Source organism: Bufo bufo, chromosome 6 (genome assembly GCF_905171765.1).
Source record: "Bufo bufo chromosome 6, aBufBuf1.1, whole genome shotgun sequence".
Classification (NCBI taxonomy): Eukaryota; Metazoa; Chordata; class Amphibia; order Anura; family Bufonidae; genus Bufo; species Bufo bufo.
Genome location: NC_053394.1, coordinates 372,353,552 through 372,471,418, shown reverse-complemented (window position 1 = coordinate 372,471,418; position 117,867 = coordinate 372,353,552). Strand labels below are relative to the sequence as shown.

At 45.2% G+C, this 117,867-nt stretch overlaps 1 protein-coding gene across 3 annotated transcripts; it reads left to right on the top strand.

Annotated features, from left to right (window-relative positions):
- Nucleotides 1-41,438: 41,438 nt before the first annotated feature.
- LOC121005898 lies at nucleotides 41,439-95,137 on the top strand. Of its 3 annotated transcripts, none has more exons than XM_040438708.1 (6): nucleotides 41,439-41,568; nucleotides 45,200-45,257; nucleotides 51,248-51,279; nucleotides 77,243-77,366; nucleotides 91,513-91,683; nucleotides 94,102-95,137. In XM_040438708.1, exons 2-6 carry the CDS (start codon nucleotides 45,210-45,212, stop codon nucleotides 94,804-94,806), a joined length of 1,080 nt encoding a protein of 359 aa, XP_040294642.1. In that variant the 5' UTR covers nucleotides 41,439-41,568; nucleotides 45,200-45,209; the 3' UTR covers nucleotides 94,807-95,137. The 3 variants fall into 3 exon arrangements, with proteins under 3 accessions (XP_040294642.1, XP_040294645.1, XP_040294646.1); XM_040438711.1 differs by having other exon boundaries at nucleotides 41,441-41,568; nucleotides 45,200-45,231; nucleotides 51,246-51,279; XM_040438712.1 differs by lacking the exon at nucleotides 45,200-45,257 and having other exon boundaries at nucleotides 41,488-41,568.
- Nucleotides 95,138-117,867: the final 22,730 nt, after the last annotated feature.

Genomic DNA, 117,867 nt, shown 5'->3' with positions numbered 1-117,867 from the left:
CCCCTATCATGTGCCACTAGCCATAGGGCCCCCCCTATCATTTGCCAGTAGCCATAGGCGGCGGCCCCCCCTATCATGTGCCAGTAGCCATAGGGCCCCCCCCTATCATGTGCCACTAGCCATAGGGCCCCCCCTATCATGTGCCACTAGCCATAGGGCCCCCCTATCATGTGCCACTAGCCATAGCCCCCCCCCTATCATTTGCCAGTAGTCATAGGCGGCCCCCCCATCATGTGCCACTAGCCATAGGCGGCCCCCCCTATCATGTGCCAGTAGCCATAGGGCCCCCCTATCATTTGCCAGTAGCCATAGGGCCCCTCCCTATCATTTGCCAGTAGTCATAGGCGGCCCCCCATCATGTGCCACTAGCCATAGCCATAGCCAGCCGCCCCCCCAGTATTGTACAGAAAGAAAAAAAAAGAAAAAAAACACTTATACTTACCTCCTTGGCAGCGATGCGATGCAGGCCTCTTCCGGCCTGTGTCCCGCGCTGTGTACGGCTCAGGGGTCAGGCGGCGCGATGACGTCATCGCACCACCTGCGCCGGCCTCTGATAGGCTGCCGGTCTAGTGCCTGCAGCCTATCAGAGGAAGGGAAAGGGACACACCTCTCCCTCCCCTGCCGCACAGCCATCTGTATCGCTGTCCTGAGGACTGCGATACAGATGACTGGAGATGAGCGCTTTAAGGACTCGGGGGCCCGGGGGCAATTGCCCCCCTTGCCTCTATGGAAGCGCCGGCCCTGCTTTTCTTAAACAACAACAACACGGTTGGTTCTCAAGTACAAACCTTTTCTTTTCATCTGGGAACTTCTCCTTCAATTGTTGGCACTTGCTCTCGTAGGTATCTGGACCTTTAGCTGCTGCGTTGGTTGCAAAGCTAGTGTAATGACCGGCGTCATGCAAAGGGAGGGAAATGTGAAGGCCCTGTCCAAGGGAGAGGGAAAGGTGGTGACCCCTGACTCACCTTGAGGCTGGCACCTGACTGCCCTGACGTCCTTAGACGGGTTCCTCACCCGTACGCCGATCACGTGCCTAAACCCTGGCTTTCCCTAAGATGAGCCCTATGTAGTGAACGGGGCGGTGGGATCACTAGTCCGCACCACTGACACTAAGAGGAAAACATCAAGGAGAGGACAGACAATACAGACAAACATATAATCCCAGGAGGGCGACAACAGCAGACCACAAAGGCTCAACAGGGATCCGGAGGGTAACACTCTGGAACAACAACCAGGGATCTCAGCTACACAGCTCCAGTGGGTCAGTATAGAAGTCCAGGCAGGAAGCTCTATATCTGGCAACCAGAGAAGTGGGAGAGGGGAATATAAGGAGGTTGGAAGTGCTGGACAAGAAACAGCTGAGGAGAAGGAGCTACGGATCCCTGAGTGAGCCAAAAAGGGTTGAAAGGCAAACCCAGAAAGCTACCATTAAGCAATAGCACTATTTTTCTACATAGAGCGCGCAGCCACCCGCTGCGACTTCCTGACCCCGGGTATAACGGAGTCAGGCGTGGCTCTTGACACCCTCGTGACAGCTAGTTGCTCTTGTGCGTCTTATCTCTCTTGCAGGCCTTTCTTCTAAGGATTTTAAGACGTACAATGATATTACTGGATTACATGCTATCCGTGTCTCCTCATTGATGAACTCAGAGAACTCTTTAAAACTTGGGAAGTTGTTACCTAGATCTAACTGTTTAGTCACATAGTGATTCCATCTAGAAGCCACTTCTTCAGGTAGCTTAGTTAGCATCCTGTGGTTTTCTAGATAGTCATTCAGTACTTCCAGTCCTTGAACATGTGGGATGGCATTGCTGCATGCTTGCAGGAAGTCACCATACTTTTGGAGTCTGAAGTGTTCTTTAGGACCTCTTTCAGGCCAGTTATTCAGTTTCTCTCTAAAGGCTCTTGCTACTAAGAAAGGATGACCATATCTTGCATTCAATTTTCCCAAGCTTGCTTGTAGGCTTCTTCGTCTTTTCTATAGAAGTTACCTTCAAGAACTTCCTTGGCTTCTCCACCAACATATCTCAGAAGGTAGACTAACTTCTCAACTTACTCCTGACGAAGCTGAGGCGAAACGCGCGTCAGGGTCTTTTTGCCTGTCTCGTGCCTATCTTCTCTGCCCTCCATCATGTCTCAAGGTATGGTAGGAGTTTTTATTAAGTTAGCCACGGATGAGTCTTTTGCTTACAGCTCTCATGAGGGTCTGGTGCATGGGGTCTTATTTTTCTACCTGCTTTACATCCCATAGGGGCATTATGTTTTGCCTATGCTTTTATCTGCATATCTAGATCCAGCATTTGAGTCTCATCCTGCGGATATATAAATAGGTGATGATCACAGTCAGAATCATTTCTCTGGGGCTTGTATACGTCATAACCCCCTCCTTCTTTCTGTGAATCACCATATTATATATTCTATATACACTTGACATGTGTTCCATCTTTTGGTGGGTTATAGAAATATCGGCCAAGGGACTGCGGCATCCAGGGGTTTTTCTGCTGACCTCTCTAAACCTTTTTCTTGTTATTTCATATTATTCTCAGAATCATGTATTGTCTATTTTGATGTAATAAAATAATTTATATTTTACATTGGGCATTCAATTGTTGTTTGTTGGACAACATTTTAGGTTTCTATTGTCGCTTTTCTTGTTTGCCCTTAATTATGGCATTATAAGTGAGGCCTTCTTTTTGTTTGGTTCTAACTTCTCAACTGGACTGAAGCAATGATGCTCAATGGTCATTTCAAAACTTGCCTTCCACTCTATGAACTTCAATACATCTGCTGAAAATACAGTAGGTTCCGGAACTGTTCTCTGTTGTCTTGGTGGGACAATGGTTTTAACACTCTCCTGAGCATTTCCGTGGCATCTAGAAATAGAATCCCTTTCTTTATGTTTTCCGGCAGAGATAGAAGGTAAATTCACACACCTTTTTCCTAACACTGGACTAGGCCTCTCTTTGTTTTTCTGAGCAGGGATAGAAGGATAATGACTTATTTCCTCACTAAGTGCTGGAGATTTCGTTCCATTCTCCTGGGAGTATGTAGGAAAGTAGGAGTCTGCCTCTTCACTTAGTACAGATTTGAACCTCTGACTACTCTGATTCTTAACCTCTTCGTGTACTCTGAGTTTGTCTTCTATTATTTTAACTTCTTTCTACCTTTCCAGACTTTTCATCTGTTGACGCTGTGCTTCCATTTGATGGCACTGTGCCTCCATTTTAGCTTTCATTTGATAGCATTGTGCATCCTTTTGATAGCGTTGTGCATTCTGAACACAAAAAATGTCTCTTTATGCCAAAGCCTATATGCAATGATAAGTAATAAAAGGAAAGCTCTGACCTTATTCCGAAGAGCAGGATACTGCAATTTGAAGGTTGCTGGAACAAATGTCTGTCTTAAAGGAGACGTGTCTTTTCTTGATGTGATGTGATGCTCTGTGCTGACTTGCGATGCTCAGTGCAGACTTGCAATGCTTTGTGCTGACTTGCGATGCTCTGTGATGACTTGCGATGCTTTGCGCTGGCTTGGATACGCTGCTGCAGGCTTTGGGCCTAGTGGCGGGAAACTTGCTGGCTGTAGTATGTGGGCTCTTCGTGGATAGCGGTGCGGGCACTCTAGCTCTGGAATTTGGCCTCCCACCATGCGTCTCTTTCTCTCTCTAGGGATCGCAGGAGGGTTGGTGCTCTTTCTCTGACTATCTTGCCTTTGCCATTCTGCCACTTTAAGAGTCGGCTGCAGTTTGACTTAATGCACACGTTCTATGGCCTCTATGGTAGCTCCGTTGAGGTGTCTTTGTTTGCTCACTCAGGGAACAGTTGCTGCGCGGCGGTATATGCTGGCGCTCCGCTGCTCGAATGTGCTCTTTACTGTGCAAGTTAAGGAGCGCTATCGCTTCGCCCTCTGAGGGTAATAGTTCCACTGTGGCAGGCGCAGCACTATGAAGTGCCTTTTGTGCTGTGGCATTAGAAGAATTTTGATATCTCTAACTTTTTAGTCCAACCAGACTGTCTGTTACTCTGTAATTTTGCTTCTGTGAACACAATATATAACTGTTATATGACATCCAGAAACATGAAGTCACAGTAAATAACTCTGCTTCTGTCTTTAACATATAAACATAGGAACTGTATTAAGGTTATTGGCAGGTCTAGCTGTATACACATATAAGCCGTATTAGCAACCTAGGACAGGTCTTAGCTGGCCAGTTACACTTAGTCCCTCTATGAAGCGGAAATGAGTCTGAAAGTCTCCCATTTACCCTTATTTTGGCTGTGGGACAAGCATAGAGTAGTTGTATCCACTTAATAATTTCTGGCCCAAATCCCATTGCCTTAAGCACCATCCACAGGTATCGCCATTCCACGCTGTTGAATGCTTTGGCCGCATCAAGACACGCTACTGCCGCATTCAAGGCATAGTCCTGGCCAACCCGAATATTCAAGTAAAGTCTCCTGATATTCACCGCTGTTGACATGTTGGGCATAAACCCTGCCTGGTCAGTATAGACGAGCGACGTCATCACTGAGTTTAAACGGTTTACCAGTACTTTCGCTAATATTTTTACAACTACCTGCAGCAAAGAGATAGGTCTGTAGGTCTCTGCCGCCAGAACATCTTTACCCGGTTTCGAAATCACTACTATAATCGCTTCATTTGTGGAAGTGGGCAGTCTACCCTGCTTGTGAGCTTCCTTATAAACATCTAATAGTTGAGCTAAAAGTATGGAGGCATAGGTTTTATAAATTTACACTTGCAGTCCATCCCCCCCGGGGCCTTATTATTGGCCATATCTCCCACTGCTGCTTCCATTTCTTTTACAGTAATAGGGGCATCTAATATAGACTTCTGCTCCATAGTTAGAGTAGGAAGTCCAAATGGGTCAAGAAATCCCTTAATTTCTGCTTTGGAAGAACAGATTTTAGAATCGTACAAAGATGAGTAAAACGAGTGCATAATCTCTAATATCTGTTCCGGTGTTGTACATAGTTTCCCAGTGGAATTGCGTAGAGTAGCTATATAAGTTGGTTGTTGTTGAACTCTAGCCACTAATGCCAGTACTGGACCCACTTTCTCCCCTTCTTCATAATATGATTGCTTCTTAAAGAAGCTTTTATTTTTGGCATTTAGTAGTCAAGTATTTATTCAGCTTCTGCTGCGCTTCTGACCATTGTTTTTCATGATCAACTGATGGATGTGTCACATACCTAGCCTCTGCCGCCTCTACCTCTAATAGCAGCTTTCAAACCGGCTCTAGTTTCATTCCTTTTTTTATTTACCTCTGCTATTAATACCCCCCTGAGAAAGGCCTTCATGATGTCCCATACTACCAATCGAGATGCTGTGGGCAAATTATGTGTAAAAAACTCTTTCAGCTGTTCACCTATGCCACCCACATCTCCAAGCACATTTAGCCAGTGTGGATTGAACTTCCACGTCTTATCCCCCCTCAACCCTAGAGGCAGGATGTTGTCTATAGCAAGTCCTGGGGAGTGATCAGATATCCTCCTGGGAAGATATTTGATCTCATGAATTAGGTGCCCCATCATAGCCTAACGTGTTACCTACTATTAGATCTATTCTAGATAACGATCCATATGTACTGGAGTGGCAGGAGTATTGTTTCTCTTGCGGATTTCTCAGTCACCAGAAATCTATCAAGGAGGCTTCGTACAGAATTCTCCCAAATGGGGTAACCTCCCCTTATGTCGGATGGCCAGACCTACCCATTTTATCTAAAGCTGGGTATATTACATTATTAAAATCTCCAAGCAGTATTGTTGGAATGTCCGGCAGGTCAACAAGAAAGGAAATCACTCTCCTGACGATTAGCGGTGAGTATAATGGAGGAATATAAATCCCAATTATAGCACAAGGGATTGCAAAGAGTTTGCCTCATCTAGCCGTTTTGTGAATAAGGATACTTACTCCTCTCGCATATGTGGAATAAGTGGCATGGAAACAGAGTCCCGCCCATTGGGGAGTAAGTAAGTGAGTCTGATCTGCCATTAGATGAGTTTCTTGCAGGCAAAATATCAAGGGTTGGTAATTTTTCATACAATCCATAATGGCTCTTTTTTTTAGTAGCTTCTTTAACCCCTCTAACATTCAGCTCAAAAACCTCACCAAGCTAGCTATAGCTTTCCCATGATATAATAGATATAACAAGTTCCCTTCTCCTAGTCAATGACACATCCAGAGCATGTTTACTGATTACATTGTGGATCACGGTTGGAATCCACAAGACCCTTTTCCTCATAACTGCAGTTCCCGAGGTATGGTCCTCAAACTTTCCACAAACAATGCCTCTTCAAAGGCAGTTAACAACTAAAATTGAAAGCGCCGACTTCTCCAACAGGTTCCCGCCAGAACACCTATTCCTAGATCTGCGGGAGCAGAGAACACCTGCTGACGGAGCTAGCTATATCTGGTGAGCTAATACACAAGAGAGGTGGCATTCACAGAACGGGTAATAGTAAAACTATAATAACACTGAACAATAGTTATGTACTCTCTAATATCAGAGCCTATAGCGCCATGTCCTCCTACACCTCCCCCGATCGGCCTTTACACAAGGCCGACCTATTGCATACAATACCTCCGCTACAATCTAACATTATTTGTAGCCTATCATGACAGACATTCTGTATATTATCTAATTTTGCGCAGGCACACTCACACGCATTCCCACTCCTTGTATGCGACCAGGTTACTTGTGTTTGAGTATGTAAACCAGGTATTAGTCTTCTTGACGTCTTTCCTCACGCAGTTGCCTTTCATGTCGGTCCAGCCATCTCATCGCCTCTTTTGAATCTTCAAAGAAACTAGTGTTTCCCAGGGTGACCACTCTGAGTTTTGCTGGGTATATCATAGAATAAGTGACATTGAGCGCCCTTAGACGTCTCTTTATATCTAGGCTCTTCTTTTCTGCACCTCTAAGAAGGAGTCAGGACAGAGTGACACCTTGTGTGCATTGATGGAAAGCTCGTGCAACTCTCTGGCTTTTCTGAGGATAATGTCCCGGTCTCTGTAATGGAGTATTTTCATAAGTACAGGTCTTGGTGGTGCGCCTGGTGGTAGTGGGCGAGTAGGGACTCTGTGGGAGCGTTCAACCGCAAATAATGGGTTTAGGATTTCCACACCAATCTGTTCTTTCAGCCTCAAAGATCTCTTTCAAGCCTCAAAGAACTCTGTGGGATTTGCCCCCTCTACTTTCTCTGGTAGTCCTACCAGTCTGACGTTATTTTGGTGTGACTGATTCTCTAGGTCATCTTGCTTGGCTGCTATTGAATCTAGTCTTCGAGCATGTTCTGTAACATCTCTTTTAAGAGGATGTATGGCGTCCTCCAAATCTCCCATGCGGTCTTGCAGGGCGGTTGTACGCTCAGCCGGCTTTTTTAAATCATGTCTGAATATTGTAACGTCTTCTTTTATAGCTCCCACTTGCACTGTGAGAGCGTTCAGCGACTTTCCACATTTAGCTATAGCTCTCACAACATCTTTGAGAGTCGGCTCTTCAGAGTCCGACTCTCGAGCTCTTGTCTCCATTTCTGCACCACGTTTTTGTAAAGATTCATATGTGTTAGGGCTACATATATTTCCTACTTCGGCCCCTGCTCCTTCATCTTCTGAGTCTAGTTCATTATTATCTTTTGGCTGTAATCGTTTTTCAGGAGTTCCTTTTGTGTTAGATGTTGTGGCTGAGCGAGTATATTTTCCCAGCCTGGCCGCAGCATCACGCTGTATCTCAACTGTGCGGTCCGGACACCTGGGAGTTAATTGTCCTTGTCTGCTCCTCTCGCCTCCTTTCTCTTGGTCATGGCTGAAAAATGATGATTCTGCCGGACACCGGAGCAATCCTTGATGCGTCAGGAACCAGGTAAGTGTTATTGTAGCAAAGATAGTGCAGTTTTTCAGGATAAATTGCCGGGGATGTGCAGGACCTTAATAGACGCTCGGCCGTTCACATGCCTGGCTAGCCACGACCCCACAGTCCCTCTTTTTGACCCAAAAATATGGACCCAGAAAGTGTTTGTCTGGTTCCTCTCTGTATGTTAGAGTCCGTCTGGTATATTATTTCATTATTTAATGCAGTTGGGAGTTTAGAAATTTCCATAATTTCTTTATTTTTGCGCTATTTCGTAAGAGTTAACTATTGAAATGTTTAGATATGCAGTACAAATGGATCTTTCACACAATGAACCATAGGTGTCCCTTTTTGACGTCTAAAAAGTTGGGAGGTATGGGAAGAGACGGCAATGTTTCTCAGGGGGCGTCTCCTTCTCCCTGGCTGTGAGCTGTCCAATCTTGAGCTGTCCTTTTGCCCTGGGCCCCATAGCAGTCACAGCTCACATTCCCTCACAGCTAGGGGGAAGGTGAGCTGCGACGATTGCTATGGGGCCCAGGGCAAGAGGGGGCCCAGTCTTAATTGGGATCATTCCTTCTACTGGAGGTAAAAACTTGCTTAGGACTCTACCCTCTAAAGGAACAACTTTTAGCAAACGAGGCAGTGTAAAAATGGCCCAAGTGTCATTAAAAGGGGTTTAGGCAGAAACCCTTCTGTCCTCTGTGGGGGGCCTGGTTTCATCCTTGCTATGGGTCCCTTACTTCTCTATGTACGCCACTGCTTTAGAGTCCTGTAATCTACTGAATTACACTGAAATACTGCTGTAATTCAGTAGATTCCAGGACTCTAAGTGTTACACAGAATTATAAATCCTTATATTGCTGTGCGATTCTGTAAGAGGAGTGACTGTCAGAACGAGGCCTCTCACTGAAACATACTGCAAGAGGGGCCTAGCCAGCATGGTGTAAGGAAGCAGCTACGCAGTGCTCCAGAGGAATCCTGAGAAAATCACCCAGCATTAGTTACACCATCAAACTCCCAGCCTGTGCCATACAGCGTTTTGACTTGGGGGAGAAGAAGAGAGAGGTCGGCAGTAGCGCTGCCCTTCCGGGGACGGAGCGGCGGTACAGTATATGGCGCTTTAGCGAGGAGCTGTACTACGCTGGGCAGCACTATCCCTTACTTGGCCTGCTTGCCGTCCGGCGCCCCCGAGGACCCTGTCAGTAAGCGGGTGATGCGGTCTGTGAAGCGGAGGGGACAGAGGTGGAGGCGGGGAAGACACGTGGCGGGCGCCATTTTGGATGAAGGAGAGCGTGGGTAGGCCCTGCTGATTCTCTGTAAATAGAGGGAAAAAGGACCACTCGTAGAGGGCTTGATGAGGGGATACCTAGGACTCCCCCTCCAGTAATAGAAGCTAATGTGCAAGTTACTGTGCCCTGGAAGAGACCTATTCTCCTAACTGCTGTGGGGAGTGTGCCCTGCCCAACTTACATCTGTTGTGCCCAAATCTCTCCTGGATACTATCTTATACCTAGTGGATCAATCCTACTAAGCCTACAGTTATACTAGCCCAGGTTCTCCTGATTCCACCTGCTGCCGTCTAGCTATTTGCTTTGTATTGATACCATTCTGGGGACTATCCTGTGTGATTGATTGCTGTGCTGGCAAAGCTCTCTTTTCTCATATTTTACTATTCCGCCTGCTGTGAGGTTCCTATATGGGCCACAAAACTGCCATAGCTGTTACTTCTCCTGTCTCTAAAGTGTTTATGGTTGCCATGAGTTAAACAGACCAGCCGAGGCCTCTCAAATCATGAAAGCGATTGCCACGTGCCAAGTGGCATTAACGGCGAAAATTGATCATCTCTTGTCTCAACCGTCTGCGGCATGACTTTGACAAAATCCATTTAAGAACCACTAAGGTGGAGCGCAGATTGAGGGATGTGGAAGATATAACCAGAGCGGGCGAAACTGACACTAGACAATTGCAGCAGCAGGTCAAGATGTTACAAGCCAGGGCTGAAGACACGGAAAACCGCAACCGACTAAATAATATTCGTATACTTGGTCTGCCAGTGCGGGCTGAAGGATCCACACCAGAAATCTTTGCGGAACAACTGATTAGATACACTCTACAGCCGATTGCCCTATCCGATTGCCCTGCTTCGGTATTGAAAGAGCCCATAGGGCCCCTTCCAAACCTCTACCTGCAGGAGCCCCTGACAGACCGTTTATTATGAAGGTCCTGAATTACAGAGACAGGGATGCCATACTGTTAGCTGCCCGACAGAAGGGTAACATCACTTATGAAAATGTTCGCTTGTCCTTCTATCTGGACTTCACAGCAGAGGTCCAAAAGAAAAGGAAGCAGTTCAATGAGGTCCGGGCACGACTTAGGGAGCAGAATATAAAATATGCAATGATATATCCCTCTCGACTGCGGGTGCAAGATGGTGACACGGTCCGTTTCTTTGAATCCCCGGAAGCAGCAGTGGATTGGATTGACAGGCGTCTGGATGTGAGACCTCGTCGCTGACAAGCTACGGATTGTGGAGTAAATATGAAAGACTTTCTTGAACTGTTGTCTTCTGTTTCTTAAGTGCAGTTCTTATTTTCTGTTCCTGTTTATTATTGGAGTCGGAATCTATATATGGTTGCTGGGTGACAGTGTTTTGTATGCACTGTTTGTTGAGGAATTGTTCTCTTTATCTGCCGTGCCTGTATGGTGTGAATATGCACCCAATTGGCTAGGGGTAGTATTATACCCAAGTTGTTTCCGTTACAGGTTAAGGACCATGTTGGGACGTACAGTCAGGTCCATAAATATTGGGACATCGACACAATTCTAAGATTTTTGGCTCTATACACCACCACAATGGATTTGAAATGAAACGAACAAGATGTGCTTTAACTGCAGACTGTCAGCTTTAATTTGAGGGTATTTACATCCAAATCAGGTGAACGGTGTAGGAATTACAACAGTTTGCATATGTGCCTCCCACTTGTTAAGGGACCAAAAGTAATGGGACAGAATAATAATCATAAATCAAACTTTCACTTTTTAATACTTGGTTGCAAGTCCTTTGCAGTCAATTACAGCCTGAAGTCTGGAACGCATAGACATCACCAGACGCTGGGTTTCATCCCTGGTGATGCTCTGCCAGGCCTCTACTGCAACTGCCTTCAGTTCCTGCTTGTTCTTGGGGCATTTTTCCTTCAGTTCTGTCTTCAGCAAGTGATATGCATGCTCAATCGGATTCAGGTCAGGTGATTGACTTGGCCATTGCATAACATTTCACTTCTTTCCCTTAAAAAACTCTTTGGTTGCTTTTGCAGTATGCTTTGGGTCATTGTCCATCTGCACTGTAAAGCGCCGTCCAATGAGTTCTGAAGCATTTGGCTGAATATGAGCAGATAATATTGCCCGAAACACTTTAGAATTCATCCTGCTGCTTTTGTCAGCAGTCACATCATCAATAAATACAAGAGAACCAGTTCCATTGGCAACCATACATGCCCACGCCATGACACTACCACCACTATGCTTCACTGATGAGGTGGTATGCTTAGGATCATGAGCAGTTCCTTTCCTTTTACATACTCTTCTCTCCCCATCACTCTGGTACAAGTTGATCTTGGTCTCATCTGTCCATAGGATGTTTTTCCAGAACTGTGAAGGCTTTTTTAGATGTCGTTTGGCAAACTCTAATCTGGTCTTCCTGTTTTTGAGGCTCACCAATGGTTTACATCTTGTGGTGAACCCTCTGTATTCACTCTGGTGAAGTCTTCTCTTGATTGTTGACTTTGACACATATACACCTACCTCCTGGAGAGAGCACTTGATCTAGCGAACTGTTGTGAAGGGTGTTTTCTTCACCAGGGAAAGAATTCTTCGGTCATTCACCACAGTTGTTTTCCGTGGTCTTCGGGGGCTTTTGGTGTTGCTGAGCTCACCGGTGCGTTCCTTCTTTTTAAGAATGTTTCAAACAGTTGTTTTGGCCACGCCTAATGTTTTTGCTATCTCTCTGATGGGTTTGTTTTGTTTTTTTCAGCTTGGCAAAAGACAAGAGAAATATCTTGGCAAAAGACAACTTTTCCCATTTTTTTATACAAAGTTGGCATTTGACCAAGATATTTATCTCACCCAGCATGGGTATATGTAAAAAGACACCCCAAAACACATTCCTCAACTTCTCCTGAGTACGGGGATACCAGATGTGTGACACTTTTTTGCAGCCTAGGTGGGCAAAGGGGCCCACATTCCAAAGAGCACCTTTTGGATTTCATAGGTCATTTTTTACTGAATTTGATTTCAAACTCCTTACCACACATTTGGGCCCCTAGAATGCCAGGGCAGTATAACTACCCCACAAGTGACCCCATTTTGGAAAGAAGAGACCCCAAGGTATTCGCTGATAGGCATAGTGAGTTCATGGAAATTTTTATTTTTTGTCACAAGTTAGTGGAATATGAGACTTTGTATGAAAAAAAAAAAAAAAAAAAAATCATCATTTTCCACTAACTTGTGACAAAAAATAAAAAATTCTAGGAACTTGCCATGCCCCTCACGGAATACCTTGGGGTGTCTTCTTTCCAAAATGGGGTCACTTGTGGGGTAGTTATACTGCCCTGGCATTTTCCAGGGGCCCTAATGTCTGGTAAGTAGGTAAATGACCTGTGAAATCCGAAAGGTGCTCTTTGGAATGTGGGCCCCTTTGCCCACCTAGGCTGCAAAAAAGTGTCACACATCTGGTATCTCCGTACTCAGGAGAAGGTGGGGAATGTGTTTTGGGGTGTCTTTTTACATATACCCATGCTGGGTGAGAGAAATATCTTGGCAAAAGACAACTTTTCCCATTTTTTTTATACAAAGTTGGCATTTGACCAAGATATTTATCTCACCCAGCATGGGTATATGTAAAATGACACCCCAAAACATATTCCCCAACTTCTGCTGAATACGGAGATACCACATGTGTGACACTTTTTTGCAGCCTAGGTGGGCAAAGGTGCCCAAATTCCTTTTAGGAGGGCATTTTTAGACATTTGGATACCAGACTTCTTCTCACGCTTTGGGGCCCCTAAAATGCCAGGGCAGTATAAATACCCCACATGTGACCCCATTTTGGAAAGAAGACACCCCAAGGTATTCAATGAGGGGCATGGCGAGTTCATTGAAAAAAAAAAAATTTGGCACAAGTTAGCGGAAATTGATTTTTTTGATTTTGTTCTCACAAAGTCTCCCTTTCCGCTAACTTGGGACAAAAATTTCAATCTTTCATGGACTCAATATGCCCCTCAGCGAATACCTTGGGGTGTCTTCTTTCCAAAATGGTGTTATTTGTGGGGTGTTTGTACTGCCCTGGCATTTGAGGGTCTCCGCAATCATTACATGTATGCCCAGCATTAGGAGTTTCTGCTATTCTCCTTATATTGAGCATACGGGTAATGAGATTTTTTTTTTCCGTTCAGCCTCTGGGCTGAAAGAAAAAAATGAACGGCACAGATTTCTTCATTCGCATCGATCAATGTGGATGAAAAAATCTCTGCCAAAAAAAGAAAAAGGAGGGGAAAGGCGTCTGCCAGGACATAGGAGCTCCGCCCAACATCCATACCCACTTCAGCTCGTATGCCCTGGCAAACCAGATTTCTCCATTCACATCAATCGATGTGGATGAATAAATCATTGCCGGGATTTTTTTTTTTATATATACAAAGTGTTTGCCAAAGTATATGAACACCGCCACCTCCTCAGCTCATATGCCTCGGCAAACGTATCTTTTACTGCAGAGGAGAAATCTCGTCTTGCAGCGCCGCATACACCGACTTGCGTGTAATCTGACAGCAGCGCAATGCTTCTGTCCGAATGCACATCAGTGCTGCAGCTAGTCGATCGGTTGGTCAACCTGAAAGGTAAAAAAAACAAAACAAAAAAGAAAAAACCAGGCCGCAAAGCAATAACTTTATTAACTGTTGAACAGAACATAGAAACTTTTTTTAAACTTTTTTAACTGAACATTTAACTTTTTTACTTACCGGTATTTTTTTTTTTGTTTAGTTTTTTTTACCTTTTATAGAACAAACCTCTCCTTCCCCATGGGACAATGTGCAAAGCGCAAATCGCCCAAAGATGTGGCGAAGTACATTATGCACTTTATCCCAGGTGAAAGGAGAGGTTTGCAGCAGCTGTGAGTGAATGGGCCCTAATAGCCCTGTGTGCCTGTCCTGGTGAGATGTGATCCCTATGCTAAGTGTACCTGTGTGTGGTACTTCCGGAAACACTCTCCATAGCATAGGGCAGGGTGGTCAGCACAGTCAGGACAGAAATAGCGGGTGTCACGCCTTATTCCACTCCTGCTACAGACACGACATCTTTTTCGGGGTGACGGTTGGGTTGAGGTACCAGGAACGACACTGGGGAAATGTCGCTCGTGTAGACGGCTAACTACACTGGTGGATGGGGCCACGGAACCTCCTGGGTAAAGGAGGTTCTCGATGATCTCTTCCTGGAATTTGAGGAAGGATCCTGTTCTCCCAGCCTTACTGTAGAGAACAAAACTATTGTAGAGCGCCAATTGAATTAAATATACAGACACCTTCTTATACCAGCGTCTGGTTCTGCGGGAAACTAAATACGGAGACAACATCTGGTCATTGAAGTCCACCCCTCCCATGAGCGCATTATAGTCGTGGACACAGAGGGGCTTTTCAATGACACGGGTTGCTCGCTCAATTTGGATTGTCGTGTCTGCGTGAATGGAGGAGAGCATGTAAACGTCACGCTTGTCTCTCCATTTCACCGCGAGCAGTTCTTCGTTACACAAGGCAGCCCTCTGCCCCCTTGCAAGACGGGTGGTTACAAGCCGTTGGGGGAAGCCCACGCGACTAGTTCGCATGGTGCCACAGGCGCAAATCCGTTCTAGAAACAAATGCCTAAAGAGGGCCACACTTGTGTAGAAATTGTCCACATAAAGATGGTACCCCTTGCCGAATAAGGGTGACACCAAGTCCCAGACTGTCTTCCCACTGCTCCCCAGGTAGTCAGGGCAACCGACCGGCTCCAGGGTCTGATCTTTTCCCTCATAGATCCGAAATTTGTGGGTATAGCCTGTGGCCCTTTCACAGAGCTTATACAATTTGACCCCATACCGGGCACGCTTGCTTGGGATGTATTGTTTGAAGCCAAGGCGCCCGGTAAAATGTATTAGGGACTCGTCTACGCAGATGTTTTGCTCAGGGGTATACAAATCTGCAAATTTCAGGTTGAAATGGTCTATGAGGGGCCGAATTTTGTGGAGCCGGTCAAAAGCAGGGTGGCCTCTGGGACGGGAGGTGGTATTGTCGCTAAAATGCAGAAAACGTAGGATGGTCTCAAATCGTGTCCTGGACATAGCAGCAGAGAACATGGGCATGTGATGAATTGGGTGCGTTGACCAATATGACCGCAATTCATGCTTTTTTGTCAGGCCCATGTTGAGGAGAAGGCCCAAAAAAATTTTAAGCTCGGAAACTTGGACTGGTTTCCACCGGAAAGGCTGGGCATAATAGCTTCCCGGATTAGCGGTTATAAATTGTGTGGCATACTGGTTGGTCTCTGCCACGACTAAGTCCAAGAGCTCCGCAGTCAAGAACAGCTCAAAAAATCCCAGGGCCGAACCGATTTGAGCCGTCTCAACCCGAACTCCAGACTGGGCGGTGAAAGGGGGAACTACTGGTGCGGCTGAAGTTGGTGACTGCCAATCAGGATTTGCCAGCACCTCAGGGACTCTAGGGGCTCTACGGGCCCGTCTTTGCGGTGGCTGCGACGGGGTAACTATTGCACGTGCCACCGTACCAGCTTCAACTGCCCTTCTGGTGCTCGCTACTTCACCAGGTTGTACGGCAGTGCTGGTACTAGGTCCAGGAAGGGCTGCGCTGCTGGTGTATGCCTCACCACGTGATCCGGCAGCGACAGCCCCACTCTGCTGCTCTTGAAGCGGATCCTGCGTAACCTGTGGTCTAGCGACATGGGGCCGGGTACGCCTGGTGCTGCCAGGGACCTCCACCTCCTCGTCCGAACTTTGGGTCAGAGAGCCACTGCTTTCCACAGGTTCATATTCTGACCCGCTAGATTCGTCAGATGAGGGTTCCCACTCCTCATCCGACTGGGTCAGAATTCTGTAGGCCTCTTCAGAAGAATACCCCCTGTTTGACATTTTGGACTACTAAATTTAGGGGTATTCCCTGAGACTACCCAAGAAAAAAAGCAAACCTGTCTTACAAAGGGGAGGCTAGCGAAGTACCGGAGGCTGCTGCGGTTGATAAAAAATATCAAAACTGATTTTTTTATCGCCGCAGTGCGTGTAAAATGAATGTGCAGTGATCAAAAAATAATAATTTTTTGTCACTGCGGTGGGGCGGGCGTGGGTGAACGCACGTGTGGGCGACCGATCAGGCCTGATCGGGCAAACACTGCGTTTTGGGTGGAGGGCGAGCTAAGGTGACACTAATACTATTATAGATCTGACCGTGATCAGTTTTGATCACTTACAGATACTATAAAAGTACAAATGCTGATTAGCGATACGCTAAACAGCGAATAAAAGTGACTGCGGTGCGGTGGGGTGGGCGCTAACTGACGCTAACTACCTAACCAAGGGGCCTAAACTATCCCTAAAACCTAACAGCCAATACCAGTGAAAAAAAAAAAGTGACAGTTTACACTGATCACTTTTTTTCCTTTCACTAGTGATTGACAGGGGCGATCAAAGGGGTGATCAAAGGGTTAATTGGGGTGCAGGTGGGTGATCTGGGGCTAAGGTGTAGTGTTGGTGTACTCACAGTTCAGTCTGCTCCTGTGCTGGATCCAACCGACGAAAAGGACCAGCACAGGAGCAGACAAGCCATATAACAGATCATATTTACTAATATGATCTGTTATATGACTTTGGATTGGATTTTTTGAAAATCGCCAGCCTGCCAGCCAATGATCGTTGCTGGCAGGCTGGTGACGAACTTGTTCTTTGAATTTTGCCGGCCCGCGATGCGCATGCGCGGGCCGGCTTGGAGCGAAATCTCGCGTCTCGCGAGATGACGCGTATATATGCGTGACTCTGCGCAGCGCTGCCACCTCCGGAACGCAATCCTGCGTTAGGCGGTCCGGAGGTGGTTAAAGGAAACGCACCTCCAAGGCCAGAAAGTGTTGTCTATTAAACAACCCTGGGTGGGATCCGCATATCATGCTGTATATTCTAATTATGCAAGAGGAGATTCTATTCTAATTGTCAAAAACCTTCCTTTTCAGGTTATTTCAGTTCAAATAAATGTGATATGTGATTTTACATGCCAGTGTCTGGTTATAGGTCTCTATATACCACCTCCATTCTGTAGGGAAATTCGAGATTCTATTATGAGCAAAGTTGCAATGTTCCCAGCAACTCCCTTTATCATTATGGGTGATTATAATGGCACTTTAGATCCACTAAGAGACAGGTTGTTTCCCCAGGCTTCTCATAATAAGTCTCTTTTACATTGGGTGGAAGCCCATAGTCTAATAGATGCGATGTCCGGCCCCAGCCTGGAGATCCCTTTAAGGTGTTATGACCAACAGGTGTATAAACAGTTTGTCGTGACGCCAGCTGCGGTAAAGCAGCAGGAGCGGAAGGCTCCCTTTTAAGATGTGTTGTTGGTGGGACAACCAGTGTAGGATTGCCAGAGTGGTGTAGTGCGACCTACAATGTCCCTGCAGATGTTGGATGCACGTGTCACGATGCTCCTACCTGGAATATCCTTGAGATCCCAGACTTGGTTATAAAGTTCAAACACAGCTTTACTTGAATAAACTTGCCTTTAAAACAATGTATTGTACTTTCCTGACTCCCAGCAGGCATTGGCAAACTTTGGCAGGCTGGTAAACACTCTCGGCCCTGCTACATCTGTTGTTATCTCTCCCTGCTGCACTTTAACCTTGCGTTAAACAGAAATACTTTCTCTTACTTTCTGCTGTATGAATAAGCTGGCTAAAGTCCTCAGCTTTCTCTTTGCTTGTAACTTATCTTTGTCAGATCGCTGGTGTACTCCAAGGAATCTTTTCCTGGCTTTAGGCGATGCTCACCCGGCAGGGGCGAGTCTCTCACCAAACAACCCCCCTCATGGAGGGGATGACTCACTTTGACCTCTATCTCAATTCCTGCACTCACTGGGGAGGCATGGAGACTGGAATCAAGTTCCACTCTCTGCTAGTGTAGCACTGCTAAACTTTGCTGCCACCCGCTGGTAAACCAAGCACATTACGTGATCATAATCAGATAGTATAACAGGAGATGCACAATGTGGAGGACCTGGAATAAATGCATCAAAATGACCTTGTTATGTATATACAGACAGAGGCAGGGAGTGGGCGTGGTAATGCCACCCGTGGGCGTTACATAGAGGTATGGCGTTATCTTCATCCTACCGATACACAATTCTCATGCTACTCATCTTCCACAGGTTCTTTGACCCGTATAGATCTAGCCTTTGTCTGTAGGGATTTACTACGCTATATCAGAACTAGTGATTATCTATCTAGGGGTATTTTGGATCATGCCCCCCTTCTCCTGATTTTATCCCAGTCATTGCCCCCCCCCCCTCCCCCGATAGGTGGTGGGGCTTAAATCCGATGTGGCTTGATGTTTTATCAGTGGAGAGTGGCTGTCATGAGGCTATGGAACACTACTGGAAAGAGAATGAGGGGTCTTTGAACCCTCTGCTAGAATGGGATGCCTTTAAGTCAGTGATGAGGAGGGTGTTAATCCATGCGATAGCATCATATAGGAAGGAACTATGTATAAAACGGACTAAGTTAGAGACAGCTGTGATGGACAGGGAGCGAGAGTTTTCAAAGGACCCGAATAGTGAAAAGCAGAGTGATCGGCTTGAAGCACAACGACTATTCTGCCTACATCTTATTGACTATACTCCAAAAAAAACTCCTGGCTCAGAGGCAAGCTGTTTTTTCAGATGGGGATAAGAATGGTAGGGCTTTAGCGTACTTGGCTCGCTCAGAGGCCCCCCCAAACAGTGGTTGCTGTAGTTATGACTGACCAAGGTGTACTGCTGATAGAGCCTCGAGATGTGTGTCGCCAATTTGCTTCCTATTATTCTGATCTATATGCTTCAAAAATGACATGTACTCAAGGGGATATATCCCACTTTCTGGCTGGGATTAAACTTCCTACACTTGCATACGAAGATAAGGGGGCCTTGGCGGCACACATTACAGAGTCTGAGATCGAACTCGATATTAGATCCTTAGCAGCGAGGAAGGCTCCGGGACCAGACGACTTTGCGGCTGAATGGTACAAGTTATTCTTTAAAGAGCACAGTACCAGACTTCGGAAGCTTTTTAATTATACGTTTGAGAAAGGCTCCCTACCTCCTTCTTTTCCAGAGGCGACAATTGTGGTGATCCACAAACCGGGAAGACCTCCGGACCAATGTAGGTCCTACTGACCTATCTCGCTCCTAAATCTTGATGTTAAGATTCTTGCAAAAATACTGGCAAAGCAATTGAGGGAGGTAATCCTTTCTTTAGTGGGGGTGGACCAGTCTGGTTTCATAACGGGGAAAACTACTGATATAAACTTGAGACGTTTATACACTAATCTACAGGTTAGTCACGATAATTGGAGTATGAGGGTCCTGGCCTGATTAGATAATGAGAAAGCTTTCGACTCTGTGGAATGGGAGTTTATGTGGGGCGACGCTTGAACGGATGGGTTTTCCTAGGAATTTTTTGTACTGGTTACAGTTGCTCTATAGGTCCCCCACAGCGAGGGTCAAAGTAAAGGCTGCCCCCTCTCCCCCTTGCTGCTTGCATTGATAATGGAGCCCTTATCTTTGAACTCATATACAGAAAGCTGGGAAGTGGTTGGCATCACAGAGAAACTTTCTTTATATGTTGGTGTACTTAGCGTACCCAGGGAATTCCTTAGATGCACTGGACCAAGTCGAGTCTTTGCTTAATCGATGATTTTGATCCAGTTCACATCTCACAGCAATCCAAACTCCAAGTAGTAGAGCAGTTTAAATATTTAAGCATCGGGGACGTGGCCTGGCTATAGAGGAGTGACGTCGCACTCAACTTCAGCTCCTACCTCTGGACTACTTAAGGGACTCCAATATACCTCTACAACAGGGGTGTCAAACTCAAATTCATCGGGGGCCGCATCAGCAGTTTGGTCACCCTCAAAGGGCCGGAAAACTTACAGTTACTTGGCTTGGCCCTTGGGGATCTCGGACGCCACTTCCACACTTTGGCCGGGGGCTCGGTGGAGCTGATGAGGTGTTTTATCCTAATGAGAAAGATTTCATAATAAGTATTTGGAGAAGGTGCAGAGGGATAGCAGAGCAAGGAGAGCCTTCTTTGTGGCCTCAGTAGATGCCCCTATAGTGCCCCCAATCATGTGCCAGTATTAACAGCCCCCCCCCCTGTGCCAGTAATAATAGCCCCCTATGCCAGTAATAGCAGCCCCCCTGTGCCAGTAATAGCAGCCCCCAGTAATAACAGCCCCCAGCAATAAGAGCCCCTCTGTGTCAGTAATAACAGCCCCCAGTAATAACAGCCCCTCTGTGCCAGTAATAACAGCCCCCAGTAATAAGAGCCCCTCTGTGTCAGTAATAACAGCCCCTCTGTGCCAGTAATAACAGCCCCCGCCAGTAATAACAGCCCCTCCTTTGCCAGTAATAACAGCCCCCGCCAGTAATAACAGCCCCCCCTGTGCCAGTAATAGCAGCCCCCAGTAATAACAGCCCCCAGTAATAACAGCCCCTCTGTGCCAGTAATAACAGCCCCCAATAATAAGAGCCCCTCTGTGTCAGTAATAACAGCCCCCAGTAATAACAGCCCCTCTGTGCCAGTAATAACAGCCCCCCCCTTTGCCAGTAATAACAGCCCCCCCTTTGCCAGTAATAACAGCCCCCCCTTTGCCAGTAATAACAGCCCCCTTTGCCAGTAATAACAGCCCCCGCCAGTAAAAGTATTGTACATAGTAAAAAAAAACAAAAAAAAACACATACTTACCTCCATGTCAGTGATGCGATGCAGGCCTCTTCTGGCCTGTGTCCCACGCTGTATGGCTCAGGCAGCGCGATGACGTCATCGCTCCGCCTGCGCCGGCCTCTGATAGGCTGCCGGCCTAGTGCCTGCAGCCTATCAGAGGAAGGGAAAGGGACACGCCTCTCCCTCCCCTACCGCAGCACAGGCAGGCATCTGTATCGCTGTCCTGAGGACGGCGTCATACAGATGACTGGAGATGAGCGCTTCCACTGCGCGGGCCACATGACGAGGTCTGGCGGGCTGGATTCGGCCTGCGGGCCTTGTGTTTGACACCCGTGCTCTACAACATCACTGATCTATCTGAAATGGGTGCCAGAAAGAAGAGGAACACACAAGCACCTCTTAGTCAGCAGGGACGTCCGCATCTTCTCCTCAACGATCGGAGGTAGACCTTTGGGGAGCTGTGGACCTGGAAGGAGAATCAGAAGTCCCTCACATTTCAGATCTGGAAATGGAGGTAACGGGGGAGCACCTGACGGGCGGGACGCAGACGCCGACATCACGCGGCCCGACATTGGAAGCACAGGAATCCGCCATGACCGCCGCAGCTACAGGAGAGTGGGGAGAGGGCGAATGGGAGATCTCCCCAATATCTGAACAACACACTCCTTATTACCTGTGGGTCCTCCCATATCCCACACAAGCAAATCAATAGAGATAACACTCATGGCCTCAAAGCAGGAGGTCAAGGCTCCTGCCATCACGGCGCTAAGAGATCTCCACACAAGGATATCTTCTATACCCACCAGAGACGACATGGAAACATATATCTCCAGATTGGAGAAAATATACAAAACAGAAGTCAACAATATTAAAAGTGAAATGCTCTCCCTGGGGGAGAAAACAGCAAATATAGAGCAATCCTTGGCGGTAGTGTCTGCTAAATTGCACACCTTTCAGCTGCATCATCTTGCAGATATGATTGATGACACAGAGAATAGAGAAAGATGAAATAATATCAGAGTGAGGGGCCTTACTGAAGCAGTGGCCTTCAGAGATTTGGACAGCACTTTGTGTTCCATCTTCAATGTACTTTTGGGGGTCCCCCCAAGATACACCCCTGGAGTTAAACAGGGTTCATCGAGCATTGGGACCTAAACCGACAGACCCAGACAGAGTCAGGGATGTTATCTGCCGGGTACATCATTACCAACAGAAAGCGGCCATAATGAAAAAAGCTAGGGAGGTAGGCCAGGTTCACTACCAAGGCTCATCATGACAAATTCTATCAGACCTCTCACGCTTCACTTTGCTAAAAAGAAAGGCTCCGCACCCCCTGTTGTCCGTGCTGCAACAACTTAAGATTGAATACTCATGGGGATTTCCCTTCCGCCTGCAAGTACGCTCAAATGGACAGAAGGTGACCCTCTGTCATCCCAGAGACTTGTCATCCTTCTCTTCAGCACTGGGCATTGAGCTAGTGAAGATCTTGGACTGGGCTTCTCTCCCAAACACCATGTCTGCAGCGGTACCTATGCCTCAGAGGGAATCCAGGCCGCCTTGTCGGCAGGCCCACCGTGCCGCCAGAAGCCCAGACATGGCAGTTGATGTTCCTGCAGAGTGATGTATTCGGACCTCTTAGCTAAGGTGATCTGGATGGAGTCATTTGTTAGAACCTGATTTCTGCACTATGCCCGAAAATTTACGTAGAGCTCTGACATTCAAGTCTATTGTTGATATATGGTTTGAATCAGTTGATATTAATAGTTTAGTACAGTAGTTCCAGGGCCACACTTATATGCTTTCTCCATTGGTTTGCTCAATTAGGCCTGATCTCCCTAAGTAGGACCTAGGTGCCTAGATGAAGGAATACCGTAAAAAGACTATGCAGTAGGGCATTGATAATGCCCATCCACATGTTCAGCACCCCGTGGTATACTCCCTCAGAAACAGAGGGCCTGTAGCTTGTCATCTAGACGCCTTCCTTCCGACTGCCTAACCGCCCACAGCCTCTCATCCCTCTCCTCCACCTCCCTCACGGCCGAACGAACTCTCGCGCAGGCGCAGTACCCACTGAGGGCTGCGCCAGTGCGATCTGCAGGAGACTGAGGGCAGGAGCTTCATCCTCGTCACTGGGCATGCGCCGAGCCCAGTGACGTCCGATGCTCGCTCTTCCCTCAGTCAGCCTGGGAGGAAGCGCAGAAGATTGCCGATCGGCTGCTGCACCCTGCGTTTTCTCCAGCCTGCCTGCCTGCCAGCGATTTCTTTCCCCATCATCCCTCCTGGAAACAACTCATTATTACTGGGCTCGGCGCATGCCCAGTGACGAGGATGAAGCTCCTGCCCTCAGTCTCCTGCAGATCGCACTGGCGCAGCCCTCAGTGGGTACTGCGTCTGCGCGAGAGTTTGTTCGGCCGTGAGGGAGGGGGAGGAGAGGGATGAGAGGCTGTGGGCGGTTAGGAAGTCGGAAGGAAGGCGTTTTGGGCACTGTAAGAGGGGCGTTACTGGGCACACTAAGGGGAATAGAACGCCCCTCTGGGCACCTTCAGGGCTAATTTACATAATCATAAAAGTAGTTTTTCTCATAAACTACTGGACGGATTACAAGATAGAAGAGCACAGCCGATTCAAGGTAAGCTGTGCTGCATGACTGTTTTAAAATCTGATTTTGGGTTAGGGGAGGTGACAGATTCCCTTTAACACTCCTGGGATGGTTAGCCCTCTTGTGGGGGAACAGGCCCACAGTACATGTTCTTTAAGTACTATGACTCTTCGGTTATATATTATTATGGTTACATTTCAGTGATGATTGTGTATTTAATACCAGATTATTTCATGGGGTTTCTCTTTGTCCAGAGGGGGCAGCTCCTCTATTTAAAGCTCACCTCTTTACAGGGACTCTCACCTCTCTTGATGTGAGATATATTCTTTCCTTCCTCTGCATGCGATATACCACATTACATCTATAGCAATTTTATTAGATATGCAATTGCATTTTTTGTAAGACAAAACCTACTCACAATCCTTTTAAACTACACTGCTCAAAAAAATAAAGGGAACACTTAAACAACACAATGTAACTCCAAGTCAATCCCACTTCTGTGAAATCAAATTGTCCACTTAGGAAGCAACACTGAGTGACAATCAATTTCACATGCTGTTACGCAAATGGGATAGACAACAGGTGGAAATTATAGGCAATTAGCAAGACACCCCCAATAAAGGAGTGGTTCTGCAGGTGGTGATCACAGACCACTTCTCAGTTCCTATGCTTCCTGGCTGATGTTTTGGTCACTTTTGAATGCTGGCGGTGCTTTCACTCTAGTGGTAGCATGAGACGGAGTCTACAACCCACACAAGTGGCTCAGGTAGTGCAGCTTATCCAGGATGGCACATCAATGCGAGCTGTGGCAAGAAGGTTTGCTGTGTCTGTCAGCGTAGTGTCCAGAGCATGGAGGCGCTACCAGGAGACAGGCCAGTACATCAGGAGATGTGGAGGAGGACGTAGGAGGGGAACAACCCAGCAGCAGGACCGCTACCTCCGTCTTTGTGCAAGGAGGAACAGAAGGAGCACTGCCAGAGCCCTGCAAAATGACCTCCAGCAGGCCACAAATGTGCATGTGTCTGCTCCAACGGTCAGAAACAGACTCCATGAGGGTGATATGAGGGCCCGACGTCCACAGGTGGGGGTTGTGCTTACAGCCCAACACCGTGCAGGACGTTTGGCATTTGCCAGAGAATACCAAGATTGGCAAATTCGCCACTGGCGCCCTGTGCTCTTCACAGATGAAAGCAGGTTCACACTGAGCACATGTGACAGACGTGACAGAGTCTGGAGACGCTGTGGAGAACGTTCTGCTGCCTGCAACATCCTCCAGCATGACCGGTTTGGCATTGGGTAAGTAATGGTGTGGGGTGGCATTTCTTTGGAGGGCCTCACAGCCCTCCATGTGCTTACCAGAGGTAGCCTGACTGCCATTAGGTACCAAGATGATATCCTCAGACCCCTTGTGAGACCATATGCTGGTGCGGTTGGCCCTGGGTTCCTCCTAATGCAAGACAATGCTAGACCTCATGTGGCTGGAGTGTGTCAGCAGTTCCTGCAAGACGAAGGCATTGATGCTATGGCCCGTCCGTTCCCCAGACCTGAATCCAATTGAGCACATCTGGGACATCATGTCTCGCTCTATCCACCAACGTCACGTTGCACCACAGACTGTCCAGGAGTTGGCAGATGCTTTAGTCCAGGTCTGGGAGGAGATCCCTCAGGAGACCATCCACCACCTCATCAGGAGCATGCACAGGCGTTGTAGGGAGGTCATACAGGCACGTGGAGGCCACACACACTACTGAGCCTCATTTTGACTTGTTTTAAGGACATTACATCAAAGTTGGATCAGCCTGTAGTGTGTTTTTCCACTTTAATTTTGAGTGTGACTCCAAATCCAGACCTCCATGGGTTGAAAAATTTGATTTCCATTTTTTTATTTTTGTGTGATTTTGTTGTCAGCACATTCAACTATGAAAAGAACAAAGTATTTCAGAAGAATATTTAATTAACTCAGATCTAGGATGTGTTATTTTTGTGTTCCCTTTATTTTTTTGAGCAGTGTATTTGTGATCTATTTGCTCTCTTTGCTCTCTCTTTTCCTTCAGCTTACTACCTGATTCTCTTCCAGTCCTTCTTCTCACCTAAAACACCCCCCCCCTTTTTTTTTTCTCTTTTCCCCTCGTACACCTGATAGAGATTACTTCCTTAAAAATAGGATCCATGAACGTAAGGGGATTTAGCACACCCCAGAAGAGGTCGCAGACTCTTTACCATATGCATAGACAAAAAGTAAAAATATTGCTTTTGCACTAAACTCATTTTAAGAGGGAACATGTTCCAGCGTTACGTGATAGATATTTCTCACATTGGTATCACAAACCCAGCCCAGATTCTCGATCTAGAGGAGTCTCGGTGGCACTACATAACTCCTTGCAAGGAGGGGTAGTGGATGTTAAGATGGATTAAGAGGGACGCTATATATTTCTTAAACTCAAAATTTATTCAACCTTATTTCTGGTGGTTAACTGGTATCTCCTCAATAAGAAACAGATATCCACCTGCAGATCTTTTCTGCACCAATTATGCGATTTCATGGAGGGGCAGGTGATAATTGGCGGAGACTTTAACTTTACGCTTGACTCTTCAGCAGACTCCACAGCGGGCTGGAACACTGCTCTCCATCGGCAACTAAGATCTCTACTTTCCCACTTCCATTCTCTGCAGCTCACAGATGTTTGGCGGATTCTTCACCCACAAGGTAAAGACTACACATTTTTTTCTCCTCTACACCAATCCTATAGCTGTATAGACATATTCCTTGTCAGTCATCACATATTGGCATGTAAACCTCAGGCCTCCATTGGAGACATTTTCATATCCGATCATGCTCCGATTTATTTCGCGATTGAGCTACCAGATATGCCTTTTAAATCTTGGAACTGGAGGTTAAATGATAATCTCCTCAGAGATGTGGCATGCACAGCTGATATCCGAAATACGATCAAGGAGTTCCTACAGATACACGCTTCAGACTCTACCTCAGTTCCAACACAATGGGAGGTATTGAAATGTGTCCTCAGGGGAACATTCATAAAACATGGCACTCGATTGAAAAAAGAAAAAGCACTCAAACTCACTAACCTCCTTACACAGGCACACAACCTAGAAGTGCAACACAAACAAACTCTCTCACCTGCTATTCACGTGGAGTTACTCAAAGTTCGGGATTCCATCAAAAGCTTGATAGACCAGAAATACAGGAAGTATAGAGATCAAGACAAACGCTTTTTTTTTATAAATGTAGGAAGCCACTAGCCCGTCTTTTGCACCCTAGATCACCTCAGACCTTTATTCCCCATATTAAGAGAAGCGATGGTAAGGGCACAGATAATCCTATAGAGATTTTAGAGGTTTTCAGAGAATATTATTCCCAGTTATAAAACATTAAAGGCCAATTTTCAGATATGACATCTTCTTTGGCTGCACGCATTGAAGTCTATATTGCTGAAACAGCATTACCTGAAATATCTGAGGCAGACAGAGAGGCATTAGTCTCTGATTTCTCCGAGGGGGATGTAAAGAATATTATCAGGAACTCACCGTCTGGGAAAAGTCTGGGTCCAGACAGTTTCACAATGGCTTTCTATAAGCACTTCAGTGACCTTCTTTCCCCCTTCTTAGCAAAGGTTTTCAATAGCATTAGTTCAGAGACTCCTTTTACTAAGCAAGCATTGGAAGCGCATATTAGTATACTCCCTAAACCCGGAAAAGATCATTCCTTATCATCAAACTATAGGCCAATCTCTTTGATCAACATTCCAAGATCATTTCAGATATATTAGCGCCTATAATTCCAAGCACAATCCACACGGACCAAGTAGGCTTTGTTTGTGGGAGGGAAGCACGAGATAATACGATTAAGACCCTATTACTTACTAACATAGCGAGAGTCTCTTCATCCCCCTTATGTTTGTTGTCGATAGATGCCGAAAAGGCTTTCGACAGGGTCCAGTGGACTTTTTTAGATTTAACCCTGAAGCAAATAGGGCTGGAACCTAGGTTCCTGGCTAGAATTCGGGCCCTGTACTCTAACCCTACGGCAAAAGTACGGGTCAATGGACTCCTATCTTCACCAATACAGATCCGAAATGGGACCAGGCAGGGGTGTCCATTATCCCCTTTATTATACATTCTAGTGATGGAACACTTAGCCAATGCACTGCGGCATAACACTTCCATACATGGTATCACAATTAAAGACACCCAATATAAAACAGCACTGTATGCAGATGATCTTTTATTATATGTTACCCAACCTCACATATCTCTCCCCTCGATAATGAGCGAATTTGAAAGATTCGGTCACTTAAGTAATTTTAAAGTTAATTGCTCAAAATCTGAGATCCTCAATATCACTATACCTCAGAATGAATTTACCAGACTTCTCTCCTCATTTCAATTTCGAGATCAACTATCTGGGAATGCATATTCCAGCAGATGAGAATCGTCTATTTATTCTTAATTACCTTCCCTTATTAGACAAAACTTTGAAATAACTTACTGCCTTTAATAAAAAAGACTTGTCATGGTTCAGGCGAATAAATGTTCTAAAAATGGACATCCTACCCAAATTTCTTTATATTTTCCAGGCTATCCCGCTAACACCACCCTCCTACTTTTTTCGAAAACTAAAAACAGTGTTTACTAGATTTATATGGGGTCATCTGAGACCTCGGTATAGGTTTAACCACCTTAATAAGACCCAAAACTCAAGGAAGAGTAGGTCTCCCAGATCTCAAACTGTATTACACAGCAGCATCCCTTACCAGATTAATGGACTGGAATTACAATTGGGCAACGAAACAATGGGTTAAACTGGAACAAACTCAATATCCCCTCCCTCTGAAACACTCTCCTTGGATAGATCCCGATGCCCGTCCACAAATAAATAGACAATTTATGTTACTACGACAAACTCTTAAATTATGGGATTCCTTGACACAAAAAGGGGTCTGCACTAGAAGACACAGCCCATTCACACCGATTTTTCCTGATCCAGATAGCGCAGGCAGAGACTCATTTATGGGGATGCAAACTATAGACGACCCTCGCTTCCACCATCTCTTATTGGGAAAAACTTTACTGACATTGGCTGCAATATCTTCAAAATATCTGTCACAGCCAGACAGTTGAGAAGCTCTGACAGGAGATTTCCAGATCCTCCTCCTTGAATTTCTTTGTTTTGGTTTAGTTCCTCATCTCGTTAGTCTATCTCAGCTGTCATGCAGTTGGACTGATTGCTGCCCTTTAAGTTCCTCCCCAGAATGCAGTAGTGTGCGGCTTATACAACTTCCTGGAGTGTGTGTGCATGCTGTTCCTAGTTCCTAGTTCCCAGTCCACAGTCCACAGTCCACAGTCCCCAGTCCACAGTCCCCAGTCGTCTGCAAGATAAGTGCTGTTTATGTATTTATTATTTTCTGTTTTCTGGATCCAGGTGACCCTGACTCCCTCCGTGTCTGTGTAGGGAGCCGGTGGTCGTGTCCCCTCACTATTGTAGGGTCTTCAGGTGTAAGATAGTCGAGGTTCGTGGATATGCGCCCATCCACCTTTGGGGTGGTCGCATAGGCTGAGCAATAAGGGAGAGCGGCAGGTCTCATGCAGGGGTCTCCCTTTTTGTTCCTTAGTTGTGGATCCAGTGAGTCATTGTTTATATTGTATTGTCTTGTTTCCTGTACACCATCCGTGACATTATAAGCCGCCTAAACCGTCTCAAGCATGGATCCGGTTTCACTTTTGGCTGAGCGCTTCCAGGGTCTTTCATTGGAGGTAGCTGATCTCCGTAAGACTTTTTCTCAGTTTCAAGTGACCAGTTCAGCTTGCGTTCATGGAGTTTGTTCTGAGCCTAAGATCTCGCTCCCGGATACGTTCTCCGAGGGTAGTGAGTATTTTGTGCGTTTTAGAGAGGCTTGCAAACTCCATTTTCGCCTTCTTCCCCATTCCTCTGGTGATGAAGAACGGAGGGTGGGGATCATTATATCGCTGCTCAGGGGTAACGCTCAATCCTGGGCCTTTTCGCTGCCGGAGGGGGCACGGCCCCTCCGTTCAGTGGATGAATTCTTTTTAGCCCTGGGTCAGATATATGATGATCCGGATCGTATTGCTCTGGCTGAGTCTAGACTACGTCTGTTATGCCAGGGTAAACAATCCGCAGAGATATACTGCTCAGAATTTCGGAGATGGGCAGCTGATACTGGTTGGAATGATGCTGCACTCCGAAGTCAATTTTGCCATGGTCTTTCAGAGGGATTGAAAGATGCATTTGCCTTTCATGAGAGACCTACCTCCTTGGATTCTGCTATGTCTCAGGCTGTTCGTATTGACAGGCGTCTTAGAGAGAGAGGAGAGATCTCTCCTTCCTGTCATACTCAGTCCCGGGACAGTGCAGCGGTCCCTTTCTGTGCGCAGGGGTCTCAGTCGCTGTCAGCCCCTTCTGAGCAGGAGCCCATGCAGCTGGGGTTGATTGCCTCTGACAATAGAAGATTCAGCCCGCATGGGAGGGTTTGTTTTTGTTGTGGAGGTATAAAATATTTGGCAAATGTTTGTCCCTCTAGGAGATTCAGGCAGTCTTCTGGGAATAATAAAGAAACAAAAAGAAAAAAATCTTTTAAAAATGTTCCGTCTGTTACTATTGGCAGGGTTGAGGCGGAAATTGAAGGTTTTCCGTTTGCTTGTAGTTCCCGTTTTGTCCTGCCTGCTAGGGTGGCGCTAGAGAGCAAGAGCATTTTTTGTGAGATTTTGGTGGCTAGTGGAGCAGCTGTCAATCTCATTGATAATCAATTTGCAATAACTCATGGTTTCCAGGTATGCACTTTGGGAAAGGATATTCCTGTTTTTGCTATTGATTCCGCTCCACTTTCTCAGAAATCATTAAAGGGCATAGTTCACAATATTCGTTTAATTGTGAGTGATGCTCATGTTGAGGATGTGTCATGTTTTGTCCTTAGCGGTTTGCCTACTCCTCTAGTGTTGGGGCTACCCTGGCTCACTAAACATAACCCCACCATTGATTGGCAAGCGAGGCAAATAAATGGTTGGAGTGACTTTTGCAGAGAGAATTGCCTCATGACATCTGTTTCTGAGGTTTCTACTAAGACTGTACCACCTTTCCTCTCTGAATTTTCGGATGTCTTCTCTGAGAGTGGAGTTCAGGATTTGCCCCCGCACAGGGAGTACGATTGCCCTATTAATCTCATCCCAGGCGCCAAACTGCCTAAATCTCATTTATACAATCTTTCCCAACCTGAAAGGGTCGCTATGCGTGCTTATATCTCTGAGAGTCTGAGAAAAGGACACATACGACCCTCGAAGTCCCCTGTTGCCGCTGGTTTTTTCTTTGTTAAGAAAAAAGATGGTTCTTTAAGACCTTGTCTGGATTTCAGGGAGCTGAACAGTATCACTATTCGTGACCCTTATCCGCTTCCTCTGATCCCGGACCTGTTTAACCAGGTTGTTGGGGCTAAAATCTTTTCCAAATTAGACCTAAGAGGGGCATACCACCTGGTCAGGGTCAGAGAAGGAGACGAATGGAAGACGGCTTTCAATACCCCTGAAGGCCATTTTGAGAATTTGGTTATGCCTTTTGGTTTGATAAATGCCCCAGCCGTTATTCAGCATTTCGTGAACAGCATTTTTTATCATTTAATGGGAAAATTTGTATTAGTGTATTTGGATGACATTTTGATTTTTTCTCCTGATTTCAAGACTCATAAGGAACACTTACGTCAGGTCTTGCTCATCCTGCGGGAGAATAAATTATACGCGAAACTGGAAAAATGTGTGTTTGCGGTTCCAGAAATTCAATTTCTGGGGTTTCTTCTCTCCGCTTCTGGTTTTCGCATGGACCCCGAGAAGGTCCGCGCTGTGCTTGAGTGGGAGCTTCCTGAGAATCAGAAGGCGCTGATGCGTTTTTTGGGCTTTGCCAATTATTACAGGAAATTTATTTTGAATTATTCCTCTGTTGTTAAACCACTCACTGATATGACCAGAAAGGGGGTAGATTTTTCTTCCTGGTCGGTAGAGGCGCGTAAGGCCTTTTCTAATATCAAGGAGAGTTTTGCTTCCGCTCCCATCCTGGTACAACCTGATATTTCGTTACCCTTCATAGTTGAGGTTGATGCTTCTGAGGTAGGGGTGGGTGCGGTCTTGTCTCAGGGTTCCTCTCCTGCCAAATGGCAACCATGTGCCTTTTTCTCGAAGAAACTCTCCTCCGCAGAGAGAAATTATGATGTGGGAGATAGGGAATTGTTGGCCATCAAGTTGGCTTTTGAGGAATGGCGCCATTGGCTAGAGGGAGCCAGACACCCTATTACCGTGTTTACTGACCATAAAAATCTGGCCTACTTGGAGTCAGCCAAGCGTCTGAACCCGAGACAGGCCAGATGGTCTTTGTTCTTTTCAAGGTTTAATTTTGTTGTCACGTTCCGCCCTGGGGTTAAGAATGTGAAGGCAGATGCCCTGTCACGTTGTTTTCCGGGAGGTGGGAATTTTGAAGACCCGGGTCCCATTTTGGCTGAAGGTGTGGTGGTCTCTGCTCTTTTTCCTGAATTGGAGGCAGAGGTGCAGGCAGCCCAGTCAGAGGCTCCTGATCTTTGTCCTCCTGGGAGGTTGTTTGTGCCTCTCGCTTTGAGACACAAGATTTTTAAGGAACACCACGATACGGTCCTTGCTGGGCACCCGGGGGCAAGAGCCACACTGGATCTCATCGCTCGGAGATTCTGGTGGCCTGCGCTTCGTAAGTCGGTTGAGGGTTTTGTGGCAGCTTGCGAGACTTGCGCTCGTGCCAAAGTCCCTCATTCACGGCCATCAGGTCCTCTCCTTCCCTTACCCGTTCCTTCCCGTCCTTGGACACATCTGTCCATGGACTTCATAACGGACTTGCCTCGTTCCTCGGGGAAGACTGTGATTCTGGTGGTGGTGGACCGTTTTAGCAAAATGGTGCATTTCATCCCTTTTCCTGGTTTGCCCAATGCTAAGACGCTGGCGCAGGCATTTATTGACCACATTGTCAAATTGCATGGTATTCCTTCAGACATAGTCTCTGATAGGGGCACACAGTTTGTTTCCAGATTCTGGAAGGCTTTCTGTTCTCGCTTGGGGGTTCGGTTGTCATTCTCTTCTGCTTTCCACCCGCAGTCGAATGGCCAGACCGAGCGCGTCAATCAGAATTTGGAGACATATCTGCGCTGTTTTGTGGCGGAGAATCAGGAGGATTGGTGTTCTTTTTTGTCCCTTGCTGAGTTTGCTTTAAATAACCGTCATCAGGAGTCCTCTGATAAGTCACCATTTTTTGGTGCATATGGGTTTCATCCGCAGTTTGGGACTTTCTCGGGAGAGGGGTCTTCTGGTTTACCTGATGAGGACAGATTCTCCTCGTCTTTGTCATCTATTTGGCAAAAGATTCAGGATAATCTAAAGAGCATGAGTGAGAGATATAAGCGTGTGGCAGATAAGAGACGTGTGCCTGGTCCGGACCTGAATGTTGGTGATCCGGTGTGGTTGTCTACCAAGAATATCAAATTGAAGGTTCCCTCCTGGAAGTTGGGTCCTAGGTTTATTGGGCCTTACAAGATCCTGTCTGTCATCAATCCTGTTGCCTACCGTCTTGATCTTCCTCAGACTTGGAAGATCCATAATGTTTTTCATAAGTCCTTATTGAAACCTTATGTTCAACCTATTGTACCCTCGCCTTTGCCTCCTCCTCCGATTATGGTTGATGGAAATCTTGAATTTCAGGTCTCTAGGATTGTGGATTCTCGTCTTGTCCGCGGTTCCCTCCAGTACCTCGTTCATTGGGAGGGTTATGGTCCTGAGGAGAGGATGTGGGTCCCAGTGACGGACATTAAGGCCTCTCGTCTCATCAGGGCTTTCCATAGGTCCCATCCTGAGAAGGTGGGCTCTGAGTGTCCGGAGTCCACTCGTAGAGGGAGGGGTACTGTCACAGCCAGACAGTTGAGAAGCTCTGACAGGAGCTTTCCAGATCCTCCTCCTTGAATTTCTTTGTTTTGGTTTAGTTCCTCATCTCGTTAGTCTATCTCAGCTGTCATGCAGTTGGACTGATTGCTGCCCTTTAAGTTCCTCCCCAGAATGCAGTAGTGTGCGGCTTATACAACTTCCTGGAGTGTGTGTGCATGCTGTTCCTAGTTCCTAGTTCCCAGTCCACAGTCCACAGTCCACAGTCCCCAGTCCACAGTCCCCAGTCGTCTGCAAGATAAGTGCTGTTTATGTATTTATTATTTTCTGTTTTCTGGATCTAGGTGACCCTGACTCCCTCCGTGTCTGTGTAGGAAGCCGGTGGTCGTGTCCCCTCACTATTGTAGGGTCTTCAGGTGTAAGATAGTCGAGGTTCGTGGATATGCGCCCATCCACCTTTGGGATGGTCGCATAGGCTGAGCAATAAGGGAGAGCGGCAGGTCTCATGCAGGGGTCTCCCTTTTTGTTCCTTAGTTGTGGATCCAGTGAGTCATTGTTTATATTGTATTGTCTTGTTTCCTGTACACCATGCGTGACAATATCCTACTACACAGATTTCATGGCTGGAATATGAACAATCAAAATCATAATTGAGGGGAGGGGGAGCAGTGTTCCTTTGGGACACTGCTGACAGAAACAGAAAAATTGTTCAACCTCACCTCTCCACCGACCCACCTAATCTCTCAACTGTACCGGAACCTATTAACGGACTCGCATAAGGATATTCCGAACTTTGTCAAAGGCTGGGAAAAAGAGCTGGGAACCAACATTGAACATGCAGATCAACAAAAAGCATTTTTGTTCTCACACAAACTTTCTATGGCATGTTCAGCTCAGGAAAAAAACTACAAGATGTTATCACGATGGTACAGATACCCAGTTAGACTACACCGAATTTTTCCTAATGTTCCTGACCCCTGCTGGCGGTGCAGTAGAGAAAAAGGCACAATGCTACACGCTTGGTGGGGTTGTGAACTGATTAAACCATTTTGGGATAAGATCTTTGAAATATTTCACTGCATTACTCGGAAAGTAGTGGTCAATTCCCCACAAGTGGCGCTCCTCTCCATCTTACCGGGATCCATTGCCTCTCAGAAAAAGAGCATATTGAGATTTTGTATCACAGCCGCTAGATCGGTAATACCTACACATTGGCGCATGACACAGTATCTTCTATAAGAGAATGGTTTCAGGAAATGCAATATATTGATAGAATTGAGGAGATCTCTGCTGAGTCTTCGGACCTGTCCACAAAATACATAAAGACGTGGGCGAGTTGGATTGACTCTCAGGATTCCCCTGAATTCCTCGCTTTAATCGCTTCTTGATTCGCTGGTATTTATTTAAATAGCTTCGGAAGTATAGTCTCATCTTCTTCTCGGAAGGTAAGCGAGTGGATCTCCAGCCTGCCAGCGGCGATCGTTCGCTGGCAGGCTGGAGATGCGATTTGTTTAACCCCTAACAGGTATATTAGACGCTGTTTTGATAACAGCGTCTAATATACCTGCTACCTGGTCCTCTGGTGGTCCCTTTTGTTTGGATCGACCACCAGAGGACACAGGCAGCTCAGTAATATGTAGCACCAAACACCACTACACTACACCCCCCCCCTGTCACTTATTAACCTCTTATTCACCCCTGATCACCCCATATAGACTCCCTGATCACCCCCCTGTCATTCATCACCCCCCTGTCATTCATCACCCCCCTGTAAGGCTCCATTCAGACGTCCGTATGATTTTTACGGATCCACTGATACATGGATCGGATCCGCAAAACACATACAGACATCTGAATGGAGCCTTATAGGGGGGTGATCAATGACAGGGGGGTGATCACCCCATATAGACTCCCTGATCACCCCCCTGTCATTGATCACCCCTCTGTAAGGCTTCATTCAGACTTTTTTTGGCCCAAGTTAGTGGAAATCTTTTTTTTTTTCTTACAAAGTCACATATTCCACTAACTTGTGTCAAAAAATAAAATCTCACATGAACTAACCATACCCCTCACGGAATCCAAGTGCGTAAATTTTTTTAGACATTTATATTCCAGACTTCTTCTCACGCTTTAGGGCCCCTAGAATGCCAGGGCAGTGTAAATACCCCACATGTGACCCCATTTTCGGAAAGAAGACACCCCAAGGTATTCCGTGAGGGGCATATTGAGTCCATGAAAGATTGAAATTTTTGTCCCAAGTTAGCGGAAAGGGGGACTTTGTGAGAAAAAAAAATAAAAAATCAATTTCCGCTAACTTGTGCCAAAAAAAAAAAAATTATATGAACTCGCCATGCCCCTCATTGAATACCTTGGGGTGTCTTCTTTCCAAAATGGGGTCACATGTGGGGTATTTATACTGCCCTGGCATTTTAGGGGCCCTAAAGCGTGAGAAGAAGTCTGGGATCCAAATGTCTAAAAATGCCCTCATAAAAGGAATGTGGGCCCCTTTGCGCATCTAGGCTGCAAAAAAGTGTCACACATCTGGTATCGCCGTACTCAGGAGAAGTTGGGCAATGTGTTTTGGGGTGTCATTTTACATATACCCATGCTGGGTGAGATAAATATCTTGGTCAAATGCCAACTTTGTATAAAAAATGGGAAAAGTTGTCTTTTGCCGAAATATTTCTCTCACCCAGCATGAGTATATGTAAAAAGACACCCCAAAACACATTGCCCAATTTCTCCTGAATACGGCGATACCACATGTGTGACACTTTTTTGCAGCCTAGGTGGGCAAAGGGGCCCACATTCCAAAGAGCACCTTTAGGATTTCACAGGTCATTTACCTACTTACCACACATTAGGGCCCCTAGAATGCCAGGGCAGTATAACTACCCCACAAGTGACCCCATTTTGGAAAGAAGACACCCCAAGGTATTCCGTGAGGGGCATGGCGAGTTCCTAGAATTTTTTGTCACAAGTTAGCGGAAAATGATGATTTTTTTTTTTTTTTTTCCTTACAAAGTCTCATATTCCACTAAAAATAAAAACTTCCATGAACTCACTATGCCCATCACGAAATACCTTGGGGTGTCTTCTTTCCAAAATGGGGTCACTTGAGGGGTAGTTATACTGCCCTGGCATTTTAGGGGTCCGAATGCGTGAGTAGTGGTTTGAAATAAAAATCTGTAAAAAATGGCCGGTGAAATCCAAAAGGTGCTCTTTGGAATGTGGGCCCCTTTGCCCACCTAGGCTGCAAAAAAGTGTCACACATCTGGTATCACCGTACTCAGGAGAAGTTGGGCAATGTGTTTTGGGGTGTCTTTTTACATATACCCATGCTGGGTGAGAGAAATATCTTGGCAAAAGACAACTTTTCCCATTTTTTTATACAAAGTTGGCATTTGACCAAGATATTTATCTCACCCAGCATGGGTATATGTAAAATGACACCCCAAAACACATTGCCCAACTTCTCCTGAGTACGGCAATACCAGATGTGTGACACTTTTTTGCAGCCTAGGTGGGCAAAGGGGCCCACATTCCAAAGAGCACCTTTTTAGATTTCACCGGCCATTTTTTACAGATTTTGATTTCAAACTACTTCTCACGCATTCGGGCCCCTAAAATGCCAGGGCAGTATAACTACCCCACAAGTGACCCCATTTTGGAAAGAAGACACCCCCAGGTGTTTCGTGATGGGCATAGTGAGTTCATGGAAGTTTTTATTTTTTGTCACAAGTTAGTGGAATATGAGACTTTGTAAGAAAAATTTTTTTTAAAAAAAATCATCATTTTCCGCTAACTTGTGACAAAAAATAAAAAATTCTAGGAACTCGCCATGCCCCTTACGGAATACCTTGGGGTGCATTCTTTTTCAAAATGGGGTCACTTGTGGGGTAGTTATACTGCCCTGGCATTCTAGGGGCCCTAATGTGTGGTAAGTAGGTAAATGACCTGTGAAATCCTAAAGGTGCTCTTTGAAATGTGGGCCCCTTTGCCCACCTAGGCTGCAAAAAAGTGTCACACATGTGGTATCGCCGTACTCAGGAGAAGTTGGGCAATGTGTTTTGGGGTGTCATTTTACATATACCCATGCTGGGTGAGATAAATATCTTGGTCAAATGCCAACTTTGTATAAAAAAATGGGAAAAGTTGTCTTTTGCCAAGATATTTCTCTCACCCAGCATGGGTATATGTAAAATGACACCCCAAAACACATTGCCCAACTTCTCCTGAATACGGCAATAGCACATGTGTGATACTTTTTTGCAGCCTAGGTGGGCAAAGGGGCCCACATTCCAAAGAGCACCCCAAGGTATTTCGTGATGGGCATAGTGAGTTCATGGAACTTTTTATTTTTTGTCACAAGTTAGTGGAATATGAGACTTTGTAAGAAAAAAATAAATAAATATAAAATCATAATTTTTCGCTAACTTGTGACAAAAAATAAAAAGTTCTATGAACTCACTATGCCCATCAGCGAATACCTTAGGGTGCCTACTTTCCGAAATGGGGTCATTTGTGGGGTGTTTGTACTGTCTGGCCATTGTAGAACCTCAGAAAACATGACAGGTGCTCAGAAAGTCAGAGCTGCTTCAAAAAGCGGAAATTCACATTTTTGTACCATAGTTTGTAAACGCTATAACTTTTACCCAAACCATTTTTTTTTTACCCAAACATTTTTTTTTATCAAAGACATGTAGAACAATAAATTTAGAGAAAAATTTATATATGGATGTTGTTTTTTTTGCAAAATTTTACAACTGAAAGTGCAAAAAATGTCATTTTTTTGCAAAGAAATTGTTAAATTTCGATTAATAACAAAAAAAGTAAAAATGTCAGCAGCAATGAAATACCACCAAATGAAAGCTCTATTAGTGAGAAGAAAAGGAGGTAAAATTCATTTGGGTGGTAAGTTGCATGACCGAGCAATAAACGGTTAAAGTAGTGTAGGTCAGAAGTGTAAAAAGTGGCCTGGTCATTAAGGGTGTTTAAGCTAAGGGGGCTGAGGTGGTTAATGTACTATGATTTCCTCTGAAAATTTATTTCGATAAAATATGTTTAAACATAATTATTTATGCATCAATATGCACAGGGAGGTTGCAAAATTCTACCAACTGTAGGAAGGAACAAGGGGCCGTCATTGATGGTCGGTACGTGTCACCGAGGTTCCTGGCCTTGGTGAGGTAAGAGACGTTTTTTTATCAAATGTCTGACACTTCAGCTGTTTAGGATGGCTGTAAAGATGATCCAGGATGGCTTTTACCGGGAGTAGCCAAAGTGCTGGGTGGCTTTAAAGCAGTGAGCACTACAGGGAGTGCAGAATTATTAGGCAAGTTGTATTTTTGAGGATTAATTTTATTATTGAACAACAACCATGTTCTCAATGAACCCAAAAAACTCATTAATATCAAAGCTGAATATTTTTGGAAGTAGTTTTTAGTTTGTTTTTAGTTTTAGCTATTTTAGGGGGATATCTGTGTGTGCAGGTGACTATTACTGTGCATAATTATTAGGCAACTTAACAAAAAACAAATATATACCCATTTCAATTATTTATTTTTACCAGTGAAACCAATATAACATCTCAACATTCACAAATATACATTTCTGACATTCAAAAACAAATCAGTGACCAATATAGCCACCTTTCTTTGCAAGGACACTCAAAAGCCTGCCATCCATGGATTCTGTCAGTGTTTTGATCTGTTCACCATCAACATTGCGTGCAGCAGCAACCACAGCCTCCCAGACACTGTTCAGAGAGGTGTACTGTTTTCCCTCCTTGTAAATCTCACATTTGATGATGGACCACAGGTTCTCAATGGGGTTCAGATCAGGTGAACAAGGAGGCCATGTCATTAGATTTTCTTCTTTTATACCCTTTCTTGCCAGCCACGCTGTGGAGTACTTGGACACGTGTGATGGAGCATTGTCCTGCATGAAAATCATGTTTTTCTTGAAGGATGCAGACTTCTTCCTGTACCACTGCTTGAAGAAGGTGTCTTCCAGAAACTGGCAGTAGGACTGGGAGTTGAGCTTGACTCCATCCTCAACCCGAAAAGGCCCCACAAGCTCATCTTTGATGATACCAGCCCAAACCAGTACTCCACCTCCACCTTGCTGGGGTCTGAGTCGGACTGGAGCTCTCTGCCCTTTACCAATCCAGCCACGGGCCCATCCATCTGGCCCATCAAGACTCACTCTCATTTCATCAGTCCATAAAACCTTAGAAAAATCAGTCTTGAGATATTTCTTGGCCCAGTCTTGACGTTTCAGCTTGTGTGTCTTGTTCAGTGGTGGTCGTCTTTCAGCCTTTCTTACCTTGGCCATGTCTCTGAGTATTGCACACCTTGTGCTTTTGGGCACTCCAGTGATGTTGCAGCTCTGAAATATGGCCAAACTGGTGGCAAGTGGCATCTTGGCAGCTGCACGCTTGACTTTTCTCAGTTCATGGGCAGTTATTTTGCGCCTTGGTTTTTCCACACGCTTCTTGCGACCCTGTTGACTATTTTGAATGAAACGCTTGATTGTTCGATGATCACGCTTCAGAAGCTTTGCAATTTTAAGAGTGCTGCATCCCTCTGCAAGATATCTCTCTATTTTTGACTTTTCTGAGCCTGTCAAGTCCTTCTTTTGACCCATTTTGCCAAAGGAAAGGAAGTTGCCTAATAATTATGCACACCTAATATAGGGTGTTGATGTCATTAGACCACACCCCTTCTCATTACAGAGATGCACATCACCTAATATGCTTAATTGGTAGTAGGCTTTCGAGCCTATACAGCTTGGAGTAAGACAACATGCATAAAGAGGATGATGTGGTCAAAATACTCATTTGCCTAATAATTCTGCACGCAGTGTATAAGGTAGTGTGGATTTTACCTCCATCTGACAGTAAAGCTGTGGAGTCCTCTAGGCTGAAGACTGCAAACAGGCATGCAGGCCGCCTGGAAGACTGCCAGTGAACTTTTCTGTGGCTGAGCATTCAGCCAGGTGTGAACTGACACCTAGGATGCCAGGTGAACATTGTTTTGTTTTTGCTGTGTGTGAACAAGCACCAAGACTGTTATATTCTGCTGAGTGTGAATAAAACACTGAAGTTTAATTTACAACCTGGCTCCTTGCCTCTATATTGCGTCCGCTAACCTGTCTACCAGAGCAAATCCCCACAGCACATATGGATGGGTTGGGTGGGATTAGAAGTTTGCTCAATATAAACAAAAACTGACACGCCATGTAAGCAGATCGCAAGAATTTTTCCCCACTTTCCATTCTTTCAAAATTGAGAGGTATTGTGTGGGCCTTAGTCACTCCTAGATGGCTAAGGCTACTTTCACATCTGTGTTTTCCTTTCCGCTTTTGAAATCCGGCAGTAGATCTCAAAACCGGAGAAAAACACATACGTTTCAATACTACAACTAGCTGCATTCATTCAGAATGGATCCGGCCGTATTATATAAAAAATTACCATACCATTGTAAGTCAATGGGTGCAGGATCCAGTTTTTTCGTGTCAGAAAAAAACAGATCCGGCACCATTGACTTACATGGTTTTTGATGCCGGATATGGCATGTTTGATTTCCCATGCTGCTTGCAGCAGTTTTGTGTCTAGCATGGAAATTCAACCAAACGGAACAGAATGCATTCTGGTGTGCTCCGTTCTAGTCTCTTCAGTTTTATCCCCATTGACGATGAATGGGGACAAAACTGAAGTGTTTTCCTTCGGTTTTGAGATCCTTTGCCGGATCTCAAAACCAGAAAGGAAAATGCAGATGTGAAAGTAGCCTTAGAATTACACTACCAGAGGGCAGAAGCAGCATGGTCATATATGAGGAAGGCATGGCTTTGAGACAAGGGCAATAAGTAACCAAATATGGCTATCATAGCTATTATGGGGCACAGAGGTATCTGAAAAACAGCATGTACAATGGCGTAAATCCTCTGCACAAGTCATTGGTATGTATAGGTTCTAGCTAGGACTCTGGCTTGCTTGGGAGGTACAGTGAATAACTACCACTCCCTCTTCCTCTTTGAGCTCCTGTTACTTTGTGCGATCCCTCCCAGCTGCCTAGAATTTCAGTTTCAATTTCACTAGAAGTGCATTCATTTACTGGCATCAGCCCGGAGTGTCTGAAAAGAATACCGGTGGACCGGAGGCTTGTAGACTAGAGTGAAGGTAAAAGATATAATGTAATGTAATGAGCAGCATTTGGGCAAAAATGTCTTCAGTGACTTCCTAAAAGCATTTACGTGAAAGTTCTGCTGAACTTCATCAACTTTTATTGGGTGTTTTCTTATGTGTGTGTGTGTGTGTGTGGGGGGGGGGGGGGGTTAGTAGGCAAGAGTGCATTAAAAGAAGAGATACCAGTTGACAAGTGATCTGCATATTGCTAGTCTAACCACTTTGATTTTAACTTGTAGCTTAAAGGGGACCTTTCACTACAATAAAATATCTAAACTAAGCATACAGACATGGAGAGTGGCGCCCAGGGATCTCCCTGCACTTACTATTATCCCTGGGCGCCGCTCCGTTCTCCCGGTATAGGCTCCGGTATCTTCATATTTTCGGCTGAACTGGGTGGAGACTGCCGGCGTTTCCTTCTCCCAGGCTGTAGCGCTGGCCAATCGCAGCGCTCAGCTCATAGCCTGAGAGAAAAAAAAACCTCTCAGGCTATGAGCTGAGCGCTGCGATTGGCCAGCGCTACAGCCTGGGAGAAGGAGACGCCGGCAGGCTCCACCCAGCTGAGTGGAAAATATAAAGATACCGGAACCTATACCGGGAGAACAGAGCGGCGCCGCTCTCCATGTCTGTATACTTAGTTTAGATTTTTTATTGTAGTGAAAGGTCCTCTTTAAAGGGAGTCTTTCACCTAAAATCCCCATTATAGAACACTAACATCAGGATCTCCATCACATTCCCTATATTAGAATGCTACCTTCCATATTGCTGTCCATCGCCGATTTTCTCAGAAAAACGCTTTTAGTCAATATGATAATTAGCTTCTATAGGTGCGCCGTTCAACAGAATCTTCACTCCTGCGCACAGCATTACCTATTATGGGCAGAGGCACCGGAGCGTTTAATGCGCATGCGCCGGCCCGTACATCCCAAACTAGCTGGGATTTCCCACTGAAGGGAGGAGGTAAATCAGAAGAACCTAGGGCGGGCCAGAGGGGAGAAAGGGGAGGGGTTTGGTATGAAAAGCTCCGAGGAGCATGGGCACCGGCCGCATGAACGCCGCCCCTGGGCACCTATAGAAGCTAATTATCATATTGAATAAAAGCGATTTTCTGAGAAAATCGGCAATGGACAGCAATATTAAAGGTAGCATTCTAATATGGGGATTGTAATGGAGATCCTGATGTTAGTGTTCTATAATGGTGATTTTAGGTGAAAGACTCCCTTTAAATTGTCAAACTTTTCACAAAACTGCATACATCAACAGTACAAACTACTATAAAAAAAACTTTGTACTATTTCTAATCAGGGAAACATGTCTTGATCTCCTGTTATCAGCTGTCATCCCTTCATTGAAAGGGTTTTCTGAGATTTTAATACTGATGACCTGTCCTCAGGATAGGTCATCAGTATCTGATCAGTGGGGGTCTGACATCTGGGACCCCCGCCGATCAGCTGCCTGATAAGGCACTGGCGTTCCTGTGAGCACCACGGCTTTCTCCGTGCTCGGCAAGCACAGTACCGTACATTGTATAACGGCTGTGATTGGTATCGTGCTCAGCCCTATTTACTTCTATGGGGCTGAGCTGCTACTGCGAGTGCCGCTGCCTTCTTAAACAGCTGATCGGCGGAGGTCCTGGATTTTGGACCCCCACCGATGAGATACTGATGACCTATCCTGAGGATAGGTCATCAGTATTAAAATCTCGGAAAACCCCTTTAACATTCTTTCTAGAATTTCTGCTGAATCCCTTTCTCCAGGTGGGCCAGCTCACAGAGGTATTGTTGCAGTGGCTGGGTTTGAGGTAGCCCCAACGCAATGCTGGGTCCCCTGGACACTGTTAAGGTGTCACCACCTGTTGCTGCTCTCCGGAAGGGATGGTAAGGCATGGTGCACCCCATTGGGAAATAAATCCAGAGAGTCAGGGTCTGCAGTTTACCAGTATGCTTCTGTACTGGAGGAATTCAGGTGCAAAACAATACAGGTGAGGCATAGGACTGGCTTCTCCAGTCTCCTCCCTGGCAGAAGAACGGTTTGCTGCTCTCACTCTCAGAAGGCTAATACCATGTAGATAAACAGGAGGCTCACGATTTGTGGCAGAGTATCTCTGTCTCAGTGTCTTCTTCTGGTCACTCAATAGTCTGACAGAGTCTCCTCTTCTAAGCACTGTTTCCTGACTTCACTAGGGCTCTGACTGCTCTCCTTATATACAGCCTGAACTAGAACCTTCTAGTGGGAGAGGTGGAGTGGAGAAACTCAGCACAAACAAATACAATGTTATAACTCCCATCTCTCATAGACTTGCATTAGAACTTCAGTAATGGTTAATGGCAACGATACTGATTTTTTTCCAGATAAAAACAGTTTTTCAGATATAACACCATAGCAGCATCTGGCATTCAAAAGGTCAATCTGTCTGGTTTTGGTGGTAAACAAGACTGGCTTCTTCCCTCCAAAACATGCTCATTGCTCTTCTTTAAACCTTATGGTACTGTGAAAAATTACCCGCTTCTCATTCGCTAGAAAGTCCTAAAGGCCTGTCAGTGTTCATTAACCCTTTCCACAGTGCTGTGCAAATGAACAGGATATACTGTATATTACAACAAACATATAAAATGCAGTTACACAGTATAGGTCAGTGGTGGCGAATTTATGGCACGGGTGCCAGAGGTGGCACTTAGAGTCCTCTCTGTGGGGACCTGCACCCTGGAAAAAGTCTATGGTGTACCAATATTGCTTAGACTTTACCTGCATTCATCAGCGCAGGGCGCACTATGAACAGCACAGGCAGCGCAATGAATGTAGGCAGGCTATTATAGCTAAATGATAAGGTGCATGGAAGATATACTATATTGGTATTCAGGTTAAATTGCTGTGTTGGCACTTTGCGATAAATAAGTGGGTTTTGGGTTGCAGTTTGAGCACTCAGACTCTAAAAGGTTCATCATCACTGGTCTAGGTCAATGAAAGTTAACCTTCTAAAGTGAAATAAAGTAAGTAGTTAATGACTTTGCACAGGGGAAATAGCAGCACATGTCCACAAATGTGCAGAGTTTAAAGTACCCCTGCTCCAGGGCACTACAATGTTAATAGAAGTCTCTGGAAAGGGCAGGAGGGAAGAGTGAGCAGGAGCTGATTGAGACTTGAGAGACACACAAATAGACTGCACCTACAGAATAGACAGTCTCTTTCTCTCAGTACAAGTACTTTGTTTACATCCGTAAAGGTCAGTACTTTTCTGTAATGTTCTTCATGATCCTGGGGCTGCTTTTGACTGAGTGAAGGTTATGAAGCAGATTCTCCTCTACTTTCAGTATACAGTGGATGGGAGTTTTGGGAGAACTGGAGAACTACAAACTAGAGATACAGCATACAGATGGGACAACTGCTAAAAAATGCCCGATACAAGTGATATAATGGCCTGAAGTAGTGTATGCACACTGTACTGTTGATTAATGTAATGTATGTTAAAGGCACTATAGAAAAAGTTTATATTGTATTCTCTCTCTCTCTCTCTCTCTATATATATATATATATATATATATATGTATATATATATATATATATATATATATATATATATATATATAGTATCTTACCTGATATCCTACTGTTTTTCTTTATCAAGAGTAACAATCATGGACAGACGTAAGTCAGAGGAGTCAAATCAGAAAATACAGGATAAGGTAAGTAGTGCCTCCTGTTGGCAGAAATGTGTCTGTCTGTCTGTCTATCTATTAAAATTTGGCCAAAAATATGTGAAAACCCTTCCCAGTTTTAACAGTAATTGATTGATAGAATTGTCTGTGTAAGCAACTAATAAGACAACTGTGTACAGTAAAAAGAAGAGATTTCAATGAATAAATTACAAGTTTTTCTGAATCTTTTTCCTTAAAACTATATATCAATCTGCTCAGCTTCTACTGGTCCATAACATACTGCCTGCAGATTTCACTGTATTTCGTTGTTAAAGGTTCGTTTTATCCCGTTTTCATTTTTTACTCCCAGCATTCCCAGAGCCATACTTTTTTTTATTTTTACACTCACATGACCGTATGAGGGCTTGTTTTTTGCAGGACAAGTTGTACTTTCTAATGGCACTATTTACGGTTGCATAAAACGTTGAAAATTTTTTAATGGGGTGGATTTATAAATAAAAACACACTTTGGCCGCAGTTTTCTGGGGTTTGTTTTTACAATGTTTCCTATGCGGTAAAATTGACCTGTTACTTTCATTTTCTTTGTCAGTAAGATTACAATGATACCACATTTCTATAGTTTTTCTTGCGGTTTAATACTGAAAAAATAAAAAACTTTGGAAATTTTTTTTTTTTTTATTTGCATCACGATATTAAGACCCCTATAACTTTTCTATTTTTATGTCTACAGAGCTAAATTTTTTGGGGGAAGTGGACTGACAAAAAATGTATCAGCAATTTTGAAGTTTCTTTCCATTATGCCATTTGTCGTATGGGATAAATATTTTTATATTTTAATAGTATGGGCATTTTTGCATGCGGTCATGCCTATGATGTTTATTTTTTTATTGTTTATTTTCATTTTGTAGAAAGGGGGGTGATTTGAAATTTTTAGGGAGGAGCAAATCGACTTTAGATGAAACATCCGAAGTCGATTCGCATAAAACTTTGTTTGAATACTATATGAAGCGAGTGCTCCATACAGTATTAGAATGCATTGGCTCCAATGAGCCGAAGTTATTACTTTGCGAAGTCTCGCGAGACTTTGCGTAATAACTTAATAAATTAATTTCTACTGTAAAAAAAACTTTTACCAAACTCGGGTTCGGTTCCAAGGTACTTGGAGAGCAGTACAAACATACTTTCTGTGGAGCTTTTATTATCTGGATTAGTGTAGATATGAAGTTTTATTTGCCAGTTTCTGCTCCCGCAAGTGCACTCTATGCATTGCGCTGCTTCACATCCACTACCCTAATGAACAGTTTCCAAACTGTATTGGTGCTCTTTACGGGAAGCATGTATGGGTGAAAAAGACACCGCACTCAGGGTCCTGATGTTACAATTATAACCAGTTATTCTTCTTTTTTTTTTTTTCTTTTTTGGCTTTGTCTGAGACAAACTACAGGTTTATAATTGTGGTTGTCGGGGCCTATGGAAGTTCTGCAGATGCTCGCACCTTCAGGGCTTCCAGAAAGGGTCAACAGCTTCAGACAAACCGATCGGCCCTACCTGAACCTTGTCATCTTACCGCCTTTCCGGGACCACCTGTGCCTTATGGAACAGTTGGTGACAAGGGATTGGCCCTATCACTTAACCTAATACGTTCCTTTCCAAAACAAGGTTTCGATGATAGGCGCTGAATTTTAAACTACTGTCTCAGCAGGGCCAGAAGATATGTTAAGTATGCCTTTGGTATACTGTGCAGCAAGTGGCGTGTTTCCAGTCCTTAATCCAGATAGTTGGAGGAAACACAAGTGCCTTGTGTACACTTCCGTGGGGTCATTTGAGGGTGTTGCAGCCTCCAAAATAATACTAAATACGGACTGAGTCTGTCAAAACCTTTCCTTAGGCAGAAGAAGGAGAGGTTACTCCAAACTTCTGACATACAGGTCGAAGGACTCTGCAATACTGTGGGCAAATAATCTAGAACGTGACTATCCACCTCCTGAACTGCAGTCACACCAGCCATTTTTTCTGGTGGCCAATCGTGAGCCCAAGGTAGGATCCATATGTATGGGGCTGTGTCCAGCAGCTGTAGTAGAGGGTCCAGCTTCTGGAACCTCTGCTGAGGTGAGGGTGTTGGGCAGGGACTGCCATAGTGGTGGATGTTCCCTCCCCAGTGGCCTCCTCTTCCTCCTCCAGGTTGTCGGACATCCTAGAAATTTAGTAAACATATATCTAAAACTACACATGATTATTTAGCCTCTAATCTACTATCTTAGCCACCTGATACAGCTATAATAATTAAACGTGGCAGCAATATCAGGGGGACAATTCGCATGTAGCAGCAATATCAGGGGGACAATACGCATGTGGCAGTAATATCAGGGGGACAATATGCATGTGGCAGCAATATCAGGGGGACAATACACATGTGGCAGCAATATCAGGGGGACAATACACATATGGCTGCAATATCAGGGGGACAATACGCATGTGGCTGCAATATCGGGGGGACAATACACATGTGGCAGCAATATCGGGGGGACAATACGCGTGTGGCAGCAATAACAGGGGGACAATACGCATGTGCCAACAATATCAGGGGGACAATACGCATGTGGCAACAATATCAGGGGGACAATACGCATGTGCCAACAATATCAGGGGGACAATACGCATGTGGCAACAATATCAGGGGGACAATACGCATGTGGCAGCAATATCAGGGGGACAATACGCATGTGGCAGCAATATCAGGGGGACAATACGCACGTGCCAACAATATCAGGGGGACAATACGCACGTGGCAGCAATATCAGGGGGACAATACGCATGTGGCAACAATATCAGGGGGACAATACACATGTGGCAACAATATCAGGGGGACAATACACATGTGGCAGCAATATCAGGGGGACAATACGCTTGTGGCAGCAATATCAGGGGGACAATACGCATGTGGCAACAATATCAGGGGGACAATACGCATGTGGCAACAATATCAGGGGGACAATACGCATTTGCCAACAATATCAGGGGGACAATACGCATGTGGCTGCAATATCAGGGGGACAATACACATGTGGCAGCAATATAGGGGGGACAATACACATGTGGCAGCAATATCAGGGGGACAATACACATGTGGCTGCAATATCAGGGGGACAATACATACTTGGCAGCAATATCAGGGGGAGAATACACATGTGGCTGCAATATCAGGGGGACAATACACATGTGCCAACAATATCAGGGGGACAATACACATGTGGCTGCAATATCAGGGGGACAATACATACGTGGCAGCAATATCAGGGGGAGAATACACATGTGGCTGCAATATCAGGGGGACAATACACATGTGCCAACAATATCAGGGGGACAATACACATGTGCCAACAATATCAGGGGGACAATACACATGTGGCAGCAATATCAGGGGGACAATACATACGTGGCAGCAATATCAGGGGGAGAATACACATGTGGCTGCAATATCAAGGGAACAATACGCATGTGGCTGCAATATCAGGGGGACAATACGCATGTGGCTGCAATATAAGGGAGACAATATGCATGTGCCAACAATATCAGGGGGACAATACGCATGTGGCTGCAATATCAGGGGGACAATACGCATGTGGCAGTAATATCAGGGGGACAATACATACGTGGCAGCAATATCAGGGGGACAATACACATGTGGCTGCAATATCAGGGGGACAATACATACGTGGCAGCAATATCAGGGGGAGAATACACATGTGGCTGCAATATCAAGGGAACAATACGCATGTGCCAACAATATCAGGGGGACAATACGCATGTGGCAACAATATCAGGGGGACAATACGCATGTGGCAGCAATATCAGGGGGACAATACGCATGTGGCAGCAATATCAGGGGGACAATACGCACGTGCCAACAATATCAGGGGGACAATACGCACGTGGCAACAATATCAGGGGGACAATACGCATGTGGCAACAATATCAGGGGGACAATACACATGTGGCAACAATATCAGGGGGACAATACACATGTGGCAGCAATATCAGGGGGACAATACGCTTGTGGCAGCAATATCAGGGGGACAATACGCATGTGGCAACAATATCAGGGGGACAATACGCATGTGGCAACAATATCAGGGGGACAATACGCATTTGCCAACAATATCAGGGGGACAATACGCATGTGGCTGCAATATCAGGGGGACAATACACATGTGGCAGCAATATCAGGGGGACAATACACATGTGGCTGCAATATCAGGGGGACAATACATACGTGGCAGCAATAACAGGGGGACAATACGCATGTGCCAACAATATCAGGGGGACAATACGCATGTGGCTGCAATATCAGGGGGACAATACATACGTGGCAGCAATATCAGGGGGAGAATACACATGTGGCTGCAATATTAGGGGGACAATACACATGTGCCAACAATATCAGGGGGACAATACACATGTGCCAACAATATCAGGGGGACAATACACATGTGGCAGCAATATCAGGGGGACAATACACATGTGGCTGCAATATCAGGGGGACAATACATACGTGGCAGCAATATCAGGGGGAGAATACACATGTGGCTGCAATATCAAGGGAACAATACGCATGTGGTTGCAATATCAGGGTATGACTATGATATTATATATATCTTATATACTATAATGGGCCCTATTATTGTCAATGGGAATGTCAGGTATTCCGGTAAAATTTGGCCGGGTAGTGGCCACATCTCCGCTGGACCCCAGTATAATCAATGGGGCTGGCAGGCATTCCAGTAGCATCCAATGGCGGGGAAGGGGGGGAGGGCAGCCACTTGCAGGCGGTGACAGGGAGGAGCCTCCCTAGCATCACCTCCGGGGACCAGGAGCGGCGCGGAGAGCCAGGTAGGTAGAATCAGTGTGAGGGGCCCGGGCGTATAGTTGCATTGCAGCTAGTGGGCAGGGGCACTGTTATTTCTACAATGACTGAAACAGCATTAAAGAAATATTGCTATATGGCGCCACATGACATCTAGATATTTTATTTAAATACAGAAACCAAATGAATAGTTTGATACTGTCTAGAATTCAGACTCAGATGTCTCTGAATAACAAACCCTGTAAAAGGGGGTCCATTGCTCAGGACCACCCTCTATATGCCCATCTGGAGAGCCGCTCTGTAACAACAGCCCCTGCTCTGGTGGACCCAGCCTATTCATATGTGTTTGTGTAGGTTTCCTCCCAGTCCTCCGGTTTCCTTCCACACTCCAAAGACATACTGATAGAGAACTTAGATTGTGAGCCCCATTGGGGACAGTGTGATGCTAATGTCTGTAAAGTGAGTGAGTAAAATTAATAAAATAAATAATAAATATTCATATATTACATGGAACGCCATTTACTGGAATAGCTGGTATAGAAGGCTATAATGTATGTATAAAGGAGGCTTCATCTGGCAATAACAGCTTTTTTTAAAGCGGGGCCCCGCTTAATTTTAATGAAGGTAAAATGGAATGATCCCTGGTGATCTAAGGCAGTGAAGGGGTTAATGCCAGCTTAGCTGGTTGTATAGGATAGTGGAGAGGTTAATGACCATTGGGGGGTGGGGGTCTAGTGTACTGAAGGAGTCAATGCCAACCAGTGCCCTAGAGTATTGAAGTGGTTAATATTGGAGGTCTAGGGTAGAGAAGAGGTTAAAGGGATATGTATGACATTAGAAGAACATGGTGGCTTTCTCCAGAACCAGCACTCTTGTCCACTGACCAGTGTCCGGTACTGCCATTCACCTGAAGAGGGACTGTCACACACAACCTATGGACTGAATGTTTCTCTAATGTCATATAATCAACTCTTGGATCCATATTTGCTAGTGGAGGCTGTATAGACCGTGAATATGTAAAAAGATGCAAACCCCTGTCGAAGGAGCTGCCAGTAGTAGTATATTACAGAAATGCTACAGAACCTGTGTCCACTATGACTCCTCAAGCCATTATCGCTAACATTGTGCTGTCTTTTTATGTTTTCTATTACAGGATAATTTGACTGCTGAAGAGAAGAAGGCAAGGTATGTTTTCTTAAGGGGCATAAGTATCCGGGTCTGGTGGGACATGCTCAGGGAGATGGGTACGGGGGATACCAACAAGCATCTTGGCCAGGGTATCTACATATAGAGCAAGGACAACTAAATCTGTGCCCTGGCAAAAGGAAAATCTACCTGTGACTGTTAGGGCTCATGCACATGAACGTACTTTTTCTCCGTGTCCGTTCAGTTTTTTTGCAGCCCATATGCAGAACCATTCATTTCAATGGGGCCGCCAAAAAAACAGAAATTATTCTGTATGTCCGCAACTCCGTTCTGTAAAAATAATAGAACATGTCCTATTCTTGTCCGTTTTGAGGTTAATTTGCAGCAAGCCCCTGAGGAACAATGCAGAGGATGGGAGTGGTAGGGGCCCTGAGGAGGTGTTGTATCACAGTGTACTTCCTCAGGCCATTGCCCCCTGGGGTTCAGTGCAGTGAAAAGGTGATGTGAAGGAATCAGGCAGACATAGGAGAACATCAAACATCTTTCTTTACTGAGTGCAAAGGATAACTTGTGGCACATCTAGCAACAGTATTTACAAAGTGCAATTTCTGTAACCAGATGAGAGACTATGGTGGCTGGTTGTGGGGCAGTGAAATGACACTAGCAGGTGGATATATGTGTCCACTGTGAGACTTGATGTTTGGCTGGCCTGGTTGTTAGCTAGGTGATGGGTGTCTGAGCAGTAGTCCCTCACCTTCAGCAGTGTAGAAAGCTGTTATTTATGCTGATCACTTTGCTGTATTAGCACATGGACACTCTGGAAGCAGTGTTCTGTATTTTAAAGATCTCTCTGGAGTGATGGTCTCACAGGAGAATTGGATACGGTCCCTAGGAGTAGGAGCTCTCGCATGTGCTTCCTCTCTCTTTGCTGTCTACTCAGGAACTCCCCCTCCTGGCAGTAAGTAGGACCAGCCCACTCCTACCAAGAGGGGAGGAACAGGGTGGTTAATCCTGTTCCTGTCAACCATTACCTCCTCTGCTGGAATAAATGGCCTGTGCATAACATAAAATAAAATTACATAACAATATACAATAAAACATTTGCAGATACTCTTAGCTAGGGGTGGAAGAAGGTTTAATTTATTATAATCTGCAAGACAAGTGGTTACATTGATACCCAGATATTTAAACTTAATGGAACCAACCAAGGGTATCTGGAGGTTATCAGAGGATAAATCAGGAACGTCAACTGGCATTAAAGGGGTTATTTGGATAAAGATAATGATGACCTATCCTCAGGTCATCATTATCACATTGACGGGGGTCCGAGTTCTGCCGAGTTTCAGTGCAAGACTGCAAAGAAGGTTTGCTTTGCAAAACATTGCTTATTAGTAGGGATGAGAGAACTTCAAGTTTTGAAGTTTGAGTTCTGGTATGTGCTGAATTGCATTATGGATTCCATTACCACGGGCCATAACGCAATTCCATGATGGAATGCATAAGGACTCCTGCATAAAGGAAACCGGTCGGGTCCGTTATGCTGGCCATAGACTTCTATTATGACAGAAAGCCTCTAAAGACATTACGTTATGCATTCTGTCATGGAATTGCATTATGGTCCGTGGTATAGGAATCCATAACACAATTCAGCAAATACCCCAACCCGAACTTCAAAACTTGAAGTTCACTCATCCCTACTTATTATTTGCCGACTCTAAAATGTATGTGTGTCTCTTGCGCCTCTCTCCAATAGTCTGCAGCTGAAATGCTCAAATTCTGTAATAAAAATTCCTTCTGTTTCCTACGCTGCAATTCTTGTCCAAGCTGGCCTCTCCTTGCCTTAAAGTGGGACGTTGAATTAGTATGCCCCGGAGATAAGCTTTCATAGCATCTCATTCACTCTGTCCTAAATGCAGCAGCCAGGCTGATCTATCCACCCGCTACACTGATGCCTCCACCTGCTGCCAGTCACTTCACTGGTTGTCCATCCATCACAGAATACAATTCAAACTTCTCACCCACAAAGCTCTCCACAGTGCTTCACCTTCTACATCTCCTCCTTCATTTCTATCTACCACCCGACTGGTGCTCTCCATTCTTCCAGTTATCTAAGACTAACATCCTCCATAATTCGTACCCCTCACTCCCATCTTCAAAACATTTCTCGAGCTGCACCTGCTCTCTGGAACACACTTTCCCTGGACAATCAGGTTAATTCTCAACTTCCTTAGCTTCAAAAGTGCCTTAAAAACACATCTTTTCAGGCAGGCTTATCATGTTTGGTAAACTGACTCTTCCCCGTTTACCCCCCACCTCTACCAACCATAACTGAACACCTTCTTCTGACAGTAATCCCCTCACCCAGTGCACTAGTACACACAGCTCGGCCTTCACAACTCTCTTTAGTACATAGGTGGCTGGACCGCTTTATAAAACAACCAATTTTACCTTTTGTGTCACCCCCATTCCCTCATAGATTGCGAGCAGGGCACCTGGTGTTTTAGTTGTTTACTTCCCTGTAATTTTGTGGTGTCTTTTGATTTGTACATGAACCCTCTTAATTGTAAAATACTGCGGAATATGGTGGTGCTATATAAATACAGATTATTATTATTATTATTATTTTTAATGCTTTTCCGAACTGTGTTTTGATTTATATTAAAGGAAATCTGTCACATGGATTATCACCAATAAAGTAAAACTATTGCCATGTAGAACATAACACCTCCTTCCCTGATGTAGCTTTTATTTTCTAGCTTTCGAAAATAATCTTTATATGATATGTAAATTAGACAGTAAGGTGCCCAGAGGGGCGTTATTTTATTTTAACGGTGCCCAGGAAAGCCCCCATTCAGTGCCCAGGCCGGACCTCCAGCAGAGCCCAAGCATGCCTTTCCTGGGCTGAGACCCCACTCCCCCATCAGCACCATTGCCTCTGCCCCACCCCTACATCACTGACGTGAGGTAATGCCGCCTGGCGTTAGTCTGGTAGCTAGACTCTGTAGCGATTCAGGTACCTGTAGAGTGGGATGCCTTTGGCTTTTGACCCCCACGTGATACTCTGTTGGTTAATCTGTAGAGTGCTCTATGAGCTGCTTCCCTCTGGAGAGACTCCTCGCTTCTACATCTTTTATGTCTTTTCAGCTCCACTGTCTAGACAAGACTGCCTTCAACTAGAACTAGCCCACTTGTGCCCAAAAGGGGAGAATGGAATGGTAAGTTCCATTCTACCTAAAGATCTGTCTCTGCCAAATGCACACCATCTGCTGGACAACCAGGCACATTACATAAACATAACAAATAACAGTTTCACAGCAATATTAGAAGTGCACAATGTAATAGGACCTGGAAATAAATACAAAGAAGACATTAATGTTAACCATTAAAGACAGTAGCAGGGTGCAGGAATGGTAATATGGAATGGTAGGAATGGTAATACCACTCTGAGGTGTTACAGGAGGGACTCGTTTTAATAGGTGGGGATCTCAATTTAGTGATAAATCCATTATGAGACTCCTCACAGCGCTCAGCCATTTCATACAGGGCTTTGGAGGGCATTTGGACATCCCTTTTGGATCAACGGGTGAGAGATGTGTGGAGAACTCTACACGCATATGCTAAGGACTTCACCTTCTCAAGTGCTCATAGGTCATATCAGTGGCTGGATTATTTGTTTCTTAGTGACCGCTGCTTACCTAAAGTAACTTCTGCTACAGTTGGTAATATCACCATATCTGATCACGCCCCTGATTTAGTTTTCCTTTTCATTGTTAGATGTACTTGAAGGAGAAAGAAAGTGGCAACTTAATGAAACCCTGCACTTCTCTGACTACTCCATACGCTCTCTATCTGATAAACTGCAAACATACTTTATATAAATCACTGAAGAAAATGCACCAAAAGGATATGTCACTGACTAAACTAGCTGGTCATACAAGCAGATATTAAAAGCTGAGACTTCCGCCAATATGTTCCTGTCAGGAAGATATCGGAGCCCATCATTGCACCACGTCACGGTCACTCAGCATGGCAAAGGGTCCTACCACTACGCTAACTGTGGTGTGAACACGGTCTGAAGGTGATGTGATCCAGCTCACAGCCCAGCCTGCACACAAATGCCTAGCAGGACAGCCAGTGCAATGTGAACAAAGCAGGACTGTGAGCCCCACCCATATCAGACCATGTGATGAAGGATTCCAGGTGCAAAGGAATGTTCAATTGCCAGATGAAGGCACATTCAAGACATATAAAACAAAATCACTGTAGAATTGCAGTGGCCAATATGGCGGAACTGCTCAGACCCCAAACACTGTAGCGTGTTTCTCATTGGGCGAGCAGTCCCATCGCATGTGAACCACAGAAATATCGTGGCAGATATGGAGGAGCTGCTCAAACCCCAAACACTGTAGCGTGTTTCTCATTGGGGGAGCAGTCCCACCGCATGTGGACCGCAGCAAACGACCATCCCGAGCAATTAATGCGTACAAAGGAGGACGCCAGCGCGGTCCACATGCACCACAAAAGCATCCTGCACAGGCAGAGCACCGTGCGGATGAAAATACAATCATATAAATCACTGAAGAAAATGCACCAAAAGGATATGTCACTGACTAAACTAGCTGGTCATACAAGCAGATATTAAAAGCTGAGACTTCCGCCAATATGTTCCTGTCAGGAAGATATCGGAGCCCATCATTGCACCACGTCACGGTCACTCAGCATGGCAAAGGGTCCTACCACTACGCTAACTGTGGTGTGAACACGGTCTGAAGGTGATGTGATCCAGCTCACAGCCCAGCCTGCACACAAATGCCTAGCAGGACAGCCAGTGCAATGTGAACAAAGCAGGACTGTGAGCTGGATCACATCACCTTCAGACCGTGTTCACACCACAGTTAGCGTAGTGGTAGGACCCTTTGCCATGCTGAGTGACCGTGACGTGGTGCAATGATGGGCTCCGATATCTTCCTGACAGGAACATATTGGCGGAAGTCTCAGCTTTTAATATCTGCTTGTATGACCAGCTAGTTTAGTCAGTGACATATCCTTTTGGTGCATTTTCTTCAGTGATTTATATGATTGTATTTTCATCCGCACGGTGCTCTGCCTGTGCAGGATGCTTTTGTGGTGCATGTGGACCGCGCTGGCGTCCTCCTTTGTACGCATTAATTGCTCGGGATGGTCGTTTGCTGCGGTCCACATGCGGTGGGACTGCTCCCCCAATGAGAAACACGCTACAGTGTTTGGGGTTTGAGCAGCTCCTCCATATCTGCCACGATATTTCTGTGGTTCACATGCGATGGGACTGCTCGCCCAATGAGAAACACGCTACAGTGTTTGGGGTCTGAGCAGTTCCGCCATATTGGCCACTGCAATTCTACAGTGATTTTGGCAAACATACTTTACACTGAACACCCATATTGATACGTCCTTTTCGGTACAATGAGGTGGAGGCACTTAATGTCTGGGCAGCGGCAGCATACATGCGCATTAAACATAAATATTTTGCCCATGGCGATAAAGGTAGAAAATATGTCATACCTGGTGAAAAAGGCAAAATCTCGTGCATGGGTCTGACAGATTTTCACCTCCCAGGGGCGTCTCTGTGAAGCGACAGAGGATATTGTGCAGGAATTTGCATCATTCTATAGTCATCTTTATAATATATGTCCTGATGAAGTTTCCAGGCTTGTCAGGTAAGATCCCAGAAGATCTTGGATTTTCTGAACTCGCTATCCCTTCCTTCTCTGTCGGTCAGTGAAGGTTTAGACCTTCTTTGCCTGGTAACAGTGCAGGAGATCCATAAAACCTTTAATAGTGTCCAGGAACGAATGGCTTTCCAATTTTGTACTGTAAGAAAGTCTTCCCCACCCTAGCACCTCATATGGAGGCCTATTTCAATGATCTATCTAATGATCTTCTTCAGGGTTCCCTCCCAGATAAGCAGTCTTTGGAGGCTCATATTTCAGTCTTCCCGAAAGGGAAAGATGCCTCCCTAAGTGGGAGCTATCACTCGATCCCCCTGCTAAATACTAATGTCATGCTATGGGCTAAACTTTTAGCAGTATGCCTTGCGCCCTACATACTGGAGATTGTGCATTTAGATCAAACTGGGTTTGTTACTGGCAGGGAGGGCTGAGACAACATCATGAGAGTTCTCCACTCCATCCATCCAATACACTGCTGCCTCCTGGACCTCGTTAACCCTTCCCAACACTGATGCCAAGAAGGCATTTAAGAGAGTAGATTGGTTGTATATGAATCTCACACTACACAAATTTGGGCTCCCACCCCCATTTATCGCTACCGTGATGTCCCTTACTCTGACCCACAAGCTAAGGTCCTAGTTAATAGTTAACTTTCTCAGGCCTTTCTGATAAGGAATGGTACTTGGCAGGATTGCCCCCTTTCCCCCACACTGTTTACATTAGCTCTAGAGCTGTTACTCCAGGCAATTCGTCAACACCCAGATATATCAGGTCTATCAGCGCAGGAAAGGGAACATCGGGTGGCTGCATTTGCAGATGCAGATGACATGCTGCAATTACTCACTGACCCTACAGAGGCATTTCCAGCTATCCTGGATCTATTTAGGAAGCATTGGTGGTTAATATTTTCCCATCTGTTGTCTGTACTTTAGAGAACGTGTACCATTTTTCTTGGTCCAGATCACTTTTCACCTATCTTGGGCTCACAATTAGCCCGCTCCTATTAGATTTGTTTCGCCTAATGTCACGAGGGTATCAGGAGCCACGTCTGACTCCGTTATACCCGGGGTCAGGAGGTCGCAGCGGGTGGCTGCGCGCTCTATATCTAAAGATCACGTTGTTTCTTAGTGATTGTTTTCTGTGTTTGCCTTGCTATCCTTTTTGTCTCTCTCAGGGATCCGTAGCTTCTCCTCCTCAGCTGTTTCTTGTCTGCCACTCCCTACCTCCTTATATTCTCCCCTCACACTTCTCTAGTTGCCAGTTATAGAGCTTCCTGCCTGGACATCTATACTGACCCACTGGAGTGGTTAATCCTGGTTGTCGTTCCTGAGTGCTACCCTCCGGATCCCTGTTGGGCTTATTGTTGTCTCCTGTTGTCGCCCACCTGGGAATATATGTTGAGTCTGTGTTGTCTGTCCTCCCCTTGGTGTTTTCCCTTAGAGTTAGTGGTGCGGACTAGTGTTCCCACCGTCCTGTTCACTATCTAGGGCTCAGCTTAGGGAAAGCCAGGGCTTTAGGCACGTGATCGGCGTACGGGTGAGGAACCCGTCTAGGGACGTCAGGGCAGCCAGGTGCCAGCCGCCAGGTGAGTCAGGGGTCACCATCTTCCCTCTCACTTGGGCAGGGCCTTCCTCGTTCCCTCCCTCTGTGTCACGTATGTGATAGCCACGCCGACCGTGATATTATAACTGGCCCTTACTTTTTGAGAAAAATAAAATAAAAAAATTTTATATAATTTTTTCTTTGTTGTTTTTTTTTTCTCTCTCTACTTAGAATCCAATATGGATCCTATTGATGCCTTGGCAGAACAACTTCAAAGCCTGTCTTTGGAGGTGGCAGGATTGAAGGCGTCTGTTCTCCAACAACAGCAGCAAATGCAGCAGACCGCACCCCCAGCGGTTGCTATGGGTAACCAGGTTGTCACTGAACCCAAGGTTGCTCTTCCCGACAGATTTTCTGGGGGAAGGGACAAATTTGCGACGTTCCGTGAGGCCTGCAAATTATATTTTAAGTTGCGCCCTTACTCCTCAGGTCATGAAGAACAGCGGGTAGGGATTGTCATTTCCCTCCTTCAGGGGGATCCGCAATCCTGGGCGTTCTCGTTACCCCCTGGTTCTCAGGCTCTTCGGTCAGTGGAGGGATTTTTTGGGGCTTTGGGTCTCATATATGATGACCCTGACCGAGTCGCCCTGGCTGAGTCGAAGTTACGGAGACTCCTACAGGGAGATCGGTCAGCAGAGGAATATTGCTCAGAGTTCCGTAGGTGGGCTATGGATACTCAGTGGAACGACCCGGCTCTCAGGAGTCAGTTCTGCTCTGGGTTATCTGAAAGGGTTAAGGATGCACTGGCGCTGTATGAGACCCCCCTTTCCCTTGATGCTGTTATGTCCCTCTCTATCAGAATAGATAGACGTCTTAGGGAGAGATCGAAAATTCCGGAGCAATTGGTTACCTCTCCCAAGCAACAGTCAGCCTGTACTGACTTAGATGAGCCTATGCATTTAGGCGGAACTTCTCGTCAGGTCCGTCCTCCCGAGGTTCGCCGTAGGGGGGGGGCTTGTTTTTTCTGTGGGGGGAGGGGTCATTTCATTAATGTCTGTTCCTCCTTTCTCAAAAACAAAAGACCGTAGGAAAACTACTAACCCCGGGCTGTGCGGAGGATGTCAGCCGGGGGGTATACGTTTCCTCCATACGAACATCTCAATTTGTGTTACCAGCGGTCATTGTTTTTGGTGTTAAGACGGAGTCTATTTCTGTTTTTCTAGACAGTGGAGCAGGGGTAAACTTGATTGATGCCCATTTTGCCCGCACTATGGGTTTGTCTCTCTGTACGCTGCAGAGACCTATTCCCGTATTCGCTATAGATTCTGCTCCTCTGTCTCAGAGAAACCTCACCCACATTGTTCGTAATTTACACCTTCGGGTAGGGGACCACCATAATGAGTGTCTTTCATGTTACGTTCTGGAGGGCCTTCCCTCTCCGGTGGTATTGGGTCTTCCCTGGTTGGTAGCGCACAATCCAGTGGTGGATTGGCAGGCCAGGGAGATATTGGAGTGGAGTGAGCATTGCAGAGAGAATTGCTTAAATAACAATTGCTTAATCGCCTCCATAGCTTCCCTACCTACATTTATTTCGGACTTTGAGGACGTTTTTTCTGAAAAGGGTTGTCAGAAACTACCACCTCATCGTCCTTATGATTGCCCGGGTTTACCTGATTCCCGGGGCAAAATTACCCAAGTCCAGGTTGTATAATCTTTCGGGTCCCGAGAGACAAGCCATGAAAGATTATATCTCCGAGAGTCTGGCTAAGGGACACATCAGACCCTCTTCTTCACCCGTGGCTGCAGGGTTTTTCTTTGTTAAAAAGAAAGATGGGGGCCTGCGTCCTTGCTTAGATTTCCGTGAGTTAAACCAGATAACCATCCGTGACCCATACCCTCTTCCTCTCATTCCTGACCTTTTTAATCAGATTGCGGGTGCTAAGTGGTTCTCCAAACTTGATCTTAGGGGGGCCTACAATCTGATTCGTATCAGGGAAGGGGATGAGTGGAAGACAGCTTTTAACACCCCTGAGGGGCATTATGAAAATCTAGTTATGCCTTTCGGTCTGACCAATGCCCCTGCTGTCTTCCAACATTTCGTTAATGATATTTTTAGTCATCTCATCGGCAGGTTTGTAGTCATATACCTAGATGATATCTTAATTTATTCGGCTGATCTGAAAACACATGAGGTGCATGTCAGGCAAGTACTGCAGGTCCTACGGACGAATAAATTATATGCGAAAATTGAAAAATGTGTCTTCGCTGTTCAGGAATTACAGTTCCTGGGATATCTATTATCTGCTTCAGGTTTCCGCATGGATCCTGGGAAGGTCCAGGCAATTTTAGATTGGGATCTTCCTGAGAACCTTAAAGCCCTACAACGGTTTTTGGGTTTCGCTAATTTCTATAGAAAGTTCATTAAAAATTATTCAGTGATCGTTAAACCCCTTACCGACATGACTAGGAAGGGGACGGATTTTTCCAAATGGTCTGACGCCGCTAAAGATGCATTTTCCTCTCTAAAGGAGAGGTTTACCTCGGCACCTGTTCTAATTCAACCTGATGTCTCCCAGCCTTTTATTGTCGAGGTAGATGCGTCAGAGGTGGGAGTGGGAGCTGTATTGTCTCAGGGTCCGTCTCCTGGCAAATGGCGTCCTTGCGCTTTCTTTTCCAAAAAATTATATTCTGCGGAGAAGAATTATGATATTGGAAATAGGGAACTGTTGGCGATTAAACTGGCGCTTGAAGAGTGGCGTCACTTCTTAGAGGGAGCAATCCACCCCGTCACGGTGATTACGGATCACAAGAACCTTCTGTACCTAGAATCGGCTAAGCGTCTCACCCCTAGACAAGCTAGGTGGTCGCTATTCTTTACCAGATTTAACTTTGTAATCACCTATCGTCCTGGGGCAAAAAATACCAAGGCAGACGCATTATCTCGTAGTTTCCCTGGAGGGGGTAATGTTTGTGATCCGGTACCTATTTTACAAAGAGGAGTGGTTGTCTCTGCTGTACACTCTGTTCTAGAGGGAAAGGTGTTAGAGGCTCAGGGGGACGCCCCGGCCTCTTGCCCCTCAGAGAAATTGTTTGTACCGTTAAACCTGCGTCTTGAATTATTAAAAGAACATCATAATTCGGCACTTGCTGGACACCCGGGTAGTAAAGCAACCTTATCTCGTCGTTTTTGGTGGCCAAGGTTGCGTCAGGATGTAATGGATTTCGTGTCTACTTGTTCTACTTGTGCACGCGCGAAAGTCTCTCATACACGTCCAGCAGGGTCTTTATTGCCACTTTTCATCCCCAATAGGCCATGGACACATCTGTCAATGGATTTCATCACTGACTTACCGTTGTCGGCGGGTAAAACAGTTATCTTGGTAGTAGTAGACAGGTTTAGCAAAATGGTACACTTTATTGCGCTACCCGCACTTCCTAATGCTAAAACTCTTGCTCAGGTGTTTATCAGTGAAATCGTGAAGCTTCACGGGGTCCCTTCCGATGTGGTTTCGGATCGGGGAACCCAGTTTATTTCTACGTTTTGGAAAGCTTTTTGTTCCCGTTTGGGGGTTCACTTGTCCTTTTCCTCAGCTTTCCATCCTCAGTCGAATGGACAGACTGAGCGTACCAACCAAAACCTAGAAACATATTTAAGGTGTTTTGTGTCTGAAAACCAAGAGTTGTGGTCATCATATTTACCGTTAGCTGAGTTTGCCATAAATAATCATTATCAGGAGTCCACAGGCAAGTCACCATTCCTTTGTGCATACGGTTTTCATCCCCAATTTTGTACTTTCAAAGAGGGGGGGTCTTCTGGGGTTCCCGAAGAGGAAAGGTTTTCTTCATCTCTTTCATCGGTATGGCAGAAGGTGCAAGTTAACTTGAAAAAGATGAGTGGTAAATATAAATGCATGGCCGATAAGAAACTGTCGCCAGGTCCGGACCTAGGAGTGAATGACTATGTGTGGTTGTCTACTAGGAATATTAAGTTGAAGGTTCCTTCTTGGAAACTGGGTCCTAGGTTCATTGGTCCCTATAAAATAGTAGCCGTCATTAACCCTGTGGCTTTTCGCCTGGAGCTACCTCAGACTTTTAAGATCCATAACGTCTTCCCTAAATCGTTACTCAAGAAGTATGTTCCACCTCTAGAACCATCGCCGCTGCCACCTCCTCCTGTCATTGTGGCTGGTAATCTGGAGTTTCAAATAGCCAGAATTGTTGATTCTCGTCGGGTCCGCCGCTCTCTTCAGTATCTGGTGCATTGGAGGGGTTACGGTCCCGAGGAAAGAATGTGGGTTCCAGCGTCAGAGGTAAACGCCAACAGGTTAATTCAGACTTTCCATGCCTCTCATCCGGAGAGACCTGGTCCTGAGTGTCCGGAGGCCCCTCGTGAAAGGTGGGGTACTGTCACGAGGGTATCAGGAGCCACGTCTGACTCCGTTATACCCGGGGTCAGGAGGTCGCAGCGGGTGGCTGCGCGCTCTATATCTAAAGATCACGTTGTTTCTTAGTGATTGTTTTCTGTGTTTGCCTTGCTATCCTTTTTGTCTCTCTCAGGGATCCGTAGCTTCTCCTCCTCAGCTGTTTCTTGTCTGCCACTCCCTACCTCCTTATATTCTCCCCTCACACTTCTCTAGTTGCCAGTTATAGAGCTTCCTGCCTGGACATCTATACTGACCCACTGGAGTGGTTAATCCTGGTTGTCGTTCCTGAGTGCTACCCTCCGGATCCCTGTTGGGCTTATTGTTGTCTCCTGTTGTCGCCCACCTGGGAATATATGTTGAGTCTGTGTTGTCTGTCCTCCCCTTGGTGTTTTCCCTTAGAGTTAGTGGTGCGGACTAGTGTTCCCATCGCCCTGTTCACTACCTAGGGCTCAGCTCAGGGAAAGCCAGGGCTTTAGGCACGTGATCGGCGTACGGGTGAGGAACCCGTCTAGGGACGTCAGGGCAGCCAGGTGCCAGCCGCCAGGTGAGTCAGGGGTCACCATCTTCCCTCTCACTTGGGCAGGGCCTTCCTCGTTCCCTCCCTCTGTGTCACGTATGTGATAGCCACGCCGACCGTGATACCTAAATTACACCCCACTCCTCCACTCCATCCAGAAGCAACTGTCAGAGCTCAGTCTCCCGTACATGTCCTGGATGGGCAGGAAGAATTATCTTTTGTTGTGTTTTATTTTGCCGCGCCTACTGTATTTGTTGCAGACAGCACCCATCTACCTACCACCCTCTTTTTTTTCCTTTCAATTTTTCGTTTGTTTTTGCATTTTGTTTTGAGAAGGGAGGCTCCCCATCTATCCTACAGCCTTTTGGTTATACATTAGGACTTGGGTGGCTTTGGCCTTCCAGATAACATGCACCTTTAGTACTACTAACCTTTAAGTTGTCTATAGGTCCATCTCTGGGATATTGTGGCAGTTTGGCTGCAGATTGAAGTGGCACCAAAGCTGCTGTACAAGTTATAGGAGTCCGAGTGGGAGTTAAAGGGGTTCTCCAGGAATTAAAAAAATGAAAATACTTAAATATTAGGGTACTTTCACACTAATGTTGTTCGCATCCGGCAGGAAGTTCCAGCAATGGAACTGCCTGCCGGATCCGCCAAACCGTATGCAAACGAAAATATGTTTTTTTCCGGATCCATTAGATAAAATACCGGATCCGTGTCATCCGGTATCATCCTGAATAACGGATCCGGTATTTAATTTTTTTCAAAGATCAAAAGCAAAAAATAGCTCCTCCTATGTCCCGGCGCATGCGCAGACTGGAAAACAAGTGCGGTATTGTTCCGGGATTTTTGTTCCGGGATTTCGGCCGGAAAAAATACCGCAGCATGCTGCGGTATTTTGTCCAGTCAAATACCGTACAAGGGACGGAACGGAAGACATCCTGATGCATACTGAACGGATTGCTTTCCATTCAGAATGCATTAGGAGAAAACTGATGCGTTTTTTTTTTCCGGTATTGAGACCCTAAATGCAGGTGAATCTCTGTGGGAATGGAGGTGATAAGGAGACATGAGAGGAGGGTGAGATGTGGCTAATAAACAGCAGCACTTGTATGCAGCCTCCATTACCACAGCCCCACATTACCACAGTCTGTCCTATCCATCCTCTCTGTACTTCATGTCTCCTCATTAACTAAATTCCCCAAAGATTCAGCTAACGTTCTTATCATCTGTATTCAGGATCATAATCCCTGACAAGTAGAGAGCAGAGAGGAGGATGAGGCAGATCTTTACATCAGTGTTGTAAAGTAACTTGTCCTCATGTTGTCACATATGTGACAGGTTTCAGAAGGTCTGAAAGATTATCTACGTATTAGTGATCTGACAGCCTCTTTCGGTTTTACTTTGTCTGTGTGTTGCTGGTATGTCCACACCTCCTGTTCAGGTGTGGATCATGTGACCTTTACCTCGCCCTATTTAGTCTGACTTTTCCCATCACTCCTTGCTTGGGATAGCTTCATTTGGTCTTGGAAGAGCTTGAGTGTGGTTCGTGTTGAAATCCTGTTCATCCATCATCCTCTGAAGTTAAGTGTTCCGCTTGTTGTGTTTTGTATTCCCCCCCGGTTGTTTACTAGGCCTCAGTGAGACGCTAGTTCCTTCCTTCACCAGGGAAGGAACGGGTGGTCTCTGCCCTTTCATTACCTTTAGGGCATCTGAGGGTCACCAGGGTTTTCTAGGTTCCTGTGTATGGGTATCTCTACCATCGAGAGGTGCCCATACGGATAGGAGTTAGGGCCAGGAGCAGGGTTGTATAGGTGGTGACCCTTTTCCTTCCCTAGCGGCGAGGCCTAGTGTCTTTCCCCTTCCTTCTTGTTGTCTTTTGGTGTTCTCCCCTACTACATCTGTGACATTATCCCAAGCCAATACCGCCATTTTTGTTCTGATCTGTGCAGCTATGGATACTATGTCTGCACTGGTCGAACAGCTGCAGAATCTGACTTTGGAGGTAGCAGACCTCCGCGCAACCGTCTTGCAGGTTCAGAGTCCACAGGCTGCTGGTTCCAGTGGTGGGTCCCAGGCCTGTCCTGAACCGAAGGTGGCTCTCCTGGACAGGTTTTCCGGGGGTAGTGACAATTTCATCCGGTTCAGGGAGTCATGTAGATTATACTTTAAGCTGCGTCCATACTCTTCTGGGGAAGAGTGTCAACGTGTGGGTATGATTATTTCATTGCTTAAAGAGGACGCCCAATCTTGGGCTTTTTCTCTGCCAACCGGATCACGGTCCCTCCGGTCGGTAGATGAATTCTTTAGAGCCTTGGGTCTCATCTACGATGACCCGGATCGGATCTCTCAGGCCGAGACCAAGTTACGGAGTTTGCGGCAGGGAGAACGTTCCGCGGAGACCTATTGCTCTGAATTTAGGAGATGGGCTACCGATACTGAGCGGAACAATCCTGCTCTCTGTAGCCAATTCTGTCAGGGTCTCTCTGAGAGACTGCAGGACGCGTTGGCTTTTCATGAAAATCCTGTGTCATTGGAGGCAGCTATGTCCCTTGCTGTACGTCTAGATAAGACGCCTGAGGAAGAGATCTAGGGGTCCTCACCTTCAGGACATACTGTCCAATAAGGGTACTGCTTCCTTTGACACTTATGGTGGAGAGACACTAGTAGTTGCACCTTGTGATGAGTCTATGCAGTTAGGAGGAGCTACTCCTGGCAAAAGCTTGGGTCATGTGAAAGGAGTCTGCTTTTATTGTGGCAAGAAGGGACATTTTGTGAATATTTGTCCGTACTTGCAGCATCAAGGTGTAAACAAAAAGGAAGAAACTTTAAATCCTCAAATTACTATTGGTGGTGTGGATGGGGAACAAGAAAACCTACTTTTGTCTTTTACTGGTAGTATGCGTTTTCTCCTGTCTGCCGATTTGGCGCTAGAGTCCAAAACTGTGAAAATTGAAGCATTTTATCGACAGTGGGGCTGGAGTTAACTTGATTGATGGACAGTTTGTATGCATTCATGGGTTGACTACTAATGCATTAGAGAAAAGTATTTCTGTCTTTGCAATTGACTCAGCACCTCTCACCCAAAAATGCCTGTCTGTCACCGCCAGTTCTGTGAGAAAATCTGGCAGACGTTCTTCTCTACCTCTTGTATGATGTTCTTTGTTTTGGATTCACTTTCTCATCTCCATTCCTTCTGCCAGGTGTCACTTATTTCGACTAATCGTCTTCCTTTATAATCCCTCCCATACTGCCTCACTTTGCGGTTTATACTACTTCCTGGATGAGGTGTTCACTGCTGGAGGTTGCTTCTGCTGTTTGTTCAGCTAAGTCAGTGGTGCCCAACAATTTTTTCGTCTGAGGGCACTAGACATGGTATAAATTTCACGGGCCAGAACCAGGTAGCTTTGCCAAAAAGAAATGCAAACACTGTGAGGGGGCACGTGTGAGCATTACTACTGTGAAGGGGCAAATATCTGGGCATTTTTTCTGTGAAGAGACACATCTGAGCATTTTTACTGTGAAGGGAGCACATTTGGGCATTTTTACAGTAAAGGGGGGCTTCTAGGCATTTTTAACATGAAGAGGGCACATGTGAGCATTACTACTGTGAAGGGGGCACATCCGAGCATTACTACTGTGAAGGGGGCACATCTGGGCATTACCCCTGTGAAGGTGGCACATCTGGGCATTACCCCTGTGAAGGGGCACATCTGGGCATTATCCCTGTGAAGAGAGCACATCTGGGCATTACCCCTGTGAAGGGGACACATCTGGGCATTACCAATTTACCACTGTGAAGGGGGCACATCTGGGCATTGCCATCGTGAAGGGGGCACATTTGGGCATTACCACTGTGAAGGGGGCACATCTGGGTATTACCACTGTGAAGAGACACGTCTGGCCATTACCACTTTGAAGGGGGCACATGTGAGCTTTATCACTGTAAAGGGGCCACACTCTCTACTGCCAGCCACAGTGTAGACCTCCGCTAGCAGTGTCACAATTCCAACCAAGACCAATGAACACCACTCATGTCCTGGCCTTCCCAAACAACAAGGAGGGGTTCCCAGCTTTCCCCTCATGCATGGCATGTACTGCTGGACCCCCAGCCACATGGACACCACTGGCCCTTCAGGATATATACCAACTCTCCTCACTGAGGTACCAGCCACACTCACAGGGGGAAGCCCTCCTAAAACCACACTGCTCACACACAGACCACTGTCGCCTGTGCCCACCATTAAGCAGTAAGGTGGTCAGCGCACACATCCACTGCCGTTACAAACAACTACTGGGCCACGGGAATCACGGGAACTTATTACACTTACATTCGTTCCGTGAGTTGCCTTAATGTTTAGAATGGAGATTCAGCTCTGCGCCATAGCAGCCACCCAGGCGTGTCGCTCCTTCTCCTTCTTCCACTGTGCGCAAGCTCCGCCTCCGATCACTGCGCGGGCCGCATGACACAGCTTTGTGGGCCGGATGTGGCCTGCGGGCCGTAGGTTGGGCATCACTGAGTAAAAGTCATTTACTTTATTGTGTTTCCTTGCTGGCTTGATTCTAGGTGACCCTGACTCCGTCCGTATTAAGTGCAGGGAGCCGGTGGTCGTGTCCCCTCACTATTATAGGGTTTTCAGGTGTCACACAGTATTAGGTACGCAGACATGCAATCGTCTACCATACAGACCCTTGCATGTGCATAGCAGTCAGGGAGAGCTCTTAGGGTTTTATAGGGCTCACCTATAAGCTCCTTAGTTTGGGATCAAGCCAGTCGCTCGTTTATTTATATGTTCCAGCTATCTGCTAACTTCATCCGTGACACTGTCGCAGGTAGTGAATGACATACATTTAAGAGTGGGTGATTTGCATCAGGAATCTATCTCCTGTTATGTATTGGAGGGTCTGCCTGCTCCGTTGGTGTTGGGCTTACCATGGTTAAGCAAATATAACCCGACTGGCAAGCGAGACAGATTCTCGATTGGAGTGATTTTTGCATTGACAACTGTCTTAATGCATCATTCTCTATAGTGACCACTAAAACTGTACCCTCGTTCATTTCAGAATTTTCAGATGTTTTCTCTGAGAGTGGTAATCAGGAGTTGCCTCCGCACCAGGAGTATGACTGTCCTGTCAATCTTATTCCCGGAGCTAAATTGCCCAAATCTCGGTTGTATAATCTTTCGGGACCCGAAAGAAAGGCCATGCGAGAGTATATTACCGAGAGTTTGGCAAAGGGACATATTAGACCATCCAATCCCCAGTGGCTGCTGGGTTTTTCATTGTAAAGAAAAAAGATGGTACCCTGAGACCATGCCTGGACTTCCGTGAGCTCAATCGTATTACCGTCCGTGATCCTTACCCCCTTCCTTTAATTCCGGATTTGTTTAGTCAGATTGTCGGTGCCAAGGTGTTCTCTAAGTTGGATCTGAGGGGGGCATATCATCTGGGAGGGGGATGAGTGGAAGACCGCATTTAATACCCCTGAGGGTCATTTTGAAAACCTGGTCATGCCCTTTGGGTTAACCAATGCTCCTGCGGTTTGTCAACACTTTGTCAATGACATCTTTAATCATCTGGAGGGGAAGTTTGTCATTGTATACCCTTGATGACATACTAATTTATTCACCTAATATGGAGACTCATTAGGATCATGTGAGACAGGTGTTACAGATCCTAAGAGAGAATAAGTTGTATGCTAAGATGGAAAAGTGTGTATTTGCTGTACAGGAAGTGAAATTTCTGGGTTACCTGCTCTCATCCTCAGCTTTTCGTATGGATCCCGAGAAGGTCTGTGCCGTGTTGGACTGGGATCGACCCAAAAATCTGAAAGCGCTTATACGGTTTTTGGGGTTTACCAACTACTGCCATAAATGTATCTTGAACTATTCATCGGTGGTTAAACCTTTAACAGACATGACTAGGAAGGGTGCGGATATTTCTGTCTGGTCTGATGCGGCATTACAGGCCTTTTCTGCTGTGAAAGAATGTTTTGCTTCAGCCCCTATTTTGATGCAACCGGACGTGACTCAGCTATTTATTGTCGAGGTTGACGCGTCCGAGGTAGGGGTAGGAGCAATCTTGTTGCAAGGTCCTTCACCTAGTAAATGGCGCCCATGTGCATTTTTCTCTAAAAAACTCTCTACTGCTGAAAGGAAATATGATGTGGGGAATAGGGAATTGCTGGCCATTAAGTTGGCGTTCGCGGAATGGCGGCATTGGTTGGAAGGAGCAATTCACCCTATTATAGGTAGTATTTTCCGAAATACTACCGGTACCACGGGCCACACAAGAAAGGCAGCGGGAGATTAGGGAAATTAACAAGTGGCTCAAGAACTGGTGTAGGATGGAGGGGTTTGGGTTCCTGGAGAACTGGGCCGACTTCACTGTCGGCTACAGGCTCTATCGTAGGGACGGGCTGCACCTCAATGGGGAAGGGGCAGCTGTGTTGGGGAAGAAGATGGCTAGAAGGTTGGAGGAGTGTTTAAACTAGGGACTGGGGGGGAGGGTCATTACACTATAGAAGGGGAAGATAGTGCAGATAGAGACCGGGGGCAAGGTAGTGGGACTGGGGGAGAAATGGAAGGAGGGACAAGAACAGTTCAGAAGGAAAGGTGTAGGGTAAAAAATATACATAAACCTCTCATATGTATGTATACTAATGCCAGAAGCCTGACTAATAAAACTGGTGAACTGGAATTAGTGATGTGTGAGGAGGACTATGACATAGTGGGAATAACTGAGACATGGCTGGATGATAGCTATGACTGGGCAGTTAATGTACAAGGTTACAGTCTGTTCAGAAAGGATCGTCAAAACCGGAGAGGTGGAGGGGTCTGCCTTTATGTAAAGTCTTGTCTAAAGCCCACACTCCGTGAAGATATAAGTGAGGGACATGAACATGTGGAGTCACTATGGGTAGAGATACATGGAGCTAAAAACAACAATACATTACTAATAGGAGTCTACTATAAACCACCTAATATACCAGAGTCCACAGAAAATCTACTACTAAACGAGATAGACAAGGCGGCAAATCATAATGAGGTGGTTATTATGGGGGACTTCAACTACCCAGATATAGACTGGGAAACTGAAACTTGTATATCTCATAAAGGAAACAGATTCTTGGCAATAACCAAAGACAATTATCTCTCCCAACTGGTTCAGGACCCGACTAGAGGGACGGCCATACTGGACTTAATATTAACCAATAGACCTGACAGAACAACAGACGTGCAGGTTGGGGGACACCTGGGAAATAGTGACCATAAAGTAATAACCTTCCAATTATCATTCAAAAGAGCGTTTCTACAGGGAGGAACAAAAATACCAAACTTCAAAAAAGCTAAATTTAGCCAACTAAGAGAGGCCATAGGCCTAACTAACTGGGACAAAGTCCTCAAAAATAAAAATACAGCCAAAAAATGGGATATCTTTAAAAACATCCTAAAATCTCATTGTGAGAGGTACATACCGTATGGGAATAAAAGGTTAAGGAACAAAAAGAAACCAATGTGGATAAATAGAACTGTAAAGAAAGCAATAAATGACAAAAAGAAAGCATATAAAACACTAAAACAGGAGGGTAGCACGGAAGCACTGAAAAACTATAAGGAAAAAAACAGAACATGTAAAAAACAAATAAAAGCGGCCAAACTAGAGACCGAGAGATTAATTGCCAAAGAGAGTAAAACTAACCCTAAAATGTTCTTCAATTATATAAATGTTAAAAAGTATAAATCTGAAGGTGTCGGCCCTTTAAAGAGTAATGAGGGGGGAGTCGCAGAGAGCGACGAGGAGAAAGCAAAGCTGTTAAATATTTTTTTCCCCAATGTATTCACTGAGGAAAATAAACTGTCAGATGAAATGCTGAATGCTGAAATAAATTCGCCATTAAAAGTGTCCTGTCTGACCCAGGAAGAAGTACAACAGCGACTTAAAAATATCAAAATAGACAAATCGCCAGGACCAGATGGCATACACCCCCGTATCCTAAGGGAATTAAGTAATGTCATAGCCAGACCCTTATTTCTGATATTTGCGGACTCTGTACTGACAGGGAATGTCCAACAGGATTGGCGCATGGCAAATGTGGTGCCAATATTCAAAAAGGGTCCAAAAACAGAGCCTGGAAACTATAGGCCGGTAAGTTTAACATCTGTTGTGGGTAAACTGTTTGAAGGTTTTCTGAGAGATGCTATGTTAGAGCATCTTAACGGAAATAAGCAAATAACGCCATATCAGCATGGCTTCGTGAGGGATCGGTCATGTCAAACTAATTTAATCAGTTTCTATGAGGAGGTAAGTACTAGACTTGACAGCGGTGAATCAATGGATGTCGTGTATCTGGACTTCTCCAAAGCATTTGACACTGTACCTCATAAAAGGTTAGTATATAAAATGAGAATGCTCGGACTCGGAGAAAACGTCTGTAAGTGGGTAAGTAACTGGCTCAATGATAGAAAACAGAGGGTGGTTATTAACGGTACATACTCAGATTGGGTCACTGTCACTAGTGGAGTACCTCAGGGGTCAGTATTGGGCCCTATTCTCTTCAATATATTTATTAATGATCTTGTAGAAGGCTTGCATAGTAAAATATCAATTTTCGCAGATGACACTAAACTGTGTAAAGTAATTAACACTGAAGAGGACAGTATACTACTACAGAGGGATCTGGATAGATTGGAGGCTTGGGCAGATAAGTGGCAGATGAGGTTTAACACTGACAAATGTAAAGTTATGCACATGGGAAGGAATAATGCAAGTCACCCGTACATACTAAATGGTAAAACACTCGGTAACACTGACATGGAAAAGGATCTAGGAATTTTAATAAACAGCAAACTAAGCTGCAAAAAACAGTGTCAGGCAGCTGCTGCCAAGGCCAACAAGATAATGGGTTGCATCAAAAGGGGCATAGATGCCCGTGATGAGAACATATTCCTACTACTTTACAAATCACTGGTCAGACCACACATGGAGTACTGTGTACAGTTCTGGGCTCCTGTAAACAAGGCAGACATAGCAGAGCTGGAGAGGGTCCAGAGGAGGGCAACTAAAGTAATAACTGGAATGGGGCAACTACAGTACCCTGAAAGATTATCAAAATTAGGGTTATTCACGTTAGAAAAAAGACGACTGAGGGGAGATCTAATTACTATGTATAAATATATCAGGGGGCAGTACAGAGATCTATCCCATCATCTATTTATCCCCAGGACTGTGACTGTGACGAGGGGACATCCTCTGCGTTTGGAGGAAAGAAGGTTTGTACACAAACATAGAAAAGGGTTCTTTACGGTAAGAGCAGTGAGACTATGGAACTCTCTGCCTGAGGAGGTGGTGATGGTGAGTACAATAAAGGAATTCAAGAGGGGCCTGAATGTATTTCTGGAGTGTAATAATATTACAGGCTATAGCTACTAGAGAGGGGTCGTTGATCCAGGGAGTTATTCTGATTGCCTGATTGGAGTCGGGAAGGAATTTTTATTCCCCTAAAGTGAGGAAAATTGGCTTCTACCTCACAGGGTTTTTTTTTGCCTTCCTCTGGATCAACTTGTAGGATGACAGGCCGAACTGGATGGACAAATGTCTTTTTTCGGCCTTATGTACTATGTTACTATGTTACAAGAATCTGGCCTACCTGGAGTCAGCTAAGCGACTGAACCCAAGACAGGCCAGATGGTCATTGTTTTTCACCAGATTTAACTTCATCGTCACTTACCGCCCTGGGGTTAAGAACGTCAAAGTGGACGCTTTGTCGCGTAGCTTTCCTGGGGGGGTGAGTCTAATGACCCTAGTCCCGTTTTATCTGAAGGGGTAGTCATATCTGCTCTTTATCCTGATCTCGAGGCCAGGGTGCTGGAGGCACAGGAGGATGCTCTGGACTCTTGTCCTCCAGGAAAGTTGTTTGTTCCCTCCAAATTACATCACAAGGCGTTTGAGGAACATCACTGTACGGTGCTTGCTGGGCACCCTGGGAGCAGATCGACTGTCGATCTCATCTCTCGCAGATTTTGGTGGCCGGGGTTGCGTAAATGTGTTGAGGACTATGTGTCAGCCTGTGGTACCTGTGCACGTGCTAAGGTGACACATACTTGGCCTTCCGGATCTCTGCTTCCATTGCCCATCCCGTCAAGACCTTGGACCCATTTTTCCATGGATTTTATCACAGATTTACTGAATTCTTCGGGAAAAACTGTGATTTTGGTGGTTGTAGATAGTTTTAGTAAAATGGCACACTTTATTGCATTACCTAGTCTACCCAATGCTAAAACTCTTGCACAGGTGCTTGTCGACAACATCGTGAAACTACATGGCATTCCCTCTGATGTGGTGTCCGATAGAGGGACTCAGTTTCTTTCCAGATTCTGGAAAGCGTTCTGTACTCGTCTGGGTGTACAATTGTCCTTCTCTTCGGCTTTTCATCCTCAGTCGAACGGACAGACAGAGCGCACTAATCAGAATCTGGAGACTTACTTGAGATGTTTGTTTCAGAGAATCAAGAGTTTGCTATAAATAACCGTAGACAGGAATCCACTGATAAGTCGCCGTTTTTTGGGGCATATGGGTTCCATCCACAGTTTGGTACATTTTCTGGTGCTCAAAATTCCGGCATTCCTGAGGAGGACTGATTATCCTCTTCTTTGTCTTCTACTTGGTGGAAAATCCTAAATAACCTGAAAAAGATGGGCAACAGGTATAAGCGTGCGGCTGACAGGAGATGTATGAGTGGTCCGGACCTGAGAGTGGGTGATTCTGTGTGGTTGTCTACAAGAAACATTAAACTTAAGGTACCTTCTTGGAAGTTGGGCCCAAGATTTATTGGTCCATATAAGGTTACTGCCATTGTTAACCCTGTAGCCTTCCATCTTGAACTTCCTCAGGCATTGAAAATTCATAACGTATTTAGTAAATCGTTGCTAAAGAAATGTGTTGAACCTGTTGAGCCGTCCTCATTGCCTCCCGCTCCTGTCATGGTGGACGGCAATTTAGAATTTCAGATCAGCAGGATTGTGGACTCCCGAGTTCTCCGGAGATCCCTCCAGTATCTCGTTCATTGGAGAGGGTACGGACGAGAGGAGAGGATGTGGGTTCCAGCGACCGATGTTAATGCTAGTCGTCTGGTGAGAGCATTCCACAGAGCTCATCCTGATAAGGTCGGTCCTGGGTGCCCGGAGGTCACCCGTAGAAGGCCGGGGGGGGGGGGGTACTGTCACATCTGTGACAGGTCTCAGAAGGTATGAAAGATTATCTACGCATTAGTGATCTGACAGCCTCTTTCGGTTTCAATTTGTCTGTGTGTTGCTGGTATGTCCACACCTCCTGTTCAGGTGGGGATCATGTGACCTTTACCTCGCCCTATTTAGTCTGACTTTTCCCATTACTCCTTGCTTGGGATAGCTTAATTTTGTCTTGGAAGAGCTGGAGTGTGGTTTGTGTTGAAGTCCTGTTCATCCATCATCCTCTGAAGTTAAGTGTTCCGCTTGTTGTGTTTTGTATTCCCCCCCCCCCCCCCCCCCCCGTTGTTTACTAGGCCTCAGTGAGACACTAGTTCCTTCACCAGGGAAGGAACGGGTGGTCTCTGCCCTGTCATTATCTTTAGGGCATCTGAGGGTCACCAGGGTTTTCTAGGTTCCTGTGTATGGGTATCTCTACCATCGAGAGGTGCCCATACGGATAGGAGTTAGGGCCAGGAGCAGGGTTGTATAGGTGGTGACCCTTTTCCTTCCCTAGCGGTGAGGCCTAGTGTCTTTCCCCTTCCTTCTTGTTGTCTTTTGGTGTTCTCACCTACTACATCCGTGACACATGTGTGATCAGGACAGGTTTTGTGTGAACTAATGGCACAGCGGCCATTTTGTTTCCCCCGATGATTGCCCCCCAGACAAAACAAGCCATTATAAATCATGAAAGGTATTTGAGAATATATTTATAATAAGGTAATATTTAAGTATTTTCATTTTCTTAATTCCCAGAGAACCCCTTCAACAACACATGCAGTAGCTTACGTCATTTGCTAGGCCCCGCCCCGCGTAACAAGCCATCTTGATCTTGCCCATCACCACCAATCTGAGGATCTGGATAAGAGCGATACCCTGGCACTGAATACCTTGGCACTCTGGCTGACACTTTTATAGGTGCACTCTGGCTTAGATTACGGAGGAACCTTTGCTCTAATATTATGGCCATACTGTTATGGGAGTAAACATGGTCAGTATTAATATCATGGGGGGACCATGGTTTTGACTGTTATAGGAGTACTGCTAAGGAGGCACATCAGCTGGCCTTGTTATTGGTAACACTAGCACTGTTAAAGGGGTTTCATGAGATTTTAATATTGATTAATTGAGGGTAGGTCTTCAATATCTGATCAGCGATGGTCCAACTTCTGGGTTCCCAGCTGTTTGAAGAGGCCACGGATGCTCAGCTTTGCACAGCAGCCTCCTCCTAAGCCTTCACATGGTCTTTGTGCAGCACAGTCCTATTCAAGTCAATAGATTGGGTTGCAATACCAAGAACAGCAACTATACAATGTAAAGTGCTGTGCTTGCTCTAGTATGAAGAGGCTGCAGCACTCGCACTAGTGCCTCGGCCCCTTCAAACAGCTAATTGGCCAGGGTGCCTTGAGTTTGACTTCCATCGATCAGATACCAATGACTTATGCTGGGGATATGAAATCAATATTAAAATCCTGGACAACCCCTACTATTGTCAGCCGAACCTGTAATTTTTGAGGGACTGGCCAACAATCTAGTGTATGTGGGGGGGCTCTGAATCTCCTCTGACAGATGCTTTTGTTCTCCTGGGAGGTAAGCTACCACCAGTGGTATTTGGCAGTGGCTTCCTCCTCTCCCCCATTCAAAACACATACATGTTCAGCCAAGTAAGTGCATGGGGCTGCCGGGAGTGATAGCTGTTGGCCAACAGTTATTGAAGGTGCATGGGCGCCTTTAAGAAGCACTTTGGCTATCATTATGAGACAGAGGTCAGAATATGCAGCAAATTCGCCACCAGATTTTGCTGCTGCGCGGCCGATTTCACCCTTGTAAAATGAAAGAAGTAAAATGCACCCCAGTGAAAATCTGTAGCAGAAATTTGAAATGCTACAGATTTAAAAACTGTGCACCGTAGGTTAATTTCCATGCAGAAAAAATTCCACTGCATATGTGTTCATGTGTCATCCGCATGGCTGGTACTCTAATCCACTAAGACATTTCCATTCGCAAATCTGCACAGAAAATATACGGCATTTACACTAAAGGGCCCTTTACATGGGTCGAGAATCGCACAGATTATCGCTAATGAGCGTTCATAGTAATGCTTGTTAGCGATGATAGGGCAGTGTAAATGTACTGCCGATTACCCCATGAACAGTCATGTAAGCACAATCTCCTGCCGGCAAACGAGTCCCTATGGGGAAGATTGATGGCATTAGCGATTGCTTCTCCCTATACTCTGGAGAAGATTGTTGCATGTAAATGCACTGGTCTCTTCCGCTAGCGATCAGCAGATTAACGGGAAGGAATGCTTCCTTCCTTCCTGAGAATCTGCTGTAATATTGTCCCGTGTAAAGGGACCCAAAGTGTAAGGGCTTCATGGCAGATGGTCCTCAGAGATCTCTGCTTGCAGTAATTGAATCATTACTTGATGTGATGGTTATGTGATGATAGAGGTGCAGGGCGTATATCACAGTCCAGGTGATTCCTATTGTAAGTATTGTACACATCTTTCATGGCAGTCACCTCTGTAACACTACAAGTAAGGGATCAGGTCAGGTAATCTGCAATATGGATTGTCTCCTGCAGAAAAAACAAATGTGAAGAAGAAGAACGCGAAAATGTCATCACAAGTGGAACTCTGCTCATTATGGCCTTCTTTAGACTACAAGAAAATGATAATAATGGCTACATAATCCAGTACTTTGAACAGGTATGTGTCTAGTGCTGAAATGGATTTCGGGAAATATTATTGGTCAAAAAAATATTTAGCCTCTTCCAAACATAACATTTATAAAAAAAAAAATAGGGATTGCACAAATTAGAGGCATTATCGACATCAACCTATCAGCTTTTATCAGGCTGTGATTTCATTGATTGGTATTGACAACACCATTTTTTTTAAATACATGCGCCCTTCATTCTTTGGCGTTCCTCCTTACACCCCCTTCCCCCACTCATCATCCCAAACCGTATTCATTCAGACAGGAAGTGTGTCAATACTGTTTTGAATGAACAGGTTTCAGGGCTGTAAGACTGCTTGTGAGGACTATATCTTAGGCTGTGATTGGGCTGCAGTCAGGACAATCTAAGCTTAAAAACAAGATGATCAAAATCGCAGCACTAGCAACAATACATGGCAAGTTACAGCCCTTAGAAATGGGACCTGGTGAGAGCTGCAAAACCTGCAGCTTTCATTCCTGACCTGATTTCTAAAGATTGTATCTCTCTATGTCTCTATGTACTTCAGCTAGCACTGCAATCTTGGTCTTGTTTAAAAACTTTAGCTTTCAAACAGGACCAGAATCACATCACTTAATAATACATAGTCTGAGATATGAAGGGTTTAAGCAGCCCCCCCCCCCCTTTATCTGGCCGAGATGTCAGCCAGTGTGGAGGAGGAGTGTGGGAAGGGCAGTGGTGTAAGTGCTGACAGTCTGCACACAGGCGAGACATAGGAGGTAATTTATTAAAACTGGTTTAAAGGAAAAGTGGCTTAGTTGTCCATAGCAATCAATCAGATTCCTCCTTTCATTTTCCAAAGGAGAGACCCCATAGAATGTTTCTCCCTGTGTGACTGTACCCAGAGGGAGGGTAACATGGACTTCTATGCATGTTGTCTATCCCCTTTTTCAATCTCCCATCAATCAGACAGTATACTTGTTTGATATATGGGTATCTTTTATCCCAGAAAAGGAGTGAGAACATGAGCTCTTGCTCACCTACTCACTCCTCTACGCCTGATTAGGGAGTTTATTGATGCCATGACCCAGTAGGTTTACCAGCGTCCGGATCACATCATCAAATAAGTCGCACCAAATACATATACCCCACACACGCAAACATCAATAAAGTTTTCATTTTACACTGTCCCTATCCTGCCCATGCCTAAACGTTAGCGTAAAACATACAAACCACTTCCTAGTAATAACCGTTACACACTGCAGTAATAATGATACAAATTATCACTACAGAGGAATATCTGATATATTTTTGACAGATGGGAAAGGTCAGAAAATACATTTTCTCTCAGTCGCCATAAACAACAGTTTTCGATTCGTTTTTCAAAACAAACCAGTATGGCAAGCGAACGCAAACTAGGTTCCTGCACATGGCTGCACTGTTCAGGGGCAACACTGAGATTATTGTAGGGTATTTTTTTCATACAACATATGCTACTGGTCCTTAAGACTAAAATGAGTTACGTCACTATGGGCTTAAAATGCACTTCAGTCACTTGAGTTGTGCACCAGCTATATTTACTTGAGAAATAAATTCAAAATCTACATTAAAAATTGAGGTTTTAACGTCTGGGGGATTAATTAACTAGTTCATGATTTCCCTTCGAGCTCCCACAGTCCCGGCCACCAGAGAGGCTGATGCTTTTTCTTATAGTGTGCAAGCACGGCCACCGCTGCTGGATATGAGCAGTGTATAATGCAATGGAAAAATGAATCAAGCCAGCAAAGAAGGCAATATCGACAATCACACTACATTAGTAAGTGTCTTGTATTAGGCCTCTTTCACACTACCGTTTTTTTTTCCGTTTTGCAGGCCGTTTTTTGCATTCCATATACGGTCCGTATACGAAACCATTCATTTCAATGGGTCCGTAAAAAAAAACTGAATGTACTCCGTATGCATTCCGTTTCCGTATCTCCGTTCCGTGCACAGATAGAACATGTCCTATATTTGGCCGCAAATCACGTTCCGTGGCTCCATTAAAGTCAATGGATCTGCAAAAAAAACGGAATGCATATGGAAATGCATCCGTATGTCTTCCGTATCCGTTCCGTTTTTTGCGGAACGATCTATTGAAAATGTTATGCCCAGACCAATTTGTTCTATGTAATTACTGTATACTGTATATGCCATACGGAAAAACGGAACGGAAAAACTGAACCGAAACTGAAACACAACGGAAACAAAAAAACGGAACAACAGATCAGTGGAAAACGGACTGCAAAACACTGAAATAGCCATACGGTAGTGTGAAAGAGGCCTTAACTTGTATGCTCTACATGATAAATGTAATTTGCTGAAGTGAGACAAGCCCTTTAACCGCCTCCGGACCGCCTACTGCAGAATTGCGTTCCGGAGGCGGTCGATTCATTCCTCCTAGACGCATATACGCTTCATCTCGCGAGACGCGAGATTTCCTGTGAACGCGCGCACACAGGAGCGCGCATTCACAGGAACTGCAGGTAAACGAGCCGATCTACAGCCTGCCAGCGGCGATCATTCACTGGCAGGCTGTAGATCCGATTTTTTTAACCCCTAAAAGGTATATTAGACGCTGTTTTGATAACAGCGTCTAATATACCTGCTACCTGGTCCTCTGGTGGTCCCTTTTGCTTCGATCGACCACCAGAGGACACAGGCAGCTCTGTAAAGTAGCACCAAACACCACTACACTACACCCCCCGTCACTTATTAACCCCTGATCACCCCATATTAGACTCCCTGATCACCCCCCTGTCATTGATCACCCCCCTGTAAGGCTCCATTCAGACGCCCGTATGGATCCGCAAAACACGGACACCGCGGATCCGCAAAACACGGACACCGGCAATGTGCTTTCCGCATTTTGCGGATCCGCACATTGCCAGAACTATATACAAAATGCCTTTTCTTGACAAGAATAGGACATGTTCTATAGGCTCTACAAAAAACGCAGTGTTCGTCCGATCAGGCCTGATCTTGTGCACACACTTGCGTTCAGTCCGCCCCACCGCAGTGCCAGAATTTTTTTTTTTCTGATCACTGCAAAAACACCGTAAAATCGCTGCGGCGCTATAAAAAGATCACTTTTGAGGGGCATGGCGAGTTCATAGAAGATTTTTTTTTTTTGGCACAAGTTAGCGGAAATTGATTTTTTTTTATTGTTTTTTCTTACAAAGTCTCATATTCCACTAACTTGTGACAAAAAATAAAATCTCACATGAACTCACCATACCCCTCACGGAATCCAAATGCGTAAAATTTTTTGACATTTATATTCCAGACTTCTTCTCACACTTTAGGACCCCTAAAATGCCAGGGCAGTATAAATACCTCACATGTGACCCCATTTTGGAAAGAAGACACCCCAAGGTATTTCGTGAGGGGCATGGCGAGTTCATGTAAAATTTTATTTTTTGGCACAAGTTAGTGGAATATGAGACTTTGTAAGAGAAAAAAAAATAAAAATCATTTTCTGCTAACTTGTGCCAAAAAATATATATTCTAGGAACTCGCCATGCCCCTCACGGAATACCTTGGGGTGTCTTCTTTCCAAAATGGGGTCACTTGTGGGGTATTTATACTGCCCTGGCACTTTAGGGGACCTAAAGCGTGGGAAGTAGTTTGGAATCCAAATGTGTAAAAAATGCCCTGTGAAATCGTAAAGATTCTCATTGGAATTTGGGCCCCTTTGTGCACCTAGGCTGCAAAAAAGTGTCACACATGTGGTATTGCCGGAGAAGTAGGGCAATGTGTTTTGGGGTGTATTTTTACATATACCCATGCTGGGTGAGAGAAATATCTCTGTAAATGACAACTTTTAAAAAAAGAAATAATACAGAGTTATCAATTTACAGAGATATTCCTCTCACCCAGCATGGGTATATGTAAAAAATACACCCCAAAACACATTGCCCTACTTCTCCTGAGTACGGCGATACCACATGTGACACTTTATTGCAGCCTAGGTGCGTAAAGGGGCCTAAAGTCCAACGAGAACCTTTAGGCTTTACAGGGTTGCTATACAATATATAAATTTTTCACTAAATTTATTGTTCTACATGTCTTTGATAAAAAAAAATGTTTGGGTAAAAAAAAAATGGTTTGGGTAAAAGTTATAGCGTTTACAAACTATGGTACAAAAATGAGAATTTCCGCTTTTTGAAACAGCTCTGACTTTCTGAGCACCTGTCATGTTTCCTGAGGTTCTACAATGCCCAGACAGTACAAACACTCCACAAATGACCCCATTTCGGAAAGTAGACACCCTAAGGTATTCACTGATGGGCATAGTGAGTTCATAGAACTTTTTATTTTTTGTCACAAGTTAGCGGAAAATGATGATTTATTTTTTATTTTATTTTTTTCTTACAAAGTCTCATATTCCACTAACTTGTGACAAAAAATAAAGAATTCTAGGAACTCGCTATGCCCCTCACGGAATACCCTGAGGTGTCTTCTTTCCAAAATGGGGTCACTTGTGGAGTAGTTATGCTGCCCTGGCATTTTAGGGGCCCATATGCGTGAGAAGTAGTTTGCAATCAAAATCTGTAAAAAATGACCGGTGAAATCCGAAAGGGATAAATATCTTGGTCAAATGCCAACTTTGTATAAAAAAATGGGAAATGTTGTCTTTTGCCAAGATATTTCTCTCACCCAGCATGGGTACATGTAAAATGACACCCCAAAACACATTCCCCAACTTCTCCCGAGTACGGCGATACCAAATGTGTGACACTTTTTTGCAGCCTAGGTGGGCAAAGGGGCACACATTCCAAAGAGCACCTTTCGGATTTCACCGGTCATTTTTTACAGATTTTGATTGCAAACTACTTCTCACGCATATGGGCCCCTAAAATGCCAGGGCAGTATAACTACCCCACAAGTGACCCCATTTTGGAAAGAAGACACCCCAGGGTATTCCGTGAGGGGCATGGCGAGTTCCTAGAATTTTTTATTTTTTTTCACAAGTTAGTGGAATATGAGACTTTGTAAGAAAAAAAAAACAATTTCCGCTAACTTGGGCCAAAAAAATGTCTGAATGGAGCCTTACAGGGGGGTGATCAATGACAGGGGGGTGATCACCCATATAGACTCCCTGATCACCCCCCTGTCATTGATCAACCCCCTGTCATTGATCACCCCCCTGTAAGGCTCCATTCAGACGTCCGTATGATTTTTACGGATCCACGGATACATGGATCGGATCCGCAAAACACATACGGACGTCTGAATGGAGCCTTACAGGGGGGTGATCAATGACAGGGGGTGATCAGGGAGTGTATATGAGGTGATCACCCCCCTGTCATAGATCACTCCCCTGTAAGGCTCCATTCAGACGTCCGTATGTGTTTTGCGGATCCGATCCATGTATCCGTGGATCCGTAAAAATCATACGGACGTCTGAATGGAGCCTTACAGGGGGTGATCAATGACAGGGGGGTGATCAATGACAGGGGATGATCAGGGAGTGTATATGAGGTGATCACCCCCCTGTCATTGATCACCCCCCTGTAAGGCTCCATTCAGACGTCCGTATGTGTTTTGCGGATCCGATCCATGTATCCGTAAAAATCATACGGACGTCTGAATGGAGCCTTACAGGGGGGTGATCAATGACAGGGGGGTGATCAATGACAGGGGGGTGATCAGGGAGTCTATATGGGTGATCACCCCCCTGTAAGACTCCATTCAGACGTCCGTATGTGTTTTGTGGATCCGATCCATGTATCCGTGGATCCGTAAAAATCATACGGACGTCTGAATGGAGCCTTACAGGGGGGTGATCAATGACAGGGGGGTGATCAATGACAGGGGGTGATCAGGGAGTATATATGAGGTGATCACCCCCCTGTCATTGATCACCCCCCTGTAAGGCTCCATTCAGACGTCCGTATGTGTTTTGCGGATCCGATCCATGTATCCGTAAAAATCATACGGACGTCTGAATGGAGCCTTACAGGGGGGTGATCAATGACAGGGGGGTGATCAATGACAGGGGGGTGATCAGGGAGTCTATATGGGTGATCACCCCCCTGTAAGACTCCATTCAGACGTCCGTATGTGTTTTGTGGATCCGATCCATGTATCCGTGGATCCGTAAAAATCATACGGACGTCTGAATGGAGCCTTACAGGGGGGTGATCAATGACAGGGGGGTGATCAATGACAGGGGGTGATCAGGGAGTATATATGAGGTGATCACCCCCCTGTCATTGATCACCCCCCTGTAAGGCTCCATTCAGACGTCCGTATGTGTTTTGCGGATCCGATCCATGTATCCGTGGATCCGCAAAAATCATACGGACGTCTGAATGGAGCCTTACAAGGGGGTGATCAATGACAGGGTGGTGATCAGGGAGTCTATATGGGGTGATCAGTGGTTCATAAGGGGTTAATAAGTGACAGGGGGGGGGTGTAGTGTAGTGTAGTGGTGTTTGGTGCTACTTTACTGAGCTGCCTGTGTCCTCTGGTGGTCGATCCAAGCAAAAGTGACCACCAGAGGACCAGGTAGCTAGTATATTAGACGCTGTTATCAAAACAGCGTCTAATATACCTGTTAGGGGGTTAAAAAAATCGCATCTCCAGCCTGCCAGCGAACGATCACCGCTGGCAGGCTGGAGATCCACTCGCTTACCTTCCGTTCCTGTGTTCACAGGAAATCTCGGCTATCGCAAGAGGACGCGTATATGAATCCACCCAGAAGAGCAGGGCCGCCGCCAGGACGCAATCCTGCGTACGGCGGTCCTGAGCAGGTTAAACTCTGTGTTCCTGCCCCTACAGAGGTCAAGGGGTCAATCTCATAGTGGAGCCGTCATGGTGGACAAAATGGAAATGTTGATTTCAGCCGTGTGTCCCTCATGAGCTAAAAGCAAGTGGTTGCTGAGAACCAGCCTCATAATCTTTGCAGCACAGGCCTTGAAAAGAGTCAAATCTACCTGAGAAGAGTCCTGGTTATTCATAATCTCCTGCACTCTCACCGATCTGCTGATGATTGGCAGTTGTCTCCTAGAGAGAAAGGGAGAAAACTAGGTAGAAGACTGTCAGCCATCAGCAGGTGGGCAGGAGAGCAGGAATTCATGAATAACCATGACTCTTCTCAGGTGGCCGGGACTCTTTTCCAGGCCCAGTCTGCAAGGATTGTGATGTTGGTTCTCGGCAAACAATCACTTTTAACTTTTAAATGACAGACGGCTGAAATCAACTCACCTGTCTGTACTTTATACTGCCGTTAGTATGGGCAGCATAAAGTTGATGACAGGTTCCCTTTAAGTAACCTCACACAAAGTAATGCCTTCTAAGTGCTCCCACACAGTATGATGTCCCCTTAAGTTGCTGCCCATACAGTGATGCCCCCCACATATAATGATGACTCTTTAAGTGCCCCCCACACAGTATGATGTCCCCTTTATTTGGTTTCCAACTCTTTTTAGCAAATCATCAATAAATCAATACAAATACAAATCTGATATAAAGGTTGCATATCTGCGCTCCGACACACAAGCCAAATTGAGTAGTCTGCCATGATGTGGGAAAACCTAAAGCAGGTATAGACCTTGTCTTGTAAAGGAATTGTACCTAAAGGTCATAAAGAAAAAAAGAAATGCAAACACGTCATGGCAAAGCCATGAAACCAAAACCAGACACCCTGACAGCATCAAGGCACAGCAATCCAACACATCAGAATCCAACACATCAGGCAACACGCTCAACTTGCGTCACAGCAGCACAAGCAGCTCCACAAAAAAATGGAGGAAAGAGGAAGAAAAGGGAAGGAAGAAGCTATCCTATAAGTCCATAGGTTGCTCTTAGAAAACTGGCACCATATTGCATATGAAGTGATTGAGATAGGTGGTCACTCTGTACTTTACATTCCTGAGGATAGGTCAGAAGTAAGATGTAAAAATAAAACTTTAAGTCGTTAAACTTGAAAAATCTTTGTCAGGGGCAGATTAGGAATTTAAAGAAAATATACACCTCAGCTGCTGCAGAACCTCATTATACACACCTCAGCTGCTGCAGAGCCTCATAACACACACCTCAGCTGCTGCAGAATCTCATAATACACACCTCAGCTGCTGCAGAGCCTCATAATACACACCTCAGCTGCTGCAGAATCTCATAATACACACCTCCGCTGCTGCAGAGCCTCATAATACACACCTCTGCTGCTGCAGAGCCTCATAATACACACCTCAGATGCTGCAGAGCCTCATAATACACACCTCAGCTGCTGCAGAATCTCATAATACACACCTCAGCTGTTGCGATTCTCATAATACACACCTCAGCTGCTGCGATTCTCATAATACACACCTCAGCTGCTGCAGAATCTCATACTACACACCTCAGCTGCTGCAGAGCCTCATAATACACACGTCAGCTGCTGCAGAATCTCATAATACACACCTCAGCTGCTGCAGAGCCTCATAATACACACGTCAGCTGCTGCAGAATCTCATAATACACACCTCAGCTGCTGCAGATTCTCATAACACACACCTCAGCTGCTGCGATTCTCATAATACACACCTCAGCTGCTGCAGAATCTCATAATACACACCTCAGCTGCTGAAGAGCCTCATAATACACACCTCAGCTGCTGCAGAATCTCATAATACACACCTCCGCTGCTGCAGAATCTCATAATACACACCTGTAATGACCGACGACACGCACAGGGAGGAAAACAGGGAAAGCCCTGCCCAAGGGAGAGGGAAAGGTGGTGACCCCTAACTCACCTTGCGGCTGGCACCTGACTGCCCTGACGTCCCTAGACGGGTTCCTCACCCGTGCGGCGATCGCGTGCCTAAACCCTGGCTTTCCCTAATATGAGCCCTGGATAGTGAACAGGCCGGTGGGATCGCTAGTCCACACCACTATCACTAAGAGGGAAACACCAGGGAGAGGACAGACAAAACATACAAACACATACACCCAGGTGGGCGACCACAATAAACCAAAAAGGTCCAACAGGGATCTGGAGGGTAGCGTACTGGACCAACTACCAGCGAACGCAGCAACACAGCTCCAGAAGGTCAGAATAGATGTCCAGGCAGGAAGCTCTATCTCTGGCAACCAGAGAAGTGTGAGAGAGAAATATAAGGAGGTCTGGGAGTGCTGGACAAGGAACAGCTGAGGAGAAGGAGCTACGGATCCCTGAGTGAGCCAAAAGGGTTTGCTAAGCAAACCCAGAAAGCTACCATAAGGAAAACAGCCCTATCCTAAATAGAGCGTGCAGCCAACCGCTGCGACTTCCTGACCACGGGTATAACGGAGTCAGGCGTGGTCCTCGACACCCTCGTGACAGTACCCCCCTCTCTACGAGGGGCCTCCGGACACTCAGGACCAGGTCTCCCAGGATGAGAGGCATGAAAAACCCGAACTAACCTGTCGGCGTTTACCTCAGATGCAGGAACCCACATTCTTTCCTCGGGACCGTAACCTCTCCAATGCACCAGATATTGAAGAGAGCGGCGGACCCGACGAGAATTAACAATTTTGGATATCTGAAATTCTAGGTTACCATCCACGACAACAGGAGGGGGTGGCAGCGGTGATGGTTCTAGAGGTGGAACATATTTTTTGAGTAACGACTTATGAAAAACATTATGAATTTTAAAAGTCTGAGGTAACTCCAGGCGAAAAGCCACGGGGTTGATGATGGCTACAATTTTGTAAGGGCCAGAGATAATGTAATGACCGACGACACGCACAGGGAGGAAAACAGGGAAAGCCCTGCCCAAGGGAGAGGGAAAGGTGGTGACCCCTAACTCACCTTGCGGCTGGCACCTGACTGCCCTGACGTCCCTAGACGGGTTCCTCACCCGTGCGGCGATCGCGTGCCTAAACCCTGGCTTTCCCTAATATGAGCCCTGGATAGTGAACAGGCCGGTGGGATCGCTAGTCCACACCACTATCACTAAGAGGGAAACACCAGGGAGAGGACAGACAAAACATACAAACACATACACCCAGGTGGGCGACCACAATAAACCAAAAAGGTCCAACAGGGATCTGGAGGGTAGCGTACTGGACCAACTACCAGCGAACGCAGCAACACAGCTCCAGAAGGTCAGAATAGATGTCCAGGCAGGAAGCTCTATCTCTGGCAACCAGAGAAGTGTGAGAGAGAAATATAAGGAGGTCTGGGAGTGCTGGACAAGGAACAGCTGAGGAGAAGGAGCTACGGATCCCTGAGTGAGCCAAAAGGGTTTGCTAAGCAAACCCAGAAAGCTACCATAAGGAAAACAGCCCTATCCTAAATAGAGCGTGCAGCCAACCGCTGCGACTTCCTGACCCCGGGTATAACGGAGTCAGGCGTGGTCCTCGACACCCTCGTGACAGTACCCCCCTCTCTACGAGGGGCCTCCGGACACTCAGGACCAGGTCTCCCAGGATGAGAGGCATGAAAAACCCGAACTAACCTGTCGGCGTTTACCTCAGATGCAGGAACCCACATTCTTTCCTCGGGACCGTAACCTCTCCAATGCACCAGATATTGAAGAGAGCGGCGGACCCGACGAGAATTAACAATTTTGGATATCTGAAATTCTAGGTTACCATCCACGACAACAGGAGGGGGTGGCAGCGGTGATGGTTCTAGAGGTGGAACATATTTTTGGAGTAACGACTTATGAAAAACATTATGAATTTTAAAAGTCTGAGGTAACTCCAGGCGAAAAGCCACGGGGTTGATGATGGCTACAATTTTGTAAGGGCCAGAGATAATGTAATGACCGACGACACGCACAGGGAGGAAAACAGGGAAAGCCCTGCCCAAGGGAGAGGGAAAGGTGGTGACCCCTAACTCACCTTGCGGCTGGCACCTGACTGCCCTGACGTCCCTAGACGGGTTCCTCACCCGTGCGGCGATCGCGTGCCTAAACCCTGGCTTTCCCTAATATGAGCCCTGGATAGTGAACAGGCCGGTGGGATCGCTAGTCCACACCACTATCACTAAGAGGGAAACACCAGGGAGAGGACAGACAAAACATACAAACACATACACCCAGGTGGGCGACCACAATAAACCAAAAAGGTCCAACAGGGATCTGGAGGGTAGCGTACTGGACCAACTACCAGCGAACGCAGCAACACAGCTCCAGAAGGTCAGAATAGATGTCCAGGCAGGAAGCTCTATCTCTGGCAACCAGAGAAGTGTGAGAGAGAAATATAAGGAGGTCTGGGAGTGCTGGACAAGGAACAGCTGAGGAGAAGGAGCTACGGATCCCTGAGTGAGCCAAAAGGGTTTGCTAAGCAAACCCAGAAAGCTATCATAAGGAAAACAGCCCTATCTTAAATAGAGCGTGCAGCCAACCGCTGCGACTTCCTGACCCCGGGTATAACGGAGTCAGGCGTGGTCCTCGACACCCTCGTGACAACACCTCAGCTGCTGAAGAGCCTCATAATACACACCTCAGCTGCTGCAGAATCTCATAATACACACCTCAGCTGCTGAAGAGCCTCATAATACACACCTCAGCTGCTGCAGAATCTCATAATACACACCTCAGCTGCTGCAGAGCCTCATAATACACACCTCAGATGCTGCAGAGCCTCATAATACACACCTCCGCTGCTGCAGAATCTCATAATACACACCTAAGCTGCTGCAGAGCTTAGGAGCACAGACCCTGCATATATAGTGTGCTGCTCCTAGTCACCTCTATGTGCAGCAGCAACCAGTGGGAGGAGGAGCGCACACACCTATATGTACCACCTAATCAAGGTCGCCTCGTACATAGGTGGGGCAAAAGTGCACATGAATGCTGCTCCCAGAGTAGGAGCCCATTCACACCTGAAGGTGCCACTCCTTCAAGACAAGTCAAACAAATCATGAAAAAAAAAAGGGGATACGAAACATCCTGCACGATATGATACTAAATATGCGAATGTGCATGGCTACATTTATAAAGTCACAAAAAATAATGCACTATAGTAATAGATGCAAACATAACATATGGACTAAGCCCTCACTCTAGTAATAAAATCTGAGACTCTTAGCCAATACATTTTGATCAAAACACATCTGTGCCCACCTACCCAGCGCCAAGGTGGTCTCAGTCAGGCAGGTCCTACGCTAAACCTACCTATGCCGTTATTCATCTATGTTCAGGAGCGCAGACCCCACATATAGTGTGCTGCTCCTAGTCACCTCTATGTGCAGCAGCATCTATTACTATAGTGCATTATTTTCTGTGACTTTCTAAATGTAGCCATGCACATCCGCAACATTCATTATCATATCGTGCAGGATGTTTTATATCCCCTTTTTTTCATGATTTGTAGAACCTCATAATACACAAGTCAGATGCAGCTGATTTTTTTTTATGCACGATTTTGTATAAAATCATAATACACCTCTCTGTTGCTGCTGCAGAACCTCATAATACACATCACAGCTGCTGCAGAACCTCATAATACACATCACAGCTGCTACAGAATATCATAATACACACCTGCTGCAAACCATAGGCCGCCCAGGTAGGTGGAATTTTGTGGCATGTAGCATCTACATCTCAACTTTGTAGTGGAAAATCCAACTTTAGGCATAAATATACAGTGTCACTCTGAAACATTTTAGAAACCTGAATTCATGTATCAATTTACAATGTTTATGCAGAGCAATTCCTCCTCATAAAGACTTGTGCACTGCAAAAAGTGGAGGAGCTATCCATACCAGCTGAAAACATTATCCATTGGTGACATTATATTAGCGAGGGTATGTTTTAGTGTGGCAGTAAGAGCAGTATATCCATCAGAGCTCTATACTTGAAGGGGATGGCCGCTCTGCTCACAGGGGCACAATAAGGATAGTTTCACGCTGCCATTAGCTCTCTGGATCCGGCAATGCTGGGTGTTACTGGAATACCCGCCGACCCAATGGACATAAATGAGGTCCGGTGGAGATCGCTTCATATTTGCTGGGTAGCGGCCAGATCTCGGCTGGACCAAATTATAATCAATCAGATTACAGCCTGAGAACAGCCTGCCGGAACTACTAAGAGGGCATTATCAAAAAAGCCTAAGCCTGCAGAACATTAGAAAGAGCAGTCCGAGAAGACTGAACATCTTCCCAACAGAGGAGATGGGGAAGGAGGTGAGGTGCCGCAAAAAAAGATGGGCAGGTGGGCTTTTCTCCTTCCTCAGTTGCTATGTAGCATATGAGCATTGAGGATCACAGGGATTTCAGACCCTGTCCTGCTGCATTTGTGAGAACCCCTGTGAGAGCTTACTGCCAGGAAGGTGCAGGCCGAGAGGTACAGCACAGCTTAAAGGGGTTGCCCCATATGGGACATTTTTGGCATATCAGTAGGATATGCCATAAATGTCTAATAGGTGCTGGTCCCACCTCTGGGACTAACTTCTGTCTCACGGGCCCTGCTGTGGTACGCAGCTCAGTGATGGCACGTCTCTTGCCCCCACATCTGTTGCCCAGTTGAGGGTATTGAAAGTTGGATCTATAGTGATCCTTCTGTGGCAAATAGACAGTTTTGCGAGGGTACACCACAATCTACCAGATGTAGTATTTAGGCCTCATGCACACGACCGTTGTTCCGTGATCCGTTTCCGTTTTTGTTTCCGTGTGTCTTCCTTTATTTTTGGAGGACCACCAGACATAAAGGAATGTAAAAAAAAGTCTAAGACAGGTTTGCCATGCAAATGATAGGAGAAAAACGGACGCGGACGACAATCTTGTGTACCTCCGCGTTTTTTTGCGGTCCCATTGACTTGAATGGGTCCGCGAACCGTTTTCCGCGGAAATAATAGGACAGGTTATATTTTTTTGACGGACTGGAACCACGGAAGGCAAACGGTGCATTAGCCGAGTTTTCAACGGACCCATTTAAAATCAATGGGTCCGCAAAAAATCACGAAAAACTGTGCAACGGACACGGAATAAAACAACGGTCGTGTGCATGAGGCTTTAGGGAAATGTCCAGGTATTACGTGGTCCTCACAAGGTGCTTCTTGATAGGGGCTCTCCACTCGGGGAAGGAAACCATTGTCAACATTAGGAAATAATTTCCAGGTACTGTACTTGGAAATTCAGAATGAGAATTCATAACTGTCACTACATGTGCTTAAGTTGACCTATTGAAATGTCTACCCCTTATTTGTACATCTCTCTCCAGGTCCTACATTCCATCTTCTTTTTTGGATATATTAACAAAAAAAAAATCTTACCAGAAGACTTCCTTCCTGAAGAAGTGATTTCGCAACTTAAAAATCTGTTCCCGAAGCCATTTAGGGAGTACAACACCCATCTCCCTTATTACACCCCATACTCCATTCTCCTGGAATATGTAAGTTTTTACTACTACGGTCTTACATGAAAAGTAGACGGGCTGGTGCATAGAAAACACCACGGCTGAATAATTGGGGAGATGTAAAAGCTTGAGCTTCCTTTTTAAAAAACTAGGAAAAATGCAAGGGACACAAGGTATTGCATATTCAAATTCATAATTGCAACGCAGGCCCCATAGAAGTGAATGGGGCTGCGTGAAAATCGCAAGCATCCGCAAGCAAGTGCGGATGTGGTGCGATTTTCACGCACTATTGCTAGGAGACGATCGGGGTGGGGACCCGATCATTATTATTTTCCCTTATAACATGGTTATAAGGGAAAATAATAGCATTCTTAATACAGAATGCATAGTACAATAGGGCTGGAGGGGTTAAAAAATATATATATTTAACTCACCTTAATCCACTTGTTCGCGCAGCCCGGCTTCTCTTCTGTCTTCATTTTGCTGTGCACAGGAAAAGGACCTGTGGTGACGTCACTGCGCTCATCCCATGGTCTGTCACATGATCCATCACCATGATGGATCATGTGATGGACCATGTGATGAGCGCAGTGACGTCATCAAAGGTCCTATTCCTGTGCACAGCAATATGAAGACAGAAGAGAAGCCGGGCTGCGCGAACAAGTGGATTAAGGTGAGTTAAATTATTATAACCCTTGCTTTGTTACTGGAAAAAATGAATTAAAATGGAAAATTTGACAAAAAATTCAGAAATTGTATCTCCATTTGCCATTAACTCTTGTGGAACACCTAAAGGGTTAACAAAGTTTGTAAAATAAGTTTTGAATACCTTGAAGGGTGTAGTTTCTAGAATGGGGTCATTTTTGGGTGGTTTCTATTATGTAAGCCTCACAAAGTGACTTCAGACCTGAACTGGTTCTTAAAGTATAACTGTCGTATTTTATTTTTTTTGGAGTATTGGATTGTGGTGATTAATATCTCATTGGTGGCCCTATTTCAACTTTTCACTGTGTATTCAATTACCCCTTAATTCCACATTTTTGTTCCCTGTACTGCCTACTTTTACCTGTGCTTAAAATAGGGTTGCTAGGCATGGTCCATCTATCTGTTGAAGGACGCAGAAGCAGGCTGCGTGCAGGGTCACATTACTGACAGCCAGGGACTGTAAGTAAATGATTAAAGCCAGGTCCTCCCCAGCAGCTGATAACAGTGCCTGGGCTGTGTGCACTTCTCCCTGTCCCTGCGCTTGGCAGACGCTCCCTCACTCAGCAGAGCTGGAGAATGCAGAGTGGAAGCAGCGCAGACCAGGGAAGGGAGATCTGCCGTCTGCTCAGTGTATAAATGAAAGCAACATGTGGTAAGAGGACCCCTCTGTGCTGCAGGAGATTAACCCTTTAGGGGGAGGGCTCTGGTTATTGACACTTTTGGGGGGCTATTGTTACTGGCTAGTGAGGGCAGGCGGGATTAGCCTCAGGGTGAGGGCAGTGGCGGCCATCTTAACTGAATAGTGAAATTGCAGTTTTGTGCAGACTGGTTGCTAAGGGCTGAATCTTATTAAATATGGGGTAAGTCAATCTAATAGTAACTGATTCTGGAATATCATGTTATTAGTAACTACATATATGAAAATTGAGGGTCTAAATGTGACAGTTATCCTTTAAAAAGTGGGTTTGGGAAAATTTCTGAAAAATTTCAAGATTTGCTTAATGTCCCCAAAAAATAAAATGGCATTCCCAAAATGATTCAAACATGAAGTAGACATATGGGGAATGTAAATTAATAACTATTTTTGGAGGTATTACTATGTATTATAGAAGTAGAGAAATTGAAACTTGGAAATTTGCTAATTTTTTAAAAATTTTGGTAAATTTGGTATTTTTTTTATATATTTTTTTTTTACTCCATTTTACCAGTGTCATGAAGTATAATATGTGACGAAAAAACATTCTCAGAATGGCCTGGATAAGTAAAAGCATTTTAAAGTTATTCACACATAAAGTGACACTGGTCAGATTTGCAAAAAATGGCCTGGTCCTTAAGGTGAAAATGAGCCCGGTCCTTAAGGGGTTAAAGAGATTGGCCTCTCCATTAAATAATACTATGTACAGCATGGAAGAGGAGAGCATGCACAGTGTTAGTGTTATTCAATGATGGCTGCTGATGGGCGAGTCTGGTCACGTGCCCTTCCATTAGTGGTCAGATTGAAGACCAGAGTACAATACAAACAGTGCAGTGGACTGTAGGAAACAAGGGGGCAGCACTGCTCAGCGGGGATATGGGGAAATATCAGTGAAACGAAATATATATATATATTAGTGACTTATTGTGCTGTTACCAGCACATTTGGAAAAGTAATGTTAAAGTGGTCGACCTGTTCAGCTACTCTGCATGTACATATGAAAAAGATAGATCCTTCTGATAACTGTATGTTTCCCTGGACTTCCCTTGTTTTAGATGACTAAGATTATAAGAGCAGAAGATCCAGATTTATTCATGCAAGAACTGACGAGGGTTAATCAATCACTGTGGAAGGTGTGTGATGAGCAAGGAAACCAACCCATTGCCAATGATTTTGCCGCAACAGCTTCTACAGTCTCATACTGCTGTGTGATAGACACCAACAATAGAAAGGTTCTCGCGAATGCTTATGGAGCCTCAATGTCCTGTAAAGGAAGGAACCAAAGGGAAATCATGATTGCTCTATCTACCCTGCATGTGTGGGACAAGGCCATCTCGTATGCAGTGAGTGGTAAGGGTAAACATCCTATAACGTTCCCAGATCGAGTGCACTGTAGAGCCTATAGTATAATCGCCCAAAGAGGGGCGTATATTGAAAAACGTCCATGTAAAAGATGCAACCAATTGTATAATGTAAACTTTATTCCAGGATATGAAGCAGATACCAGGGAATATCCGTATGGAAACTGTGCGGAAAATGAATCGCTCAGCAGGCTGCTGCAGGCAGAAACAAATATTAGGAATGAAATTTTTACTGTAGGGGATAATAGAGAGAAACTAAACAGAGAGGCTATGGAGAGGAAGTTTAAAGATGAGTATGAAGATGAGAAGAAATGTCGAGTCAAAGCGCTCCTTTCATCTATGCAGTTTAAGCTCAACCCAAAACAATGGAACTTTTTTACCCCTTCTAGCTCAGTTTAAAGTGTTATCTCAGAGGTCCTCTAACTCACAAAGTGATTGAAATTAGGGTATGTTCAGATGTAGCTAGGGATGAGCAAATCGACTTCAGATGCTTCATCCGAAGTCGATTCACTAAAAACTTTGTTGTAATACTGCCCGGAGCTCCCACTCTGTACAGTATTAGAATGTATTGGCTCCGTAGAATAATTCAGGAATTAATTATTACTGTAAAAAACCTTGGTACTGAACTCGGGTTGGGTTCCGAGTGGTACCTTAGAACCGAACCCGCGTTCGCTACCAATGTTTTTTACAGTAATAATTAATTTCCTGAAGTTATTACACGAAGTCTTGCGAGACTTTGCGAAGTAATAACTTTGGCTCATTGGAGCCAATACATTCTAATACAGTACTGAGTGGGAGCTCTGTACAGTATTACTACAAAGTTTTTAGCAAATCGACTTCGGATGAAGCATCCGAAGTTGATTCGCTCATCCCTAGATGTAGCTGTTGAGGTGCGTTTGGAAACTGCATTAAAACCGCATTAGAAAGAAGATACACATGTGCATTTTCCGCAGTTTTGCAATGCAATAATTGGCTGTGTGGTTTTTACAGATGAAAGGGTACGACCACACGGCCCCCCACTGTTGCAACTCGGCTGCGCTGCGTTCAAGTACTGCACGGACCACAGCTGTCTCTAATTAAACGAATGGGACGAACTGTTTAGTCAGTCTATCTGTTTAAAGGGAGTCTGTCACCGATTTCACACGTTTTCTGTGTATCTATAGTTACATGTATATAAGATGTATGCTAATAAATAGCAAGGGGCCAGGGGTGTTCCTCCCCGAATACAGCTGCCCATGCCCTCTAGAGACTCTCGTTAATCTTTCCTCCCATGTTTCACTGTAAGCCAGCCCAGTGCCCTTACATCACGGCCCAGGCACGCGCCATACACTGCCCACTGTGGGCAGCTGCATCAATGAACTGACTGCGCATGCCTGGGCCTGGCAGTGAAACGAGCTGGCGCGGGATTTCAGGGAGCAAAGTCAGTGACGTAGGGGCCCTAGGCTGTCTTGCAGTGAATCTTGGGAGGAGAGATGAACACCAGTCTCCGGAGGGCATGGGCACTTGCATCAGTGAGGAACGCTCCTGGGCACCTGCTAGTCATTTGCATATATCTTCAAACTTCGTTTTTTGAACAATAGATACACAGAAAACCGAAAGAAAGGTACGATCTGTTAACTGTTCATATCACCTACAGGGCAATGATGATTTAATATTAATTATACGCACTTATATAGCGCTACTATATTCCGCAGCACTTTACAGACATTAGCATCAGTTAAAATACATGACAGACTCCCTTTAATGGTCGCGTGGTATTAAAGGTCATTAACAATATAGACCAGGGATGCCCAACCTGCGGCCCTCCAGCTGTGCAAAACTACAACTCCCAGCATGCCTGGACAGCCTACAGCTAGGCATGGTGGGAGTTGTAGTTTTGCAAGAGCTGGGGGGCTGAAGGTTGGGCATTACTGATATAGCCAGACATAACAACGCATTATTATAATTAGAGCCAGCCGCGGCCCATATGGTCCTGCGGTACTTGAATGCAGTGCTGCTGCGTCGCAACTGTAATACGATCACGCCATGTACTCGTACCCATTCATTTCTATGGGGCTGTTCACATGAGCGGTGATTTTCACGCATCACTTGTGCGTTGCGTGAAAATCGCAGCATGCTCTATATTCTGCGTTTTTCACGCAACGCAGGCCCCATAGAAGTGAATGGGGTTGCGTGAAAATCGCAAGCATCCGCAAGCAAGTGCGGATGCGGTGCGATTTTCACGCACAGTTGCTAGGAGACGATCGGGATGGAGACCCGATCATTATTATTTTCCCTTATAACATGGTTATAAGGGAAAATAATAGCATTCTGAATACAGAATGCATAGTACAATAGGGCTGGAGGGGTTAAAAAAATAAATAAATAAATTTAACTCACTTTAATCCACTTGCTCGCGCAGGGAAAATAATACAATCTACAGAACACCGATCCCAAGCCCGAACTTCTGTGAAGAAGTTCGGGTTTGGGTACCAAACATGCGTGATTTTTCTCATGCGAGTGCAAAACGCATTACAATGTTTTGCACTCGCGCGGAAAAATCGCGCATGTTCCCGCAACGCACCCGCACATTTTCCCGCAACGCCTGTGTGAACTCAGCCTAACACATTCATCTTACGTTTCACCTGTAAAAACCACATAGCCAATTACTACATCACATCACTATGGCAAATTGCTATAAAATTTTTTCCAATTTTCTCTGATTCGGTTTTGATGCAACTTTCAGCCACATCTCAAATTTTACTCTGGCAATCTGAACTGTCATGATTAATGTGTTTAACCCTCTCCCTCCCAAGGACGTCTCTCACACACGTCCTAGCAAAGGAGGCACTTTAGTAAAGAAGGATGCATTAGATACACTAATGCCACTAATGGCTCTATCAAAGGGCTCATACACACAAACGTATTTGTTTTTCGCGTCTGTTCCGGGGGGGTTTCAGTCCCTATGTGGAACCATTCCCTTCAATGGGGCTTCAACAAAAAAGGAAATTACTCCGTGTGCATTCTGTATGTCTTTTGCGGACAAGAACAGGCATTGTTACAATGGATCTGCAAAAATAAAAAAAGAATTCAACGTGGACGTCACATGGATGTCATCCTGTTTTTTGCGGATCCGTGTTTGGAGGAACATACATACAGTCGTGTGCATGAGCTCTTGTTTTAAATCTAAGAAACTATGCAGGACCAGGATTGGTGTGCTAGCTGCAATACAGCCAGGTGAAGTTGGAGCAGCATGAACCTGCAGATCTCACTCTCGACCCATTAAGGAGGACCTTTCACCACCTCTGACACATCTGTTTTTAGTAGCTACTTGCAATCCCCATGTAATAACGATTCTGGAGCATCCATTCTTATGTTTTTCAGTCATTTATACTACACGGTTATTATACAATCTGCAACGTGTTACCAGTTTGTGGCCACTGGCACTGTTGATTGACAGTTACAGGCTGAGTTCCAGAAAACTGTCTAATATGAAGGGTCGCACAGATTTCACAGGGTCTCATAGCAAAACTTAGTTTTTCCTCTGTAAGATTTTAAAAGTTTTTGGTTACCATTTTTTTTAGATTTTTATAGGGGATCTGTGTTAATACTGATGTGTACCAGTAAGCCCCTCACTGGGCAGCATATAATATTGCATTCATTGCACCAGTCTATAGACTGGTGAAGTACTTTGTGACGTTTCTGTGTCTGGATCTTACACTAGTAAGATGTTCAAGTAGCCATCATGCTTTTTCTCTTCCACAGTGGTGCTTGAAAGTTTGTGAACGCTTTAGAGTTTTCTATATTTCTGTATAAATTTGACCTAAAACTACTTCAGTGCTGTGCTGGTGTCTTGACTTATGGTGCACACACTTGCTCTTGCCCTCTAAGGCTACTTTCACACTTGCGTTCGGGGTTCCGCTTGCGAGTTCCATTTGAAGGCTCTCTCACAAGCGGCCCCGAACAGATCCGTACGGCCCCAATGCATTCTGAGTGGATGCGGATCCGCTCAGAATGCCTCAGTCTGGCACCGTTTGACCTCCGTTCCGCTCAGCAGGCGGACACCAGAACGCAGCTTGCAGCGTTCGGGTGTCCGCCTGGCCGGGCGGAGCCAAACGGATTCGTCCAGACTTACAATGTAAGTCAATGGGGACGGATCCGTTTGAAGATGACACAATATGGTGCAATTTCAAACGGATCTGTCCCCCATTGACTTTCAATGCAAAGTCTGGACGGATCCGTCTGACTAACTTTCACACTTAGAATTTTTTCTGAAAGATAATGCAGACGGATCCGTTCTGAACGGATCCCATCGTCTGCATTATAGGAGCGGATCCGTCTGTGCAGACACCAGACGGATCCGCTCCGAACGCAAGTGTGAAAGTAGCCTTAATTGGACAGCATGTGCATGTCCAAATTCTTCCCCAGCCCATGGCTGGCTGTCCCTCAGTATATAAGGCAGCTTCCTTAGTGGGAGGGTGCCTGAGCTTTAGGTGTCTTAGTTTACTATGGGACATCTCAGGGACAGGACTCATCTCAGGTTAATTTGCATATGTATCAAATCGTTTTTTTGACACAATAAAAGCACACAGAGCTATGGGGACTGGGTATTGCGGATGTGCTAGCGGTCATCTAGCAGCCCATGGCCTCAGTTCTATACACAAAATCCCGGTGACAGGTTCCCTTTAATGAATTTAGCCGATTGGGAAAATATATTGGCAAACTTAAGATTAGTGTCTCACAATTTCAATCACGTGGTGGTTCAATTTAATATTCTTCACAGAATTTATGTCACACCAGTATGGCTCAATAAATGCGGTTTAAGAAATAATTCAAACTGTCCACGATGTGATTTACCGGGAACTGATTATTTACATGTGTTGGTCTTGTAGAGAATTAATAGAATATTGGAGGGCAATCTATATCACCCAAAAATTGAAAGTATTGATTCCATTTACAGAACAATGTTGGATACTTGGCGATCTTTCCCAGGTTAATTGTCATAAGTATATAAAGATTTTGTTAATTAAAATAATGTTTTTGGCCAGACTCTTAATTTCAAGTGTCTGGTTCTCACGAAATATACCTAGTATATATATATATATGGTTAAATTTAGTTAATAAGATCAAGAGATATGAAAATATCCTATATAAACAAATACTGAGGAGAAATGGAATAGGATATGGGGGAATTGGAAGCCTTAAAGGGACACTGACAGGCCCAATTAGCATATTTAGGTATATATATGTCAGTACAGGTCTTATAAAGTCTATTAAAATCATCTAAGTATCCCCCCTGTCCACCTTATAAATACCGAAATATAAAGTTTTATAACCTGCTTGTCCGGTCACCAATCTGCCCAAGGGGCGGCGTTTCATCTCAAAATGCGCCCAGCCAGCCGCTCCCAACTGCCGTTCTGAAGCCCCGCCCAGCTCATCAATATTCACTTCGCTGGGCGGCGGCTACAACTCTCCCGACTCAAGATTCTGCGCATGGCCAATTCGATCCTCTGGGCACGTCCTCCGTCCAATCTTTGCCTTACAGGGGAGTGATTAATGACGGAGGTGATCACCCCATATAGACTCCCTGATCACCGCCTGCGTACAGAGCGCTGCAGCCCCTGCTTTATGCGCATGCGCCGGGCACTTGAGTCGGGAGAGTTGTAGCCGCCGCCCAGCGAAGTGAATATTGATGAGCTGGGCGGGGCTTCAGAACGGCAGTTGGGAGCGGCTGGCTGGGCGCATTTTGAGATGAAACGCCGCCCCTTAGGCAGATTGGTGACCGGACAAGCAGGTTATAAAACTTTATATTTCGGTATTTATAAGGTGGACAGGGGGGATACTTAGATGATTTTAATAGACTTTATAAGACCTGTACTGACATATATATGCCTAAATATGCTAATTGGGCCTGTCAGTGTCCCTTTAAGTTTAATCGAATGATTTATTGGCGTCCACCTCATCAGTATCCCGTCTCCGTCTTCTAGATGGAGGAGATAGGAGACGCATCGCAAGGGGGAGGGATGGTAGGGTTAAGGGTGGGGGGGGGGTAAAGTTTAAAAGAGGGTAACATTTTTGTTGATTCATTTGTATGAAATTGTTATGCTTTTACTTTTTTTATAAATATTTTAGAAAAAAAAAGTTATCACTGTAATCACTGTTTCTATTCTTTGCTAATTTTGGAACTAAGAGGTGAGTCAAAAATGAACCGCACTCTAGCTGTAGAATTTATTTTGATCAACTTACAGAAAAGACATGCATCATTTTCCTAGATAATCCTAGATAAAGAAGCTTTGGTATTCCCTCATTAAAATGTTTTAGGCTGAACTGCAAACCACAAATGCACCGCTGTTCTCTTCATCAGACATGAATCTTCGTTCTCATAGGGATTCTTTCAGGGATTTTCCACATAATCCACTGTCACTCGTCTATCCAACAGAATCAGCTCACGTGTGCTCTCTACGTTGTCATCAGTTGTGGACGGGCGCCTGGCTCCTTCTTCATGGCTGACACTTGTGCAACCTTTCTTGAACTTCTCTATTCATTCATACACACTTCTTTGCGACAAAACACTTTCTCCATATTGTGCACAAAGTTTTCTGACACACTCTCAGACCATAATAAAAGCAATCACTGCTCTTCTTTTGTGCAAATCAGAAGTGGGCAGCCATTTTTTTTTTATCGCGCCACAGTCACAAATGAACTGACGTAACACATTCAAGCTTGCACAGCAGTGACTGGGGAGACAGCAACCTTGTACCAAAAGCGGAAAATGCAAATGTGATCGCACACTACATCCAGCACTCTGCCCTCCATGCTGGACGAGACATTGGTTTATATTTTGGCCAAAGCATAGTAAGCCACTCACCGCGTCAAGGTTGTCTCATGAGTGGTCCCTAACTCTTGTTCCCACCTGTTCATGGGCCATGACAGCCACATAAAATCCAGGGAATGCAGGTCAGCATGCAAGCCAAGTACACTTTGCTTGTAACCCCGTCCGGTGCCATTACAGCTTTCATCGGATCCAGGGATGCAAGTACCAACATGCATGCTGAACCCACCATATACTTCTCCTGGAGCCAGATGGCTAATGGTAGGTTCTATACAAGCAGACTCAGTTTTATACTGACTTTAAAACCAGCCTCAAGGATAGATTAACTGGTCAGGTGTGCAATGACTCCAAGGAGATCGCCACGCCTCCAATATATACTACAAAGAAAAAAATAAGGGGTTGGGTCAGCACAACCTGCCTGTAGGTGCACATCACTATGGCGAAATACATATACAAACGGAAAATGCAAATGTGATCGCACACTACATCCAGCACTCTGCCCTCCATGCTGGACGAGACATTGGTTTATATTTTGGCCAAAGCATAGTAAGCCACTCACCGCGTCAAGGTTGTCTCATGAGTGGTCCCTAACTCTTGTTCCTACCTGTTCATGGGCCATGACAGCCACATAAAATCCAGGGAATGCAGGTCAGCATGCAAGCCAAGTACACTTTGCTTGTAACCCCGTCCGGTGCCATTACAGCTTTCATCGGATCCAGGGATGCAAGTACCAACATGCATGCTGAACCCACCATATACTTCTCCTGGAGCCAGACGGCTAATGGTAGGTTCTATACAAGCAGACTCAGTTTTATACTGACTTTCAAACCAGCCTCAAGGACAGATTAACTGGTCAGGTGTGCAATGACTCCAAGGAGATCGCCACGCCTCCAATATATACTACAAAGAAAAAAATAAGGGGTTGGGTCAGCACAACCTGCCTGTAGGTGCACATCACTATGGCGAAATACATATACAAACGGAAAATGCAAATGTGATCGCACACTACATCCAGCACTCTGCCCTCCATGCTGGACGAGACATTGGTTTATATTTTGGCCAAAGCATAGTAAGCCACTCACCGCATCAAGGTTGTCTCATGAGTGGTCCCTAACTCTTGTTCCCACCTGTTCATGGGCCATGACATGTAGTGTGCGATCACATTTGCATTTTCCGTTTGTATATGTATTTCGCCATAGTGATGTGCACCTACAGGCAGGTTGTGCTGACCCAACCCCTTATTTTTTTTCTTTGTAGTATATATTGGAGGCGTGGCGATCTCCTTGGAGTCATTGCACACCTGACCAGTTAATCTGTCCTTGAGGCTGGTTTTAAAGTCAGTATAAAACTGAGTCTGCTTGTATAGAACCTACCATTAGCCATCTGGCTCCAGGAGAAGTATATGGTGGGTTCAGCATGCATGTTGGTACTTGCATCCCTGGATCCGATGAAAGCTGTAATGGCACCGGACGGGGTGCTTTGGCCAAAATATAAACCAATGTCTCGTCCAGCATGGAGGGCAGAGTGCTGGATGTAGTGTGCGATCACATTTGCATTTTCCGTTTGTATATGTATTTCGCCATAGTGATGTGCACCTACAGGCAGGTTGTGCTGACCCAACCCCTTATTTTTTTCTTTGTACCAAAAGCGCTGATAAGTGCGGCCAACAGAAGTTTTCATATAGCCGGAGTGCGGATCGTTTATGACTCACCTTCGTATTTTGCTTACTGTTGATTTTTGTAACATTCTAATTTGCTTATTTCTGCTATATTGTTGCAAACAGAGGCGGACTGGCCATAGACCCTATAGGGAAATTTCCTGGTGGGCTGAAGCCCAGGGGGCCACCTGAGACCTTATCAGGGCCATTGGCTGGGTACATAATCTGATCTCAGCATTAGTAATGCCAGGAGCATTCAGCCATATTGCCGTCCTCAGGACAGTGATACAGTTAAATACTGTGATGCAAGTGGCAATATTTTTTCCTGAACTGTAGCATTTGGTTCTGCTGGGGCAGTATTTTGTGCCGCACTAAGGTTCTGCTGGCCCTGCATACTTTTGTTGTCCCCACCTTCTGTCAATCTGGAGCCGCCTACAACATGGGGACATTTTTAGTTTTTTTTACAGAGGCAGTTTAAGTTCCCAGTCCGCCCCTGGTCTCAAATTCTACATATTCAATGTTTGTATTTTGTTCTTTTAATTTCATATTTCGTTATAATAAAGTAATCTTTCATTTGTAAGGTTGTGTTCGTCTGTTTGTTGCATCCTCATCACTAGCATCTTAAAAGAACCTTCAGGAATGAGGATATAGTTCGCACTTCCTTGACCGCCTAACGCAGATTCGCGTTCCGGAGGTGGCAGCGCTGCGCACAATCACGCATATACGCGTCATCTCGCGAGACTTCCTGTGAACGCGCGCGCGCTCACAGGAACGGAAGGTAAGCGAGTGGATCTCCAGCCTGCCAGCGGCGATCGTTCGCTGGCAGGCTGGAGATGTGTTTTTTTTAACCCCTAACAGGTATATTAGACGCTGTTTTGATAACAGCGTCTAATATACCTGCTACCTGGTCCTCTGGTGGTCCCCTTTGTTTGGATCGACCACCAGAGGACACAGGTAGCTCAGTAATATGTTGCACCAAGCACCACTACACTACACCCCCCCCCCCCCCCTGTCACTTATTAACCCCTTATTCACCCTTGATCACCCCTGATCACCCCATATAGACTCCCTGATCACCCCCCTGTCATTGATAACCCCCTGTAAGGCTCCATTCAGAGGTCCGTATGAATTTTACGGATCCACTGATAGATGGATCGGATCCGCAAAACACATACGGACGTCTGAATGCAGCCTTACAGGGGAGTGATCAATGACGGAGGTGATCACCCCATATAGACTCCCTGATCACCCCCCTGTCATTGATTACACCCCTGTCATTGATCAACCCCCTGTAAAGCTCCATTCAGATGTCCGCATGATTTTTACGGATCCACTGATAGATGGATCGGATCCGCAAAACACATACAGGTGTCTCCCTGGAGCCTTCCAGGGGGGGGGGGTGATCACCCCATATAGACTCCCTGATTACCCCCCTGTCATTGATCACCCCCCTGTCAGGCTGCATTCAGAGGTCCGTATGATTTTTACGGATCCACGGATACATGGATCGGATCCGCAAAACACATACTGACATCTGAATGGAGCCTTACAGGGGGGTGATCAATGACAGGGGGGTGATCACCCCATATAGACTCCCTGATCACCCCCCTGTCATTGATCACCCCTCTGTAAGGCTCCATTCAGACATTTTTTTGGCCCAAGTTAGCGGAATTATTTTTTTTTTTTCTTACAAAGTCTCATATTCCACTAACTTGTGTCAAAAAATAAAATCTCACATGAACTCACCATACCCCTCACAGAATCCAAATGCGTAAAATTTTTTAGACATTTATATTCCAGACTTCTTCTCACGCTTTAGGGCCCCTAGAATGCCAGGGCAGTATAAATACCCCACATGTGACCCCATTTCGGAAAGAAGACACCCCCAGGTATTCCGTGAGGGGCATATTGAGTCCATGAAAGATTGAAATTTTTGTCCCAAGTTAGCGGAAAGGGAGACTTTGTGAGAAAAAAATAAAAAATATCAATTTCCGCTAACTTGTGCCAAAAAAAAGAAAATTTCTATGAACTCGCCATGCCTCTCATTGAATACCTTGGGGTGTCTTCTTTCCAAAATGGGGTCACATGTGGGGTATTTATACTGCCCTGGCATTCTAGGGGCCCCAAAGCGTGAGAAGAAGTCTGGTATCCAAATGTCTAAAAATGCCCCCCTAAAAGGAATTTGGGCACCTTTGCGCATCTAGGCTGCAAAAAAGTGTCACACATCTGGTATCGCCGTACTCAGGAGAAGTTGGGGAATGTGTTTTGGGGTGTCATTTTACATATACCCATGCTGGGTGAGAGAAATATCTTGGTCAAATGCCAACTTTGTATAAAAAAAAATGGGAAAAGTTGTCTTTTGCCAAGATATTTCTCTCACCCAGCATGAGTATATGTAAAATGACACCCCAAAACACATTCCCCAACTTCTCCTGAATACGGCGATACCACATGTGTGACACTTTTTTGCAGCCTAGGTGGGCAAAGGGGCCCATATTCCAAAGAGCACCTTTAGGATTTCACAGGTCATTTACCTACTTACCACACATTAGGGCCCCTGGAAAATGCCAGGGCAGTATAACTACCCCACAATTGACCCCATTTTGGAAAGAAGACACCCCAAGGTATTCCGTGAGGGGCATGGCGAGTTCCTAGAATTTTTTATTTTTTGTCACAAGTTAGTGGAATATGAGACTTTGTAAGAAAAAAAAAAAAAAATCATCATTTTCCACTAAGTCTCATATTCCACTAACTTGTGACAAAAAATAAAAAATTCTAGGAACTCGCCATGCCCCTCACGGAATACCTTGGGGTGTCTTCTTTCCAAAATGGGGTCACTTGTGGGGTAGTTATACTGCCCTGGCATTCTAGGGGCCCAAATGTGTGGTAAGGAGTTTGAAATCAAATTCTGTAAAAAATGACCAGTGAAATCCGAAAGGTGCTCTTTGGAATATGGGCCCCTTTGCCCACCTAGGCTGCAAAAAAGTGTCACACATCTGGTATCTCCGTATTCAGGAGAAGTTGGGGAATGTGTTTTGGGGTGTCATTTTACATATACCCATGCTGGGTGAGAGAAATATCTTGGCAAAAGACAACTTTTACCATTTTTTTATACAAAGTTGGCATTTGACCAAGATATTTATCTCACCCAGCATGGGTATATGTAAAATGACACCCCAAAACACATTCCCCAACTTCTCCTGAATACGGAGATACCACATGTGTGACACTTTTTTGCAGCCTAGGTGGGCAAAGGGGCCCATATTCCAAAGAGCACCTTTAGGATTTCACAGGTCATTTACCTACTTACCACACATTAGGGCCCCTGGAAAATGCCAGGGCAGTATAACTACCCCACAAGTGACCCCATTTTGGAAAGAAGACACCCCAAGGTATTCCGTGAGGGGCATGGCGAGTTCCTAGAATTTTTTATTTTTTGTCACAAGTTAGTGGAATATGAGACTTTGTAAGAAAATAAATAAAAAAAAAATCATCATTTTCCGCTAACTTGTGACAAAAAATAAAAAGTTCTATGAACTCACTATGCCCATCAGCGAATACCTTAGGGTGTGTACTTTCCGAAATGGGGTCATTTGTGGGGTGTTTGTACTGTCTGGCCATTGTAGAACCTCAGGAAACATGACAGGTGCTCAGAAAGTCAGAGCTGCTGTTAAAAGCGGAAATTCACATTTTTGTACCATAGTTTGTAAACGCTATAACTTTTACCCAAACCATTTTTTTTTTACCCAAACATTTTTTTTTTATCAAAGACATGTAGAACAATAAATTTAGAGCAAAATTTCTATATGGATCTCGTTTTTTTTGCAAAATTTTACAACTGAAAGTGAAAAATGTCATTTTTTTGCAAAAAAATAGTTAAATTTCGATTAATAACAAAAAAAGTAAAAATGTCAGCAGCAATGAAATACCACCAAATGAAAGCTCTATTAGTGAGAAGAAAAGGAGGTAAAATTCATTTGGGTGGTAAGTTGCATGACCGAGCAATAAACGGTGAAAGTAGTGTAGGTCAGAAGTGTAAAAAGTGGCCTGGTCTTTCAGGGTGTTTAAGCACTGGGGGCTGAGGTGGTTAAACAAAGGCATATTACATCTTTTACTTTTATTTCGGTGCTTGTCCTACAGTATTTATCCAATTTGTAAAATGTTATTTTTACACCAAAATAATACTTTGTATCAGATTTGAAAGGAATTGTCCCACAAATTACATTTATCCCCCATTCACACCATTCATTGCTGGGACCTCCACGATCACAAACACTATTTTTATTAAATCTTGTCCACTGTATGATTACAAAAGAGTACGGCTACTTTCACACTTGTGTCGTTAATTCCCGAATTGAGATCCGGCTGAGAATCTCAATACCGGAATTAAACAGATCCGTTTTGATTTTGCACATCAGGATGCATCCGTTCCGTTCAGATGCAGTTGTGTGAAATCAAAAGAGAGAAAAAACGGATCCGTCACAAAATACATTAAAAGTCAATGGGTGACAGATCTGTTTTTTTAGGGGGATCTATTGACTTACAGTTCCGGCACTGAAAACAATGTATTTTTTCAGTTTTTATGATGTGAAAATGATGTGTGAAAAAAACACTCATGTACACAGACCCATTGAAATGAATGGGTCAGGATTCAGTGCGGGTGCAATGCGTTCACTTCACACATCGCACCCGGATGGAAAACTCGCTCGTGTGAGAGGGGTCTTAGGTTCCTCACTTTCCTATTATCATCATCTTCCCACCTTGCTACCCAACAATATTATCCTGTTGCTGCCCCAAATACTGTGCCCGCTGTGCTCCCCAATGCCCCCAAATACTATACCGCAGAAATTATACTGCCATACAGATTATAGTAATATAAAAAGTCCCACCAATAGCAATAATTGTCTTCCAGAGTACCCACATTAGTAATGCCCCCAATAATGATACTGCTCCCCAACAATGCCCCTGTAAGCGACAGTTCCCTCCATATTGTGCCCAATAATAATGGCCACTATAGTGCAGTCAGCAGTAATAAGGCTCTCTATAGTATTTATATTGTATCGGCTGATCAACCATTTTCTCCTCTCATACTGGAAATAGTAAAGACTCCTGGAGACTACAGAACCAACCTGAAAGGGCATGATTTATATAAAAAAATAAATCAGACATCACATAGTACATGACAATACCTTTCTAACAAAGCTAGAACCAGCCCTGCACCTCACATGGATCCAGAGATCTCTACATCCACTGCTCCAATGGCTCTGCTAGATTATCTTCAGCCTGGCAGCTCAAGGGGCATGTCCTTTCTGATACAGCTCTCTTCCTGTAACTGCCACAGCTTCCAACAAAACATATGACTGGTGGCAGTTAAAGATTTAGGGCTTGTACATGACCAGATCCACAAATCACAGATTCACTTCAATGGTCTCAGTGGTGTAGTAACCAGCTCCGTTGACTACACAATGGGTTCTCAGGGGAACACCTGATCGGCGGGGGTGCAGGGTGTCAGACTCCCCACTGATCAGATAATAGGAAGAGCCAGACTACCTCTTATTGAATATAGCTGGTTTCTAGTCCTAAATATGTTTTGCTCCAATTTATTTCTTTTTTCACGCCTATAGGCGGCAGCCAGGTCCTTTTTTTATATATAACGTTTGATCTGCTAATCATTGTTTACAGCCGATATTACTTAGAGAGCATCTGGAATAGTCTTATACTAGGACTTTATATTGTTTCTATTAGTTATAATTTGAGATTGGTTGTAATAAAATGGCAAAAAACGACAAGAAAATATATTAAATTCGGTTGTCCCCCTCCCAAAAAACAAACAAACAAAACACTGCTTCAAATAAACCAGCAAAGCAAATGTACACATTCTGGTGATCTCCTAATGAAGTGGTGGAGGAAAATAATATTGGCAATTATCCTGGTACCGGGACCATAGCTAAAGAGGAGATGAGAAAGAAGAAGAGGCGTCACTTAAGATATTTCTTTACTTATATATTAATGGATACCCTCCTTATGAGAAATGATCTGTGCAAAATAGAAGAATGGTAAAGTGAAATGGAACAGAGAGTGAGAGAAGGACGCCCAGAATACCATGATCGAAGATAGTAAGGAAATGCAATATAATTGTGGTGGTCGACCACCATCTGGGGCAGATCCGTAGTAGACCCATGTAATGGAATTGTAGGGAATTACCTATTTAGGAATTGCGCTTCTACAGCCGGGCTGGTCAGCAGAATCTTTAGATCTTCATCCATTATCCCCTATACAAGGATCTGGTCTCCATGACTGAGAGCTCCCTGGTTGCATCCGTAGAGTAGTCACTGACTGGTGGAGCGGAATCAGAGAAGCCAGGGGTCGTGCCAGATAATCAGAATACGTCAGAGTAAATCCAAAAACAGAGTCACAGCCTAGTCGAATAACCAGGAAGGACCTCAAACGTCAGGCAAGTGGGAAGTCAAATCCAAGGCAGGGGGCAGAGGAGTAGTAAGGGGGGGGGGTTCAGGTAATCGGACATAAAAAAAAAAAAGAATTGGTCTGCTCACTGGACTCTGGACGGAGTACTGCGATTGACCAGGTGGCTTGGACTTCTGAGCAGTCGCTGCATGGTCACAGTGCCAGTGTCATCGGGGCGTCTTAAGTAGTGGGGGCGGACAGAGACAGACATCGCTGGAACTTCGATAGGTAGGCTTGTTACAGTCCAGATATGCTAGGAGTTTGAAGGTCATCTGCAGGAATTCAGAACCTGTCATGCTCCCATTACCATCAAAATTCTGTAAGTCTGCTTTGGTAAGAATGGTGCAGCTCTCAAGTCATTGGAAGAGCTACTAGCTAAAGTAAACCAAAAAGTATAAAAAATAAAAAAAAAACACAGATGGTTCACAGGCATAGGTCGACTGTGCTTCTCTCCTACTCCTAATAATGGCGGACTATCCAACATGCCAAAACAGGGTCAAACTTACATTCCTCCAAGTCGGTTAGCACCGCTCCTGCACTGCTCAACAAGAAGAAAGTGCAAAGAAGAATTCTTGAGAATTCACAGTATTTTTGCCTAAGAACACTGCCATGAATAAAGAATGGGATCAAAACATCCTCCAAGAACAACTTCTCTCAACCATCCAGGAGCAATGTGGTGATGACTAATGCTTTTTCCAGCCTGGAGCACCATGTCACAGGGCAAAAGTGATAGCTAAGTGGCTATCAGTAAAAAAAACATTTAAATTTTGGGTCCACAGCCAGAAAACTCCCAAGATCACTATGCCATTGAGAACCTGTAGTCAGTCCTCAAAAAGCCGGTGGACAAAACAAAAAAAAAACTAAAATTGTGAAACTCCAAGCACTGGGTTACCATCAGTCAGGATTTGGCCGAGAAGCTTATGACCATCATGCCGCAGAAGTCTTGAAAAAGAAGGGTCAACACTGAAGGTACTGAGTCTTTTCATAAACTTGATTGATTTGTTATTAAAAGTAAAAAAAATAATAAAAAAAAAACGTATAAAATGCTTATAATAATACTTCAGCCTCAAAACGTTGGGTGACGACTGTATATACACACCCAACTCTGCAGCACACACATTATACTCATAAAACAGCACTGCTGCATGCACAGCTGATACACACACAGCACTGCTGGATGCAAAGCACAATTATACTCATCATCCTACACACCATCATCATTAACCCCTTAAGGACCGGGCTCATTTTCACCTTAAGGACCAGGCCATTTTTTGGAAATCTGACCAGTGTCACTTTAAGTGCTCATAACTTTAAAACGCTTTGACTTACCCAGGCCGTTCTGAGATTGTTTTTTCGTCACATATTGTACTTCATGTCACTGCTAAAATTGGGTCAAAAAATTTAATTTTTTTGCATAAAAAAATACAATTTTTACCAAAAATTTTGAAAAATTAGCAAATTTCAAACTTTCAGTTTCTCTACTTCTGTAATACATAGTAATACCCCCAAAAATTATGATGATTTTACATTCCCCATATGTCTACTTCATGTTTGAATTGTTTTGGGAATGATATTTTATTTTTTGGGGATGTTACAAGGCTTAGAAGTTTAGAAGCAAATTTTGAAATTTTCAGAAATCTTCAAAATCCCACTTTTTATGGACCAGTTCAGGTTTGAAGTCACTTTGTGAGGCTTAGATAATAGAAACCTCCCAAAAATGACCCCATTCTAGAAACTACACCCCTCAAGGTATTCAAAACTGTTTTTTCAAACTTTATTAACCCTTTAGGTCTTCCACAAGAGTTAATGGCAGATGGAGAAACAATTTTGAAATTTCTATTTTTTGGAAAATTTTCCAATATAATCAATTTTTTCCAGGAGTAAAACAAGGGTTAACTGCCAAACAACACTCAAAATGGGTTGCCCTGATTCTGTAGTTTGCAAAAACACCCCATATGTGGTCGTAAACTACTGTTTGGCCGAACGGTAGCACATAGAAGGAGGGGAACACCATATGGGTTTTGGAAGGCAGATTTGGCAGGACTGGTTTTGTTTATACCATGTCCCATTTGAAGCCCCCTGTTGCACCCCTAGAATAGAAATTTCAAAAAAGTGACTCCATCTAAGAAAGTACACCCCTCAAGGTATTCAAAACTGGGTTTACAAACTTTGTTAACCCTTTAGGTGTTCCACAAGAGTTAATGGCAGATGGAGAAACAATTTTGAAATTTCTATTTTTTGGAAAAGTTTCCAATATAATACATTTTTTCCAGGAGTAAAACAAGGGTTAACTGCCAAACAACACTCAAAATGGGTTGCCCTGAATCTGTAGTTTGCAAAAACACCCCATATGTGGTCGTAAACTACTGTTTGGCCGAACGGTAGCACATAGAAGGAGGGGAACGCCATATGGGTTTTGGAAGGCAGATTTGGCAGGACTGGTTTTGTTTATACCATGTCCCATTTGAAGCCCCCTGTTGCACCCCTAGAATAGAAATTTCAAAAAAGTGACTCCATCTAAGAAAGTACACCCCTCAAGGTATTCAAAACTGGGTTTACAAACTTTGTTAACCCTTTAGGTGTTCCACAAGAGTTAATGGCAGATGGAGAAACAATTTTGAAATTTCTATTTTTTGGAAAAGTTTCCAATATAATCAATTTTTTCCAGGAGTAAAACAAGGGTTAACTGCCAAACAACACTCAAAATGGGTTGCCCTGATTCTGTAGTTTGCAAAAACACCCCATATGTGGTCGTAAACTACTGTTTGGCCGAACGGTAGCACATAGAAGGAGGGGAACACCATATGGGTTTTGGAAGGCAGATTTGGTAGGACTGGTTTTGTTTATACCATGTCCCATTTGAAGCCCCCTGTTGCACCCCTAGAATAGAAATTTCAAAAAAGTGACTCCATCTAAGAAAGTACACCCCTCAAGGTATTCAAAACTGGGTTTACAAACTTTGTTAACCCTTTAGGTGTTCCACAAGAGTTAATGGCAGATGGAGAAACAATTTTGAAATTTCTATTTTTTGGAAAAGTTTCCAATATAATCAATTTTTTCCAGGAGTAAAACAAGGGTTAACTGCCAAACAACACTCAAAATGGGTTGCCCTGATTCTGTAGTTTGCAAAAACACCCCATATGTGGTCGTAAACTACTGTTTGGCCGAACGGTAGCACATAGAAGGAGGGGAACGCCATATGGGTTTTGGAAGGCAGATTTGGCAGGACTGGTTTTGTTTATACCATGTCCCATTTGAAGCCCCCTGTTGCACCCCTAGAATAGAAATTTCAAAAAAGTGACTCCATCTAAGAAAGTACACCCCTCAAGGTATTCAAAACTGGGTTTACAAACTTTGTTAACCCTTTAGGTGTTCCACAAGAGTTAATGGCAGATGGAGAAACAATTTTGAAATTTCTATTTTTTGGAAAAGTTTCCAATATAATACATTTTTTCCAGGAGTAAAACAAGGGTTAACTGCCAAACAACACTCAAAATGGGTTGCCCTGATTCTGTAGTTTGCAAAAACACCCCATATGTGGTCGTAAACTACTGTTTGGCTAAACGGCAGGACATAGAAGAAGGGGAATGTCATATGGTTTTTGGAAGGCAGATTTTGCTGGACTGGTTTATTGACACCATGTACCCTTTCAAGCCCCCTGATGCACCCCTAGAGTAGAAACTCCATAAAAGTGACCCCATCTAGGAAACTATGGGATATGGTGGTTGTTGTTTTGGGACTATTTTAGGGGTAAATTAGATTTTTGGTTGCTCTATATTACTCTTTTTGAGGCAATGTAACAAAAAAATTAAATTCTAAAATTGTTTCTACATTCGCTATTTAGTTTTGTGGAACACCTAAAGGGTTAACGTAGTTTGTAAAGTAACTTTTGAATACCTTGAGGGGTGTAGTTTCTTAGATGGGGTCACTTTTTTGGAGTTTCTAGTCTAGGCTACATCAGGGGGGGCTTCTAATGGGACATGGTGTCAAAAAAAAAACTGTCCATCAAAATCTGCCTTCCAGAAACCATATGGAGTTCCCTTCGTTCTATGCCCTGCCGTGCGGCTATATAGCCATTTACGACCACATATGGGGTGTTTCTGCAAACTACAGAATCAGGGCCATAAATATTGAGTTTTGTTTGGCTGTTAACCCTAGCTTTATTACCGGCAAAAAGGATTCAAATGGAAATTTTGCCCAAAAATGGGTGTTTTGGCACCGTTTTTATTTTATATTTTTAACACCGTTCATCCGAGGCGTTTGGGCAAAAGTTATTTTTATAGCGACGACTTTTACGCACGCGACGATGCCCAATATGTATGGCTCTCAGACTTTGGAGACACTAAGCAGGCATCCTAAAAACTGCGGCCCTCCAGATGTTGTAAAACTACAATTCCCACCATGCCCTGCTGATGGCTGTAGGTTGTCTGGGCATGCTGGGAGTTATAGTTTTACAACATCTGGAGGGCCGCAGTTTGAGGATGCCTGCACTAAAACTAATATTTTTTTGGGGAAAAAAAAATGTTTCCGTGTCTCCAAAGTCTGAGAGCCATAGTTTTTTATGTTCTCTAGTGGACTGTTGGGGATTATAAAAATTTAGTACTCCATGGAAGTGTGATACTCCCTGAAGCAATCGATAATGCAGAGGCCCGGATGATCGGGGCACGTGTCACACTGAGTGGTGGTGTCCTTCCGTATCCCCCTCTTGTGACACACTCTGCACTTTTTTTGGGTTCGTCCCTTCTTTCCAGTATGGGGGACCACACCTGGAAAGTGTTGGCCAGGGACGATCCGGGCGCCTCCAATTCCCGAGGTACTCCGGCCTGCTCTTTCCCGGTCCGAAAAGATCAGGGCCTTGAGGACTGCCTCATAGAATTGGAGGAATGTCCCTGTGCTGCCAGCGCTTCGGGATAGTACAAAAGAGTTGTACATGGCAACCTGTACCAAGTAGACCGCAACTTTTTTGTACCATGCCCGGGTTTTGCGCATGGCGTTATATGGCTTGAGGACTTGATCAGAGAGATCAACTCCTCCCATATACCGATTGTAGTCGACGATACAATCGGGCTTGGGACTGGGGTGGTGCTGTTACTGTGGATTGTGGACAGCATAAGGACATCCCTCTTGTCCTTATACCTGACCAGCAACAGGTTTCCACTGGTAAGGGCACAGGTCTCACCCCTGGGGATAGGTACCTGGAGGGGGTAGGCAGGGAGGCCGCGTTGATTTTTCCGCACGGTCCCACAAGCGAACGTGGATCTGGCGGCAAGGGGCCTGAACAAGGGGATACTGGTATAAAAGTTGTCCACGTACAAGTGGTAACCGTTATCCAGCAGTGGGTACATAAGGTCCCACACGAGTTTCCCGGTAACACCCAGAGTGGGGGGACATTCTGGGGGTTGAATACGGGAATCTCGCCCCTCGTACACACGAAATTTGTAAGTGTACCCTGAGGTACTCTCACAAATTTTGTATAGCTTCACGCCATACCTCGCCCGCTTTGTGGGAATGTATTGGCGGAAACTGAGTCTCCCCTTGAACGCAACGAGAGACTCATCAACCGCGACCTCCCTTCCAGGTACGTAGGCCTCCATGAATTTGGCCCCAAAGTGATCGATCAAAGTGATCGATGACCGGCCGTATCTTATACAGCCGGTCATAGGCAGGATCACCTCGGGGTGGACATGCTGCATTATCGGAATAATGCAGACATTTCCGGACGGCCTCAAACCGGGAGCGTGTCATGACCATACTGTACAGTGGGGTCTGGTATAGGACGTCCCCACTCCAGTATTGCCTGACACTGGGTTTTTGGACTAGACCCATATGCAGCACGAGGCCCCAAAATGTCCTCATCTCGGCTGCACTGACCGGCGTCCAGCCACCGGGTCTAGCCAAAAATGAGCCTGGGTTTTGAGCGACAAACTGTTGGGCGTACAGATTCGTCTGCTCCACCATCAGATTCACCAGTGGGTTACTGAAAAAAAAACTAAAATAGTCAATTTCAGTAAACCCCACTGTGGGAATCTGGATTCCAGGATTGCCAGCAAAATCCGGAATCTCAGGCTCAAAGTCCACTGGGGGACACCAACTAAGTTCATCGGCAGGGGGCTCCGGTGGACTTATTTGGTGGGCCGGGAAACCAGTACGAACCCCAGGGCGGCTCGTACTAGGGTGGGCCACAGGATCCCTAGCATGTGGGGCCCCTGGCTCCGCCTGGCGGCGTCTCCGCCGCCTCGGTGGCTCATCATCATCCGATGATGATGAGGAGGATGCGGATGACAAAAGGAACGTGGGGTCATCCTCATCCTCACTGGGGCTCTCAGAGTCGGAGGCAATCTGGGCGTATGCCTCCTCGGCCGAGAACATCCGGCGGGCCATGGGTGTGTGTGCGTGTAAGTGTGCGTGTGTGGAAACCTTTATTATATGTGCGTGTGTGTGGGGGCAACGGGTGTTCACGTACTAAAAAAGGCAAAAAAAGAAAGGGCAAGTGTTAGGAAAAAAAAGTTCAAATTTGCTGATCAGCGGTACAACGCTGATCAGCGGTCGGTGGGGTGGTGCGGTGGTGGGGTGGGCGATGCGCTAACAGTGGACGGACGCTAAAAAGTGCCGGCCAGTCAGCGCACGCAGAAAAAAAAAAAAAAGTGGTGGTGAGGGGAAGGGGGGCTGGTGGGGGGTGGGGGGGCTGGTGGGGGGTGGGGGGGTCTGGGGTCTGATGGATCAAAAAAAGTTTTGAAATAAAAGAACTTTTTTTTTTTTTCTAACTTTTCCCTTCTTTCCCTGCCTAACGGTGCCTCTCCCTCACTGACCCTAACCTACCTGGGTGGCGATGGGTGCAGGAGGGTGATGGATGGCGATTAGGGAGACGCAGGAGCGGGTGCCGAACGGTGCTGCACGGTCAGGGTGCTGGACAGGAAGAGGAGGGGAGAGAGGAGCGCAGGAAGTTTGAATCTCGCGCCTCTCTCCCCTGCTCCAATCAGCACCCTGGACAGCGGCGTTCAGCACCAGGGCCAGCAACGCCTCTCCAAATCCTCGGACTGCGATAGGTGGTGTATAATTACGCCACCGATCGCAGTCTTTTTCCGGTCCATCGGGTCACAGGACACCCGAATGGACCGGAAACGCAGAAAACCGCAGGTCTGAATTGACCTGCGGTTTTCTGCGATCGTCGATACGGGGGGGTCAAATGACCCCCCCCTGCATTGTTACGGGATGCCGGCTGAATGATTTCAGCCGGCATCCCGTTCCGATTAACCCCCGCGGCGCCGGAATGCCGATTTTAAGTCAGGACGTACCGGTACGTCCTGTGTCCTTAAGGACTCGGGAAATAGGGCGTACCGGTACGTCCTATGTCCTTAAGGGGTTAAAGGGCTTATCCTGTGATTAATGGAAAAAATACACGACAATCTCTTTCTAACAAAGCTAGAACCCTGGACCTCACATGGATCCAGAGATCTCCCCATTCATTGCTCTTCTACAGCTCTCTCCCAATTGCAGGGGGCAGTTGAAGGATGAAACTGAGCATGTGCGGCCTTCTAAGTCTGTCGGACAAAGAAACAAGAAAAAAAAAGAAAAACAGCAGGTGGCGCTATACAGATACATTTTATTGAACAACTCAGTGGCTATACTAAGTTTTTAATTACATGCAACTACAAAAGTATTCAGATCCAGGTGCTGGTTTGAAAACTGTAGAATATTTGTGAGACAAACCCTTTAATAAAAAATGTTTTTTTTTTTTAAATGTATATATTACATTTCTGTACACTAGCACCCACTGTATAGTTTTCCTTGTCCGGCTCCTCCCGCTGGTGACATCATCAAAGGTCCTCAAGTTCTAGTTAGTCAGCGCTTCATCACCTTCCCTGCTACTTGGAGACCTTCAGCATGAAGAGGGCTGTGTTTCTCATAGTGCTCTCCGTGTTAGTTCACCCTCCTCTCCGCACCCATTATACAGATTGGTGTCGGGCAGAGAGAGGGAGAGACAGACGCACGCACAGCTCTCTCATTGATCCAGCAATGTGCTGTATGAGCATGCTGCCGGATCATTAAGGAAGCAGTCACGGGGGTCTGGCACTGCTGGACCAGCCTGACTGCGGACTATAAGACTCAGACACTGTTGAGCAAGATCTTTTCTTGTTGAAAAGTGCATCTTATAGTCCAAAAATGAGGTAAATGAGCAGCAGCTGTCCTGAAGGAGATTTGTAAAGCAATGGGTATAGGATGGGTGCACAAAATTCACTTATATGAGCAGTTAGGTAACATTTAGAAACCTATTAATATTTAAAAATATATAAAAGTTATCTATGACAGAATGAGAAAAAAGTAACATTAAATATATAAAAACTATACAGTACATCTGTACACAGCATCTCTTTATACTCATCTCCCTTGGACTTTTATTTTATTTTATGTTTCAGTCTATGGTCAGCTTTAAATGCATTTTTTTAAGTTTATTTGCTTTCTAAAGGCAAAATTAGGCAAATACTTTCATTACAAATAGTGTGTGTAGGTCCTTCACCTAGCTGCT

Bases quoted from the DNA above. Each gene is read 5' to 3' on its own strand.
- LOC121005898 (XM_040438708.1), top strand. From the start codon at position 45,210: ATGGACAGACGTAAGTCAGAGGAGTCAAATCAGAAAATACAGGATAAG. The intron at 51,280-77,242 runs GTATGTTTTCTT...TGTCTCCTGCAG, and splicing joins GCTGAAGAGAAGAAGGCAAG to AAAAAACAAATGTGAAGAAG. The intron at 91,684-94,101 runs GTAAGTTTTTAC...CCCTTGTTTTAG, and splicing joins ACTCCATTCTCCTGGAATAT to ATGACTAAGATTATAAGAGC.